Genomic DNA, 144,179 nt, shown 5'->3' with positions numbered 1-144,179 from the left:
GTGGGTTAAAGAAGAACAGTATTTGAGCTTGAACCTTGACTCTGCTGTTACTGTCCCAGAGTCTCAATTTTCTCAATTTTAAGATAGTGATAATAAAAATAGTTGTAAAATGCTTAGCACCATAACTGGAAAATAATAAACATTTAATAATTGATAGTTATTATTCTTTTATGACTTTAAAAACTACAGCAGCAATCATAATGATAATATGAGGCCAAATCTATACATAAGACTATAGCTGGAATATATTCTTCATGGGTCATTGTTAGCAATAAAATAATCAAATCTGACTCTGTTTAAAAATGTGTTCTAGGGAGTTCCCACTGTGGTGCAGTAGGTTAATGATCCGGTTCATCTCTGTGGCATTGCCAGTTCAATCCTTAGCCCAGTGCAGTAGGTTAAGGACCTGACATGGCCACAGCTGTGGCATAGGCCACAGATGAGGCTCAGATTTGATCCCCAACTTGGGAACTTCCATACACCATGGGTACAACCAAAACAGAAAAAAAAACAAACAAAAAACTGTGTTCTATTAAGGACTTCTGCCTCCAGTCATTATGGGAAAACTGGGAGCATATTTACTGTCTTGGCATCAATAATTCAAAAATTGGACACAATATATGAAACAACACTTTTCAGATACTGGACAACAGACAACCAGATCTGTGATCCTTGAGAGAATGAAGGCAAGCAAGGTGAGTCTTAGGATTGCCCTGACTTTATGCCTGGAGGCATACTTCAGACAGTGGAGGAGGGAGGGGATTCCCAAACAGAGTTCAGAGGACTCCCTGAGTTGAGCTGAAGGGGTAGAAATGTGAGTTCAGAGAATCTGAGGGCTGAGTTCTAAAGAAGATGGGGCTTTGCAGGAAAAGAGTTCCCCAAATTTGCACAAGGGTACCCTAGAGTGGAGTTTTTGCTGAAAAGAGAGACATTGTTATAGTAGATGAATCTCCATGAAGCAGGTAAAGACCAACCTGTGAGCCATGAGCTGACTGGTTGGTTCCCAGGGCTCACACAGGCTTACTGATCACTTGATTCCAGCCAGAGTTATCATTGGTGAGTCAGTAATCACTTGGATCATTCAGTAGAGACTACAGAAAGGCTACACCTAGTAATATTTTAGTAGAGTAAGGGTTATTTTGGAACCATTATGGCAAAGCTTAAAGACAAGCCTTGAAAGGATGAAACTGACTTGGAAGGAAGAAAAACACACCCCTCTCCACCCCCTGGTCCCGCTGCAGAACAGAGCCTAGCACTCTCTAAAGGAACACAACAAAAATCTGCCCCCAAAAATGTAAAATGTACAGTGTCCACCACACAGTAAAAAATTACCTGAGAGCCCAAGAAGCAGGAAAACAGGATCCAATAAACAAACAAAGAAAAGTCATGATCAAAGAAACAGGCCAGAAATGATAGAGAGATGGGATTATCAGAGAAAGAGGTTAAAAAGTTGTTTTAACTCTTTTCATGCAGTTAAAGGAAAATGCAAATATAATGAGGAGAAAAATCGAAGATGTACAGAGAACCAATGGGACTTTTAGAGATGAAAAGAACAATATCTGAAATTAAAAATTCACTGGGTAGTATGAGCAAATTAAATATTGAAGAATAAATAACTAGTAATCTAGGAAATATAGCTATAGGAACTACCCAAAATAAAGTACAGAAAGAAAAATGAACAGAATCTCATTGAATTATAAGATAATATCTGGTGGTCTAACATATGTGTCATAGAGAGGAGAAATTCATTGGAAGAAAATAGATCTAAATATTCTCCAAATTTAATGAAAACTATAAACCACAGATCCAGGAAACCCAATGAGCCCCAAGTAGGATACATAAAAAGAAAACCATACCAAGGCACATCATAGTAAAATTATTGCAAGCAGTATCAAATAAAATCTTAAAAGCAGAAGGGAAAAAAGAACATATTAAATTCAGAAGAATAGGAGTTTCTTTTCTGTGGAAAGTTTCATTTGTGCCATATATTAGATTCTAGATATAAGCGATATCATATGGTATTTTCTTCCTCTTTCTGACTTACTTCACTTAGTATGAGAGTCTCTAGTTCCAGCCATGTTGCTGCAAATGGCATTATTTTTTCTTTTTTATGGCTGAGTAGTATTCCATTGTGTATATATACCACATCTTCTTAATCCATTCATCTGTCAATGGACTTTTAGGTTGTTTCCATGTCTTGGCTATTGAAAATAGAACTGCAATGAACATACATGTGAATGTATGATTTTCAAGAAAAGTTTTGTCTGGGTATATACCCAAGAGTGGGATTGCTGGGTCATATAGTAATTCTTCTTTTTTTTTTTGCCATCTAAGACACTTTATTTTTTTTGCATTTTATTTTATTTTTTATTTCCCCAATACATATTATTTTTTCTACTGTACAGCATGGTGACCCAGTTACACATACATGTATACATTCTTTTTTCTCACATTATCATGCTTTTCTTAGCTACCTCCATACTGTTTTTCATAGTGGTTGTACCAATTTACATTACCACCAACAGTGTAGGAGGATACCCTTTTCTCCACACCCTCTCCAGCATCTGTTATTTGTGGACTTACTAATGATGGACATTCTGACAGGTGTGAGGTAGTTTTGATTGGCCTTTCTCTAATAATCAGTGATGTTGAGCATTTTTTCATGTGCTTGTTGGCCATCTGTATATCTTCTTTGGGGAAATATCTATTCAGGTCTTTTGCCCATTTTTCAATTGGGTTGTTGGTTTTTTTGCTGTTGAGGTGTATAAGTTGTTTGTATATTTCAGAGATTAAGCCCTTGCCAGTTGCATCATTTGAAACTATTTTCTCCTATTCCATAGTTTGTCTTTTTGGGTTTTTTTTTTTAATGGTTTCCTTTGCTGTGCAAGAAACTCATGGACTTGGAGAACAGACTTGTGGTTGCTAAGGGGGAGGGGGAGAGAGTGGGATGGACTGAGAATCGGGAGTTAATAGATGCAAACTATTGCATTTAGAATGGAAAAACAATGAGATCCTGCTGTATAGCACTGGGAACTATATCTAGTCTCTTGTAATGGAGCATGATGGAGGATAATGTGAGAAAAAGAATATATATACTTTGCTATACAATAGAAAACTAACATAACACTGTAAACCAACTATAATGGAAAAAATAAGAATTTTTTTTAAAAAAGAAAAAAATTCAGAAAAACAAAGGTAAAAGTGGCAAAAATCTTTTGTCAAAAACTATGCAATCCAGAAGAATGAAATGACATTTTTAAAGTGCTGAAAGAAAAACAGTTAATATGGAATTCTAGAACTGGAAAAACATCTTTTTTAAATGAAGGCAAAATAAGACTTTTTCAGACACAAAAGTTGAGAGAATTTGTCACTGAAAGGCCTGTACTGCCAGAGATATGAAATTAATGTACTAATGAATAAAAAACATTGGAAATGATAAATAGGTAGATAAATATTAAAAAGTAGCAGCACTATTTACAGTACCCAAGATGTGTAAGCAACCCTAAGGGCCCATCAACAGATGACTGGCTTAAGAAGATGTGGCATATATTTAAACACAATGGAATATAACTCAGCCTTAAAAAAGAATGAAATATTGCCATCTGCAACAACATGGATGGACATAGAGAATATTATGCTTAGCGAAAAAAGTAAGAGAAAGACAAATTCTATACTATATATATATAAAACTTAAATGTGGAATCTAAAAAAGAATACAAATGAATCTATAAACAAAAGAGAAGTAAACTCATAGACACAGAAAACAAACTTACGGTTACCAAAAGGGAGAGGGGAGGAACAAATTAGGAGTATGGGATTAACAGATTAAAAACTACAATACATAAAATAGATAAGTAGCAAGGATTTACTGTATAGCTCAAGGAATTATATCCGATATCTTGTAATAGACTATAAAGGAACATAATCTTAAAATAAGAAGAATCACTATTTTATACACCTAAAACTAACACAATATTGTAAATCAACTATACTTCAATTTAAAAATTATTGCTCATTTTAAATCTCTTTAAAAGATAATTGCCTATTTCAAATAAAATTAGTAACAGGTTATCAGGATTTTTATAACATAGGTTGAAATAAAATCTGTAAGGGTAGCACAAAAAAAGGGAGGGAGAAAATAGAAGTAGCTTGTTGTTAGGTTCAGGAAGTATGAATGCATCATTTGAAGTTATGTTGTGATACCTTAAAGATATATAATATGGACCATAAGTAACCTTTAGAAAATAAAGCATAGCTAATATATAATAATGGAGAAAAAATGGCACCCTTAAAAATACTCAAATAATCCTCAAGAAGGGAGGGAGAAAAGGAACAAAGAACAGAAGAGGCAAATAGAAACCACACAGCAAGATGGTAGACTTATGTACACATGTAAATAATACATCGAATGTAAGTGATCAAAAGTTATAATCAAAAGGCAGAGGCTTTTATAATAGAATAAAAAATGCAAGACTCAACCATCTATTATGTACCAGAAATCTATACTAATATAAAGACACAAGTAGGCTGAAAGTCAAGGGCAGGAAAAAGTCATAGCATGTAAACAACAATGAAAAGAAAGCTGCCATAGTTGTACTGACCTCAGCCAGACTTCTGAACAAGGAACATTAACAGGGATAAAGAGGAACATTATATAAAGATACAGAGGTTAATTCATCAAGATGCCATAACAATCCTAAATAACAGAGCTTCAAAACTCATCTTCATGAAACAAAATCTGACAGAACTGACAAAAAGAAAGCTACAACTATAATTGGAAACTTCAGCTCTCTTCTCTCAGTAATCAATAGGAGAAGTAGACAGAAAATCAGTAAATATATGGAAAACATAAACAACACTTTTAACCAATCTGACCTAAGTGACATTTATAGACTGCTCCAACAAACAACAGAAGCATATACATGCATTTCAAGTACATATGTAATATTCACCAAGATAATTCATACACCAGACTCCAAAAAGAGGCTTTCAGTACATTTAAAAGATTTAGAATCATATAGACTATGTTCTTTCAGCACAATAGAATTAAATTAGATGGTGATAGCAGAAAAACATGTGGAAAATTCCCACAAAATTAAAAATTAAGCAACACACTTGTAAATAATCTGGGTCAAAAACAAAATCATATGAGAAATTAGGAAATATTTTGAACAAAACTAAAATGAAAACACAATATATAAAACCTGGATTTATAACTTTAAGTGCTATAAAAGTTTTTATAAAGGTTCTAAATCAATGAACCCAGTATTCCATTAAGAGTCTAGATAAAGAAGAGAAAATTAATTCAAAATGAGTAGAAAATACAATAAAGGTAAGGTGATATCATGCCGTTCTTATGTTTCTGTCTGACTTATTTCACTTTAACCATTATCTGTTTCACATTAGTGAAACAGATAATGGTTAAAGAAGAGAGAAAAATCAATTAAACCAAAAAGTTGAAAAATCAACAAAAGTAAACTATGAGCTGGATATAATAAATAATAAAGAGACGGGAAAAATTAAAGAGAGGAGACACAAATTACAAATATAAGGAATACAATAGAGACATCACTGGCTTCTGCATTATTAGAGATGCTATAGACATTAGAAGAATAGCAAAGTATTTTGAACAATGTTTTGCCAATAAATTTCACAATTTAAATGACATAGACAAATTACTTTTTCTTTTAAAAAAATCTAATACAATTTTACTTTCAATTTCCATTTGTACAGTTGTTACAAAACATTGACGATATTTCTCGCATTGAACAATGCATCTCTGAGTGTATCTTACAACTGATAGTATGTACTTCCCATCCCCCTGCTCCTATATTGGCTGCCCCACCCCCACCACACTGATAACAATTTTGTTCTCTGTGAGTCTGCTTCTTTTTTGTTATATTCACTAGTTTGTTATATTTTTTAGATTCCACATATAAGTGATATCATGCCGTTCTTATGTTTCTGTCTGACTTATTTCACTTAGCATAATGCCCTCCAAGCCCAACTGTATTGTTGCAAATGGCAACATTTCCTTCTTTTTTTATGGCTGAGTAGTATCCCATTGCATGTATCTATATCACATCTTCTTTATTCATTCATCTGTCAATGGACACTGAGGTTGCTTCCATATCTTTACAATAACAAAGAATGCTGCTTTGAACATTAGGATGCATGCTGCATGCATCTTTTCAAATTAGTGTTTTTTGTGTGTGTGTTTTCAAATATATACCCAGGAGTAGAACTGCAGGGTCACATGGTAGAATCAGACTCTTTTGACTTCAGACTGTACTATAAAGCTACAATCATGAAGACACCATGGTACTGGCACAAAAACAGAAATATAGATCAATGGAACAAGATAGAGAGCTCAGAAATAACCTCATGCACTTACAATCAACTAATCTATGAGAAAGGTGGCAAGAATACACAATGTGAGAAAAGCCAGTATTTTCAATAAGTGGGCCTGGGAAAATTGGACAGCTACATGTAAAAGAATGAGATTAGAACATTCTTTAAAACCCTACACAAAAATAGGGTCAAATGGGTTGAAGACCCCAAAATAGGACCAGATACTATAAAACTCCTAGAGGAAAACCCAGGCAGGACACACTTTGAAATAAATTGCAGCAATATTATTTTGGATCAGTCTTCTAAAGTCAAGGAAATAAAAGCAGAAAACAAACAAATAGGACCTAATTAAACTTAAAAGTTTTTACATAGCAAAGGAAGCCATTGACCAATTGAAAAGACAAATTACTGAATGGGAGAAAGCATTTGCAAATGATGTGACTGATAAAGGATTCATATCTAACATATATAAACATCTCATACAACTCAACATCAAGAAAATAAACAACTCAAAAAATGGGCAGAAGAACTGAGTAAGACACTTTTTTCTAAGAGGAAATGCAGACAGCCAACAGGTACATGAAAAGATGCTCAACATCACTAACAATCAGGGAAATGCAAATCTAAACCATGATGTGCTATCACCTCACACCTGTCAGAATGGGAATCATCAAAAGTTACATGAATAACCAGTGTTGATGAGGATGTGGAGGAAAGGGGACCATTGTACTGTCAATTGGATTGTAGTATGGAAAACAGTATGGAGGCTTGACAAATTTCTTTCTTCTTTAAAAATTTTTTAAAGTATAGTTGGTTTAGAGTGCTGTGCCAATTTATGCTACATAGTAAAGTGACCCAGTCATATATATATATATATATATACATTCTTTTTCTAATATCATCCCCTATCATGTTCTATCACAAGAGACTGGATACAGTTTCCTGTGCTATACAGCAGGAACCCACCACTATCCATTCTAAGTGCAATAATTTGCATCTACTAACCCCAAACTGACAGTCCATCACACTTCTTCCCCCTTGCCAAATTTCTTGAAAGACACAAATAAGCAAAGCTGAAACCAAAAAGTAGAAAAAATGAACAGGCTTATATATATTAAATAAATTAAATTCATATTTAAAAAGCCTTACTATAAGAAAGCTTTATTTCCAGATGGCTTCACTCATGAATACTACCAATCATTTAACAAAGAAATTAACCAAGACTACACATACTCAGAAAATAGAGGAGGGAGCTCTTCCAAACTCATTCTGTGGGGTCAGAATCACTTTGACATCAAAACTAGACAAAGTTATTGTAAGATTAAAAAAAAATCTGCTGGAATACAAGCTCAAAAATTCTTAACATAATTTCAGTGAGTAAAATCCTGCAATATATATAAGGAGTACTATGACATGACCAAATGAGATTTATCCCAGGGATGCCAAGATGGTTTACAATTTGAAAATCAGTTAGTATTCACCTCATTAAAAGAATAAAGGAGAAAAACAGAAGATCAATTCAATAGAAGCATTTGACATTTTCAATGTACAATCATGATTTAAAAAAAAAACAGCATAGTAGGATTAAAAGTTTCTTCAAATTGATAAAGGATATCTACAAAAAAAACCTTAGAGGTAACACCATATTTAAGAATGTAAGCTTGAATGTTTTTCCTCTAGTTCAGGAATGAGACAAGGATGTTCACTCTCTTCACTCTTACTTGACATAATTTGAGAAGTCCATAAAGACTTAAACGTAATACAGAACACCATAAAACTCGTACAAGAGAACATAGGCAAAACATGCTTTGACACCGACTGTACAAATTCTTTTTCCTTAGGTCAGTCTCCCAAGGCAACAGATATAAAAGCGAAAATAAACCAATGGGACCTATTCAAACTGACAGGCTTCTGCACAGCAAAGGAAACCATAAAAAAAAAATCCAAAAAGACAAAGAATGGGAGAAAATAGTTTCAAATGATGCAACTGGCAACGGCTTAATCTCTGAAATATACAAACAACTTATACACCTCAACAGCAAAAAAACCAACAACCCAATTGAAAAATGGGCAAAAGACCTGAATAGATATTTCCCCAAAGAAGATATACAGATGGCCAACAAGCACATGAAAAAATGCTCAACATCACTGACTATTAGAGAAAGGCAAATCAAAACTACCATGAGGTACCACCTCACACCTATCAGAATGTCCATCATTAGTAAGTCCACAAATAACAGATGCTGGAGAGGGTGTGGAGAAAAGGGTATCCTCCTACACTGTTGGTGGTAATGTAAATTGGTACAACCACTATGGAAAACAGTATTGAGGTACCTCAGAAAACTCAATATAGAACTACTATATGACCCCGCAATCCCACTCTTGGGCATATACCCTGACAAAACTTTCCTTGAGAAAGATACATGCACCTATATGTTCATTGCAGCACTATTCACAACAGCCAAGACATGGAAACAGCCTAAATGTCTATCTACAGATGAATGGATTAAGAAGATGTGGTACATATACACAATGGAATACTACTTAGCCATAAGCAAGAACAAAATAATGCCATTTGTAGCAACATGGATGCAACTAGGGATTCCTATACTAAATGAAGTAAGTCAGAAAGAGAAAGATAAATACCATATGATATCACTTATATATGGAATCTAATATATGGCACAAATGAACCTTTCCGCCGAAAAGAAACTCATGGACTTGGAGAACAGACTTTTGGTTGCCAAGGGGGGACGGGGAGGAAGTGGGATGGACTGGGAGTTTGGGGTTAATAGATGGTAGCTATTGCATTTGGAGTAGGTAAGCAATGAGATCCTACTATATAGCACAGAGAACTATGTCTAGTCACTTATGATGGAACATGATGGAGGATAATGTGAAAAAAAAGAATGTATATACATGTGTGACTGGGTCTCTCTGCTGTACAGTAGAAACTGACAGAACACTATAAATCAACTATAATGGAAAATAAAAATCATAACAAAGAAGTCCTAAACAATGCAAAAAGTCAAGAAATTAAAACAAAGGCATACATATTGGAAAAGAACAAGTAAAATTTTATTTTCAGATGGCATGATCATCTATACAGAAAATTAAAAGGAATCTTTTAAAAAGCTACTGTAAGTAATAAATGAGTCTAGCAAGGCAGCAAGATAAAAGCTCAATATACAAAATCAATTCTATTTCTATACATTAACAATGAACAATTAGAAATTAAAATATGTAAATAATATTCACAACAGTATACAAACATGAGATACCTAAGGAGGAATACATTAAAATAGATATAAGATCTGAATACTGAAAACTATGAAATATTGCTGAAAAAATTAAGAACTTTATAAAACTCTGAGAGATATAACATACTTAAGACTGGAAGTCTTAATATTTTTAATGTTTCAATTCTCTCCAAACTGATATGCCCATTCAAAGCAATCCTAACCAAAATCCTATGAGGAATTTCTGTATAAGTTAACAAGATTTTCTAGCATTTATATAGAAATGCAAAATTCTTAAACTAGCAAAACAGGCTTTAAAAAGAACAAAACACTACCAGATTTCCAGACTTACTACAAGTTTATAGTAATCAAGACAGTACCATATTGACATAAGGACAGACATGTAGATCAGTGGAACAGAAGAGTTCAAAAATAGATGCACACATGTACGATCAATTGATTTTTCAACAAGAAGCCCAGGAATTAAATGGGAAAAGAACAGTCTTTTCAATATATGATGCTGGACCAAATGGGTACAGATGAATGAATCTCAACGCTTACTTTATTGACTGGTTGATTGATTGACTGATTGATTTATTTTTATTTTTATTTTTATTTTTATTTATTTATTTATTTTTTGGTTTTTAGGGCTGCATCTGCGGCATATGGAAGTTCCCAGGCTAAGGGTTGAAGCTGCAGTTATAGATGCCAGCCTACACAACAGCTACAGCAACGCCAGATCTGAGTTGCATCTGTGACCCACACCACAGCTCATGGCAAAGCCGGATCCCTGACTCACTGAGCGAGGCCAGGAATTGAACCCATATCCTCATGGATACTAGTCAGATTTGTTTCCACTGTGCCATAGTGGGAAATCCTCAACGCTTACACTATATCATATATAACATTAATTTAAAGTCCACCTATACCTACACATAGAAGCTAAAGCTATAAAACTTCTAGAAGAAAACAGGGAAAAATCTTTGTGATCTTGATGTAGGCAAAAATTTTTTCATTGGGACACAAAAAGAATAATCCATAAAGGAAAATAGAAAAAAATGATTAATTGTACCAAACTTAAAATATTTTGCTTTTTGAAAGACTATTAGGAAAATGAAAAAACAAGCCAAAGACTGTGAGGAAATATTTGCTATACATCTATCTGACAAAGGACTTAGATCCAGACTATATAAAGAACACTTAAACAAAAGAAAAACAACTAGAAATAAATGGGCAAAAGATTTGAACAGATACTTCACCAAAGTCCAAAAAACACATGAAAAGATGCTAAATATCATGAGGCCATCGATTAAATTCAAATGAAAACCAGGAAGAGATACCAATACATGTTCACTCAGATGGCTAAAATGTAAAGATTGATAACATCAACTGTGGAGAGGATGTGGAGCTACTGTAAAGTTCACATACTACAGGTGGGAATGTAAAATAGTGTAGCTATTAGGGGAAGAAGTCAGGCAGCTTTATAAAGTTAAGTGACCATTTCCACTGACGCAGAAATTCCACTCTGTTTATACCCAAGAGAAAAAACAACAACCTACATTCATACAAAAACTTGTACACAAATGTTCATAGCTGCATTATTCATACAGCCCCAAACTGGAAACAATCCTAACATCCCTTATCAGGTGAATGGATAAATAAATTGTAGGATATACTTCCACTGGAATACCACTCAGTAATAAAAAGGAACGTACCACTTATACATGAAGGAATAAGTATCCGAAACAGGTGAAGCAAAAGACTTGAGATATAAAGGAACACACAGTATATGATTCCACTTGTATTAAATTCCAGCAAAGACAGATCTTGTCCAATGATAGAAAGCAGATCACTGTCTGCTTAGGGCTTGGACTAGGGGCTAATCATGAACTGGGAGGAGCACAAGGGAATATTTTAACATTGTGGAAATGTTTTACATCTTGACTGGGGTTTTTTATTTTTTATTTTTGCTTTCTAGGGCCATGCCCATGGCATTTGGAAGTTCCCAGGCTAGGGGCCCCACTGGAGCTACAGCTGCCAGCCTACGTCACATCAGTGCCAGATCTGAGCCACATCTGCGACGTACACCACAGCCCCCGGAAACTCCGGATCCTTAACCCACTGAGCGAGACCAGGGATGGAACCCACATCCTGATGGATACCAGTCAGATTTGCTACTGCTGAGCCACAATGGAAATGCCTATGGTGTTTTTTATCTTGGGTTGTGATGGAGGTTATGTGAGTATTTACATTTGTCAAAACTTATCAAATTGTACATTTAAAGTGTATATGCTTTATTGAGTGTAAGGCTTGTATGTATTGGATGAAGTTTATTATAATAATAGAGTTCGTTTTTAAAATATGTTCTATAATACCTGCTTCACTGTTTTGTTATTTATGTATTCATTTATCAAATGTTTTAATTGCCAGGCACTGTGTCAGGGCTTTGGGGAAACAGCAGTGAATGATATGAACATCTTGCCCTCATGGACATTTCATCATGATTGTAGAGACAGAAAAAGAAGATATGAATGAAATGAAGAAAATAAATATCACACAAACATTTGTACATGAATGTTCATAGCAGCATTGTTCATAATTGTTGAAAAGTGGAAACAACCCAATTATCTATCAGCTGATGAATGAATAAACAAAATGTGGTCTATCCATTTGAAGAAATTTATTCAGCTATAAAAAAGAATAAAATCTTGATACCTGCTACAACATAGAGGAAACTGGAAAAACATTATGCTGAGTAAAAGAAGCCAGATACAAAGGACCACATTAAAGGATTCTATTTACATGAAATGTCCAGAATTGACAAATTCATAGATGTAGGAAGTAGCTTAGTGGTTTCCAGGGGCTTGAGGAAGGGAGAATTGGGAGTGACTGCCAATGGGTATTGAGTTTCTTTTTGAGTGATGAAAATATCCTGAAATTAGAATTATCTAATAATAATTGCATACCTCATGGATATACTAGAAACCACTGATCTGTACACCTTAAAAGGGCAAATTTTATGACATGTAAATTATACTTGATGAAGAATTTGCTTTTAGGTGACAAGCAAAAAAGAATGGAAGAATGATGGTATGTCGTCGTAATTTAAGAATTAGGATGCAGTAAGAAGATGGACAGGGAAGAAGCTGCTGAGTAGGATGGGCAGAGGACTCTTCTTTTGAAAGGAGCATTTAGAAGGAATCAAACATATGCCAAAGCTTAGAGGAGTGAAAATCTTTCATCTAGACCTAAGTGATGGGAATCCCACGTGACCAGGGTGGAGGCAGCAGAAGCAAAAATGCTTCAATATGAAGTCCCTGAGGAGGAGCAAGGTGAAATTCAGTACAGGGGAGCAAGGGGTTTGGATAATGCTTCTTTTCATTTGCTTTAATATAAAAGAATCTGAAAAAGAATGGATACATGTATGACAGAATCACTTTGTTGCACAGCAGAAATTATTACAACATTGTAAATCAACTTGAATTTCAACAGAACTTGAAAAAATGGGGGGGGGGAGTGATTTGGTAAATAAGGTGTGGAAATTCTATGGTTCTAAATTTGATCAGCTCTCAGTGGCAAGCTGCCATAGACATTTTCGACAAATCTAGCTGCACGGGGATCCCAGCAGATGTCACAGGTTCAGGGCAAAACCAATACCAGAGAACTCTCTCCCCTTTCCTACAACTAGTACATTTCTTCTTGGTGTAAGTGCAAGCAAACACAGGACTGTACCAACTCTGAAGAACCAACTGAAAGTATTAAATGTACAGAAGTAGTAGGAAATTGCCCATGGGAGTTAAATTGTTTTTATTCAAGGCTAAATTTTCAAATCTGTGTCTAATATCACAGAGCAAATGGCTTCTTCTGGGACTAACTGCCCAGTTACCCACTTACCCATAATTTGCCACTGATTAAAACTAGGCAATTATCATTGTAATTTGTCTTTATTGGCCTCATTTTCCACTTGAAAACACTAACCCATCATTTTTTTTTTCAGGCATATGATTCCCAATGCTTTTGAATTCACATCCTATTTATTATTTATTTCATTCCGTAATCTCTCTCCATCCCAAGGGGTTGATTTTTTGTGTCTTTGGGATGAATTAAAGTTAAACGACATCTTCAAAATTTCTTAACCTTGTCAACATGTCTGAGTAAAGGGGTGACATCATGGGGTGTGTCATAGTCTAGACCAGAAGTTCTTATAAGTTTAGAACTTCACAGTTGGGACTTGAAATTAGTTCCAACTGCCTAATTTTGTACAAGAGAAAACTCTGGCCCAGAAGAGTGAAGTGACTTACCCAGGGTGTCCTGGTGAATTTAGGATAGCAAAAGATAAAAACAGGGAGTCACTTAAGGGTTATTCTATTTCTTTAAATGGCTTATAAAAAGTATAAGCATCACATCTCCATAGACAGGAAAAGCTGCACTTTTTATTTTCAGCTCCATTTGGGGGACATTTGTTGTGCGGAATACATAGACTTATTAGATGGGGTGGATAATATACAAAGAATTAGTGATGCAGGACAGATGAAGACCACAGCAAGATGAGACTAAAAGTGAACGTCACTTGTTCCACTGATGAGGGTGTTTAGGGAGAGGTTAAGAAGGCAGGCTCCAAGTGAGAAGTCATGCACAAGAGTGCTTATCCACATGATTCTGTTTTTCTGAAGTTTAAAATCAGGCAAAACGAATCTAGCGGTGACAGGTATCAAATTTTCCTTGGGATGGAGGGGTGTGGTACATGAGCACAGGTTCCAGGGTGCCAGTGATGTTCTAGCTCTTGATTATATCAATTAATCGTAGTTCCGGTTACACAGGTATGCTTCCTTGGTGAAAATGTATCAAGCTGTCCAATAATGATTAACACACTTTTCTCTATGCGTGTCGTATTAGTTATCCACTGCTACCTAGCAAGTTACCCCAAACCAGAGGGACTTGAAACAACAACATGTATTATCACACAGTCTCTGGGGGTCAGGAGTCCAGGTTTGGCTTCACTGGGTCCCTTGCTTCAAGGTCTCTGATGCAAGATGTCAGGTGGGGCTGCTGTCTTATCTCAAGGCTTAGCTGGGGCAGCTCTGCTTTCAACTCTCCTGTGGTGGGGGGAGGGACTACTGAATCCTTCATGGGCTCTTGGTCTGAGGGCCTCAGGGGCTGGCTGGCTGTAGACCAGAAGTGACCTCCACTTCCTTCCCATGGGGTCTCTCCAGTATGGCAGCTTGTTTCACCAAAGCATCCGAGCCAAGAAAGACATAGAGAGGGTGCTGCCAAGGAGGAAGGCCCCATCATTTGTAACCTAATCATGGAAGTGACATCTCATCACTTGTCATATTCTATTCACAGAAGCAAGTCACTGGGTCCAGCCCAAACTTACAGGCAGGAGATTATACAAGGCTGTGGACACCAGGAAGGCGGAATCACTGAGAGTCCTTTTAGAAGGCTACTCACCACGCACACTATACGTCAATCAAAACCTAATAAGAAATAATGAGCACAAGCTCAGGCATCAGGTCAATCTGAGTTTAAATCCTGTCTCTCCCATCAGCTGAGAGAGACTGCACAAGTCATTAAACTGCCCTAAATCAGTTTCTCCATCTATTAAATGGAGATCATCATATTATCTCATTCCTAGAATTGTTGTAAATATTAAATTAGGGAAAGCAGCAATGCTCCAAAAGCCCTGTGCCAGGGCCTTCCACCCATATGTACTCAATATTAGTTATTATTTTAAAATGTCCCCAAAGTCAATTTAGTGGCAAGGAGAAGGGAACAGGACTCTATGTCAGGCACTTCGAGGAACCAGAGACCCTGAGATGTTAGGTAACATGTTTAAGGTCACACAGCCAAGCCAGGATTTGAACCTGAGTCTATGGACTACAAAGTCATTTCTATTTCCTACCCCTTCTGCTTCCCCAAAGTAGACTCAGGCTGGTTTTGCCCTCTTATTTCTGTCCCCACTAGGTCTTTTGTTCACACTGCTGTCAAACATATCTTTCTCCATCTAATACTCTCCAGCTGGAAGATGCCCCAGTCAACGTCTCAATCAGGTGACCATCTCTTCCTGGTCTATAGAGGACCCTGAGTTTGGTCCTAATATTAAGGGACTTACACTCCTGCAGTTCCCCAGTACACATCCCCTGCTCTAAGCATCATGAGCTCACTATCAACCAGAACAAAGTCATGCCCCATCGGAGCAGCCCCTCCATACATCTGCAGTTTCCTTCTTTAGGATTTCGTTCCCTTACCATTTCTCTCTTTTGTTCCATCCATCCACCCACCCAGCCACCCATCCACCCATCCAACATTTATCAGTCCATTTCTGGGTGTCTTGCACTGTACGGAGTGCTGGAACCACTACAAAGAAGAACAAGGCATGGCCCCTCGTCTTTGGAGTCCAATCACATATCAACTGGAACACACTGCCTTGAATTCTACAGGAGAGAACTATGAAGCCCTGCTGACTTACTTCTTGTGGCTCGATACCCAGGTACAATTCCTGGTCTCCATGATGTCTTCCCGATTATTCCACTACAACAATGCTTCTTCTCTAAGCTTCTACAGCTGCATGAGCCCTACTGTCCATCTAATGGCACAAGGAAGAAAACTGCCTTCAACATGATTACAAGATAAGGGGATTTTTTTTTTTTTTTGTCTTTCTGCTATTTCTTTGGGCCGCTCCCGCGGCATGTGGAGGTTCCCAGGCTAGGGGTCAAATCGGAGCTGTAGCCACCGGCCTACGCCAGAGCCACAGCAACGTGGGATCCGAGCCGCGTCTGCAACCTACACCACAGCTCACGGCAACACTGGATCGTTAACCCACTGAGCAAGGGCAGGGACTAAACCCGCAACCTCATGGTTCCTAGTCGGATTCGTTAACCACTGCGCCACGACGGGAACTCCTTTTTTTTTTTTTTTTTTTGTCTTTTAGATAAGGAGATTTTTAAAGCTCTATTGGGAACTTACTATGACGCCTACAAATCATCTTATAGAATGATCCCAACACTTCCACAAAGTCATTTTTATTGTGCCATTGTACAGGCACAGGAACCAAAGACTTGGAGAGGTAAAGTTCAATGTCCCCTGGCTAGTACAGGGTAGAGCGTGGACTCAAACCCAGACCTATCTGCCTGCAAAGTCCCCGTTTCATCATAACCTCACGCCATACTCCTTCTCTATTCCTCTTGCGGTGCAGTGTAGAGTGCCGGACCTGCAACTCAGTAAGTGACGAGACCAGCCTCTAACCTTTAATTTCTCACCACAGTCACAGAGGCCTTTCACATCCACCATTTCAAATATTTACTAAGTGACAGAATGACCCCCAGCAGCCCCAGACAGGTCATCTCATCAACAGGACAAAAAGCCTGATGGAGCGCTTATCAAGCTCCTCATTGCAGCCTCCCTTTGCTGCTGGATTTCACAAAATAGTTGGCCACACTGTCGGGGTCGGTGCCTCTGTTGTGACAGTTTCACTCCGGCACAGCATCTGTGAGGCGGTCTTTGGAAAGAGCTGGGGCTGCCAGGCCTTTTACAACAAAACCTTCTTTTTCTTGGGACGTCTCAAACGTGGCAGAGAGCAGATGTGTTCACTGAGTCTCTGAATGCAAACACAGAGAGAACGTTCTGCATAGAAATTACAAGTCAACTTCACAACTGGGGAACATAAAGATCTTTTATTTGCAGAAGTTGGAGGTTGTAATCTGAATGTGTGAAATGGCCAGTAGTCTGGTAAAAACGCCGGCCCACCAGCAGCCTTAAAAGGGAATTGAAACCGTTTTAAAAATCAGTGAATCAGTGAGGTAGGCAATATGTGGTGTGTGTGTTTGCCATGGAACCAATAGAGAGATTTATGCTAGATGCAAAATACTCTTTCAGTCATTGAGTACAAGAATGGGTCATTAGGAAGGTGGTGGACTCGTTCTAACCATCAGGGGCCTGCTGGGAGTTTTCTAATCTGTTCGAAATCCTGTAGTGGCTCCATATTGCCTGCAGAAAAAAATTCGTTTTCTTTGGTCTGGCATTTTCCACTCTAGCTCCAACCACATCCTCCAGAAAGATTCCAGTCACTCCTACTTCCCTGGACATGGGTGCCATTTTCCCACCTTATGCTCACCCTTTTCTGCCTAGAATAGCATCCTTCCCAGCCCTACACATTCAAATCCTACCCTTCATTCAAAACGAGGATCGTCCTTGGCTGCTGCCCTTTCCCTCACTGCCCCTCGTTCCAGCCCAACTCACTGGCAAGTCAAGAAGGCTCTGTTACCTCCCAAATGACTGTGGACTGGGAACTGGGTTCGGCATCATCCTCACCACTGTTTAGCATCATCACCTGTTGCCTGATGAACTACCAAGGCTTCATCTCTAACCCTCTTGCTTTGTATTTGTCCCAGACAGCTACTAGATTTTTTTTTTTCCAAAATGTAAATCAACCATGGACTTAATACTCTTTAATGGATTCCTGGGGCACGTAGCATCAATCCCAAACTCCTGCCCCTAGCCTTCACAGCCCCAGAAATCCGGGTCTGGCCACTGCTTTGAGCTCAGCCCATTCCAGTCTCTCACTCTGGTCCCTCTGCTCCAGACACTGAGGTCCTGTGTTGTGTAACCTGGGAACAGGTCTGTATCTTAATCACCTTCAGGTTCCCAGGAGTGTCTTTTATCTAGGAGGTATAAATACCTCATAACTAGGAGGTATAAATTAGTCTTCATTCATTGAACAATACTTTTCTAAATTAAAATTGAAGCTCTTCAGTTTAGTTTTGGTATATCACTAAAATCTAGCTATTATTTTCTTAAAGGGCCCACCCTGTTGCATTTTGGAGAGACCCCATTTCTTTTTTCCCAAAGGCTAGTTATTTTTCTCAGGTTCCTGAAATATTCAGGTAGCTGCTATTTGGAAAAATAAACACATGAATCAGGCAAACCTACAAGTGGCATTGCTCTGGGAAAAATGCAGAGACTTAATTAGCAAGGAGATGCCACACATTTTGACAGGGCCAAAAATATCAGGCTGCCAATTTCTCATTAATTCTTGTTAACTGCATTGCATTCGAGCCCTTCAAGGACAGTGTGTGTTTGATGAAATGGCCTCTAAATCTAAAAAACAATTTCCTCATCTTTAGAAAGGCACCCCTGGAGATCATCTGACATATGAGGAATTCATACATATCAGGAAAATACCAAAGAAATTGGTATAGTTGACCTTCGCAGTTACTGAAAATCTTAGCTGACACTTAAAGAGTACTTATGAGGCACCAGGTTCTAATTGACATGAACTAGTTCATTTAATTATCAGAAAATCTAAGAAGGAAGCACTCCATTGGCTCCACATGGTGGGAAAGGAAACTAAGACACAGAGAGGCTGTGTATCTTGCATATGGTCACACAGCAAGTACTTGGCAGTTCCAGGGTTTAAGAGCAGTCGGTCCATCTCCAGAGCAGATATTTTCAACAACTACTCTAAACTTTTTTGCAATTTTTATAATTTAGATATAATTTTGAAAATTATAAAGTTGTAAGAATTGTAGATGATCCTTCTATATGCCTTTACCCAGATCCACCTGTTATTTCCATTTTGTCCCGTTGGCTTTATTATACTTTCTACATATTTTTTATACATAAGCATATGATGTTTTTCTGAACCACTAACTTAGTTGGCATTGCTGGGCCTATATAACCCTAAGAACTAAAGTCTTAAAAATATTCTCCCATATAATAATATTATTATTAAGAATATTCTCTCAGAGTTCTCGTCATGGCTCAGTGGCTAATGAATCTGACTAGGAACCATGAGGTTGCAGGTTCTGTCCCTGGCCTCGCTCAGTGGGTTGAGCATCCAGCGTTGCTGTGAGCAGTGGTTAGTTCACAGACGTGGCTCGGATCTGGCGTTGCTGTGGCTCTGGTGTAGGCTGGTGTCTATAGCTCCGATTGGACCCCTAGCCTGGGAACATCCACATGCCGCGGGTGTGGCCCTAGAAAAGACGAAAAGACAAAAAGACAAAAAAAAAAAAAGAATATTCTCCCATATAATCATAATAGAGTATCAAAATCAGAAAAATTAACATTGATGCAACATTGTTACCTAATTCAGAGTACATATCCAAATCTTGTCACCTGTTCCCAGTAATGTCTGCTATGGCTATTTTTGCCCTCATGCAGGCTACAACCCAAGAACATGCTCTGCGTTTACTTATCTTTCATCTGGAACCTTTAGTCTGCTTTGATCTGGAACAGCCCCATAGCCTTTGTGTTTCCTGACCTTGATAATTCTGAAGAACCATTTGGAGGAGCATGTTCCTAATGTTTCCTCGTGATGAGATTTAGGTTTTTGGTCTTTGCATTTTCGGCAGGAAGACCACAGTGATGCTATGTCCTTTTCAGTGCCTCCTACCAGGAGACACAAGCTCTCCTTTTTGGTCCTCGTATTGATGATGCTGGCTTTGACCACTTGGCTAAGGTTGTATTTGCCAGTTCCCTCCAATGTTAAGTTACTATTTCTCCCTTTCTAGTCAGTGAATAATTTGAGGGAAAATGCTTTGGGGCGCTGCACACAGGCTGTTTCTCATCTGACCTTCCCCCACTACTTTTAGCATGCTTTGGAAGCTAATCACTATACGTTAGTGCTTCTTTATACATAGGGTTTGTTTTCCAACTCAAGAGTGGGAACTATTGCCCAGCTGGAGCCACTGTCATGGGCATCTGAGGACAGGCAGTGTCCCAGTGGGACTGACAACACTCTTCGGCTTTGGAGTTAAGTAGGTTGCAGGTCAAGTCTGGCACTGGCATAGCTAATGACCTGGGGGAAGCACTTCAGTCTCTTTGAGACTTGGTTTCCTCACCTGGAAAGGAGGATAATTACAGCATCCTCCACCAGAGGGTTGTACAAAAGGTACATCCATGTGACACAACGTAAACAGGAAAAGTGTACGCAAGAGCTATGTGATCATCACTGAAAGGAGAAGCAGCCCAAAATATCAGGGTGGCTAGACTTCATAATTAGCCAAAATGTTCATGCTAGTTATTGAGTGTTTAGCATGGCGCTGAGAAAAATACAGACATGGGACTCCCATAAGAATGAATAAGTCATGCCAAAACACTGTGGAGTGTTTCATCAGTTTCAGAGGATGGCAGATGTAAGAGGGAAGAAGTGATTTGTTCTAGTAGCAAGATCAGGGAGGACTTCACAGAATAGGCGGCAGAGTAGGAACTTGTCAGACCACTTAGGACCAGTATCTCTTTATTAAATACCCAGCTGTGCACTCTACTTTCTGTTCAATGCTTTAGGGTTCAACTGAGTATAAATGAGATCAGCAAATCCTAGAGAACAAATTAACTGGAACGAATGGCAGAATTGGGCCCCTTGCTCACAAGACTGAGCGAAATGGAATGAATTGGAGACATGGAGGTCAAATTATGCTAATTTCAATCCCAAATCTCCAAAAGGGGCCAAATGCCTGAAAAGCCAATCTCAACTTGTCCTTCAAAGAATTAATTCTGATTGTGAAGGTATCTTTGTGGGTAGATGCTGCTGGTTTGGAGCTAAATATAACATCTAGGCCTGTCTGGGAGGGGTGGTCTCAGTAGCTCACCCATTATATCCTGGTCTGTGATTGGCTACTCTTGGTCATGCTGCTCACCTTAGTGTCCATCCCTTGTGGCCAAGGGCTGGGATTGGTCCCCATGGTGACATGGAACAATGCATTCCCTTTCCAGGAGTGGCCTGGAATTGCTTACTTTCACAGTGAGGGTGGGCTGGGCAGTATTCAATCGCAAGGTCTCCGATTCAAATAGGCTAGAATCAGGAAGGGCTGAGAGGGAGACCAAGCCCACTGCAGTTCACATTCACTTCCTCTCCGCTGAACCATCCCTCTCAATCCTTTTTGGGTGGCTTGTTGGAGAGGCTGTGAGCCTCTGACAAATTGGCCATGAGCAGCAAGGACCACAAAGCAACGACCAATTGAGTCTGAGCTTGGACGTGGTCCAGAGGTCCTCAGCGCCAACCCCAATATTTCAGTCTTTAAAAAGCCCCCTATAAAAGGCTGCACTTAGGGAGCAGTTCCAGAGATGGAGAAATATGGGGATTTAATTTTCCCACAAAGCACTTTTGCCCAAGCTGTGCTAATGTTCTCCAGTTAAATACTTTTCAAAATGATCCACCAAAAAATGCAGCTACACATTCCATTAACGATGTCTGCTGTCGCCCCACCCAGGGCCACAAGAGTCAGCCAAGCAATTTAATCTCTCGAAACAGAAATTGTTATGTTTCCTCCCCTGATGGGGAGAAGGCATCAGACAGGCAAGATGAGTGTGCTTTCCAGAAGGAGGGAGAGCCCTCCTATTTTCTGAACTCTCATGGGGTTTCCAAAAGCAGCAAGAACATCTCTGCTCTCCCATTAACATTGGAGCTCCTTGCTACTGATCCCAAGCTTCTTCTGTTTGATTCCTACAGCAGAGCAAAGATACATGAACCATAATTTCAGAAGCAGAGGGGGTTGCCTTGCCTATCACTATAGATTGTGAGCCCATTAAAGACAAAGCTGAGGCCAAGTCATCTTTGGAATTCTCCTAGCAGAGACCATGACACCCAAATGTTTAGTGAAAGTTACATGAATTCAAAAAATAGAAAAGCTATCTGCTATCCCTTATATCTATCATTCTCCAGACAACCAGATCCCCTGCATGATCTAGAGTCATCTTGATTTCAGATACTTTCCTCCACTGTCTTCAGAATTAATATTGCTTTGACATGTGACACAGCCTGCTTTTAGGTTCAGCAAAGAGGTACATGGGATCTTGAATGCAGCATTACTTTCATTTTTTTTGTTTTTCCATCTAGGATCACAGATTCCTTTGAAAATCAGATGAGACTTAAACCCTTTCCCCATTAAAACTCTGGTCTGCACACACATTCACAGTTTTGCATTCAATTTCAGGGAGTTCTCAGACCCTCTAAAATATCCTTAAATGCCAATATATCAATGTTTCCACAATGTTGATATCATCGTACTTTGTTTCCCAAACTGTGGAAACAGATTGTGCATATAACACAGATTTTACTGAGTTGTACATTATTGGAGCTGTAGATTATTGTATTCTTTTCCTCAGCTGGCTTTTTTCTAGCAAAGAAGTGCTCAATTCAGTCCAGGTGGCCAGAGCTTAGCTGGCACAGGCTAATGAAAACGTGGCAGACTTATATCCTTTCTTAAAGGTAGGAATGTGTGAATAAGCAGAAAAAGAGAAGAGCCATGTTATGTGTGTTATTAATTTTTAATGCTAATCCTTCTTTCAAAGGTTCATAGCTCTATCTTATTTTAAAAGAACAAGCTCTGGCTGCAGAGCAATCATCCTTCTTAAGGCTTCCAAAAAGAATGTTCTGTTGAAAGATGACAGGGTCCTGGGGCTTCACTAACTTCACAGTTGACATCTCTGTTATGAGTTCCAGAAGCAGCTACTAGGCTGACTGTTCAAATATGAAGGGAAAAGGCAAATGCAAATCATGTCACACATTAGGACTGTGGTGCGGTAATGCCACATGCACTAGAAAGGAGATTTGGAATGGTTTTATAAAACTCAGATATACCCTTGGGAATACAGTTAAAGTCTGCTGGTTTCAGAAGCCTGCTGGATCCCTGGAAATGCACTGAAATGAATCCATTGTCCAGTTCCTTATGGATGACCTCTGAAAGCAAAATAGCAATGTGTGACATGATGCTTGGGGAATGACCAGACTTTCTCGAATGGAATGTGGTTTTAGCAAGCTTCCAAAATTCCAGTGAAGCTTATTGAAGATATTCAGACTTTATGAGATAAAAATCAAGGGTGAGAAGCACATAGATATGCAGCCATCCTGTGAATATTTTGGCCTGAGCCCAAGTCAGTTTTTTTTTTTTTTTCTCAAGGTCCCAACCAGGTCCTCAGGGAAAGGCTGAGCTCAACACACTTTCCTTGAAGTATCTGAACCTCAAAGAAAAGCATGCAGTTGAGGTGCTGGATGAAAGCAAACATGGGTAGGTGAAACTCTTTGAGTTTCTTTGCAGACTACTGTGGCCAGCCAGTCTCTTGTACCAACTCTTTACACCAAAGAATGTAATTCAGATTCTTCTGGGCCCATTTCTCCCACTTCAAAGGGAAATACAAACTGAAAGGGCAGCCTTGGGAAACCAAAAGCAAGAAGAGACTGGGACCTCCAAATGGCAAGAGTAACCCATCATCAATCCTTGAAGTTGGTAACCTATTGGGTTTTGTTTGGTAGAGTGTAAAATGGGCTTGCTAATATTTTGAGAGTCAGCCATACTCTGGAGGAAGGGTTGTTTATTCAACATTTTTCCTGCCCCAGAGATCAATGAGGCAGTGGATGGAGAGCTGAGCAGGCTTTGAGGAGCCCATTGCTTACAAGAGAATTGAGGCGATCAGAGTCACATACATAGAAAAGAGAAGAAGGCAAGAATTCTGGGTGCCGGATTCATTTTTAAAAAGTCGGTAAAAGCTGGAGAAGTCTGAAAAAGGCTTCTTGAAAGAACTGAGATAAGCTTGAAGGACAGATAGAATTGGGCATGCGTCAATAGAAAGGGAGAAGAATGCAAGCCAAGGCAGGCCTTGCCCACTCTGGGATCACCTTGGAGAACATGTGAGAACTCCTACTAGGATCACGCTTCAAATTTCTGGTGCATCATAATGATATGGGAAGCCTCTTAAACGTGTAGATTCTTGTATCCCATCCTCGTAGACTCTGCGTTAGTGGGGTGAGCTGGAGCTGAGATCTGCATTTCTAACGAGTACCCCAGATCACCCTGACGCGGGCAGTCTATGGACTACACTTCGCAAAACACTGACATTTACTTCCGTTACGGCTTCTTGGTTTAATCACTGAAAACACCAAACAGAACTGCGACGGTAAAAATTCTGAGTCTATAACTTAGAGAGCCATGTACTTCAAAGAGCTAAACCAAGATGGGCGGTGGAGGGTCAAGGCATCCTGGCGATGACATACGTAAAAATGCCATGAGCTAATATCATGCACTACCTTTCCCCCAACACACCACAACGACCACTCACATCACGGCAACCAGTTCATAGCTGACACCGAACCCCATCTAACCACCCTCCTACCAACTCAGGCTATCTTATAGGACAGGCAAGGCAGGAGAGGGGTGATTCCTGGTGACCAAGAAGCAAGATACATCTTCACCTTTAGTTTCTATAAATTTGTGATCTACATGACTTTCTCCATAAGGAAGCTATATGTAGCCGTCTTTAACGTTTTTTGGAGATCACAGATTTTTTTTGAGAAAATTATGGTCCTTTCCCTAGGGAACTGTATGTGGACACGTGCAAATACCATGTGGCATCTAATTTCATGGAGTCCAACGGGAATGATCGACTAAAAAATTCTTGTTAGAGGGGCCTAATCTTTAGTCATTCAGTTACCTTAATGTTCACAAACTCATCCACCCAGTCTTTGGGCAGCTATCTCTGTTTCAGTGTCATTGCCGTAGGTTCTGACTCTGCCTTGGGGTTCTGAAGAAATGTCCATGAACCTCCAGCTAAGAGTCCTGCTTGCCTGTTGATCACAGCTCACTTTCTCAAGTCCTTCCCCGTGTGAGACGGGAGATGCCATGCCTACTCACACATTATGGTCTGCCTTGATCTGAGAATAAGTGACAACTTCCTTACAGACCTGTCTGCTCTCTCCAACTCTTCTTGTCATGCATGTCAACCCCAACCTTTAGTTGGAAAGGTTTCAGGGGAAAGTTGTCAGTTCTAAAATAGAGAAAGATATTATCAAGAAAGAAGGGTCCTTGTTGTCTCCTGTGCATATCCTATTTTTTCATTCACTTATTCGGGCACCCATCAAATGTCCAAGATCCAGATTCTGTACTAGGTGGTGAAGAAGGAAATCTCAGTCCTCCCAAAACTTATGGTCTAATTGGGAGAAACAGATAAAACAAAATATGCAAATAAGTAAGATTGTTGTAAGGTCCAGAAAGGGAAAACAAAGCAGTGGAATAGGAAGGAAGTGACACAGGGGTCCTGGCTTTGGCAGAGTAATCACGGAAGGCCTCCTGGCAAAGGTGACACCTGGGTTGAGACCCAGAAGAGAAGAAAGGGCCAGCCTTGGAAAGCAAAGACTACCTCACACTTGATTAATTCTCCATATCTAGGATCTGGTTCCTGTGAATGCTTGCCAAGTGTCTTCTGTATAGAACAGGCCCCGTACCATCGTGATCTGAAGAGGTTTCTGTGTTTAATGCCTGCTTCCTGCTGCTGGCATATGTCTCACTTGCTCTGCTGACAGGACTGTGAAGCAAGCCAAGTTTCCCAACAGGAGAAGCAGCCTTGTCAAAGAGTAAAGTGGGGGCTCTGAGCCTGATTCGAGTCACAAGAACAGAGAGATTCCTGCACTCTGAAGCATCTACACTACCCTGGTGGGCTGGTTGAGCAAGTGGTCAAAAACAATCCTGCGATGAAAACCTATGGGAATTTTTCCCACGCTGATGGGTCTGGAGTAAGAAGTGGGGAGTTGGCAGGTCTGAAGATGCAGTTGGTCTTGAACGGCTTTCAGAGCTATTGGTAACGGACACTCGGGAGGAAAGCCTCCTGCACGGGTTCTGGCTTAAAGTTTCCACTGACACTGCTTCTCTATGCAGCGGGTGCAGCAAACGCAGCAGGATGTGCGATTATGAGAAGTGTGCATTTGGTCATCATCACCTTCCTGGATGGAACCCTGTGTGAATGACCTGTGGTCTGGGTGTGCGGCCTCCTGGGCTCACCGGACTGTGAGACCATGCTTTCCATCTGAGACGTGTCCATGAATCCTCTTGGGGAAGGCTTCATTGTCCCAACGTGAGTTTTATCATCAAGGCTGAATCTGACATTGGTGTAAATGTGGTTTCTTTCCCAAGGCTCTTGGACTCACAAACTTGCAGAATGCAGGGGGTGGGATCTCCAGCAGGTATATACCTCCACATCCAGATTACACAAAGGCTCTCCCCCTCCAATCTCCCTTGTTTCATGAGACAGATGGTATTCACAGGTGGGTCGTACCCAGAGAAGCACACAGATCTTATGACAATGCCAAACAAATTTGAGAGAGGGAATTCCTTTTTTGTTTGTCAAGTAAAGTGTTACAATACCTGGCAATTGAATCACTTCTAGGTATGGCCAGCCTGTCTGCTCCTTCCCATCTTAGTCAGATGATACAGCTGCCATCGTAGTCAAGGCCATCATCTCTAACCTGTGTTCCTTGGTGAAGCTATAGGGACGTTTTTTGAAAATACCCATCACACCAGGGCCTTAGCCCTTCCACAGCAAGGGGTCAGAATGGCCATCATTAATAAGTCCACAAATAGCAAGTGCTGGAGGGGGTGTGGAGAAAAGGGAACCCTCCTGCACTGTTGGTGGGAATGTAAGCTAGTACGGCCACTATGGAGAACAGTATGGAGGTACCTTAGAAAACTATACATAGAACTACCATATGATCCAGCAATCCCACTCTTGGGCATCTATCCAGACAAAACTTTCCTTAAAAAAGACACATGCACCCGCATGTTCATTGAAGCACAATTCACAATAGCCAAGACAAGGAAAAAAACCCAAATGTCCAATAACAGACGACTGGATTCGGAAGATGTGGTATATATACACAATGGAATACTACTTGGCCATAAAAAGAACAAAATAATGCCATTTGCAGCAACATGGCTGGAACTAGAGACTCTCATCCTGAGTGAAGTAAGTCAGAAAGAGAAAGACAAATACCATATGATATCACTCATATCTGGTATCTAATATATAGCACAAATGAAACTTTCCACAGAAAAGAAACTCATGGACTTGGAGAACAGACTTGTAGTTGTCTGGGGGGGGGGGAGGGAGTGGGAGGGATTAGGAGCTTGGGGTTAACAGATGCAAACTATTGCTTTTGGAATGGATTAACAATGAGATCTTGCTGTGTCGCACTGAGAACTATGTCTAGATACTTACAACAGAGCACGACAATGGGAGAAAAAATTATGTATATATCTATGTGTAACTGGGTTCCCATGCTGTACAGCAGGGAAAAAAACATGTGTTGGGGGAAATAACAATAAAAAATAAATTAAAAAAAAAGAAAGAAAACAGACATCAGACCACATGTGTATTTTCAAAACACACATGTAAAATCCTTCAGTGGCTCCCCACTGAACTTGGAATAAAACCCCAGATCTTTAACCCCTGTTGTTTCTCCACCTCTCTCATGGCCCACTCTCCTCCTTGCTCACATCCTCTAAGCACTTTCCTGCCTCCAGACCTTCCCATTCACAGGTCTCTCTGCCAAGCACACCATCCTCTCCTCTTTTTATTTTATAATGATTTTTATTTTTTCCATTATAGCTGGTTTACAGTGTTCTGTCAGTTTTCTACTGTACAGCAAGGTGACCCAGTTACACATACATGTATACATTTTTTTCTTCTCACATTCTCATGCTCCATCATAAGTGACTAGACCTAGTTCCCAGTGCTACACAGCAGGATCTCATTGCTTTTCCATTCCAAAGGCAATGGTTTGCATCTATTAACCCCAAATTCCTAATCCATCCCATTCCCTCCCCCTCCCCCATGGCAACCACAAGTCTGCTCTCCATGCCCATGATTTTCAAAGAGGTCTTTCTGAACTAGGTTCCATGAAACAGCCTCTCCACCCCCACCACTGGCATTTCCTTCTTAATGCTTGTGATAAACGCAATTACTGTTTAGTTCTCCTCTTCCTACATATTCCCTGCCCCTGCTGATTTGGGGCTCAGCCATGTGACTTGTTTTGGCTAGTGGACTTTAGTGGATGTGATCTGAGTGGACGCTTTCAACGTGCTCAGAAGGCCACGTCTGCCCCCTTGGACGCCTGCTCTTCACCATGAGAAGAACACATGTGAGGTGCCACAGGGCCAAGGAGGGTGAGAGACTCAGGGGGCAAACCCGAACTTGACCTGCAGCCTGAGGCCAAGCCCTGCTGCAGCCAGCAGAACCGCAGCTTTCCAGCAGACTGTGAGTGAGAAAGAAACCCCTGGTTTTCAGAGCGTTTTGCCAGGTAGCTTTGTTTCAGCCATGACTGCTTAAACACAATGCTTTACCATAGTTTAACAGTAATTTTCTCCATTTGTCCCATTTCTTGTCTAGTTCCCCGCCCCCCAGGTAGTAAGCCCCAAGAAAGCAGGGGGATGCTTACATTTTCCCTGTTCTGTGCTCTAACCTGAAGACAGTGCTTAGCACACAACAGTAGCTCAGTAAACACTTGTTGAATGGATGGATACTTTGAACCACCCCAACTATCACAATGGATTAATAATGGCCCTAGCCATCCTTTCGGTACAGGTAAAACACGCCTTTACTTATGCTCGGTATCCTGCTTACTGCCAGAAGGCCGCCTCTGCCCTTATTAAAAATCTTGAATTTACTCCAGCTTATCAAAAAGGAAAAGAGTAAATCATTTGTATACAATATTATGAACAACCCATGACATGCGCAACACCTGCCATCATGGTCAAGGACTGCCATTCACCTTTAACAAAGCCAGGGGGGCCTTGACCCCCACCCCCATCCATTTCCAAAGACTCGGAGGTATGTGAAGAGGAATAGCAAGCAGATACCATGGGCTTCGTTTGCCAGGGTGTGCTTTCATTCCTTCCTCAAATTTTAGTCTACACACTAAAAATAATCTGTGGAGTAATTATATGAAAATAAGAGAAATGGAGAACATGCAGAGATAAATAGCAAAAGGACATTAAAATAATGTGCCTGTGGCTGGGGGAGGGAGGAGAGGTAGTTCATAAATCTAAATGCATAAAGAACTGCATTCCCTTACACATAAATCAAAGGAATATCTTTCACTTTCAGCCTCATCTGATGGGTTTTTATAAACAGGCCAACTTGAGTTTCACTGGAGAGTAAACGGGGGAACACAGAGGCTATTCAATGAGTGACATGGGCCCTGAGGCATTTGGGCTGATTTTTGGACCATTTACAGAGAATGTTATTTAAAATTCACAGACATAGAAAACAGACTTGTGGTTGCCAAGCGGGAAGGGGTGGGAGTGGGATGGACATGAAGACTGGGGCTGGTAGATGCAAACTACTGCGCTGTGGTGTGGATAAGCAAGGAGGTCCTACTGTACAGCACAGGGACTATATCCAATCTCCTGGGATGGAACATGAGGGAAGATAAAATGAGAAAAAGAAAAAGACTGGGTCACTTTGCTGTGCAGCAGAAATTGACACAACATTGTAAAGCAATTGTACTTTAATAATTTTTAAAATTAAAAAAAAATAAATAAAATGGTCCCCTTTAGGACAGAGCCAATTTTACTTATTTTAAACTGGTTTCTCCCATGTTTTGGTCGTTTCCACCTGCTGGGGCCCATCTTCCACTTCACAACCCACTGAGGTATCTCCTATAATCTGTTACTCATAATAAGGTCTGATGTTTGCACCAGGCTTACATTTTTAATGTAAATCTGAGCAAATTCAAGACCATTCCCCTTACTCTTTGTTCTCTAATGTGTAAGAGTGGAAGCAGGGAGATGAAGTTGTAGCTAATGTTGGGAGGTGGGTCACCAGTGCTTTCTGTAGGGTGGAGGGTGCAAGAGACAGCATGTCACCAAGGTCCCCACTGGGCATGGGGGTGGAGGATGTTAAGCACTGTGGGACTGGGAGCCCCCAAGCCCCTAGCAGTGCAGGTGTCTCTCCCGAACTGTCCTCCCATGTGACATACTTCTGCCTAATGAGACACCAATGGAAATCTATTTGCTCTTCTGACAGGAAAGAATGGACCCACTCATGCCACCCTTACTCCATCTTTCCAGCTTGAAGCAAACATGATACTCAGCACTTAGCACAGCACTTGTCTTTTAACAGAAGCAACCATCTGAGGAAAGACCTACAAAACCATGGGGATGCTGGCCCGGACACAGAGGAGACACAGCACCCTGCTGACAATGGCCCACCTTCTGACTTCGTGGGGAAGAAAATGAAGTCCTTCAATGTGAGCCCAGGAGTCAGGCTTTCTGCTTCTTACAGCTGAAATCATTGCTAATTGGTATATAACGAAGCCAAGGGTCTTTGCCCCTGGATAATTTCAACACAGTATGGCATGCTACACACACACACACACACACACTCACAACAACTGTGCTGTTCTTTGTGTACAACAAAGACACAACTCATCTTCTAAGAAGGAAATGTAAAAACTCAGTCCCTCTTGATACCCAAGAAGTATAATTTTGAGATATTGGGCCGGCACAAGGTAACACAGCCTGTGGTCATTAACAATAATGCGGGGCCCTCGTTCTCAGAGTGTTGACCATGAACTCAGCACTAGACAGGAGCTGAGCTGGCCACGCACAGGTGTTACCTCATTCAGAACCCACAAGTCTATGAGAAATGCACCAAGGCTTGCAGGGATTAAAGCACTGGCTACACAGCTAGAACTATGGACGTGGGGCTGAGACCTAGACAGGTCAATGCAGAATCCTAATTTCTTACCCACTGTGTGCTTATGCCTCTTGACTGAGGAGCTAAAATGACTGGCTAGTAACACATTGACCCACCACTGCAGTTCTTACTCGAAAAGTTGATCCACGTGCAGTGACAGCAATAATAATACGAGTGGTTACCATCTATTCAGTGTCTTTTCTGTGCCAATCATTCATTCATCAAATAGTGAGAGCTGTCTTTTACACAGAGTTCCCTCAAATGCTGGTGCTGCTTTAAGTGCTGTCACTACAGTAACTCATTTAATCTTTACAACAACTCTTTGAGGCATGTACTATTATTTTACATTTTACATATGGAGAAACTGAGGCAGAGAGAGGTGAACTTGCCCAAGGTTACACAGACAAGGAGTAGTGGAGTCAGGATTCCAACCTGGGCAACCATGTGGTGAGCAGACACAGATGTGGGTCCTACCTGCAGGTTAAGAGCAGACAGTCCCTTGATATTCAGCAGGAGTAAGTGCAGACATAAATAAACAAAATGAAGCAAAGGAATGTGGCTCTTTGCAACTGTGTAACCAAGGAGTCTGACCTCAGGAGGGGCTCCCTGAGAAAGTGAGCTGAGACTTAAAGAAGGCGTAGGGTTGCGATGTAAGTATCTAGACACAGTTCTCATGCTACACAGCAGGATCTCATTGCAACACAACAATGGGAGGAAAAAGTATGTACAGCTAAAAATAAATAAACTAATTAATTAAATACAAAAAAAAAAGATTAACCAGGTAATGTGTATGCCTCTCCTATGTCCAAATCCATGTCTTTGTGCCTATGTGCATGAGTCTCTGTGTGTGTGTGTGGGGTGTGTGTGTGTGCACGTGCATGTGCCCGTGTGCATGCACACAAGTGTGCAAAGCAGTCCTGGGTTGCTGTGTGTCTGTATGCACATATATATGTGTACATGTGCTTGTGTGTGTTCAGTAGGGGAGAAGCCGGGAGAGTCTCTGTCTTTGGCAGAGTATGAGCAGAAAAGGCAACATATGGGAAGGACTTTGAGCAGGAAAAACTGTACATTGGAGGAACTGAATAAAAATGTGGCCCATGCAGGGGTTGGCAGGGGGCGGGGGGGAGCGGTCAGCGGGACGTGGCAGCCAGAGCTTTGTGGCTTCAAAGATGTATAATTATGTTCTCTACCTCCTCAACCATCTTTTCAGTTAAGTATTATTATCCTTGGGAAACTGAGGCTCAGAGAGGTTAAATAACTTGCCAAATGTCACACAGCTGGAAGGCGATTGAGCCTGCCTCTAAGCCCAGGCGTGTCTGACTCCCGAGCCTCAGCTCTTTCCCAAGCAATGCAGCCACATCCACTGGGAACCTTTGTGGTGCCCAGGGCTCTTGAAGATGTGAATCAGGTGGAGCCAAGGAGTTATAATTCTAGAGGGCCATCTATGACCTAAGCACCTTGAGGTTGATGTGGAAAACTTATTTCCACAGATAGCTGCCTCATAAAGGGCCTGTGGGTGAAATATGCAGAAGTAAGGGTAGGCATTTCATATGGATGGTATTAGAATTTACTTGGCCAATTTTCCAGATATGTCCTAGGCCTTAACAGCTTCCCTGGTAAGATCCCCATTCCCCCTGTCAGATGAAGTCAGAAAAATCAAGGTGTGAATTCCAGGTCCTTTTCCTTCCAGCTGCCTGACCTCAGGTAAGTTATAAAACCTCTCTGATCCTCAGTCGCCTCATCTCTGGAGTGGGAGAGCAGCCACTTGCAAGGATGCTGCGAGCTTTATTTATTTGTTTGTTTAGTCTTTTGGGGGCCGCTCACGGCATATGGAGGTTCCCAGGCTAGGGGTGAAATCGAAGCTGAAGTTGCTGGCCTATACCACAGCCACAGCAATACAGGATCTGAGCCGCGTCAGTAACCTACACCACAGCTCATGGCAACACCGGATCCTTAACCCCACTGACGGAGGCCAGAGATTGAACCCTTGTCCTCACGGATACTAGTCAGGTTTGTTAACCTGCTGAGCCATGACGAACTCTGGATGCTGCGAGCTTTAAACGAGATAACTACCTGCAGGGCCTGGCACAGTGCTTGGCACAAAGCAGGTACCGATGATGGCAGAAACTATTAGCTTCAATGCAATTGTGGTACATTTGCCAGGGGATTTCCATTCCTTGGAGGGAACCCTGAGCCCATGGACCTTTGCATGGAGAATGGAGGAGGGCACGTCAATCAAACCTCCTAGGGATGCCCAGGGACCTGCTCTGGTAGAAGCTTCTGCTTTCAAGATGTGCTGATGACACACAAATGTGCACGGTGGTTAAGCAAACTGGGTTCTTGGGTTCAAAGTGCCTAGCTTCTTTTGGCTCTGCCACCTACTAGCTGTGTGACCATGGCCCAGTTATTTTACCTGAGCCTTGGTTTTCTCCTCTGTAGACGGGGATTATACTAAGTGCTGCTCGTCAGTTATGATGAAGATGAGTTAATTCATGCAATACACTTAGAGTGCTCTCTGTCACAGAGCGCATATGCAATGCAGCTCATGTCCACTGTTACTCTATTGGTCTGTTGGAAGACGGTCTCTGATGGAGGGCACCTCCTGGCAGAGATGGACAATGGATGCTCTTATGGCTATTTTCAACCCTCAGCACCTCCCTGAAGGCTCATCACCTCCTTAGACACTGAGGCTGTGTATGGAGAGGCAAGATGCTACACTCAGAGAGGAGGCCTGCTGATGCCAGCTGCTTGGCAGCTGCAGAAAGATGCTGACCTACGAGCTTGGTGACTCCAACAAGGTGAGTCCATGATTTAATGCAGGACCATTTTACTCTGTGCATCTTTGGTGCTCCTTGGACACATAAAACACATGCAAGAAAATGGAATGGGGCAGGAGAGACAGGCGTGAAGAACAATGGGCCAAGACGAAGGACCTGGGGTAATCTTAATAAAGATGAGGAAAAGGGACAATGTCTGCATCTTCCAAATAGTGTCACGAGCCTGTGCAGACATGTGGTAAGACCTCTGCCAACGATGTCAGGAAGGGATACAAACTTAACCTACAGAGATGTGGGATTTCCTTAAAGGAAGAAAAAGTCAATGATGATGAATAAGAGGAGGAGAATAAGAACAAGGAAAGGGGAGGAAAGAGACTAGAGATGGAATTCTCGGGGAGAGGGGAAATGCCACAAGTTGGTGCATCATTTAATGCTTTAGTAGTTCATGCCATTCCTGGTGGCCCTGGAACACAGAATCTCGGACTTGAAGGGGTATTTCATGGACATTTACTCTACTCCTTGGTAACCTTTGGGGCTAGAGAAATGGGCTGAAATTCTGGCTGTTTCACTTGGTAGTTGTGGCAGATAGGCATATAAGTGACATTGGTTTGAGACTCTGTTTCTTTGCAAAATGAGAGTAAAGCTGCCAGGGTCGTGTGAGACTTAGAACCAGGCTGCACAGTCTGCCTCACAACCAGTTCTCACAAGTATTAGTTCAGCCGTCACCTCCCCAATCCCACTGTCCCAGCATTGCTCAGCTGTCACCAGGACCTGTGTATGTAGTCTGCCTAATACTATATAACTGCATAGCCCAGTTTGGCCAGGCTAGGCTGCTCTCAATTCTACCCAGAATCTTCACATTTGCTGGAGTGAACGCTGAGGCTGATGTGTCCGCCCGGGGAGTGAGGTGGTGGAGGAAACAGGTGCACAGAGGAGGCAGCATCATTCCGGCTCATCCATCAGCAAAAGCCCGCAGCTGACATGAGAAATGATTGCCTCCCTCCCTCCCCCGTGCACAGACACAAAGAGAAAAGGAAAGGTGGTGAGGCAGGAGCCCATTCATCACCCAGAGCCTGCCAGCCTCGCCTCTGTGCCTCCACAGGAGAGGTGAGCCCAGTCAGCCTGGCGGGCAGCTTTTGGAAAGTTAGATGCCCACAGGGAGGCTGCATATCAGCTCTACACCTGCCTTTACTCACTGGGTATTGATCATGCCCTGCCAGCCTGCATCAGTCCTTGGAGACTCTGCCTACCCCCTGGTCTCGCAGCTCCTCCTCCTCTCAGCCTCAGTGATTAGCAAACCAAAGCCCCAGAAGGGCCCCTGAGCAGAGGAGTCCTTGGCCACATGGGCAACTTTTCACGAGGCCTCTCCTTGGAATGCCTCCTAGCATCTCAGCCCTTGCATTTCCTCCCTATATCCTCTGCCCCCAACACAGCCAGAATGCAGAGTAGCTGGACTGATCAAAAGATGGAAGAGGTGCTAAAATGCTGTGTATAGTGCAGACTGAAGGGTACCCATGGCTTGATTTTATTGCTCCTCTGATAGGCCAGTGCAGAGCAATATCAACAGACAAAACAATACCTACATACAATTTACAGAGGCGGAGAAGATGCATTTCATTCTTTGCTCTAGCACTGCTAAGACTCTGTATAGACAAGGCGCTAATTTTGCAGACATCCTGGGCTCCACTTCCTAAATCACCCTCATCTCCCTTCAGGCTTTTTCTTGTTGCTTTCTCGCTGTGGAAGTACAACTGCTTCTGTTTGGGCCAAGCCCACTTGGTTATGTGTTAATTGAAGACCATGTAAACCCCAGTTCAGGGGCTTTTCTGGATTATACTTTTAGAAATTTCCCCTGCAATGTACTCTGTAAGGCATTGAGGATGTCCGTCGAACTACGAGTCTAGTGAGAAAGCTTGGGACTGCACATCTTGGGAAACCTACCAATGGTGGCTTCCATAGATCAGGGTTCATGTTTCTTAGGTGACAAGGAATTCAGGGCTGGCGCAACAGCATGAGGACTCAGTTTCTTCTATCTTCCCACTCTGCCACCTTCCATACTTTAACCTGTTGCTCTGTGGCCCCAGCAGCCCCAGACACTATATCTGTACTCAGGGGTAACAGGTGAGGGTGAAATGAGAGGAATTGGTAGTGCCAGCAAATTCTGTTTCTTTTTATCCAGAAATAAAACTCTTTTCTAGTATCATCACAGGCCTCTGCTTAGTCTTCACTGGTGAGAATGGTGTCAGATGACTTCCTCCGGTTGCAACACAAGATGGGAAAATGATCATAGAGAAAGGCAAATAAGAAGGAACCTGGAGTGGGCGTGGATTCTGGGCAAACAAGACCCTAGTGTCTGTCACAGACAGTAAGCCTGGGTCAAGGTCACAGAACCAAATACCTCCAAAAGTTCCAGGGTCAGTGGACCTCCCTTCCCTACAACTCCTATCATCACAGGCTCATCTGGAAAGCATGAAACTCTCACTCACTTTCAAAGTCATTAACTGGATTTGCAAACACTAATAAAAATTTTAGCATATGTGAAACTCAATCATATTCCAATTACTCTCCCCCTCATCAGGTTAAGTTTTTCCTCAATTCATATATGGTTTCTTAGGAGGAATAATTTCCTCTTCCCACACACACAAAAGAACAGTTAAAATCCATTAGCACAATTCACATAAATAGGTAAAGGCAAGATTATGACAATAACCACAGGTTCACAAATCAGAAGATTAAAAAAATCAAGACTAACATAAAGAAAATTTAAGCAACTGAGTTATAGTCCCAAGCTCCACATGAAGAAAATCAGGTAAATTCTCTGTTACACCAAAGGATGTGGGCTCCCCAGGAATGCTGATCTAGGGGCCCTGGTTGATCCACAAAGTAGGCTTGAAACTTTATCCTGGAAACTGCATGGCTTTCGAGGGATTACTTACCCATAATTCTAAGACTGAATGAATAGGTTACCGGTACTACAGGAAAGCTGCAAATGGCATTTAATCATGGTTCTTAGTTATTGAGTGCTAGTGTGCTAAGTGCTTTACATGGTTTATCTAACTGAATCCCAGCAGCAGTCCTAGAAAGCACCTACATTTTACATATGTGAGAAGTGAGAACTGGGATTGCAGAGCCCTTTTTGGTGGGGGAAGGGGTCTATGTTCTCAGTGCCACTATGTGGTGCTTTGCTCAATGTAATGGAAGGAAGCCTGGTGGCAGGAGAGCAGAGCAGAGAACCTGGATTTAATGTGGGCCTATGAGACCTCTTTCAGAGGCTCACAGGCTGATGCTGAGAGGCTCTGCTCTTCTTCCTTCACCGTGGTAACTTCCACACAGTCCTCTGTAATCAGTTCAAGAGTCCATTCCTCTCTTTTCATTTCCTTTCTTAAATAATTACTTTACAGAGATATAATTAAAATGCCATCCTTAAAGCATACAATTCAATGGTTTCTGGTACATTCATAGGATTGTGCAGCCACCATCATAATCAATAATTTTAGAATATTCTCATCACCCCAAAAGAAACCCCTTGACATTAAAAGTCACACCCTCCCCCCAATTTCTCCCTTCCTCCTCCTTCCTTACTCCCTACTCCAGGCAATCACTGGATCCATTTCTATCTCTATGGATTTGCCTATTCTAGGCATTTCATCTATTAAGTGGTTTCCTATGTCTGGCTTTTTTCACTTAGCATAATGTTTTCAGGGATCATCCAGGTTACAGCATGTATCAGTACCCATTCTTTCTTACTGTTAAATAATATTCCATGATGTGAATTTACCACATTTTACTTATTTATTCTTCAGTTTATTGGCAGCTGGGTTGCTTCTACTTGTTGGCCACTATAACGATGCTGCTATGGATATTTATACGTAAGTTTTTGTGTGGACATATGTTTCCAATTCTCTTGAATTTCTGGGCCACATGCTAATGCTACATTTAACCTTTTGAAGAACTGCCAGATTGTTTTCGAAAGTGGCTGCACTATTTCCCATTTCACCAGCAATGTCTAAGGGTTCCAATTTCTCCACATCCTCAACAGTGCTTGTTATTATCTGACTTTTCTTATGACAGCCATCCTAGTAGATGTGAAATGGTATCTCATCATGGCTTTGACTCACATTCCCCGGATGGCTAATGATGCTGAGTGTCTTTTCTTAGGTTTATCTACCCTTTGTGTATGTTCTTTGGAGGAATATCTATTCAGATCCTTCGCCCATTTTTTAATTGGGTGGAGTTATTTCCTCCTGAAGACAATTGCCTCCACTCTCAATAAGCATAACCCTAGGAAAGTGGGGCTTTTCCTCTTAGAATGAAGAACACGTTTCTGCAGTGACATGTGGGAGTTTGGCCTCAAAAAAGAGTTTAAAATCTGGGGACTTGACAAAAAGGCCTTGATAGAGTCTGCAAATCCAGAAAGGAAGATTTAGACTTCAGGCAATTGTTTTGTCTGAAAAACTGCAGCCCAATTAATATTCCATGAACATTAAAAAAAAAATCTTCGAAGTGCCAAATTCTGGATAATATTGCTAATTGTGGTTTGCTTCCCAAACCCTCCTTTGCTCTGCAACCCTTCCATTCTGGTAGCCACCCTTGAGAATAAATAAATTCATTTGTCTGACCTCATTCCCCGGCAAGGGCAGATAGAAATTCCAAGGGGAAATTACACAAACAGCACTCCACTTCTTGCAAGGTGATTCTCTCCTGATTCTTTCCCTCCAGGGCTCCCCTTCTGACATTAGCATCTATTATCTTCCTGGCTGAATTCTTCCCTAAAGGGCACTCAGCATCCCTAGGCAATGCCAGTGTCTAGGAAACCTCACCAACTGTGAAGGAAGCATGAGCGCCCGGAGAAGGCAGAAAAGAAACCTGGTGGAAAGATTTTGGGGTTGCTGCAAAGCTGTCCTGACTGCTGCAGTGAAACGCGTCCCAGGAGCTAGAGGTACATACCACGCTGAGCCTGTTTCCTTGGTAAGACCATCTCATGCAGGCAAGAATGCTCAGAGCCTCAGGGCCTCTATGTTTTTGCTGAGAGGGGCATCAGTGTTTTGGAAGGAATTAGAGCATCCTTTAATGAGGATCATTGGCCCGAATCCCTAGAATGACAGAGATGCTTAGTAATACCCTTGCAGAGCAAGATGCTTGAATACACTCAGGCACAGAGGTGGACTGTGGCTTCTGTATGTGCACAAATAAAGTTTCATTCAACAGTAAAGAATAAGGAATACAGAATCATTTAAGCACACAGATAAGCTGAGGCGACTTTCTGTTCTAAGACATGTTTCCGATTGAGTTGTATTTGCAGGGGTAATTTTCAGGTTCAAATTGTTGTGAGCTCTTCTCTTGGTTGTAATTGCAAACAAGCACTGATAACCCCATTTCATAGGTGGAGAGAAGTTCTGCACGTGTGCCCTGTCCAGCAACTGCACCACGTCTGATGCATGGGTGCATGGAAGGAATAAAATATTTGCCAAAGAAACAGCTCATAGAATAGGGCAGGGAGGTGAAGATGTCAGGAAAAGTTTTGTTTCGTTTTGTTTTAGGCAACAAAAAATATTTCTTCAGGGAGTTCACTGGTGGGCTAGCGGTGAGGATTCAGCCTTTTCACCCTTGCAGTCTGGGTTCAACCCCTGGTCTGGGAACTGAGATTCCACATGAAGCCGCCTCTCCCCACGCACCCATCCCGACACACACAAAAGCATCTTCTATAAAACTCACTCTATATAAGCGATAAAAGCAGAGTTAAGCTGGCGTTCTCTTGTGGTGCAGTGGGTTAAGGATCCAGCATTGTCACTTCAGTGGCTCCAATCACTGCTGTGGCACAGATGTGATCTCTGGCATGGGAACTTCCATATGGTGCAGGTACAGCCAAAAAAGAGAAGAAAAACAGACTACATATTAAAGTACTTTATTTTTTTAAAAAGCAGAATTAGGCTGATCCAGGTGGATTACTTAAATTATACGCGTGGAAGTGGAGGAGCTGGGGTGTTGGAATGATTGTTGTGTAACCAACAATTTCTCTTCCAATTTTCCCAGGATCTTCCTGACTTTCAGCCCCACATCTCAGGAAGCTCCTTCAGTCCTGGGCAAGCTGGGACTGAAGTAGGTCACCTTGGAGAGAAGTGGGCTCACCAAAGCAGTTGGCTGTGGCTTCCTGTGTCCCATGGGAACCTCTAGGGCTCCTGCGAGTGACATGACAGTGAGGGACCGGGGTCTCTGTTATTCATTTCTTTGCCCCCTTAACAAGCTCTGTGCTTTGGTTATGCAAGGCACTTAGTAAGTGTTGCTTGAAAGGAAATGACATAGGACCCCCAGAACACACTTTAAATATCACTGTCATAGAGAAAATAGAAGAAAGAAAAGCAGGGGGAAGGGAGGTACATCTATCAAACTTCTAGAATGTTCCAGGTCCTGGGCCAGGTGCTTCCTGTGCATTAACCTCAGAAAATCTGGGCAGTAGGATTTAGAGATAGGAAAGTGAGTTGGTGTGGGAGCTGGTATGATAATACAGGTGTGTCTTGCATTATCAAGGTACCCTTGACCTGGCCATCATACTGTACTTCTGTATATTTCAAAGGAACCCCAAAAGGTCCCCACCTTACCTTGTCACCTTCTGCACAACCCTCTGATTGCCATCCTTTCAATAAGCTGACTTGGCTGCTGGCCAGAACACTGCTTAGTGACATGCACCTTTCCTGCCCATCCCCATCCACCCTAGGGCTTGGAGATGCTCAGCCACTTCTGGCTTTGGATGAAGGCTGCATCCGAGTAAAATCCAAGATTCTAAATCCAAAAGCTTAGGGCAGCTGCAAAGCCCCAAAGTATGGGCTGGTCCAGGCTCTGCAGAGTCTCCTACCAAAATGCGCAGTTCAGCCTCCTACAAAACAGCCTAGTGGGGCTCAAGGTGAGTCAGGAGAGGGGGCTTGGCCTCACGTTGACCCATGGGGACCTTCTTGGTGACACAAGGGCAGCCTTGGGTCCTGGGCCACATCAGGCAATGGTAGTCCTGGGCTTCCTGCCCTGTTCACTCAAGTTCCTTCATAGTTGAATGGATGCAGTTTGCTTTCTAGCTGATTCGCTTTATGTGTGCAGTGTCAATCCCCAAAGCCGCTGTTGCTGATAAAGTATACATGTGCATCTCAACCGCCTTTGCCCTTCAAATCCAGTGGAGGAACAGGGGCCGGCAGTTTGCAGACTTGGAGGTACAAGGCTCTTTCAGGCAAACCCAACTGGGGTGGCTCCTGGACTTTTGTTTTGACCAACTAGATCAAAAGAAGCCAAGTGAAATAGGACACCTCTTGACATGACATTGTGCCAGTTGAGAATGGTCAGAAATCATTCTAGAAATATCCAGTGAAATTGGTTTCAAGTGCCTTTGGACAAACAATCAGTGCTCCAAGTTAAACTGGGTTTGTGTGTGCTTAGAACTTGGCCTCAACAGACTCTAAGTGTGTTAGAATTGAATCCCGGCCATTTACTGTCTGTATGACCTCGGGCAGGCTGCTTAACTTCCATGCCTCAGATTCACCCTCTGTAAAATGGGGATAATACGAGTACCTCCCTCCCAGTGCTGTGATGAGGCGTAAGTGAGGTGAAGGAGGTAACATATCTACACAAATGCCTGGCATGTACGCAGGTCCTCACCCAATAAAGGTGGGGTCTTGTCATTTTACCAAATGAATGTCTGTATGTGTGGCTGTCTGAGTTTGCTAGGGCTGCTGTAACTATACACCACAAGCTGGGTGACTTAAATAGCAGAAATTTATCATCTCACAGTCCTGGAGGCTAGAAGCCCAAGATCAAGATGTTGGCAGGGACAGCTTCTTCTGACGGCTGTGACGGAGAATCTATTCCATGCCCCTCCCCTTGGCTTCTGGTGGTTTCCTGGCAAACTTTTGCTGTTCCTCAGTCTGATCTCTAACTTCATGCTCACATCGTGCATGTCTCCGTGTCTGAATTTTCCTTTTTATAAGGACATCAATCATATTGGAATTTATAAGCTACTGGGCTCCAGTATGCCCTCATCTGAACTAATTCCATCTATAATGATTTGTATTGTATTCCCACATCAGGTCACATTCTAAGGGGTCTAGGGGTCAGGACTTCAACGTATGGAATTTGGGGAGATAAAATCCAATCCATAACATTTACTGACCTTCTAGACTTGTGAGTTCTTCGCTTGGAGCACGGGGGTGGAGAGGGTAGTCAGCCTTCCACTTGCCACCCCATGTCTAGTAGACCAGCAAAGACGCTCCTATTCTGTCCTGCAGCCTTCATCTTATGCCTTTGTTACTACTGGTTTAAGGCTCATCTCCCTCTCTGCAGCAACCTTTCCTTCTCTTTCTCTTTCCCTGTCCATCTCAGTATCCAGAACACTGCCTTGCATATAGCAGACACTCTATAAATATTTATTAAGTGAATGCACGTGCCTTAATCCTTAAACAGCTCCAGGGGAAAATAAGCATTACTATCTTGTTTTATGATAAAGGGACTAATTCATACTCAGAGCTATTGTCTTTGGACCAAGGTACCATCTGTATAACTGCTGCTTTCCTAGAACCCTCCAGAGCCCTGACAGTACTGAACTCCTGCCTAAAGATTCAAGGCCCCTTCACGAAGCCCTGAACAGTCTCCCAACATCTCAGTTTCTAGCAAATGCCTCCATGTGATTCTGAGACCAGTTCTGTTTAAGAGCAATTACCCAAGGATGTAAATACGGGTGTGGAAAGGACAGGAACCTCTTTTCCTTTGATTTCATGTTTTTCTTGGCAGGAACAGGGGGTTAGAAACATCCCTAGCCTCTCTCCATCCCTAGTTCAGTATCTTCTCTGATTGCCGAGTTTGGGATGCAGGGCTGGACCTGCCTAATTAAGCCTCTTGCTGCTTCATCCTGTGGCAGGCTGCCTGCAAAGAGTTCACATTCTATCTGCTCTCTGCCAGGCCGTAGTGGGACTTTTCAGCAAGGGGAAGGAGAGGATGTTAAACTGCTTTAGGATTTAGATTGCAGTGGATACCTTTATATGAGCAATATGGCATTTTTCGTCAATACGGATCATATGCAAGAAGTTACACTGTTTGAAAGTCCTTAATTGGTATGATGAATACCAATTAGAAGGTCACTAAAAAAAATCTCTGAGATGGTTCATAATTTTACAAAGCAGATGTTCTCTGCCTCCTGACTGACACACTACACAACACCATTAACACTGAGGAAGTCGTCTTGCTAAAAAAAGAAACTGAATCTGATCAAGCCTCTGGGTTTAACGAACACAGGTGTACAGAAAATACAGACGAGAGAAGAAAATGTTAACTGACACCTTGTGTGAATGTAAAAATAACCAAAATGGGGGAAATTTATAAGGCAAATGATTTAGTTTCTTCGACAAATAAATAGCCCCTAATAAAATATATAAAGAGAGAGAAGAAAACTGTGGATGGAATATAAGAAGCAGATCAGCTACATACAATACCTAGGTTTTGTCTGCATCTGATTCAAATAAATCAGCAATTAAAAAATTCTGAGACAGGAGCTCCCGTCGTGGCTCAGTGGTTAATGAATCCGACTAGGAACCATGAGGTTGCAGGTTCGAACCCTGGCCTTGCTCAGTGGGTTAAGGATCCAGCGTTACTGTGAGTGGTGGTGTAGGGTGCAGATGCAGCTCAGATCCTGCGTTGCTGTGGCTGTGGTGTAGGCTGGTGGCTACAGCCCCGATTAGACCCCTAGCCTGGGAACCTCCATATGCTGTGGGGGCGGCCCTAGAAATGGCAAAAAGACAAAAATAAATAAATAAATAAATAAATAAATAAATAAATAAAATTCTGAGACAATATGGGAAACCTGAATACTGATTAGATATTTGATCAGATGAAGGTACTGTTCATTTTGAGGTGTGCTAATTTACTTCAGTGTTCTTAAAGAAAAGAATCCTTATCATTCAGACATACATATTAAAAATTTTAAAGTTAGAATTTTATGATAACCTCAATGGCTTCAAAATAATTTGGAGGGGGTCAATGGGTATGAATACAATGAAACAAAATTGATGATGAATTGATAATTATCAAAGCTGAAATGGACATACAGGTGTCCCATTAGACTGCTCTTTCTATCTTGGTATATACATATATTTAAAGGCAGGTGTTATAAGTGGCATTGTGGTGGTGTTATTAAAAAGATGCTTTACCCTTTAGGGAGAGATATTGATAGATGTTTAGATGAAATGATGTAGGGGATTGGCTTCAAAATAACTTAGAGTTGGGTGTGTGTTACAGGAAGAATGTTTGTAACCCCCCAACATTCACATGTTGAATCCTAATTCCCAGCATGATGGCTTGGAGGTGGGGCCTCTGGGAGGTAACGAGGTCATGAGGGCAGAATCCTCATGAATGTGATTAGTGCCTTAGAAAGAAAAAGACACAAGGGAGGTGGTTTCTCTCTCCATCACAAGGTAGACTTCTGCAAACCAGGAGGAGTGTCTTCACCAGGAATCAAATCTGCCAGCATCTTGACCATAAAACTTCTCAAACTCCAAAACTGTGAGAAATAAATGTTTGCTGAGTGACGATTCTATGGTCATCCATTATAGTAGCCCAAGCGGATGGAGTACATAGCAGATAACACACAACTGGTCATACATTGTTAATTTTTGAAGCTGAATAATTGGTACACAAAGGTTCTGTATATTATTTTCTCTACCCTTGTGTGTTTGAAATTTTTCATTAAAAATTTACACAAAAATAGAGGAAATACTTCCTAAAACATATTTTATGAGACTCCTATAACTTTAACAGCCAAGTCAGACAAAAACAGTTCAAGAAGGAAAATTACAGACCAATTGCAGTGATGAATATATAGGCAGATGTCCTAAATTAAATTTACAAATGAACCTTTACACAGAAAATAAAATCATGGACGTGGAGAACAGAGTTATGGTTGTCAAGGGGGATGGGGAGGGAGTGGGATGGACTGGGAGCTTGGGGTTAATAGATGCAGACTATTTATTGCCTTTGCAATAGATCAGCAACGAGATCCTGCTGTGTAGCACTGGGAACTATGTCTAGTCACTCACGATGGAGCCTGATAAAGTGAGAATAAAGAATGTATACATGTATGTGTACCTGGGTCACCATGCTGTAGAGTAGAAAAAAAAAATAATGTATTGGGGAAATAAAAAATTTTTTAAATAAAATTAGGAAACTAAACCCAACAATGTATGTATTTTAAAAAAAAACATGATAAAGGAAGGCAAGGTTTGTTTAACATCAGGAGTTATTAATGTATGTTATGGGTGGACCTATGTCCTTCCAAAAGATGAAGTCCTAACCTCAATACCTGTGAATGTGAGCTTATTTGAAAATAGGGTCTTTGCAGGTGAGCAAGTTAAGATGAGGTCATTAAGGTGGATTCTAATCCAATATGACTGTATCCTTATAAAAAGGGGAGATTTGGACAAAGGGATTGACATGCACAGAGAAGAGGATGTAAAGAAGCACAGAACTCCATCTACAAACCAAGTAATGCCTGAGGGTGTCAGAAGGAAGTCAGGAAACAGGCACGAACAGATTCCCTCTCACAGTCCTTGGAAGGAAACAACACTGCCAACTCCTTGATATCAGACTTCTAGCCTCCAGAACTTTGAAACAATAAATTTCTGTTGTTTAAGCCACCCAATTCATGGCATTTTGTTACAGTAGTCTCAGGGGACTAATTTAATGCAACTCATCATATTAATAAAGGAGAGAAAAACATGATCGTCTCAACAGATAATTGACAAATCAGCTTCTATTCATGCAGGTGATTATAATGATGCTGCTATAACTTTTAGCAAACTAGGAATAGAGGAACTTTCTTTAATTTCATAAGGGATTCCACCTCCTAGAATAAAGACAATAAAAACAAAATAAACCAATGAGGCCTAAATTCAAAAGCTTTTGCATAGAAAAGGAAACCATTTTTTAAAAATGAAAAGACAAGCCACAGGATGGGAGAAAATCTTTGCAAATGACGCAACTGACAAGGGCCTAATCTCTACAATATACAAACAGGAGTTTCCACTGCGGCTCAGCAGTAATGAACCTGACTAGAATCCATGAGGATGCAGGTTAGATCCCTGGCCCTGCTCAATGGGTTAAGGATTCAGTGTTGCCGTGAGCTGTGGTGTAGGTCTCGGATGAGGCTCGGATCTGGCATGGCTGTGGCTGTGGCTGGAAGTTGCAGCTCTGATTCAACCCCTATCCCTGGGAACTTCCATATGCTGCAGGTGTGGCCCTTAAAAAAATATACATATACATATTTATATATATATTCATCAATTCAACAACAACAAAACAAACAACCCAATTGAAAAATCATCAGAGGACCTAAATAGACATTTCTCCAAAGAAGACATACAGATGCCTAGTAGGCACATTAAAAAAATGCTCACCATTAGTAATTATTAGAGAAATGCAAATCAAAACTACAATGAGGTGCCACCTCACACCAGTCAGAATGGCCATATTAACAAGTCTATAAATAACAAATTCTGGAGAGGGTGTGGAGAAAAGGGAATCCCCCTTCACTGCTTGTGGTAATGTAAATTGGTACAACCACCATGGAGAACAGTATGGAGCTTCCCTGGAAAATTAAATATAGAAATACCATATGATCCAGCAATTCCACTCCTGGGCGTTTATCTGGACAAAACTTTCATTCAAAAAGATACATGCACCCCTGTGTTCATTGCAGCACTATTCACAACAGCCAAGACATGGAAACAACCTAGATGTCTATCTACAGATGAATGGATTAAGAAGATGTGGTACATACACACAATGGAATACTACTTAGCCATAAGAAAGAACAAAACAATGCCATTTGTAGCACATAGATGCAACTTCTTTGTATGAGAGAGTCTCATACAAGTGAAGAACATCAGAAAGAGAAAGACAAGCACCATATGACATCACTTACACGTGGAATCTAAAATATGGCACAAATGAACCTATCTACAAAACAGAAATAGTCTCACAGACATAGAGAACATATTTGTGTTTGCCAAGGGGAGGGGAGAGGAGGTGGGATGGACGGGAATTTGGGGGTTGGTAGATGCAAACCTTTACATTTACAATGGATAAGCAAATGAGGTCCGACTGTATAGCACAGGGACCTATATAAAATCTCTTGGGATAGAACATGATGGAAAATAATATAAGAAAAAGCATATATGTATGTATATGTATAACTGGGTCACTATGCTGTAGAGGAAGAAATGAACTCAATACTGTAAATCAACTATACCCTAATAAAAAATAAATGTAATTTTAAAAATAAAGGATATATACAAAAATCTTATAGCAAACACTATAATAAATGCCAAAACTTAAAAGTTTCTCTTTAGTATCAGGAACAGCACAAGAACACATTACTGTCAAAACTGCTATTCAATATTACATGACAGGACCTAGTCAGCATGGAAAAAAAAAAGTGACTAGAAGAATAAAATTGTCACTTTTCACATATAATTGTCAACATAAAAATCCAAAATGATTATAGACACATTATTAGAATGAATAAGGGAATTTAGCAAGTTTCCCAATATGTAAAAGGCAATGAACTCTATACGCCAGCAGTAGAACATAAAACCCAGTGGTGTAATAGGTTAAGAATCTGACTGCAACAGCTCCAGTTGCTACAGAGGTGCAGGTCTGATCCCCAGCCTGGCTCAGTGGGTTAAAGGATCCCACATTGTGACAGACACGGGGTAGGCCTCAGCGGCTGCTCAGACTCAGTATCTGGCCCAGGAACTTTCATATGCTCTGGCAGCCGTAAAAAATAGTTTTTTTTTTTTTTAAGTGGCCAGAACACAGGAATGGGCATCTCATAGAAAAAGAAACAGAAATGGTTGATAAGCTTCTTCATTAGTGATCAATAAAGTGCTCTTCAAAAGTACAATAAGAAATATTTCAGACTTTTCATACCATTTCATACCTTGGCCAAAATCAAAGGGCTTTCCAATACTAGTTACACGTACCTCAGGACAGCAATACTATTTCAGGAAAGCAGATGGACTGTGAGGATAGATGGAATTCCAGGGGATTGCTTGTGGCTGTAAATTAGTGAGGGGTTAATGCCCCAAACAGAAACACTCCTATGTATTTAAAATAGAGAGTGATTTACTATTGCGAATTAGGTGCTTACAAAATTTTTGAAAGTGTGGAAGGAGTCCTCTTGCCACCACAATCCTGAAGAAATCTACAAAATGGAGCCACTTCTGGACCCACTGCCCCTGAAATCATCCATGGAACTATGCTGCAGGCATTCATCTTTGAACGCTGCAGCTGCCCCCCAGACCTGGGATGGAACTTAGGGCATGGGAAGCGTCCATCCCAGGATTACGAAGCCAGATCCAGAAGTCGGCCCTTTCCATGTGTCTTTTTATTTTTAATGAGCTATCATTCACATACCATAAAATCCATGCTCTCCAAGTGCACAATGCAGAGACTGTTTAATGCGTTTGCAAAGGTGGAAGATGATGACTCTTATCTAATTCCAGAGCATTCCCATCTCCTCCAGAGGAAGCCCAGTAGCAGTCAGTGCCCATTCCCCACCCCCAGCCACTAATCTACTTTCCATCTCTATGGATGTGTCTGTTCCAGACATTCCATATACATGGAATCATATAATACATGGTCTTTTGTATCTGGCTTCTTCTATTTGGCATAATGTTTTCAAGTTTTATCCATGTTGCATGTACTTCATTCTTCATCCATGCATCAGTGCTTCAATCCTTTTTATGGCTGAATAAAAATCCACCGTATGAAAAAATACATATATAGTGGACATTTGGTTTGTTTCCGCTTTCTGGCTATCATGAATAATGCTGCCACAAACATTCATGTACAGATTTTTGTGTGCAGACACATGATTCTGTTTCTCTTGGGTATTTACCTAGGAGTGGAAATGCTGGGTCACCTAGTAAATCTGCCTTTAACCACTGGAGGAACTGACCAGTTTTTCCAAAATACTGCACCATTTTCCATGCCCACCCATAAGGTGGAAGTGTCCAGCTTCTCCACATCCTTGCCAACACTTGTCATCTATCTGATTATGGCAGAGCCATCCTTGTAGGTGTTAAGTGGTATTCCATTGAGGCTTTGATTGTCATTTCCCCTGCTGTTTCTTCTTGTCACTCAGATATGTGTCAAAAGTCACAGAGAGGCCATTGCAGGGAACTTGCAGCAGCAGCAGCAGTCAGGGGCGACAAGGATGGCTCTGAACCCTCTAAAGCTTCCATCTTGTGTGAGTGCATCTAATTATCAAAACCTCATTTACCTCTAGAAGCTCAGCCATGAGCTAGACTGAGAGGTTTGGGGTTTTGTGTAGATTTCCCATCAACTCGTCTTCAAGGAGCTAAAATTCACACCCATTGAAGAATAACTGAACACGAGTTCAGAGAACCAAGCCTAAGAATCCACTATAGGCTCTAAGAAGCCTGTTTGCCTCTGTTTACAAATATTATCATTTACCACATTCACTATGACATGAAAAAAATCTGAGAAGCACTTCCCTAGAGACACGCTTTTTTTGCACAGGTGCATCGGTTAAATATTCAAGAATGTTCATGGTAGCGCTGCTCAAAACAGAAACACATTAGGGAAAACTCAAGTGATTATTGGCTCTAAAATGTATAAATACATTGTCATATATTCAATAATGGATATTATATAGCTGTAAAATGAATAACCTTACAAATACACCTATGAATATGTATGAACATCAAAAACATAAGGTGGGGGAAATATCATATGAAGGTCAAAGTCAGGTAAAACTAAATCATACACTGTTCACACACACACACACACACACACACACACACACACACACACACACTATTTACCTTTCACAAAGCTGTGGTTTTCAGTTGCATCAGAATCCACCTGGGGGTCTTTTTATAATCCACATTCTGGGTCTCCCCACTATAATTTCTAAATCAGTGGGTCTGGGAGTGGGGTCTGAGAATTTGTATTTCCAGCAAATTTCCAGGTGGTACTGATGCTGGAGGTTATAGTCTAAGAACCACTACTCTAAAGAAATGTATGAGAATGATAAATACCAAATACTGGATAGTGGTTCACCTGGTGGGAGAGAAAGATGTGATTAGGAAAGAGTAAAGAGGAGACTTTAAAGACATTGGTGGTCGTGTCCTATTTATTAAACTGGATGGTGGGTGTCTAGCTATTTGGCACAGGTGACCTTAAAATATTCCTTAAAATATTCATATGCATCCAGTCACATTTTTGTAAATATAACCTATGCTATCACTTTAAAATGTAAGCAAAACAATACATGAAAAAAAAAACTGGTTCTATACAATTCTTTCATTTCATGCTAACTTTTCTTTCCTCTGTTGAGTCATATTCTTTAATAAGAAATGAGTCATGGACCACTGAGTTAAACTTAAGAACTCCTGAAGAGATTTTTTTTTTAAAAGGGAAACATTTATTGAGTCCCATCTAACTGCCAGGAACACTCACATAAGCCTCATGATGGTCCTGCAAACTATATATTATCTTCTTATTTTGCAGATAAGGAAATGGAAGTACACAGTAAATTGTAACCTGTATTCACATCGTCGCAGTTATTCCAAGATGGAGCTAAAAATCAAACCCACTTTGGGTGACTCAGGGCCCAGCCCCAGTGGGCATACCAGTGTTTCACCAAGTCTTGCCTATACTGATCATCCGCATCAAAATTGTGTGGTGGTTTATAAGTCAGATCCCCAATCTTCAAGTCAGCCTATCATAGATGACTTTGTGCAGGTGGGCCTTGGAATCTGCATGTTATGGAGTTCCTTGGATGCTGCTTATGTATAAATGAAGTCAGAATCAGGACCAATATGTTTCCAGAGTGTGGTAGACAATAGAATTCATCAGATCCTTGACCAGCCTCACGCTGTATGCCCTTGAAGTGAGGACCATGGCAATTTAAAAAATGTGCGTATCTGAGGTGAAGCTGGAGTCAGGGTGAAGAAGGAGGTCTGTGGTGACATATGCTCAACAAGAGAAGCCAACTGACTAGAGATATAAAACATGAAGACTGTGGTGTCATCAGCAAGGGAGCTCTCTCTCCTAGTGCAGACAACAAAGTGCTTCTACTCAAAAGGGTTGTAGCAATTAGAGGTATGCAAGTGTCCACTTCATCGCTTTTTCATTTACAAAAATATTAACCCCGAGGCAATGTCTGTCGCTCATAACTTGCATCTTTTTAAATGTTCAAAAGCAGACAACAAAGGCGTCAGAATCATATGAGGTGCTGCAGCCTTTGTGTGCCCTAGCACAGGGTACCTTGGAAAGAAATACATCAATAGGAAGAGCAAACCTCCAGCCCTCCCAGATGGGAAAATCTCATTTGATAGCAGTAGGAGTTTGGCTCCTGATATGACTACAGAATGAGTGTTTTTCATAATTTGCATATTTCGAATCTGTTACTTTTACCCCAATGTTTTTCCTTAGATTTTTTTTTCACCAAGGCCTGAAAGAATAATGAAAATACTTTCCCCAGCTTTCAAAATTTGAGAACAATCTTGCTTTCAAAAAGATAATCTCTGCCATCAGAAAGGTTAAGATCAAGAGAAGATGGAGAAGATGACATAAGTGTAAATACGGCTCAAAGAAAGGAGGATGTCTGGCATCTTCGCTGTAGTTGAAGAAGGCTCTTTGTGGCTGTTTTGTGAGGCGGAGAACATTAGGATTTACTTTTGCCTTTCTGTCTATTTATTCGCATTTTTCTTGCCCTTGATTCTACGCTGAGCTTTGAATATAGCCATATAATTTTTTTAACTAGATGATCATCCAACATTTTCTTAACCTCTGACACCTCTACGCTACCCGTAATGTCATGGTTAATAATCAACTCCCAGCAGTAGAGAAGCACAAATAAGCAATTCAGAATGTGGAGCTTTGTATACATATACCATTAAGACTTATTGCATAAGGAGTTTTAGAGGCAGGAGAATGATGAAAAAGCTGCAGAGCAGGTAGAAAATGATCTCAATTTGGCAATTCAACTGCCTATTCTCTGTATTCCACTCTCACTTACTGACTCATACCTTCCTGTTTTATTTCCAGATTTCCAAATGGGGCCCCAGAAGCAATGAATAACCCCTCTAAGCTAAACCAAGTTAGGGATGATCAAAGACAAAAACAAAACAAAACAAAATCCTCAATATATTAAAGCCAATCTCCAGTTCCCTAGCAGCATCAAAATTTCCAGATTAGGTCTGATCCATGTTTCATTCAGCCCAATAATAAATACATCCAGAACTTGTTTTGAGGCCCCGAATAAGTCATTTCATCTCTCCAAGCTTTACTCTCCCTACTTGTGAAATGTAAGAGAAATATTAGGTCTTTCCCAAACCTCAGAGCTCTAACTTTTATTGTTAAATAAATAATCAACAAATAAAGAATTTATTCTTTATTCAAATAAAGAATTCAATAAAACATCACTGAATAAGTAAAACTTGATCGAATTCATGAGAGCATTGAGTTTTATGTGCCCCGCTTTTTGGAGTAAGGAGTAAGAAATCATGCACTCACATGGATTCAAAAGGAGCTCTATTTTAGTTTTGACCATGAAAGTGTAAGGGATTGAACTGCTACACATGAAACATTTATAAAGGTGTGACACAGATGGCTATCACATTTAAAGAGAAAAAAAAAATAACTAAGACAGATTCCTAGGCATTAAGATGCCTAATTCTACTTGCATTCTTGGACTTCTGCCATCACCATGAGAGGGTACATCCTAACTAGTCCACAGGACCCAGGAGGAGGTGAGACACCTCTTCAGCAGAACTATGCTGACCTGAGCCCAGCCTACATTAGCCAACATCAGATAACTCACAGATCCATGAGAGTGATGACTGCTGTTTTCCAACACTGAACTTTGGGGTGATTTGTTACACAGCAGTTTTGTGCCAAGAGCTAACTGATACAGAGGCATAGCAATATAACTGCTAAGTTCTTATTGATTTCTGCAAAACCTTTATGTGTTTTAGGTTACCAATGAATTTTGCAACTCATCATCTCATTTATTCGTTAGAATGACTCTGTGATGTGTGTATTACCATGGCAACTTGACAAATGAGAATGCTGGGGTTTATTTTGCATTGTAGACATAGTTTGGGATGTATGTCCATGCCTCTGTTCCCTTCCATGGGAACTCCCTGCCTTAGTACTTGCTGAAGGAAGGGACTGTTCTGAGAAACCTGTTCTGTATCACACAGCCCTGCTCCCCTGTGGCTCAGACACACCTGATTGGACCAGCAGTGGGCACCTGACTCGAGATCAACCAATCAGAGCTGGCCAGGGGCCAATCGACTTTTTCTCTCTGGAGAATTTCAATTAAGACTTAGAGATCAATACTTTCTAGTGATTAAAGATCATATTATCTTGGGACTAGGTGCCTTGTTGGAGCACGTGTAAGGAGAGAACAAGATGAGAAGGTGGGGGGGGGGGGAGAATGAATAATAAAGCAGAGATGAGACCCATGTTGTCAGTACTAAGATACGGAGAGATGATACCTGGATTTCAGTTTCAGTCTAAGGGGATTACACCTTGCAACTCTTTAGTAAACTCTCCTTTCACTTGCACAGGCCTGAGTGGGTTTCAGTTCACTGCATCCAAAAGAGCTTTAATCTGCTAACTGAATGGTTTGGAGTCAAGCTTGTGAGCTCACAGTATATAAGAGGGTGTTATGGGCTGAATTATGTGCCCCAGATTCATTGTTGGAGTCCTTACCCCAACACCTCAGAATGTGCCTACAGTGGAGATAAGGTCTTTAAAGAAGTCATGAGGTCATTAGGTTGGAACCAAATCTAATGTGACTGGTGTCCTTATAACATGAGATTAGGACACAGACACACACAGAGGGATGACCGTGTGAAGACACAGGGAGATGATGGCCATCTGCAAGCTAAGGAGAGAGGAACTCAAAAGAAACCAATCCCATAAGAAAGAGAATGTATATATATTATGACTGGGTCACTTTGCCGTACAGCAGAAACTGGCACAACATTGGAAATCAACTATACATTAATTTAAAAATTAAAAAAATACAATCCCACTGGCACCTTGATTTTGGACTTACAGCTACTAGAACTGTGCAACAATGAACTTCTGCTGTTTAAGCCACCCAGTCTGTGGGACTCTGTCACAGCAGCCTTTGCAAATCAATACAGTGGCAGACCTTTTCTCACTGCACCATGAGGATTCTCTTCCTTCTCATGGGCTGTACCCCATTTCCTGGCAAGCAATGCCATTACCAGGCACTATTCACGTGGGGGAGGCAAGGGGAAAATATCCAAATCAGAGCAAGGCCAAGTATTGAAAGGCAGATGGGAATGTATTAATGCCTTATAAGGTCCAGAAATAAGAGGGATATTGAAAGAGAAGACAAGTCACCCTGTGGAGAATTCATGAGCTAATAAGCTCACTGAAAGCACACAGTTAATGAATTATGAATTTCATCACTGATTCTCTTCCATCAATTGCTTATTGTGGACACATATTAATCAACATAAACTACACTTCTATGGTAGGACAGAATTCCCCAGTAGGGAGAAGAAGGCTCACATTTACTAAGGAACGACTAGGTGCCAGGCCTGTTCCCTCCTTTGTATCATCCAATCTGCCCCATAATCCTGTCAGGCAGGTTCTGTTATCACCCACAGTGAATGTGATGGCTGTAACTGGGGCTCAGAGATGTGACATATTTTGCCAAGGTGCCCGAGGTGCCCGAACAGGAGAGCAGCTCTGTGTGACACCACAGTCTACATCAACTGTCCCCCCCCACTGCCTCCCCAATATCCAATCTCTGTTCTTTTGGCAAGAACCCATCCGAATCTGGATTTTCCTTGGAGATGCCCCCTTCTGCCATTTCCTTCCCACACAGTCTGAATGGGGCTGGCTCCAACCACACTGATCTGGGGCTGGGTTTTCCAAAACGATTGGTCAGGATTGAGCACGTGATTCAGGAGGCTCTGATGAGAGGTACTGCCAACACTCTGGAGAACCTGCAGAGGCTTCAGAGCCACGTCTTCTCCATCTCCTTCCCTAAAGTATCTGTATGGAAATCTTCTCCATCTCCTTCCCTAAAGTATCTGTACAGAAATGCCCGAAACTGCCTGCCCATGATCTTGTCCATTATTTCATCAACCTCTCCTCCCTCCTGACCACCCCCATGTCGTATTTCCCTCGATTTCCCTATGGTCACCATAAAGGATTTTCTACAACACTGCTCTCTGAGGTGTCCGTGGCATCCCCTCCACCTCTGTCACTTTCTTTCTCTGACCCAACCCACATGTTTCCAACGTTGTCTTCTAATTCTAGCCTCTAGTTGCTGTTTATTTGTTCCTCCAAGCTTGACTCTCTCCCAGTTCTCTAGCAGGATATTCATCAGTTCACACCCACAATGGACCCCTTTTATGTCTGTTTTGTTTTTCTCAAATCTCTTCTGTTTTCACCACAGAATGCCGGTCTTAGGCTGTTTGAGCTGCTATAACAACATACCATAGACTGTTTAGCAGATACATGTATCTCTCACTGTTTTGGAGACTGGAACTATGATCAGGGTGCTGGCATGGTCGGCTTATAGTGAAGGCTCTCCTCTGGGCCACCGACAGCTGCTCCCTTGCTGTGTCCTCACATGGCTCAGAGGCAGCATGAGAGCTCTCCAAGGTCTCATTTATTCAAGCCCAAACCCTACGCATGACCTAAGATGACCCCACAAGGGCCCCCACCTCCTAACTATCACTGTGGGATGTAGAATTTCAATATAGGAATTACGGGGGAATGTAAAAATCCAGTGCAGCCCAATGACATCTGAAAGACATTAAGATATACTTTTTATCACAAAGTAGAGAGATGGTTCAAAATGAAGTGTTACATAAGCCATCTTCTTGGGACAGAGTTTCTTAAGCTTTTTTTAAAAAAGCATTATCATCTCCCTGAGGAGACTTTTCAGGTCATTTTTTTTCTTATTTGCCACTCCAGCCTATGAAATGCTAATGCTACAGATATATCTATGTATAGTGGGCCCTTTAGAGGGCCATGAAATTGTAATATATATGTTTTAATTTTAAATTGTATATATATAATATAAGAACCAATTTTCACCTTTTTGTGGGAAAAGAACCAATTTTCACTTTGGGGGGAAATTTTGGCCCTCTTGAAACTGTATGTTAGAGCAAGAGAGAGAGATTAAGACAACCCAGCCAAACGAAAAACTTACTTACATTAACATCTCTGTAATTATTCTGTACTTTATAATGGGCAGAGTTGGTCCCAGTAGTGAGTCTGGTAATTTGTACTCAAACATATTGAAAGTTATTAAAAACTTTCATCTGCTTCTAGCGCATTAATGACTCTGTGAGCGTGAGATATGGACTTATTCCGGCTTAGGGTACTCTTCTTTGAAAAATGATGGACGTTGCTTTTTTAAATTAATATAGCAACACCATTGATAATTTAAACATTGCAGGCATTCCAAAATGCTGTGATTTGCAACACCAGTTTTAATTAATGCTTGCAACCCGGCTGTGAAAATTGGGACCTGTAATTTGTGAGTTACAATAACTGCTGGTGTTTATTAACCTAGCAGGTCAAATCCTGGTTTCACGGTCTTATATATACATATATATCATCATCCTATTAAACTTCAAGTTGAAAGCCAACAGGAGAGGGGAATAATCACCCACAGGTAATATGTCACCTTTGAAAAGAGAGGTGAGAGCAGAGTGTAAGGTTTTTCTCCTCCCCCTCCCCATGCTGCCTCTCTGGGTTAACTCTTTCCACTCACTGTGTCATTCAATTTCTGCCTCCTCTTCTACATACTGGCAACTCCATTACCACATCGCCATTCTTCTCACCCCCCACAAAAAGTCCTCTGGTTTTCAAACCATATTATCTAATAACTCCTGAAGCTTTCTCCCACCTTGCTAACTTCCAACCATTTATTTGAGACTATGAGTGCTCACTATGTACTCGGCACTACGTTAGACCTTGGGTACAATGAGAATAATATTAATGGCACAGTTAGCTCTTACAGAGCACTATACACAAGGCACTATACATATCTCTCACATCTATTAATTTCTTTAATTCCTGCACCCTCCTGTGATAAACCAGACCTAGCCATCAAACTCTGGATGTTTATTCCGCAGGAAGACCAGCTGCACTGACCTCACTTGACGGCAGGTACCCCAGGGGTTCTTAGAGCCAGGACCGGATTCAATTAATGTTGGCCAACCCAATTTAATGAGAAGCAAAAGAAGCTTGAGAATCTCTCAAAAAGTGAGGCAGGATGGGACAGGATGGTGAGGCATGAAATATTTGCTCTTGGCCTTGAAGAGACATGCAACATGGTGGCTGAAAACACAGGCCAAGATGTCAGGCAAATAGTGGTTGGTTTGCAGGACCCATCATGTGCTGGGTGATCCTTAGGCAAGTTCCCCAATCTTTCAAAGCTCGTTTTTCATCTGAAAAATGGGGATGATATCATTCCTAACACATAGGACCATGTGGTGATTCAATGACACAAACACAAGAAGGGCTTAATGCAATGCCTGGCACTGATTCACTGATCATGCTCATGCTGTCAACCACAGACAATATGTTTCGCTATTATTAGTATAATAAGCCATCATTTTCTCTAGGGCAGCCCAAGGACATCCTTTCTATAATATCAGGACACTTGAAGGTATCAACTAATCAGACATTTTTTGAGCATCTACTCTGTGCAAGACACAATGTAGACATGGTGGGTGTCAATTCAAGATCCTATAATTTATCTCTCATGGAACTTGGACTAATCACAACTGTGTTTCTGTATGTGTGTACATGTTCATTTCTGTCTCTTCCCCCACCCCTGGAACCGGCTGTGTGAGCATGTCACCTGTGTCATTCCCCAAGGCGCCATGTTTAGTAGGGTCTAATGCTTAGTATAATGCTCTATGGTCAGCATCTGAAATGCTATTTTTGAACAAGGGGCCCTGTGAACTCTGTGAAGGCAGGTTCTAAATCCCCTTTGCTCACCATTGCAACTCAAGTCCTAGCAAAGTAAATGATCACTAAGTAATTATTGAATAGAAAGAAGAATGCAAATGGCTTGCAATGCAGGTACACTGCAAATTGGTACCCAGGCCTTGGCTCAGGAAGAGCCTGGTTGGGAGTAGACGAGGGACCACTAAAGAACTCTGTTTTCACTTGCCCACTAGCATCTTTGTGAATTGAGGAGACCTGCGTTGAACAGGAAGGGACCCTCAGAAACAGGAATCTAGGAAAGAGTAATTTAGAGGGGCTGGTCACAAGAAATACTGCCCCTCTCTTTTTAAAAAAATAAACCTTCTGGAACCCCTATGATGCAAATGTTGATATGTTTAATGTTGTGCCAGAGGTCTCTTAGACTTCCCTCAGTTCTCTTTTATTTATTTTTTCCTGTGGCAGTGATTTCTACCATTAATGGATAAGCAATGAGATCCTACTGTACAGCACAGGGAACTATACCCAATCTCTTGGGGTGGAACATGATGGAAGATAGTATGAGAAAAAAGAATGTACATATATGCATGTATATATATATGAGTGGATCATTATGCTGTATAGCAGAAACTGATACAACACTGCAAATCAACTATACTCTAATACAAAAATAAACCAGCCACATTTAGCTTTGTTAATTAAGCCAGTTCTAAAGCAGCAAGCCACCCTAAAGTGAAATTTTTAGTTTCATTTTGGTCATGTCACGAAATTAATATAGATTATTTTAAAAATATACTAAAACCTCTGAGGGGTACAGGTAAGTAATAAAAGGCACATAAATACAGAAGAAAAGAGAGGTAATATTTTTAAGAAAGCTGATGAGAGAAATATGTGTTGGATAGGTAGGAATAAAAAGATAAAGAGATTTAGATGTTTCCTTCTTTGGAAGGAACCTTCCTCCTTAGGTCTTCAATGGTGGAGAAACCCCTTACGTATGCGCATGTGCTCTTTATGAGTCCTGTCCATTCATTCAGCAAAAAGGTCCTATCGGCCAATATGTGCAAAGCATTGTGTCCCTACATGTACAGATAAAAAGAATGACTCGGATATAGTGACAAGTGTCATTCAATCATGCCAGTGCTTTCATGGAGAGATGTGCTACTGTTGAGATGTTCCCAAGAAGCAAAGTGACCCAACCTAAGGGATCAGAAGGCTTCCCCATGGATGTAGCGTTTGAGCTGGCTCTCAACTTACTTGTGATCTTGGGCTTTATTTTGTCATTTAAAACCTGGGCATGGCATCTTCTACTTGAAAAGGTGGTTGTGATGATCAGCAGTAATAACCACAATATCTTTGCAAAGAGCTGGACCCCTGGTAGGCATGAGTAGGTACGGACCCCTGGTAGGCATGAGTAGGTATAAAGTAGCACTGTCCCAGGTGCCACCATTGTTTTGTTCTTGATAAGGACCCTTTGAAAGTCAAGGCTTCCCATGAAGCACCTCCCACCCTAGCCCATATTTTCACTTGCCCACTAGCATCTTTGTGAATTGAGGAGACCTGGGTTGAACAGGGAGGGATCCTCAGAAAGAGGAAGCTAGGAAAGAGTAATTTACAACTGGAAATGGTATTGAAGAGAGACACCCAAGGTAGAGGAGTGAGTTCTGATTCCTAACCATCAGTGTTCAAGACCACCCTTTCACACGAAAATCATCCTCTCTTTACTCTTTTACCACAACACAATAAAATGGTTACTTGCTATTCAAAATAGACACAAAGAAAAATGTCATGAGTATGATGAAAGTGCACACTCCTTATCATACCAAGGATGTGCATGTACATCTGTGTGTGATGGCAAAAGATGGAGAGGAAAATGTTGTTCATTATCCTCTGACACTAACCTGATGAATAATGTCTAAGAGTATGGTACCTTCAGAATTCTGAGTCCATGGGAAGAGGTAAATAGTTCCAAGGATATAAAAATGGTTTTTCTGCCATGGTAACTTTTTTGGATATAGCTTCTTTTGTTCTTTTAATCATGAATACATATTTTCTATACCATCTGGTTATACTTCCTCTTAGAGCAAAAATGCTGTTCTTTTAATCTATGCCTTTAAAGTGCAAAAGCAATGCCAGGTGTTTGGATGTGGTTGCATCTTGGCTGCATGATTAAGTTTAATATCCCAGCTAGACATAGGTAAAGGAAAATGTTTTGATGGATAGTCAAATGATAATCAAGTCATGATTATCCATTATATCCACCTGTCTATCCACCCATCTATGCATCTATTCATTCATCTATCCATCCACCTACCCACCCATCCATTCATCCACCCACTGCTCATCCAGCTATCCACCTACCCATCCATCCATCTATCCATCTCTCCACAGTGCCAGATATTGGGCACTAAGAGAAAGGAAGCTGGTCAGATCAAGTGGAGGTAGGATTCAAACTTGTCATCTTTGATTTAAAAGATGCAACACTCCAGGGAACATCCAATCCAGGTAAGCCCCAAACTGAAACACCTGGCAGTTACTCTTTTCTGCAGAGTTGTATTGAGTTAGTTACTTTTCTGATTGACCCACTAAGAGATGAAAGTGGGAATTAAGGGAAAATGTCAGTCACCACCTGCTTGGTAACCCCCACTAGTGAGCATCCCCACTGGCCACAATCAGGAGTCCTGAATCCTGGTCCCATTTCTGTCCTGGTGTCATCTTTGATGAATTACTTAATCATTATGTGCATCTGTTCCTTCCTGAGTCACAGGGGTCTGTGGGACCATGTAAAAGTGGATTATTTGGGGGTACAGGCAGAAAACTTCCATACTCAGGGTTAGATTTCTGATTCTCTGGTAGAGAGGAGGGGCAAAACATTTGCCTTTCCCACCTGTTGGGGTTAACCTCGGGTCAAGCAGAGCTGTAAGGAAGCATCCTACTGACCACACCAAATGTGGCTGTTTGAGTGTACCCAGAGGTACCCACTCAACCAGTGCCTTTTCCACTTTTATCACTGTTGTGCATCTTACTACACAGCAAGCAGACTAGGATACCCCCTTCACTGTCAAGTTTGTGGGTCCATATCCATACTTACTGTTAGTCATGAAGTATGAATAGTATAATAATCTGGGTACCTTTTAAGCCATTTTTCATATATCAACCTATCATCAATAATAATAATAAACCATCCTTCCTGTTAGTCATGAAGTATGAATAGTATAATAATCTGGGTACCTTTTAAGCCATTTTTCATATAATCAACCTATCATATTTGATTAATTAAACTAACATCCAGAGCCACAAAGGGTTAGCATCTCTGAACCTACAAGACTGAGAGGCCAGACAGATCCCTTTTATCTCTTATTTATTTATTTATCTTTTTAAGCACCCATGGCATAGGAAAGTTCCCAGGCTAGGGGTCAAATCAGAGCTACAGCTGCTGGCCTACACCACAACCACAGCAATACCAGATCCGAGCTGCATCAGCAACCTACACTGCAGCTCACAGCAACACCGAACCATAACCCCTGAGCAGGGCCAGGGATTGAACCCACATCCTCGTGGATACTAGTCAGGCTGGTTACCGCTGAGCACAATGGGAACTCTCAGACAGATCCCTTTAGCCCAGGAACAGTAGATCCCCTCAGAGAGCTGAGGCAGAAGAGGAAATTGGAGAGATCTGGGGTGCAAAAGTGACTTGACCTGCTACTGCTGGAAGGAGGATGCATGGAAGGATGGGGAGGGTGCAGAGAGTTTCCAGAAGCAGACCACCCCCCACGGACAGCCAGCAAGGACACAGAGACCTCAGTCCAGCTCCAAAGAAGTGAATTCGAGCAACAACCTGAATGAGCCTGGGTGCAGATTTGTGTCTAGAATTTCCAGAAAGGAAAATGGTCCTGCCGATATTTTAGTTTGAGCCTAAAACTAAAAGCAGAGGACCCAAACATTCATTCAAAAAGATACAAGCACCCCTATGTTCAGCACAGCACTATTCACGATACCCAAGACATGGAAACAATCTACATGTCCACTGACAGATGAATGGATTAAAAAGATGTGGTATACGTGTGTGTGCGTGTGTGTGTGTGTGTGTGTGTGTGTGTGTAATGCAATGGAATACTATATAATGGAATACCACTTAGCCATAAAAAGAACAAAATAATGCCATTTGCAGCAACATGGACGCAACTAGAGATTTTCATACTAAGTGAAGTAAGTCTGACAGAGAAAGACAAATACCTTATGATATCACTTACACGTGGAATCTAAAACATAGCACAAATGATCCCCTCTATGAAACAGAAAACAGATCATGGACATGGAGATGGACTTGCCAGCGGGAGGGAGGAGGGAGTGAGATGGATGGGGAGTTTGGACTAGTAGATACAAACTGTTACATTTGGAATGGATAAGCAATGGGGTTCTACTATATAATAGAACAGGGAACTAAATTCAATCTCTTGGGTTAGAACATGATGAAAGACAGTATAAAAAAAAAAGAATGTACATTTACGTATGACTGGGTGACTTTGCGGTACAGCAGAAACTGAAGGAACATTGTAAATCAACTATACTTTAATAAAAAATTAAAAATAAAATAAAACCAGAGCTGAGTGACACTGCACCCAGATTTCTGATTTATAAAAGAGAGCCTCATGGGTGTGGAGATCCATGAATGAGATATAAACAGGTGTCCTTTTAAGCTGCTCAATTTGTGGTGGCTTGGAGTGATAGCACTAGAAGATTAATACAAGGGGGGAGGTGGCTATTAAAAATATGTGGTCGCCAGTACAGCCTAGGAACTGATGGCTTACCCATCAGAATGGCCAGAAGGCTGATCCGCTGACTCCTGTTTGAAAATCAGGGTTGAAGAAATGAAAAAACGGTGAGGAATCCCTCTTAACTATTCCTGCCAGCAGGTCTCTAAAAGGGTGTCCTAGGCAACAATCTCTAAACTTAGGTTCTATTTACTGCAAGTTCTTAAAAGAAAAAAAGGATATCCCTTAATAGCTATTTAGCAATTCAGTCTAGTTTTCTACTTCATCCAATCAAAAACCATCCTTCCTGTTAGTTTGCATATACGGCTTTATCAACACTTTCCTTCCCCAATACACACACTTTCCCAGTCCCTTTCAGCAAAGATCTCTGTGCCCACAAACCATCTCTAGAAGGAACCAGAGTTTTGTCTTTGAGTTCAGAAGGCTTCTTCTCTCTGTGACGGGGGCCAGCTAGGGCTGATGGGGTTACACGAGAAGCTCCATGTTGCCAGCATCACATTGGAGTGAATGAAATGAGACTAATATGTTTGTCAGCCGTCAGTAAGCTCAGCCTCCCCAATTATCCTGCCTAATTAGATTAGAAGCTGACAGCTGAGAGCATACCCTGTGACATTTCAGCTTGCCATGCAGAAGTGAGGAACACACAACCCAGCTTGTTTTCCTCATTTAAACCCAGATCCTCTTTCGAGTTGTTATAAGAACTGATTTTTGTAATTAGCTGTTGTTTGTATTACATCAGTTTATTGTCTCTGCTCGACATAAAGCAGGCCTCCCTGGAGGGGTGAAGAAAGATGCTAAGCACTCCTGAGCAGGCAAGTTGAGTTCCAAGTGTCTCCAAAGAACTCTGTAAAATGCATGGGGACATTTAATCGGGTCTTGCCCTAAATCTCAGGTAAAATTGCCAAAGTCATAAATGGTCATCAGTGGTGTTTGAATCAGCTTATGGAGTTGAAATTTGATATACACAAATGCACACTGCATGACCTGAGTCAGAAATAAAACTCATGGATCTCAGAGTGGGAACTACCTGGGTTACACAGTATTATACAGAAGTTGTGCAGAAGATGGTAAATTTCTCCCTGATTTTATTTCTATTTTTTAATTTTACTTTTTTAATTTTGATTTTTTATTTTTTGACTGCACCCACAGCATGTGGAAGTTCTCAGGCTAGGGTGTGAACCTGAGCTGCAGCACTGGCAACACCGAATCCTTAACCACTAGGTCACCAGGGAACTCTTCCCCCTTGATTTTAAAGAATATAACACCCAACTCTCAAATGCTAATCTCAGTCCCAGCTGCAGGCCTGGTGTTGCCCACGATTTCATTATAACTTGTCATGGCCATGACTGAGCAATTTACAACCCCTACAAACAGGCTTACAAGAGAGAGCTTGAAGAACGGCTCTTAGAAAGGCCTGTATTTCTTCCTACAGAACCGTTTCAAACAGTAAATTTGGAGAGAAGGCTTAACAAGGGTTTTGAACAGAGATTTAAAGTGATTTTATCAGGGGGGTCCTTCTAGGATTAAATGACATTGGACAGTGTCCAAGGCCGGCAACCCATCTGAATTCCACAGCATAAAATGAGAACAAAATAAAATGTTCAAACACGGCTCTAGTTCAGAGTTTAGTGAGCAAGGAAAGCGGGATAAAGGGGCTAAAATGACTAGCAATGAGTAGAAAGCCTAACCTTTGAAACTTGTGATTAGCAAAGCTATACCTCTGTGTTCTGGGTGCCCGCCTGGATTGCCTAGTGGCTCACGCGTTCTTCCAAATTTTCGTCATTTACAAGGAGATCCTGCCGAATAGCATTGAGAACTTTGTCTAGATACTCATGTTGCAACAGAACAAAGGCTGGGGGAAAAATGTAATTGTAATGTATACATGCAAGGATAACCTGACCCCCTTGCTGTACAGTGGGAAAATAAAAAAAAAAAAATAAAATTAAAAAAAAAAAGAATCACAACAATGGTGTTTCCCTTGGGCACCATTTGCACGATATGCTTAACATTTTTTAAAAAGTAACTCCCTTTTCTATCTCTTATGCAAGTTTAATTCAAGAAGTTTGCACTGTTGGTTTGATGGGCTGGGCATATTTTTCCTATTATATGTCAGCTAAATGCATGACTATTAAAATCTTACTGCTTCTCTACATGTGCCCTAAAAGCATGCCACAGACAGTGGTCATCTGCCCATCACCACCAGGGAACCCCGGCATTTGGATAAAGTGGATCTCTAGAAACCTTCCCACATTTCAGCAGCAGGAGTTGAGTCAGAGCCCTTGCACCCTTCCCACTGAATTCCAGCAATTCTCGAGCAAGGAGGGAGAAGGCTGTACAGCACAAGACAGAACTTCTAGAACTTTTTGTTTTATTTATGTGTTTAAATTTTATTTTTATTCAAGTATAGTTGATTTCCAGTGTTGTGTTGATCTCTGCTATACATCATAGTCAAATGTCCATTGACAAGTGAAGGGATTAAGAAGATGTGGTACATATTCACAATGGAATACTACTCAGCCACAAAAAAGAACAGAATAATGTCATTTGCAGCAACATGGATGCAGCTAGAGATTCTCACATTAAGTAAGTCAAAAAGGGAAAATCAAATACCATATGATATCACTTATATGTGGACTCTAAAGCATGGCACAAGTGAACCTGTGTTCCAAACAGAAAGACTCGGAGCTTCTGTCGTGGCTCAGTGGTTAGCGAATCTGACTAGGAACCATAAGGCTGCGGGTTCGATCTCTGGCCTTGCTCAGTGGGTTGAGGATGTGGCATTGCTGTGAGCTGTGGTGTAGTTTGCAGATGCGGCTCAGATCCCACGTTGCTGTGGCTGTGGTGTAGGCCCGTGGCTACAGCTCCGATTCAGCCCCTAGCCTGGGAACCTCCATATGCTGTGGGAGCGGCCGTAGAAACGGAAAAAAAAAAAAAAAAAGACTCATGGACATAGAGAACAGACTTGTGGTTGCAAAGGAGGAGGAGGAGGGAGGGAGTGGGATGGACTGGGACTTTGGGGTTGGTAGATACAAACTATTACATTTAGAATGGATAAGCAATGAGGTCCTACTGAACAGCACAGGGAACTGTATATCTAATTTCTTGGCTACAATGTGATGGAAGATAGCATGAGAAAAAAGTCTGTTTTAAATCCCAACCCAAATCACAGGATGCTCTCAAGCCAAGACAGTGATCTTTGGAAGAGAACAATGGGACTTGGAGAGTGATGAGCAGGAAGGAATTCTGTCTCGAGATGACACACACAGCTTCCACCTCAAAATGTCAAAGTGATCTTACAAATGACCACTCAGCCTCTTTGCATCCTTCTGGAAGGGTTGAGGTCCTCGTGGGTGGAGAATGAGCACAAAGGGAGGTGAAGCAACATGACGAAAGGCCTTGTGGTGAATCAATAGCCCAGAAAACGACTCTTAGGATAACAAATCTGATTACCAGTGGGGACCACCTGGCTTCTGTCCTGAAGACCCAGCTCACCTTAACCCAAGTTCTGGGCACTGAAGCAGAGCAGAGAGAATATTAGGCAAGGAAATGGGGACTTTAGATGAAAATGGTGATGATAAGTTCATGGTAATGATCAGAGCCAAAATGCACTGATTTTTGCACTGTGTGCCAGAACTTGGGACTGCATGAGCTTACCGAATCTCAAATCTGCCTGAAGGACACATTCTGTGAATTTCATTTGTATTAGTCTGGCAGAGCTGCTGTACTTTGTTGGGGGTGGGGGCTGAAACAACACATGTCTCACAGTCTGAAGGCTGGAAGTTCAAGTTCAGGGTGTTACAGGGCTGGTTCCCTCTGAGGACCATAAAAGATGTGCTCCACACCTCTCCCTTAACCTGGTGGTCTGGTGGCAATCCTCGGCATTCCCTGGGTTGCAGACATATCACCCCGGTCTTGGCTTCCATCCTCACTTGGTGTTCTGTGTGTGTGTGTGTGTGTGTGTGTGTGTGTGTGTGTGTCCCCAAATCTCCCCTTGATAAAGACACCAGTCATATTGGACTGGGAGTTCACTCACCTCCACTGCAACCTCATCTTGACATTAAACTCATTACATGTGCAAGAACCCTGTTTCCAAATGAGGCTACACTCTGAGATATCGGAATTTAGGATATGAATTTGGGGAGGGGACACAACTCAACCCATCACACTATTTTACAGCTACAGAAACTGAGTTTCAGAATTCGAGATCACTTACCCCAGGTCACACAATAGGTAAGTGGTGGAACCAGGACAGAAACCCAGAAAGCCCGGCTCCCCACCTTACCTTCTTACACAGTGCTATAAACAAAACACTTCTGTTCCCCCTCAAAAGGCACATACGGAAACCTAATTCCCAATGTAATGGTATTTGGAGGTGGGGCCTTTGTTAGGCGATTAAGTCAGGAGGGCAAAGCCTTCCTGAATGGGATTAGGGCCCTGAAAAGAGAGACCCCAGAAAGCTGTCTTGCACTTTCTGCCAGGTGAGGACACAGCAAAAAGACATAAACCAGCAAGCAGGTCCTCATCAAATACTAAAATCTGCAGGCGCCTTGATCTTGGGCTTCCCAGCATCCAGCACCATGAGAAATACATGTGTGTGTTTTCAGCCACCTGGTCTATGGCATTTTTGTTACATCAGCCTAAATGGACTATGACAAACAGCTTCAGAACTGGTCCAGAATGGTCTCACCTAAGTCCATCAACTTCTTGAAAATAATCTTACTCTCCCCTTTCCCAGGGTGCATTATTAAAATTAGATAAGGGAGTTCCCGTTGTGGCTCAGGGATTAGCGAATCCAACTAGGAACCATGAGGTTGCAGGTTCGGTCCCTGGCCTCACTCAGTGGGTTAAGGATCCTGTGTTGCCGTGAGCTGTGGTATAGGTCGCAGACATGGCTCAGATCCCACATTGCTGTGGCTCTGGTGTAAGCCGGTGGCTGCAGCTCCGATTGGACCCCTAGCCTGGGAACTTCCATATGCCATGGGAGTGGCCCTAGAAAAAGGCAAAAAAAAGACAAAAAAAAAAACCCCACAATAAAATTAGATAATATAATACATGGAATGTGCGTGTTCACATGTAAGGAGCATGTAGTATTACAGATGCCGTTGCCATGGCAGCACAAAGGTAGGAGCTCCACCCTGGAGGCGGTCTGCCTGATTTGAATTCCGGTGCCTCACTTTACCAACTACGGGACCTGTGATCCATGACTTAACCTCCTTCAGCCCTAGTGTCCTCATCTGTAAAGTGGGCCAATAATAGTACCCATCTCACAAGTGTGTGATGAGGGTTAAATTAGTTACTATTTACACAGTGCATAAACAGTGCCTGGCAAGTAGTAACTGCTGCATAGGACCAGCTGGGAATGTGCACAACCCAGCAGCTTTGCACCTGCCAGCTCTAGATCAGATCTATACCCAGAAGAGGTCCTCTTCAGGGGGGACCGTGGTAAACGGCACCTCCAGCCAGCTGGAAACTTGGACATGATGTTCCACGCCTCCTTTATCCCTCAAGTCCTGTCTGTTTTACCTCCATACTCTCATTCTGACTTCTGAATATTTCCCACCCAGGCCTTCTCCCTGCCTTCACCCCCTCCACAAGGCAGGAGCTTCCACTCTCACCACTGCAGGACCTAGTCTCAACAGTAGCCAGACGGAGTGTCTTAACATATAAGTCAGATCATGTCTGTTCTTGGCTCAAAAACCCTCCACTGACTCCCACAACCAGTCAAGCTGAAGCCACACCCTTCACCACAGCCCTGCATGATCTGTCTCCCCACAAGCCCACCGACCTCTCCTCCCTTGCTCCCCTATGCCTTGCTCTGCTCCAGTCAAAGGGGCCGTGTGGCTGACACTTAAACACAGCTGAATGCTCCTGCCTCAGGGCCTTTGCACTTGCTGTGCTGGCTGCCTGGGGTGCTCCTTGGGCAGTGCTCTTGCCTTCTCAAATCTCTGCACAACTATCCATACCATCCTCCTTGCCTTATATCCTTCATGTTCTCTGTGCACTTACCCCATTCTGTGTATTTTACTTGTTTCTCTGGTTTCTCAGCTGCCTCCTACACCAGAATATCAGCTCCACGGGCATAGGAATATTTAACTCCTTTGCTCACTCCTGTATCCTCTGTATCTAGAAAAGCATCTAGCACATCCTAGGACCTTAACAAGCATTTGTTGAAGGAATAAAGAAATAGAGGAAGCAAAGGAAGGAGGAGATGCCCTAAAACTCTTGCCAAGATACTAAAAAGACTGACTTCAGAGGTAGAGAAATCAAAACCGGTGAAAACAGCCAACTCAGAAAATAGAAGGAAATAAAAGAGGAATGAGCAGTATATTCCCTTTTCAAAAGAAAAATCCACTTGCCTTGTGCCTCTGTAAAAACCTCACAGGTTGGGAAAGCACACTTTTGCATTCCAGGGACAGTCAACAGCATCTCGTCAGTTCTCCTATTTCCTAGCACCAGTCAAAAGGCTTGAGGTCACCCAAAGTCATGGTCACTGAGTAGAGTGGGATTAAGTTGCTAAGAATTTCTGGAGCTCAGAGGGGACCTTCTAGTTCCTCCCAAGTCTTCTCAAGACCTAGAGGCGGTCTGTCCAGCTTGGAAGTGAAGCGTCCTTTTACACCACTGAGATTTCTTGATCTGAGAGGAGGGGGCATTGCATTCAAGGGAGCCGAGAAACCCCGGACTAGCCCCATGAATGGGCTGCTTCCAGATGGTTGCTGAACCAGAGCCAGGTCAGTGTGATGGATGAGGGTCTTGCCAGGACACGCGGGAGGGGGCCTAGAATGTTCCTAAGGCTGAAAGGGAAAGGCGTCCCACAGAGGGTTGGACAGTTTAAAAGGAGGCCTTGGTGCTGGTGTCAGGGTGCCTGGGGATGTCATATGCCTTTCTCTGTGCCATGGCCACCGTCCCAGCTCTGCACAGTGGGAGCCTGTGCTGGCTTCTGCCAGTCCCCGTTGGTAGGGAGAGGGCACAGTGTGCCTCCCACAGAAAGCCTGGAGCTTTGGCCCTCAGAGGCTCGCAGCTGTGTACATCTGGAACAAACTGTCCTGTCCAGAGTCATGATGCACTCCCAGGACCCTTTGAGCTTCTGTGGCTTCAACTCTGAGTTCCAGCCATGCCTGCCTGCCATGCACCTCTGTGGCTCATTTAATGTGGCTCCTTATCGACCCCCATTACGACTTCTCCGCCTCCCACATTTGAAGCCACTCTCACTTTTGTTATCAAAATCGAAACTCCAATGCAATAAATATTTATGAAACGTTTACCATGAGGTCAGCAATGTCAAGTTCTTTCTATTACATCATGTAATCCTTACATATTTCTGTGAGGTCGCAAATAGCTGCATTTCAGGTGTGATCCCAAGATCAAAAGCAACTTACATGAGGCTTCACAGCCAATACGTGGCAGAGCTGGGACTTAACCTGGTCTGACAATGAAACCCCCTGCCCCACCCCAAGCTCCTGGCTGCCATGAAATCCAATGCTTGAGAAATGAATTTAATATTCTGAGGCCAAGCAGCTCAACTCACCAAGGCATGTGGCTCTCCTTGGCAAAGATTCTCAATTAAGCTAATGGCAAAAAAGAAGCCCCTCTCCCAAAATTACAGTTGACCTCTGTCTTAAAAAAGAAAGAGAGAAGTAATAATCTAGAATACAATTTTAGGACTGCAGATAGTTCATGGTGAGCTATCGCAATGAAGGTCTCCGCCTCTCCTTTCTTTTCGTCTCTATTTATCTTCCTAGCCTCTGACACTTCATAGAAACATCTAGGCTTCCATTAAACTGTCTAATTTTTTTTCTTACCCTGCCCCCCTCTTTTCAATGATGCTTTGAAAAAATAAAGACATACTACATTCAGGGCTGAACAAGCAAAAATAAAATAGATTATAGCAGAAGGGACCAAGAGATAAGGATGAACTTTCTGGTCAAAAGGGTAATTAAGCATCGGCATGGCCTGCAGACAAAGAACCAGTCAGACACACTGATTGTCATGTTGGAGGAATACAGCAAGGACTGCAACTGTACCACTGCGGGCAGGAAGGGGGAGGGGAAGAGTTGCTAAAGAAACAGAAGGGATGCCTACATCTCTATAAATCTTGCCGTTGAATGATGAATTCACAAGTAGGAAAGACTCAAGCTCTTCCTGGGGAAGGAAACTAATTTGACTGGGGGTGTGGGGTGTTATCCACTCTGTGCCATATCCATTAAATATGATATCCCACTTCACTCTCCCAAAGGTTCTTTGGGGTGCATGCCTTTATTCTCATCACTTTATAGATGAAAAAAGCCAAGCCTCCAGGGAGCTGAAAGAATTGTCCAATCACATGGCCAAGAATGATCCATTTTGAAAAGACCTGAGTAGAAGGCCAGTGCAGCTTCCTCTGTGATGTTGCTCTAGCATGACCTGAATGGAGCTCTCTGGGGGCAGGTGGACAACATGGTACCCTCCTGTCCCTCTCCCCTTTCGTCTCTGCTTCCCCCATCCTTTCTCCCTCCCTCTCATCCTTCCTCCCTCCCTTCTTTCCTTTTAGTTTCAGGATAAGACCATTACTTCATTATGCAAAATTCTGTGGGGGCAAAATGGGGTATCTATTTTCTGATCAATGTGCATATTAAATATTAACTGTGGGCAAAGCCATTTGGCTCATCTTTGAGGGTATTAGAAGCACCAGGGTAAGCTGTGATTACCTGCAACTTATATCAACTAGTAGATGTAGGGTTGGAGGCTGCATCCTTCCTGAATTGCAGGCATAAGAGGATGCTGAAAAGAACCAAGTAAGAGGTTTTGATACTAAGGAAAAAGAAACTTCAGAAACTGAACCCAAAGGGTAATGAGCATTTTATTTAGGGACTTGTTGAAGCAGGCACCCAAGGTTGGGAGAGGCTGGAGACCCAATTTACACCAGAAATGAGAAACCAAGCTTCCCTTCTGGGTTTAGCTCAATCCCAACCATCCTCTTGCCTAGTGTGAGGTTATCAGTGATGACTCACAGGTGGTGTAGCACAGCAGCATGCACTTTGGAGGCAACCAAATCTTGGTTCAAAATATCTTGCTCACTATTTACCTGAGCAAATGATTCAGTGTTTCCGTGATTCAAGAAAACTACCTCATTGATGTAACTACCTAACTCATTGGGTTCTTGAAAAGAGCAAAATGATACAGCACTTTGAAAAGATTGGCCCAGTGTCAGGCACACTGTTAAGTACTCCCTGAAGGATCACTGTCAAAGCCACACCTTTTGCCACACACTTGGGGTGACTTCAACAGCGTAAATACGACATAGTTCAATAGATGGAGAGATCATTCTGACTGGTACAAGCAATCCTGCCCACCCTCCACCTGACGGGCCCAGTGCCCAGTGAGAGGTGGCAGACCTAAGCATACAGATCTCAGTTTCTATGAGTTTCCATCTCACTGGAAAGACCATGTCCAGCCACATGCAGGCACCTATAGAAAAGCAGAATATAAAAGCTCACGAAACAAGTCCCCTCCTATGTCACCCATCAGAGAGCTATCTGCCCCAATTCTGGGGGTGGGGGAAGGCCATATGTGGTATGGGCGATTTAAGGTACTATATTCTGATCATCTACAGCGTAGCCACTGATTTCTGAACCTGTATGGTGACTGTTATGGCCCTTTGGTTCAATGGACCATTAGGAGCATTGGCTTGAGTTGTCGACAAAAGGAATGGTTTCGTGACAGGTGCACAACCATGTGGAGATTAACATGGAGATGCCGATCATAAACACGGGGGCGAGGCCTCTCTGATTTTCTGCAGACGTCAGTGTGAACTTCAAACACAGACGAGATTCCCAGTGCATCTTATTAACACAAGTTGCTGGATATAATAAAGTCTATCAAATTATTTGATAAAGATCTATTCATTACCCTTATCGAGCCCAGAGAAAAATATAATTGAAACACGGTCACACGCCATAATGGGCACGGGAATAAAACCTCCTCTTCTTTCCTCCTAATTAGAAAACCAGGGGCTTAGAAAAATGCATAAAGGCAGATCAGATAGGAGAATCAATTTTTTGTTTGTTTGTTTTTTAGGTAGAGAATTTCTTCTGAGTGACTTGCCAGCTAAAACATGTTATAAACTCCAGAAACAAAATAAATAACCTAAGCAAAAAGATATGTGCTTCCCGCTGCACCCCCCCCCCCCCGCCCTGTTACGGAAACATAATGACTCCCTCACTCAAAGAAACCCCTCATTAAATATTTGTTGAGTGTTCTGTGATTGATAACGGCTGTAGAAGCCCACGCATCTGCAACATGTCTATCTGGTCAGTGAGGGCTCCGTGCAATGAAAGAAAGCGCGCTGTTAAGGACGCCTGAGTCCTACTTTGCATGCAGAAGAGCACCCCTCAGTAGTCTGGAGAGGGGAGAATAAAATGGGCTACAGTGTGGGCAGTAGAAAGCCCCTCACACATGGAGGCAGGGAGGCGGCCTCCCCTACCCAGAAGGGTCAGTTACATCTGGAAAGGGGAGAAGAAAGACAGGCTGTCATCAAGGTCTCTACTTGAACTTCACCTGAAAGGTCAAAGGCACCCCTTGCCAAAAGCTTCAATAGCTCCTCCTCCTTTTTTCTTCGAGTCTTATTTCAAAATGCAAATAGTGCTATGGACAGTTATACATCATGCATTAACCCATTACTAGCCAATCGCTTAGAACTAATGACTTTTTTTTTCCAAAAAAGCCGTTTTCTAATGTGGGGAACATTGCTCTGTGATCACGGTTCTGAAGTTCAAAAGACATAAGACCCTGGGCACACAAGTATCAATGGTCAGGTAGGGAACGCCGTAGAGACGGGGTATTTTTTAGGGAAGACATGTCAGGTGGATGGCTTTTGAAATGGGATAAGGGGCTTGGAAATAACTATCATCGTTGTAATCATGAAGCAGAAAACCTTAGGGCTCACTGACAGCTGCCGTCTTCTCTCTTTCTGAGCACACGGCTAGACGACACACATGGTCATGTCCACCACTTCCCGGCTGTCCTGTGAAACCTCTTGCACAATCCTCTACTCTCTCTCCTCTCAACTGCCCGTTGGTGCGAACAATCTCTGGGAGCGCACGAGGCACTCAGCAACGTGACGGGCTTGGCAACTCCACCGAAGCAGCAGCACTCCTCCAATGCTTCTCTCTGGGATTCGTGCCTTGGCCCTTTGCTCGTGTACTCACACACTTCATGCTGATTTGCTGGGCACACACCATGTGCCAGGTGCTGCGCCAGGTACAGGAGGGAGACAAATGGGGAACCACAGAGGGAACACACCTGCTTTCACGCACCGGACTTTCTCACAGGGGCTGAGGAATGAGCAGATAGCAAGGAAACAGGCCAACAAGAGAGGTACATGGCTGTGTTACACATCATGAAGGAAACAAATAGAACAACAGGATGGGGTGGGAGTTATGCCAACAGAGACTAGAGAAGGCAACCCCTGAACTAATGTTTGAGCGATGCACGTGAGTCCCCCAGGTTTCTGGGGAGTGGAGAGTGTTTCAGGTGGAGAGAACTGAGTCAGCAAAGGCCCTGGGGTGGGAAAGACCTTGGTATGTTGGAGAAATGTCTATAATTTAGACAGCAGAGCTTTTTTTGTTTTTCTTTTTATGGCCACACTTGCGGCATATGGAAGTCACCAGGCCAAGGCTTGAATTGGAGCTGCAGCTACGGCCTACACCACAGCAACACAGATCCCAGTTGCACCTGCAACCTGTGCCACAGTTCACAACAACACCAGATCCTTAACCCACTGAGCAGGGCCAGGGATCGAACTCATGTCCTCATAGAGACAACGCTGGGTTCTTAACCCGCTGAGCCACAATGGGAACTCAAAGAGAGCAGAGGTTTAAGTTTTTTTTTTTTCTTGGAAAAAAATCCAGGAAAAATTCACCATCACTCACATTCTGGCCTGTAATCAAGGCCAAGGTGATGAGATTTTGGTGTTGACTAACCACGCTGAGCAGAGTGGTTTCCAGTTTATCCTGAAGGTTGTTACTACAGAGGCAACAGATCTGAGTATGAAATGAAGCTCCCTGTCCATCCCTGTGGCTGAGATGGAAACCAGATGTAGAAGTTCCCATCATAGCTCAGTGGAAACAAATCCGACTAGCATTGTTTGGACACAGATTCGATCCCTGGCCTCGCTCAATGGGTTAAGGAGCCGGCATTGCTGTGAGCTGTGGTATAGGTTGCAGACTCAGCTTGGATCTGTGTTGCTGTGGCTGTGGTATAGGCTAGCGGCTACGGCTCCGATTTGACCCCTAGGCTGAGAACCTCCATGTGCCTTGGGTGCGGCCCTAAAAAGACAAAAAGAAGAAGAAAAAAAAGAAAGAAAAGAAAAGAAAGAAACCAGATGGAACAGAAACCCCTTAGGAACATCTGGATCCTTGGAAAATAGTTTCTAGCTTGAAGACACATTTCCAGATAAAACCATACTGTCAGGAAGGCACAGGTACAAACACAAGGAAGTCGCTGGTTTGTTCCCTCTCACTACAGACCCTACGCTGGGGTCTGGGCTCCTCTGGTCAGACTGGGCTGTCCTCTGTTCCTGGCCACTGTCTAGCCATTGGAGAAACTTGAACTTCACCTTCACTGCCTACCCTTGAGATCCAGAAAGAACTTCAGGCTGTGCCTGGATGTCCCTGGACCCACCCCAGAGATCATCTTGGCCTTCTGACTCTTCCCAGACGCCAGATGAAGGAAAATCCTGGAAAGGGACAGTAGGCTCTCTTCCTTCTCTCCCAGAATGTCTCATATGAAGCCTGGGCAACCTGACACCAACTTCTGACCTAATCTGTTGATACCCAAATGATGGTGGATCCATCATGACAAAAAAGACTTCCTCGCCTCCCAAAAAGAGAGGGAAGGTGTGTTGCCTTCTTGGAGATGATGGCAAGAACGGCTCAGTTCTAGAGGAAGGGAACGATTGGGAGCTCTCTAAGACTGCAGTACTTTTAATTCAATCAAGCACATCATCTTTAAAGAGAACACAGAGCATCGTGGCTCAAGGTAACAAACCCAACAATGAGGCTGTGAGTGTGACTCCTGGCCTCGCTCCGTGGGTTAAGGATCCAGTGCTGCCGTGAGCTATGACGTAGGTCGCAGACACGGCTTGGATCTGCGTTGCTGTGGCTGTGGTGTAGGCCAGTGACTACAGCTCCAATTCGACCCCTAGCCTTGGAACCTCCATATGCCGCAGGTACAGCCCTAAAAGACAAATAGACGATAGATAGAGAGATAGATAGATAGACAGACAGACAGACAGACAGATAGATAGAAAGAAAGAACAGGCACCTCTCCTTGTAATAAAGTGATGGCAGTTATAACAGATCAACAGATGCTGATTCCAGCGGGAACATCCGCATTGTCACTTCTGTGGGTGGAATCCTAGGATTCCTGTGATGAGGAAGATCCCTGTGTTACACTGAGGAATCAAACAAGCATTCACAGCAAATGGATTCAATTCCAGGGCCAAAATCTTTCCTGCTAGTTGGTTCAGGTTCACCATGGGACACAGAGCACGCGAGACAGGGAGACATGGGTTTTTTTGTCGTTTGTTTTCTTAACTCTCACTGTACACTTTCTATCGTTTTCTTTTTCCCTCCTCAAATCTCTGTGTTTCTGCTTCACCTTTTATCCATAATGTATAAGCTATCTCTTGAATGCCTTGCTGACTTCAGTTCTCTTTCCGTTCCATTTTCTTGAATGGTCTAAAGAAAACGTCCTAGCTCTCAGACATATGTTTTGGAACCCTGAAGTTGACAGTGAGATCCAACATGAAGAATCTGCAGCCCAAAGAATATGTGTAAAAGAAACGTGTATAGCGAGCTTAGGGCTTTATATTATATCATGTGCATAAAACATAATGATTAGAATAAAATCCATGAAACCAAATATTTTCTGATTTTTAACAATAAACTATTATTTGGAAGGACATGAAGATAATACTATTTCAATTTTTAGTAATGAATAAAAATGTGCATAAAAGAACCCACATGTTTATTAATCAACAACAACAAAAAAGAATGACAAAAAGAATGGATTACTCTCAGGAATCCCTCAAACTCTGTTAAGTCTTGGAAATTCTTGTCTATAACGTGTGTCAGAGATGTACCTGTGCTATTTCTTTCATGTTCATGAAAACTGTACAAGGGGAGTTCCCATCATGGCTCAGCAGTTAACGAACCCAACTCGCACCCATGAGGAGGTGGGTTCGATCCCTGGCCTCACTCAGTGGGTTAAGGATCCAGCGCTGGCATGAGCTGTGTCTGTGGCTGTGGCTGTGTCGTAGGCCAGCAGCTACAGCTCTGATTTGACCCCAGCCTGGGAACCTCCCTATGCTGCAAGTGCGGCCCTAAAAAAGAAAGAAAGAAAATAAATAAATAAATAAAACACTTATATATATTAAAAAAAAAACTGTACAAGGGATAGGTCTATGACGCTTGAGTTGTTTGAGGTTATGCCAAATGAAGGGCTGTGAACAGAACAAGAAGTTTCTGCCTAAGGGGACATATGATTTTCTTTTACTTGGTAAGCATCTATCCTTCCGATAAAACAAGTAGGAATCTTGTTTCTTTCACTGTTAGGAATTAACAGACAAGGTGTTCTGGTTCCAAAGGTGGAAACGTGGCTGAGTTCTGGTCAGTCCAGGTACTGCTTTCCCATAGCTACAGTCGGGGATCAAAGGCAGGTATGGAATCTGAGTGGGGTCCAGTCCAGGCTGGTGAACATCGGTCAGCCCTGGGAGACATGCTGAAATGACTGGGAAAGAGATCCACTCTGTCTGCAGATGCTGACTGTGGTCATTGCACCCCGACTTGGAGGGTGCCTGCCTGAAAATGAGGGCAACAGAGAGCAAAGCAGAGGCAGAAGCGGAGAGAATCAGATGCTACTCATCACTTGAACACCTGGAGGCGGAGCTGCTGGATTCACACTTTGACCTTCCCAGTTGTGTGAATCAAAATATTCTTTTTATTTTTTTAATTTAGTTTTTGTATTGGTATTTCCCCCAACACAGTTTTTTTCTCTCCCGTTGTAGAGCATGGCAACCCAGTTACACATACATGTATATGTAATTTTTCCTTCCATTGTAAGTATCTAGACATAGTTCGCAGTGCGACACAGCAGGATCCCATTGTTAATCCATTCCAAAAGCAAGTTTGCATTTGTTAACCCCAAGCCCCGAATCCATCTCCCTCCCTCCCCCTCCCCCCGGGGCAACCACAAGTCTATTCTCCAAGTCCACGATTGGAAAAAAGAGTTTCTGTGGAAAGGTTCATTTATGCTGTATATTAGATACCAGATATGAGTGATATCCTACAGTATTTGTCTTTCTCTTTTTATGATTTAAACCTATTTAGGTTTGTTTAATTTCTCTGAAGAATCCAATTATCTGTCATGACATTCCTACAACTGTTTCTTCAAACCAGAAGTTCATGGAATCAGAGCTTTCTTTTGAGAGAATAGGAGGATGTGTTTGGGTCATACAGAATATCTTAATTTTAGAGCTGAAAGGGGCCCATCCTTCATTGCTGAATAGCAAACCACCCCAAAATGTAATGGTGTTTTTTTTTAAAAAAAAAACCTGGTTGCACGATCCTTGTGGATCCTGCGGGTCAGGAAGAGAGAGCACAGTAGAGAAGGTCTGTCTCTGCTTCATGATGTCCAAAGCCTCTGCGTGCACCACGCGAATAATCTGAGGTTAGAATCACAGAGAGGTTTCTTTGCTCACACATCTGGTGCTTGGGCAGTCATGAGCCAAAAATGGGACTTTCACAAAGCACGTATCCATAGCCTCCCCACATGGCTAGCTTGGGCTTCCTCACGGCACAGAGGCCTTGAGGGTAGCTGAATTTTTTACATGGCCACTCAAGGCTCCAAGGCCCAATGAATAAGATAAAATGTCTCAGTAAACAAGATAGAAGCTGCCTGATCTTTCACACCTAGCCTCACATAGCATCGCTTCTGCCATGCTTACACGCCTGCTCAGGTTCAGGAGAGAGGACATAGATTGCCATCTGTCCGTGGAAAGACTGTCAAAGAATCTGGAGCCATGTTTTAAGAGTACCATCCACGTGGCATTTTTTTCCTCACACGTCCATGCCTTAGTACATACTTCTGTCAGGTAACGTTCTCCTCCCACCCTGTCCTCCCAATGACTCTTCCTTCATCCTCCATGACTTTGTAGCATGTCATTTCCTAAAGAAGCTTCTCTTAACTTCCTCCGAACTGAGCTAGAGGAGATTTTGCTCTGCTGCATTCATACCTCTGCTTGCCTCACCAAATCGAAATCGTCTCAGATGTCTGTGCCCCTCCTGTACAACTTACGTCCATTCTAAGGAGTGCAGATCATGCTCTTTGTTATTGCAATTATTATTTTGGCCCCCGGTATGCAGAAGATGCTACGAAAAATACATTATTTAGTGAAAATGCCCAGCCCCCTCACTTTGCAAATGAGAAAACAGCAGTCCAGATACAGAAGTACAATGTTCAAAGTCACAAAACTCATTTGTAGAACCCATGTCTCCTATCTGGAATTCCCACGAATTCCTCCCCCACAGAGTTCCCAACATAAAGCTCCGAGGGGTGTTCAGCAAGGCTTGCATCTATGGTGGTCATGAACCCAGGAGCATCTGTGCAATCAACCTCTGCCAGGGAAATCTCTGGCTTCCCAAACAGACTAATTTGTGATGCTTTTAGAGCTGGGAAAAAAACACAATAGACTGAGAGTGGCATTTTACATTTGCAGAAACAAGAACCAATTGTGTCAGTTCACGCCTAATTAGCTTATGCATTTTGTCAGCAGGCTCCATGCTTCTCAGTGGAAACACGCAGTATGAGCACAACTGGTTCCCCACACACACGAGCCAGATGTTTGGCACGTTAACATGAAGGGGGATTATCGCCAGGACAGAAACAAAAACAAAGGTGAGCAGTGGTTCTGAAATGCTTTAGAAGAACGCTGAGCAACTTTCACTGTTCCTGAACCTGACACGAATGAAGTAAAGCTGTACTGTCAAGGAAATCTACATATAAAGAACATAAACTAAATCTATGACTCACATGTTTCTTTTTTTTTAATTCACATGTTTCTTTTTATACACATTTATCAGGGAGCCATACTTCCTAGAACACAAGGTAACACATCTCTTTACCTACTGACCTACTCACGTCCTTTAGTACCAAAGCAAATGAATGTTGTGGGTTTTTTGGCCATGCCCATGGCATGCAGAAATTTCTGGGCCAGGGATCAAGCCCATGCCACAGCATTGACCTGAGCCAAAACAGGACAGTGCCAGATCCTTAATCTGCTGAGCCACCAGGGAACTCCACAAATTAATGTTTTTAAATGTTGGTCTAGAGAAATTTCCTTTAGGAGGTTTTGATAATGCATTCTGACACTGATCTTATCTACAACCACCAAAGAGGAAAGTACTCAATTTTTAAGAGTGTAACGACCTCTTCCTGCAAATTGCCCCCCTACCCAAAATTATCAAAATTACTAAAATTTCAAAACTATCTCAATTTCTAACAAAAGTTCTGAGCATTTCCACCCAAATAAAAGCATTAGTTGTGCCTTCTTAACATGACAGGAACACTAAAACAACAAACACATAAGTATTTTAAAAACCCATAACTTCTCATCTAGCTACCTCTTTTAAGAGCCTGTCTTTTTCTTTTTTTTTTTTTTTAATAAAAAATGTTCCTTGCCTACTGCCATTTCATGTGCACCTAGTTAGGGAAACATTGAAAGTGTGACAGTAACATGTCTTAGCAAAGATGTGGACAAATCAGAAGTCTCCCGTATTCCTACCAGAATATAAATTGGTGACAACGGCCTTGGAAAATAATTTAGCAAGAGCTAGTAGACTTTAAGACATGCAGTCCTTGGGACTCAGGAATCTCACTTCTTAAGAAACTTTTGCACAGCTGCACTGGGTGGGATGAGCACAAGGCTCATAGCAGCACCAGAAAGACCCCACATGCATAGCCACGAAAGAACGCACAAGTCAAGGGTGTGAAACCAAACCTAATTCCTCAACCACCATGAAACTAGGTGAACTGCAGCCATCGAAAAGGAAGACACGCACACATGTAACAGTGTTTGAAAAAAGCAGATCACGAATGAATACATGCAATGTGATCTTATTTACATAAGTGCAAAACCTTGTTAAGACTAAAATCATGTTGTTCAGGAAGACTGAAGAGTTAGCTAAAACCAAGAAGAACAGCCAGGGAATCATCACCATCGAGTTCAGGTGAGTGATTAGCTTGGCTGGGGGAGAAAAGGGAATGTCACTGGGGTATTGGAAACGTCCCATTCCTCAAGATGGGTGATGGGTAAACCGGAGTCTGTTTTATCATTGTATACCTCTCATAAGCACATTTTGTATTTTATATGCACGTAATATTTGATAATTTCTAAAACAAAACCCAAAAAGATTATATGGAAACACCCTTAGAATTTGCAACATCTACGTCAATATGTTTGAATATACTCTTTAATTTTAATTACTCCTAAAAATGAAATTTTAAAACTCCAATAGCCCAAATAACACCTGGGCAAAACCATGAAATGGCAAGAAATTACAACAAAAATACCCAATTTTAATCTATGGGATTAGCAAAGAACAAAAAAGGTGATAACACCTAAAATTAGATGGGTGGCTGAAAAGAAGGCACAGCGCTGGTGGGACGTTCTTGGGACGCCTTTCTTTCCAAGCCACTTGCCAAGGTGGATGAAAAGCCCTCATCTATTGACAGGCTGTGACCCAGTGATTCTATCTAGGACTCTCTCTCAAAGAAATGCTTGGACACGTCAGTGCTCAGGGATATACGTCCAAGAATGTTTAACGCAGGGTTGTTTATCACAGTGAAAAATGTGGAACTGCTGAAGTGTTTAATTCAAGACTGGCTAGATAAATTATGGTACAACCATGCAAGAGACTAATATGAACACATTAAAATTATGATACAGCTCCATATTTATTGATGTGGAAAGATGCAGATTCCCTATTGTGGAGCAAGGAGCACAGCAATGGAACGGAATACACAAGCACAGGTTCACTTTGTTGCAAAGGCTTGTGTGTGTGTGGGGGGGGGGGGGGCATGCAGGTGCATGCTACCAACCCAACCTCTGCCTTCATCCTCTCTTGCCCAGGTAAAGGTCAGGATCTCCTAATCATTCTTCTTCCCTGGTCTTCCTGCAGCCCATTCTCAACACTACTGCCAGAATGGACCTTTTAAGGCACAAGCCACATCATGTCACTCCTTTGTCCAAAATGCTCCAAGTGCCTCCATATCATTCAGAATAAAAGTCAAAATCGTCGATGCCTTACAAGGCCTTATGTCATCTGCACTCACCTCTGCTCTCCCTGTTTATCTGACACCCCTACTTGCTCACCCTACACCAGGCACTCTGGCTTCTCCATTTTCTACCAATCGTCTCACACATACTCCTGCCTCAGGACCTTTGCACATGCTCTTCTCTCTGCCTGGAATGCTCTTCTTCCCCTAATCCCTCCACAAACCTCCTTCTCATGTAGACCCTCACTGACCACCCACCACTTAGAAGCTGCAGCCACCCCATACCAGCACTTCCTCCCCCTCCCCTTCCCTGCTTTCAGGACTCCATGTATGGCCCACCCTTTTTATGTCATATTGAACACATTCACTTTGTCAGCTCCAGGAAGGCAGGGATTTGGGTCTGTTTCATTCCCTGCCGTATCTCTAGAACTTCGAATAGTGCATGGCACACAGGAAGCCTTCTGTAGTTATCACATCAAGAGGTCACAGAATAAATGGGAAAAGGAAGTTCAATTCAGATGGTGAAATAGATATGGAAATAGGCAAATAGAGTCCCTGTGGGGCCAGGCAGGCAGGGTTGCTTCTTTAAATCAAGTGGCCAGAGGTGATTTCTCTGAAAAATCGTCATTTGTAAGACCTGAACGAGGAGAGGAAGCCAGGCACTCAAAGCCCTGGAGGGAAACTATTCCAGGAGGAGTGAGCTGTCAGGCAGATGGGTCTTAAGGCAGGAGTAGCTGGGAGTGCTCAAGGAACTAAAAGAAGGCCATGCCCCAGGAGCTCCTCTCGTTTGCCATAGTGACCACACTGCAGGTCACTGTGTATGATTCTTTCTCTCTGTATAATGGTTGTTCCCACTGTTTTAACAATGAACATGGATTGACTGTGCAAAATGGGTAAGCTCAATTCTACACGCCTACCTGGGACTGAGTCCTGGGTCAGGAAACCCTGGTTTTCCTGGGCCCCCCGGATAGCCATGTGGTTTATGGTCACGGGTAGACTCTGCTGCCCTCTGTGACATGGGGATGTCAGAGCCCCACATCCGTCTAGTTTGAAAAACGCTGAATTACTTATTTTCCCCCATTCTCCTCAGAGCAAGGTTGGGAAGTCTTCTGCCCAGTCTTAGAGCACAGACCTTATCTTAAATTTACACAGAGATAAATAAGGTTGCCCCTAGCAACCACTGCAGACACTTCTTTGCAAACTGGTTCAAGAGCCAGCACATTCTATTAAGTTATTTGTTTGCTTTTATTTTTTATTAATGATTTTTATTTTTGCCATTATAGTTGGTTTACAGGGTTCTGTCAGTTTTCTACTGCACAGCAAAGTGACCCAGTCGCACACACACACATATATATACATATACATTCTTTTTCTCACATTATCCTCCATCATGTTCCATCACAAGTGACTAGATATAGTTCCTCGTGTTATACAGCAGGATCTCATTTTTTATAAGAACGCTTAACATGAGAGCGACTCTCTTAACCAATTTCTAAGTGCACAATGATACAGCCTCGTTGACTACATGCAAATTCCTAACATGGCTTTTGTGGTTTCCTTCTCTCTCAGCTTCACCTGGATGAATATTCGTGTAAAGAAGCACTATGCCAAACCAAGACCCAGCATGGCTGCTTTTATGCTCTAAATCGGGGCAGCATAATTTTTTTGGTTGATGTTGTAATAAAGGACTCTGTTCTCTCCACCCTCTTCCCTCCCATAAATGCAGTAGGGGGTGGAGAAAATGGAAGTACAATTTACCTTCTGCCTGTGGGCAAGGGCAGGACCTGCCTAGGAATCTACAGGTCAGCAGAGGCGCCTTAATGAGTCTTCAGGGTTTGCAGGTGCTGTGAAAGGAGAGAGGGTGAATTTGTGCTCAAGGAGAAAGATGCTGAGTTTCTGGAGACAGCCCAAGAGGGGAAATAATTTCACACAAGAGATCCAATCAGAAAACAGAACCTCAGTGTGTGTGTGGTGGCCGGGGTGGTGCGGAGGAAGAAGGCAGGGAGTCACTGCTATCGTCCCAGCTGGCACAGAGTGGGCACTCGGTAAATATTTGTTGTTTGGGTATACACAATTTTTTTCAGGGGTTTCCTTTCTCTCCCTCCCCCTGGAGAAGTAGTGAGCACATATGCTGGAAGGTGATTCTCACAGGCGTTCTATTTTACGTCGGCTGGGCTTCCCCCCAAGAAAACCTCAGACAACCTCTCTGAATTTGCCCTCTTGCTTCACACAGTGATTTTTCATGGTTTCGTTTTTTTTTTTTTTCCCCATCTGTTACCATTTTTCACAACTGGCAGCTACAAGCAGAGGTACTATCTGTTTATCTGTGTGATTCTCCTCTTGGACAGTTTACAATTTTTGGATTTACTTCCTTCTCCTCTATTTAAAATAAATTTGAAGTGTAGGAATATGACATAACCTCAGAGAGGATCTGCACCTTTTTTGCCAAAGGAAAAATATGAGCTCAGGCCACACTTTCTGGAAAGCATCATGAGGATAATACTGCATGGAGCAACAGGTCAGAAAACAGGGCAGAGTCAGATCAGGCAAATGATTTGTGCAAACTGCCCCATTGCTCCCTTGCAGCTGCTTAATGTAAGAGCCCTGCAGTTTTAACTACAAGGAAGGAGGTCTGGCACACTTTGGAGGCAGAGTGGGTTGGAGGAGAAGGGAAATAAAAAGCAAACATCATACCATGTTTTCAAAAAGTTGGATCTCTTTGAAAAGACAGGCATTATGAAAAGCCAGTTCTTCTATCTTCTGACTCAGGAATTTGAAGTTTCTTCCCAAACCAACTTTAGTTCTTTCTTGCTTCCGGAGCACCGGTCCCCATTAGGGTCCTGATCAAGTCCCTCTCTGAGCCTCTCTTTCCTCATCTGTACAATAGGAAGGATGACAATACCACCCACCGCCACACACACCTACACACAGAGTGGAAGGATTCAGTGAGCTAAAGCATGGAAATGTAGCCCATCACTGCTGGCGGACAGGCGATACGGAAGAACAACCTGCTGACTGGTTTCATGAACAACTATTATGGCCATCACCATCACTATCATCACCATCATTCTGAGTCTGCTTCTGTCTCCCAAGAAGGATTGCATTTAAGAGTTGCCTTCAGTGCAGTAATCCTCAAGAGAGAACATGGGCTCTTCAGGACAAGTAGAAGATGAGGAAGACTAAGAAGGGCAGCCAGGGCTTCTAGTGCCCTTGGAGTCCATGGATGGGACGGCCACCTAACTGCTCTTTAAAACAAAACAATACAAAACAAAATGAAACAGCTTTTTGAAGTTCAATTGATATACAAAGAAAGACACATACTTAGTGTGTACAAGTTGATGAGTTTGGACAAATGCAGAAACCCACAATACCATCGCCTCAGTCAAGGCAATAGACACAGGAAGCACTCTCAAAGTTTCCTTGTGTCCCTTTGGTTTTAGGTTTTGTTTTGTTTTGTGGTAAGAACATTTAATGTGAGAGCTACCCTACGGCAAATCCTGAAGTGCATAATGCCATATTAACTCCAGCACCACGTGGTATAGCAGATCTCCTGGAACTTAGTCGTCTTGCATAGCTGAAATTTATACCCATGGAATAACAACTGCCCACTTCTGCCTCTCCCCAGCCCCTGGTAACCATTACTGTACTCTCTGCTTCTATAAGTTTGACTTTTAGAAGCTTCATAAAAGTGAAATTATGCAAGAATTATCCTGTGATTGGCCTATTTCACTTAACGTAATATCCGTCAGGTTCATCCATGTCGTCTCAAATGGCAGGATCTCCTTCTTTGTAAAGCTGAATAATCATTGTATGGACGTCCCCCATATCCTCCATCCATTCACCAGTCAATGGACACTTGGGTTGTCTTCATCTCTGGGCTACTGTGAACAAGGCTGCAATCCCCCTGGAAGTGCAGCTGTGTCTTCGAGTTCCCAATTTCAATTTTTTGGCTATATCCCCAGAAGAGGGATTACCAGATCACAGAGCAGTCGCACCTTTGAAGAGGCAGCAGAGGTAGGTCGTGGAAGCCAGAGCATGGTAGGAACAAGAGGCCTGGGTTATGGTACCAGTTCTTCACTTCTGAGGATGTGACCTTTCTGGGCATTGCTGTCTGCAGCTGCCAAAGAGGGGGGGAACAAGGCCACCTGGCCCACGGTTGCTGGGCCAGTTGACAGATTAGATGGGTGTGATAGGACCCAACACAATACCCTTTGTAGCCTCCTCCATTTAGCTAGGGCTTGGATTAAGCACCTAACATTTATGGTATCATTTAATTTCCATATCCATCTTATGAGGGGGTGCCATTGTGATCCCCACTTTATAGATGAGACAATAAAGTCTCAGAGAAGTTAAAACAAAAAAACTTGCTGTAGGTTATACACTCAGTCATGGTGGAGCTGGGATGTGAACTCATGAAGTGTGAATCCATGGTACTTCCTGCCCATGAAATTGTCTGTCAAGAGAAATGGAGTGTGCCTCATTCCTGCAAAGCTGGCTCCTTTGGGAGAGTCCGTAACCTCCAGTATAGGCATAAATAAAATCATATGGCACTGCTGTGGCCCAGAAGGAAGTTGGAGATCCCGAATGTGGACAATAGGCCCAAGAGATTTGGCCCTCCAAATGGAAGGAGGACAGCCTTTCACAGAGGTCAAGCTTGTGGATGCTGATGAAGCAGGTTCTTGCAGCAGCACTAGGGATCCTAGTGTTGGAGAGGGGTGTGTCTGCCAGAGCCCTGTTACTCCTTTGTTTTGGGCTCCTTGGGACAGGCAGAGGTCTCATCCTGGGCTGACTGCCATTAGCCCTTCCTGAAACCTCTAAAAGGAGCAAAAAGAGGGACCAAGCAGGGCCCCCTCTTGCGACTGCCTGGTGGAAGTGGAGGGTGGTGTCCTGTCTCCATCCTGTGTACCTAGTGGGGACTGCATCTGCCTGCAGGATGGTGCCCCAAGGCAGCATGAGCATCCTTGTCTGACCACACAGAAGTGTACCACTGGCATGGGAGGCCCCTGTACCAGAGAGCTGTTTTGCCCAGACTTTCCTCTGTCTTCCATTTTTTTTTTTTTGTCTTTTTGCCATTTCTTGGGCCACTCCTGCGGCATATGGAGGTACCCAGCCTAGGGGTCTAATCTGAGCTGTAGCCACCGGCCTACACCAGAGCCACAGCAACGCAGGATCCGAGCCGCGTCTGCAACCTACACCACAGCTCACGGCAATGCTGGATCCTCAACCCACTGAGCAAGGCCAGGGACCGAACCCGCAACCTCATGGTTCCTAGTCAGATTCGTTAACCACTGCGCCACGATGGGAGCTCCTCCTCTGTCTTCCTGATCTTCGTTTCCCTTTTGCTGCAGCCTGTGCATAGAAACAACTAGGATTTCTGCCTTTCATCCTTGTTCTCCTTGAACCCAGGTCCAGGCCTCTCAGATTCAAAGCACATGCTCTGATCACTGGGCCATACTACCTGTCTAGGAGATCAAGTCTCATGGGGTAAGGCTCAGAGACAAAGGAAAGCAAGGTGACAATCACTGCCACTGGCCCAAGTGCCCATCAGGGTCATTCCCAGTGGACATACAATTCCATCTTAACCTACGCAATACTGACATTTGGGACCAGGGAATTCATTGTTGGGGAGGGGGAGTTGCTGTCCTGTGCATGTATCATGTTTAGCAGCATCCCTGGCCTCTACCCACTAGATACCAAATAACCTCCACCACTTTCACTACCCATTGTTGGTTGGTTGTAACAATCAAAAGCGTCTCCAGCAAATGTCCCCTAGAGGACAAAACTGTCCTCAGTTGGTCTAAAGAATGGTCTAAAGAACCCCAATTTATGTCTGTAATTCACTAAGAAAAAAAAAAGTCAATTCAAATTCTTTTCTTTTTTAGATTCCAGATCCCCCAGCTCTGAGTGCTCAGAGAGCTGACAGCAATGACACAGAAAATATGACACCATATGAACCAGCCTCCTAGAAGACTTCTGGGGTGACAGCACGGGGAACAAAAATGATTAAAAATCACTATTTTGCCAAAAACAAGAGTCAAGGCATCATCTCTGTATGTCCTTGTCCACTAAAGCATACGACCAAATGCCAGATTGAAGCAAAAAACAAAAGCATAATTTACTGAAAGTAAGGAGGTTTTGGCTAAGTTTAGAGGGGTTTTTTTGTTGTTGTTTTTTTGTTTTGTTTTTAAATTTTTGAGGTTGGAGAACACACAGTTCAGCAATTCAGTGCCAGAAAGAGAGAAAGAGAGGGAACCATTCATTTGAAATTGCTAGAAATCTATGAAATCACCATCAAAGTTTTCATCCAACATGAAAGTAATCAAAATCCCAAAGTCCTCTGCTACCTGGGTGTTTGCAGAAGTGACAGCTTCAAGAGCTTGTTTGCCATTCAAAAGAAAATGGTCAGCTTTGATTATGCATTGTTCCCCTGCCCAGGGTAACAAATGCTGGACTGGTGTTTGTGCTGGCAATTCAGACACATATAAACACTCTAAAAATAATGCTGAAATTGGAAGAGTCCAGACCTTCCATCCTCTCCCCATCAGGAGTGCAATACCCCAAACAGAGCAGTCCATTTGGTGTGAAATACGGCTGCAGCGCTTGGCCACACACCCTGCGCAGGCCAGCTGTACTGCTTTAGCAAACGAGAAGCATCCAGAGGGATGTCTGATCTCCCATGGGCTCCAGCCATAAGGGCCAAGAAGAGCTAAATTTAGCTTAACTATTGCTCATCTCAGAAGTATGTTGCTGCTTGTTTGTTTGTTAACATGGTGGTGTGTGGCCACCAGGCCTAATGATACACAATTTTGAATTTAACCCACCGAAACTAGTCTCAAATGACTCCTATCAAGTCATTTTGGTTGGCTTGATACTGGGGCTGGAAAAGAATCCACTAGCTGCTAGGACAGACAGTCTGTCACTCCCATCTGGTAAGGACACCCAGGCGATGGGGCCCCAGGCTTCTTTCCCCACACACTTGGCTCCATCACCCCACTTCTTCCCACCTTCCGTGATACAAGCCCCGGCACCAACTGCAGCAGCAAAAACAATAAGCACCAGGAAATAAATGCCTAAGTGTCCTGCCCAGAGTCCAGAAACTCATTTAATCTCCAAAATGACTCGATTCAGCCAAGGGGACTGTGGTGGAAAGCACACAGCTCTGTGAATATACTCAATGCCACTGAACTGCACACTTCAAGATGGGTAAATTGTGTGCTATGTGAAATATATCTCGATAAAGCTGCTAATATGTTATTTTCTAAAAATTTGGAGGCTGCCAAATAGAGAAAGGTAGAGCCTTAACTCTGCATGTCAGAAAAGAAGGAAGGTGGAAAATTAATGAGCTCAATGTCCAACTTTAAAAGCTGGAAAAAAGAACAGTTTGAGGCACGATTTATTCCCACAGCCAGGGCCATGCAGCTTGTACGTGACACAGCCGGATTTCCATCCAGGCTCCTCTTGCCTCATCACAGATGTTCTTCCAGACCCTACAGAGTTCACGTCACCTGTGGTTCTGGCTCAATCAATCATGAGCTACCAGGAGGTAAAGCCCAGCATACAGGACTCATCTTCATAACCCCACGGCCTAATACTTAGTAGGTACTTAATAAATGTTTGTTGAATGGATTATCTGCTTGAATTATTTTAGTATATTGATTACACCAATCTATTCTACAGTCATTTACTAGAGCACTTTCATAGCTGATTTATGCTGCCTTGTAACAGAGTATCCTTGCTCAGGGCCGTGGAGAAGGCATCACTAAATTAAAAATATTCAGGGCAAAGTTTTTGCAAACTGAGCTCTCCAAATGCATCTGGAAATGAAAGAGGCCAAAGACCAGAAAAAGCCTGACATGATTTCCTGGGACTGGAAATGATTTACAGCATAAGATCAGAGCTCTCTGCAATTAGTTTCCCAAGCAATTGGTACTCAGGGGCTCTCTGGGCCTGGCTCACCGCTCAGCTGACATTCATGTCAATGGGAAACTACACTGGCCCTTCCGTTCCCATCACTCCAGAGCTTCATAAACATTTCCTCCGCTCTGTTCCTTCTCTCCTGACCCCAATTCTCACTGTAGGAAGAGGAACAGGTCCTGAAAATCAGTGGGTGAGATGTTAAAGATTCTCTGAGCATGTTCACATCCCAACTCCCTCTCTTCTGAAAAAGCATCTTTAAAAAGTTCCCACCCAGAGTTCCTATTGTGGCTCAATGGTAATGAACCTAACGAGTATCCATGAGGATGCAGGTTTGATCCCTGGCCTCGCTCAGTGGGGTAAAGATTCAGCATTGCTGTGAGCTGTGGTGTAGGTCTCAGATGAGGCTCAAATCTTGAGTTGCTGTGGCTGTGGTGTAGGCTGGCTGCGACAGCTCTGATTCAGCCCTTAGCCTGGGAACTTCCACACACCGCAGGTGCAACCCTAAAAAGACAAAAGAAAAAAAAAAGAAAAAAAAAGAAAGAAAGAAAATGTTCCCACCCACCACTAACCCAGTAAGGGAAACACTGCAAATCAGAAAAAATGTTTTCTGATGACCCCTGGTGTTTTAAATTCGGATACTTTCCCCATTGATTAGTTTACTTTGTTGTTTATATGTTATTGGTTATTTTGTTTCTTTCACTTTATTTTAATAACACTTCCTTTGTTAATACTTGCTTATTATAAAATACAACAGTGTCTGAGACTCAGCCCCAATCTGCTGAACCCTTGAGGAGAAGAACCTGGAGGGTGGCTGGATGAAAGCTGAGCAAGGCGTTTGCCAGTACGTTTGTATCCCATGCGTGAGGTAACCTACACTTGGTAACCTACTGAGCGCAGCTGTGCTCTCATGGGTGGGGGAGGGGGGAGAGACTCTCTTCTTGGTTATCTTCAGAAGTCAGTCCCAGTGAAGAAGAGGAGAATTCAAAGGGCAAATCCTGAACTAGGAAGAGGGTGAGGGGAGTTCTTCCTTCTCTCTTGGGATCTGGGAGTCAGCTGGGCCTTTGTTCACAGTTATAGAAAGACCTGTAGGCTTCAGGTCTTTACTGCTGAGGGTTCTCCACACCTCCCTCCCCCAGAGAAAACCACCAGAATATAATCTATATAACTGGGTCGCTTTGCTGTACAGCAGAAATTGGCACAACACTGTAAATCAACTATACTTAAATTAAAAAAAAAAAAATCCATCCCCCAAAAATTACCTTTTTTTTTTTCATTTATATACAATGGTTTTTTTTTCTTATAGCTGGTTAACAGAGTTCTGTCAATTTCCCACTGCACAGTATGGTGTCCCAGTTACACATACATGTATAGATTCTTTTTTCTCACATTATCATGCTCCATCATAAGTGACTTGATACAGTTCCCAGTGCTGCACAGCAGGACCTCATTTCTTTTAAAAGAGGGATTTTATCTCTGCTTACTATAGGCTGAATTGTGTCCCCAACCACCAGATACATATGTTGAAGCCTTAATCCCTAGAACTTCAGAATATGACTGTATCTGGAGATGGGTCTTTAAAGAGGTGATTAAGGTAGCACGAAGTCTTTAGGGTCTGAATCCAACATGACTGGTGACCTTCTAAGAAGAAGACACAGACACACATAGAAGGAAGACCACATGAAGACACAGGAAGAAGGTGGCCCTTTGTAAATCAAGAAGAGAGGCCTCAGCAGAGCCCAACTCTGCCGACACCTTGATCTTGGATTTCCAACCTCCAGAGCTATGTGGCAATAAATTTCTGTCATCTAAGCCACTCAGTCTGTGGTACTTTGTTACGGCAGCTCCAGGAAACTAACACACCACTGTATTCTGGGAAATTATGAGGAAGTTTCTACGTTATTTTTTAGAATGAGATTACTTACGTAGACATCTCTTCTCCAAGGATAAAACAGTGATGACAGTAGAGTTTTGAAGGGACAATCTGAGGCAAAGCATGAAACTGGAGTGAAAACAAGACAGAGCAAAGCAAAACCCAGGAAACTGTCCTGGGTCGATGTGAGATGGTGAAAAGATGCTCAGAAAGAGACCAGATCATTATGGGCAGGGCTGTTTCCAGCATTAAAGCCAGGAGGACTCTTGCCATCTGAGTGAACAATTGTTTAAATGGATGCCTCAGAGTCCACCTGGGTGGCCACATCATTTTCTTACCTCACTTGCGGCTGAAATACAGATGGCTTCCAATTTTGAACTCTTAGGGAAAAAGTCACTATTTCATCTTTGCGCATAAAACATTTTCTACTCTTTATAATACTTTATCGAGATAAAATTCATATACCATAAACTCACCCTTGTAAAGTATACACTTCAGAGGTTTTCAGTACATTCACAGAGTTGTGCAACCATTCTCAATGTCAAATGTTAGAACATTTTTATCATTCTCCAAAGAAATTCCATTGGCAGTCACTCTCCATAACCATAATGTGGCCTTTTGTGACTGGCTTCTTTTATTTTGCATAATATTTAATCCATTATATTTAATCCATTTATATCCATTGGATATATTATATCCATTATAGTACATTGTTTTTTTAGGAATAATTAATATTCCATTGTATGAATATACTGCACATTATTGATCCATTCATCAGTTGATGGAAACATTTATGTATTTCCACTTTTTGACTATTATGAAGAAAGCTGCTATGAATACTTATATGCAAGTTTTGGTGTTTTAAATTTTCTAGGGTTTACACCTATAATATATATATATATATATAGTATATTTATTATATGTAACTAGATGTTAAACATTTGAGGAAAAACCAAACTGTTTTCCAAAATGACTGCTCCAATTTATAATCCTATCAACAATGGAAATTTCTCCCAGGATAAAATTCCAGAGTTTGAATCTTCGACTCTAAGGTTATGCACATTTTATTTATTTTATTTATTTTTATTTTTATTTTTTGTCCTTTTGCCTTTTCTAGGGCTGCTCCTGTGGCACATGGAGAGTCCCAGGCTAGGGGTCTAATCAGAGCTGTAGCCTATGCCAGAGCCACAGCAACGCTGGATCCGAGCCGAGTCTGCAAACTACACCACAGCTCACAGCAATGCCGGATCCTTAACCCACTGAGTAAGGCCAGGGATCGAACCTGCAACCTCACAGTTCCTAGTCAGATTCGTTAACCACTGAGCCACTACGGGAACTCCAGGTTATGCACATTTTAAAGCCTCTTAATACATACTGCCACACTTTTTTGCTGAAAGGTAGCATAAGCAATTTTTCAATAGTTTTATTTCGGCTTCATTAAGTCACATCCACCACCTTCCAAATCTGGCATAAGTTTCCTTTTGTCCAGGGACTAAAGCTTATCCCAACTTGTCTTTGCTCTCTGTGCACCACCCATATCGGCCATGACTCCCATCACCCCCACATGCTGTTCAGATCTTCAAGTTCAGTTTGTAAATTACTTGGGAATTTTATCAGTCTTCATTTGGGTGTGATTTGCAAGCTCCTTAAGGTCAGGTATCGCATCTTCAGTTTATTTCCTCCTTTTGCAAAACAAGCGGGGAAAGGATCTGCCTACAAAAGAAACTCGGTGATGGCTTTCTGATATATATATATATATATGGTCTTTTTGCCATTTCTTGGGCCGCTCCTGCGGCATATGGAGGTTCCCAGGCTAGGGGTCTAATTGGAGCTGTAGCCACCGGCCCAGGCCACAGCCACAGCAATGCGGATCCAAGCCGCGTCTGCGACCTACACTACAGCTCACGGCAACGCCGGATCGTTAACCCACTGAGCAAGGCCAGGGATCAAATCCACAACCTCATGGTTCCTAGTCAGATTCGTTAACCACTGAGCCACGATGGGAACTCCTCTGACCAGTGAATTTAAAAGCATGTAAGTTGGGAAAGAGGTGCTGCATTCATATTATTAAGAACACTGCCCATAGAGTTCCTATCTCGGCTCAGCAGAAACAAATCTGACTAGTATCCATGAGGATGCAGGTTTGATCCCTGGCCTCATTCAGTGGGTTAAAGATCTGGAGTTCCCATGAGCTGTGGTGTAGGTTGCAGACGTGGCTTGGATCTGGCATTGCTGTGGCTGTGGTGTAGGCCAGAGGCTACAGCTCTAATTTGATCCCTAGCCTGAGAACCTCCATATGCCATGGGTGCAGCCCTAAAACGACAAAAAAAAAAAAAAAAAAAAGAACACGAAGACTGTCCAACAGGAGAGCGGTTCCTGCCTCTGGGCCCTCTGTTGGACTGCAGAACCTCTGAAGGCAAGAATTGGCCTATTTTGGTTTTGCAATTCCAACAACCATGTCAGAAGGGTGAGGAAGTGATTCTGGAGTAGGCAGCTACCATGTGCCAGGCACTTTTGCTGTATGCTTTATAATTTACTTTGTGTAATCTTCAAAAAGTCAATGCCAAATTAGCAACCCAGTACCACTGTTGGCATTTTATACCTGAGAATCCTGAGACCAGAGAAGTAGAGATTCTTGTGGAACAGCAGCGTGACCACAAACCTGGCTCTCGTTTCACTGTTGTATGCTGCTTACAGGTATATATGTGCCTTCAAAAACCTAGCTCCACTGTTAAAATTACAGAAAAAAATCAAATATTCCATGTATGAAAGCAACTTCATTCTCTTACATTTTTCCTTTATTTTTTATAAAGGTTCTTTACCCTAAAAATGGGGATCACATTTTTACATGACATTACTGTCTTGTGACATACTTTTTTCTTTGAGATGAGTCTTGAGACATTAGCACATTCAATTATTTTCATTTAAAAATTCATTGTTTAAACTAGATACACTATGAAATAAAATCAATAAAACATTAAGAAAAAAATCAAGAAACAATTAGGAACATCTGGCAAGAGTACAGAGAGACTTAGGATGATGTACAACATTCCTTGAAGCCAGAGAGAAAGGTTTTAGATCATGCAGTGAAAAAAGGCCCTTTGTATCTCAGTTCTGTATCAACTGGGATAAAGTCCTGTGTAAGTAGCCAAATCAAAGAGAATGCCAGAATGTCAGAACATCAGAAATGGAAGAGATGCTGCTGGCTTCTAGGAAGAACTCAAGACTTTCTCTCCAGACTCCTAAGAACTCAGAGAGTCAGATTTTTGCATCCCTGGTATCTGGTACTAGCAATAGGAGATGGAGTTTCCATGTGCTTTGTCAAGAGCCTAACACCCAAGAACATGTAACTATTTCTTTCTTTCTTTCCTTCCTTCCTTCCTTCCTTCCTTCCTTCCTTCCTTCCTTCCTTCCTTCCTTCCTTCCTTCCTTCCTTCCTTCCTTCCTTCCTCTTTCTTCTTTGGCTGCACCTGTAGCATATGGAGGTTCCCAGGCTAGGGGTCTAATCAGGGCTACAGCTGCCGGCCTATGCCACAGCCACAGCAACATGGGATCCGAGCCGCATCTGCGACCTACACCACAGCTCACAGACACACCAGATCCTTAACCCACTGAGTGAGGCCAGGGATCAAACCTGTAACCTTATGGTTCCTAGTCGGATTCGTTTCCACTGCGCCATGAGGGGAACTCCAAGAATCTGCAACTATTTTCAACATTTCAAACAGTTTAATAGAAATGTTATACCTGCAAGCCACCCATAGACAGACATACACATATACACACACAACCACCAAACTACCTAAAACTCCAAGTTTCATTGCTTTTGACTATAAGAAGAGATACCTGATGTGTCAGTACCAATCCTCTAATACTGATAAGAGGTTGTGGCAAAGGCACTAGATGTTAACCACATGTACTTCCTCTTCCTCCTGGGCACTCAGCCAGACTACATTTCCCAGCCCCCTCCCTGCAGTGAGATGTGCTGGTCAGCCTGAATTCTACCAATGGAATATGAATGAATGTGATATGTGCCATTCAAAGGCCTGGTCCATATAAACCCCCAACAAGCCACCCTCCAGACCCTTCCCTGAAGCTGGCAACCTTGGAATAAGTGTTGAATACTACAGGGTCACAAAACAAGAGCAGCCTGGATCCCTGAGTCACTGCGTGGAGGAAAGCTATTTGCTGGATAACAGAAGCACCTGTTAGACTTTACATGCGTTAGAAATAAACTCTTGCCAGGCAAAGCCAGTGAGATTTGGCTAATTATCTATTAGAGTAGCTAGCACTGCCCTAACTCATCCATATATAAGTACACTGCTGTTGATAAAACGGTTTCTGAGTCATGATTGGTGCACTGGATACAGATAACCAGCATTACAACCAGGTAGTGTATGAGAATTCCTCATCTTTACAGACGGATCAACTGAGGACTCCAGCAATTTGTATGAGACTGCAGAGCGTGGACTCAGACCCAGGTCTTCTGATGCTGCCATAGGCTCTTTCTAATCTACCATTTGACCTTTCGTCATAGTTTGCATATTACACTGGCATGGGCAGTTACAAACTAGAGATGAGTATTACATAGCCAAGGAGGTCCTTCTGCATCCCTGAGAGTCTAATGCTCCTTGGAGAGATACTCAGTTTTTCAGAACATCTCCCTGTGTGGATATTTCTTAATAATGATAGTAGATTCCCCAGGGCAAGAAATCTCAGGAACTAAGGTTGGTATCCCTCAAGTACTCTTGACTCCTGTCCAGGGCTTGGGTCCAAAAGAATCCAAATGACAATGAAAACACAGCTGAGGACATCATTAGAGGGCTCTTGTATGAAGAAGATATGCATATATGCTATGAAAATACTATTCGAGGAAAACACAGAGACATTGTTTGCCATAGAATTAATGGTCCAAAAGCAAACAGGAACATGAATTTTCTTTACATCTGTTCATCTTTTGCATTTCCCCCCACCGATATGACCATATTTTTGTATAAAATATGTTACATGGGCATAAAATATGTTATATTCAGGCTTTTTTTAAATTGAGAACATCACCATGATAACACTTATTTCTAAATATGTTGTTATATTTCCAAGAAGTACCCAAAGAGTTTTATAAACACAGTTTTATAAAACAGATATGCAACACTAAAGCAGAATATGTTATGTGCCAAAAAAGCATTTATATTATAAATTTGTTTTAAAAAAAAATCCAGCTGGCTGCTGTTGAATTAAGGAATGGTAAGCTATTTTTCTTTCTTGTCTTTTTACAGTTCGTGGTGCAATTTTATTTTTCCCATTTTTAAAGATCATACAAAATAGAGCTTATGAATGACTTTCTTGCTAAATGAAGGCAAATCATTAGTAGATATGCAGGTGCATAAAACATTTCTAAGGCTTTGTATTTTCCTTCAACTGAATCACAGATCTCAAAGCTCTTCCACTGGCATGTACCTGTGAGTCACATGGATAATACCCAGAATGTAGTTCTGGAAATGTGGACCAGTAGAGACGAAAAGGGTGATCTAGATGGGGATACTTCACTCATCTAATGCTATGGAGAAAACAATGCAGAGACCTCCTTGGCCAGGCAACAATGTATAGACCAGCATAACTTCCCTTATAATATGGTCTGGAGTTTTTTTTTATCAGGCTAAAGTTTAAAAGCTCTATCTGCTTTCTTTTGTTTGATATTAGATCTATGTTTGCTTTATTTTCCAGGATTCCCAAAGATTATAGGTAGTGATTCTGCCATCTTCTCTGAGAGTCTAGGAGATAACTTATCCAGTTTAGGAGAGCAGGCTAACGTTCTTTCACAATTCCCACATCTATTTTGAATTTCCATTCCCTTCCATCCATTGTACCAGAGATGCTGACCATTGTGCCTGCCTGCCCATAGCCCTCTTCAGAGGGAACGGCTCCCACTTATACCCAAGATACCACTTCCTTCCCCTTGGCCAAAGCTGATCGGATGGAGTCCCAACATCATCTGGAGCTTTCCAGAGCCCTGGGAGAAACACTGTACCTTTTGCTTTCCCAGTTTCTAGATTTGTGATATTTTCCAGGTTATTTAAGCTTCCAAAGCCTTAGTGTCTTCATCTGGAAAACAAGGACAATGATGCCTACCTTAGGGTTGTTGTCAGTGTAGAGTGAGATGGTGCCTAACAACAGAGTCCCTGGTGAAATGGAAGCTCTGGGTGATGTGAGTTTCTGCTGTCACTGTCATCCTTGGCATCATCATCACCATCATCCCACCGTCGTCATCATCACCTACACATCGTTGTCATCACCACCACCACCATCACTATCATCATCATCTGAACCCCGCTGAATAGGAAGGACAAGCTGAAAAGCTTGTAGATTTAGGGTTGAGAATGTCACTTGGTCCACAAACAATTTACTGAGTAGGCAGAGGGAGTCAGTCTGCAGCAGAAGATAAATGACCATACTGACAGTACTGGCATTAAGGGGTCACGGGCCAAGGATATGCAGAATCCTGCGATGGGCAGAAGTATCACATTCAACAAGGAAGCCTACTGTGTCCCACACAACCTTCAAAAGTGCTGCTGGACAATGTGTATAAAGATCAAGCCTAGAATCTGACTCCACATTACATGGACACGTACACTGCTTACAAGGTTTGAATACATGCTAATTTCTCAGGAATGAGGTTAATGTGACTCAAATAAAGGCTATAGTTTGGTTGGTTAGAGATTTGCTAGGAGCCAGTCACTGTGGTGGTTTCACACAGGGCTACTCATTCCTTGCCAGTCCTTCCATCAGGAGGTGGTATCTAGATATTCGTGCCCTTCCTACTTTCTGCTCCTGACCCCACACGACTGCTCTGACTGAGGCTATGGCAGAAATAACACTGTGTAACTTTCAAGGCTAAGCAATAAAAGGCTGCAGCTTTTGCTGGGACACTTGTCCTGGGAGCCCTGACCGCCACCTAAGCTGTCGGTGTGCCCCGAGACAGTCATTCAGGATCACCACATGCAGGCAACCGGGTCTTCAACCTCCTGGCCCAGAGGCCAGGCAAGTGAATGATGTATAGTCATCTAGGAAATGATTCCTTTAGTTTCAGCTATTCCAGAACCAGCCATAGCCCTCCCAGCTGAGGCCCCACTGACATCAGAGAGCTGGGAAGAGCCATTCATGCTGTGCTCATTCTGAATTCCTGACCTATCGGATCCATGAACATCATAAAATGATTGCTTGGGACTGCTGAATTTTGATGTGTTATAGTGCAATAAATAATGGAAAGAATCACTCCTTGGGAAAAATCATTGTCTCCAGTACAGTCTTACTTGATCAGTTTAGATTTGAGGAACTTGTTCCTTTTGTGGTGAATCTACACACAGGTGCAAATGCATGGCTTCTTCATGATTTTTTTTTTCTGTCTAAACATTTAGACATTTAACTATATCTTACTTTTTGCTTTGGATAGATTACTTTCCTTTTAGCCATCTTTTTTTTTTCTTTTTTTTTTTTTTCTTTTCAGGATCTCACCTGTGGCATATGGAGGTTCTCAGGCTAGGAGTCGAATCAGAGCTACAGCTGCTGGCCTATACCACAGGCACAGCAACAGAGGATCCAAGCCACATGTGCAACCTATACCACAGCTCATAGCAACGCCAGATCCTTAATCCACTGAGTGATGGAACCTGCCAGGGATCGAACCCACAACCTCACGGTTACTAGTCAGATTTGTTTCCACTGAGCCATGAGGGGAACTTCTCATCTTTTATTTTTCAGTTAGGGCATTGTATTAATTTTATTTTGAAATTATCTATGATGTTCATTCCAAGATAGGAAAAGGGATGTTCTAAAAATATGTGTTTATAAAAAGGGAGAGTTGGGTCTAACAGGTCAAAGAACTTTTCCCCTGAAACCTGGAGAGGGCAGTCCTTTTGGTTAGCATCTTTCTTTCCAGTTCTCCCGAGATCTGGCCCTACTGGCTGGTTTTCCCTCCTTCAGTTGTGTGAGATCTTTGTAGCACTGCCATCCCCACCTTGTCTTAGCTAGCATGGATAGGTTCTTTCAACTTAAGGAGCCTTCACTAGGATGCCCAATTTAGTTCTAACCTCCACAGGCTACTTTTTCTTTAGAGAGAAAAAAGAATAACCTGAAGTGATAAAGCAAAGCTACGTTTTCTCCAGCATCTGTTGGTATTATTCACTTATATCCAAGAGGTAGACATCCTCTTCCTTTTTTATCTTCTAGTGCCCGATGTAACCATTAAAAGCTAAATGACACTTCTTTCAGTTTCTTAGAATCTTCTTCCCTTCCTTGTTTCATGTAGTGCAACCTTTAAAGCCCAAACACTATTTCTTGGGGTTGCTCTTAGCACAGCCAACTCCTCATTTTGTGCTTGATCAGCCTTTCTGCCCATTCATTCCAGGCTTACATTTATCCGTGACTAGGTCTTGCTCCTTTTATCCTTCTCAAGTCTGATCTTGTTGTATGCATCCCAGGTATTACATGAAGATACTCCGACTTGCACATCAAAAGCATTGGCAGTTGGGGTGTCAGAAATTCATTTTTGACAGTCATTCACCCCAAGAGTCTTTAAAAAAAGAATCGCTGCTCACAGAAGGATATTCTTTTACAAGCTTGCCCTGCTAAAATATCAAAAGGTTGTATTTCTTGTTTTAGGCAGTCAGTGCCTGTGCCCCAGCTGTGATCAATCCTAAATGGCACATGCAATCCCTGTGTTTGTTGAGGACCCCTTTGGGGTTGTCTCCTACCTCACCTCAATTTCTGGGCTCCCAGCTACTGTGTTTGTACCAAATATGACCCAGCCCCTCTGACCATAGCAGATTAGACAAATGACTAAGCTGGACCAATGAGCATCTTTCTTCAGTGAACTTCAAATTGATTCTTAGAAATCAACAAGATTTTAGTGCAGTTTGGTCTGGTCTCTTGAGAAACAAGAAAAAAAAATGCTTGGTCTGTGGGTCAGAGATGGTCTTTCTCCAGAAAAAAAGAGAGAGGCGGGGGGAGGGGAAGAGAAAGGTCAGACATTTTGCAAGAGGCATAAATAAATGACAGATTTATGCCTGTCTTGGTGCTTCTGAGTTCCTGGTATCAGTACCTGGTACCTGGGCAAGGACCAGGGACCTTAAGTTTCACAGGACACTTTATAGATCACCCCCACCAAATCAATGATGTAAACTTCAAATGCAAACGGTCTTAACTAATCCATAGATTTTCATTTTGGATCAGTTCCACGGCTGAGTTTCTTCTATTATCTGAAAAATCAGTTCAAAGAAGTTTAACAGTAATTGCAGCACCATTTCCCGTCAAATGTGGCCTAATATTTGGAAAAAGAACAGCGAATTTGGAGAACATTCAAACATTGGAGGTTTTTCCTAGGGGAAAAAAAAAAAAAAAAAGACTGACCAAAGAACGTAAAGGAGGGGAGTACACAAAAAGAAAATTAGAAGTGTAGATTACAGAGTTCTGCCACAGCAAAAGGAGCACAGGCAGGAAACTCCCTTCGTGGGGGAGCCAGTATCAAGCTGCAGCAAGTGGGGTCCCTATCAAGTGGCCTGCTGATGACAGGGTTTGTAAAGCTTGGCTTTATGCAGAGTCCAAAGAGCCACCACATACATTCCTTAGCCATTGGCACGTGTGCTCACAGCTTGTGCCAGGAAAAAGCTACCATTTGATGTTTGCAAAGCACAGGGAAGGAAGCATCTTCCTACCTAAATCTTGCAGCTAGGCAACCATGCCAGGCCACCACCTTTGTTTCTGCAAGATAACAAGATAACAGGCTCTCTGAGCCTCTGAAGATTGTTTCTAATTTCTTCTGATGATGGTGGACCTTTGGCCAACCAGGGAATTTCTCCAGCATCCAGTGACTTCTCTACTCTTCTCCCATAGTTTAACAATTCTTTTTTTTTTTTAATTTCCCCGATACATTATTATTATTTTTCTACTGTACAGCATGGTGACCCAGTTACACATACATGTATACATTCTTTTTTCTCACATTATCATGCTCCCTCATGAGTGACTTTCCTCTTTTCAGCTACACCTACGGCATGGGGAAGTTTCTGGCCAGGGATCAAACCCATGCCACAGCAGCAACCCAAGCCACTGTAGTGACAATGCTGGATCCTTAACCCACTGTGCCACAAGGGAACTCCAAAAATTATTTTCACTTTTCCGGCTCAAAAGATGATGACAATAACGACGATGGGAAAGGCTTTGGACAAGCTGAATACTAGGTCATAAAATTATGTCCAGATACCGAGGCATCATAGCATTTGAAAATTCAAAATACCAGAGGCGATTTCAAAATCAAAGTATGGTTACCAAAGGGGAAATGTGGCAGGTGGGGAGAGATAAATTAGGAGTTTGGGACTGACATATACACACTCTTCTGTATAAAATAGATAACTAACAAGGACCTAATGAATAGCACCAGAAAATGTACTCAATATTCTGTAATAACCCACATGAGAAAAGAATCTGAAAAAATAATATATGTATGTGTATAACTGATTTACTCTGTGGTACCCCTGAAACTAACACAACATTGTAAATCAACTATATGCCAACAAAATTAAAAAAAAAAAATACCGGAGACATCATGACCTTGGTCAATTCAAAGACTAAATCTGTCATTTGAAGAGTGTCATCCTGGGATTTCCAAATAGAGAGTTCCTTTTGTGGCTCAGTGGCCAAAAAATCCGACTAGTCTCCATGAGGACACAGGTTTGGCCCCTGGCCTCGCTCAGTGGGGCAAAGATCCAGCATTGCCACAAGCTTTGGCATGGGTCGAATAAGTGGCTTGCATCCTGCCTTGCCATGGCTGTGGCACAGGCCGGCAACCACAGCTCCAATTTGACCCCTAGCCCTGGAACTTCCACCTGCCACAGGTGCAGCCCTACAAAGAAACAAAGAACAAAAAACAAACAGATGAACTTACATCCCTCTTGAGAGATCTGTATTTGATTCCCAATGCCAAGACTTTCTCTATTTCAGAAATGGTATTTTAATTTTGGGGATGGACACCATACCAGCCAGATAATATTCCACAGCACAAGAAGATAGCATGCTGATTTTGAGGGGGTTCTACACATGTTTGGCCATGAAGTTAAGTCTAGGGGCCCCAAAGGTTGCCTGCAGTAAGATGCACACACCCCACCACCCTCCCCCACTCCAACCACAGACCAAGCACAGAAGAATGTGATCCTTTAGGAAAGGGGATAGCCAAGAAAGACAACGCTTTACCCAGGCCCTACTTACTGCTGGTCACTTACAGAGTTAAGTGTGTTAAAATGCAGGGAGAGGAGAAGGGAAAGATGCTGTTGAAGTCTGCTTCTCACAAAGCATCAGCCTCCAGTCTGTTCCTCTTCCCGACTCCCGTGGGCAAAGCTGTGCCCAGCTAGAATGTTAACCTTGTAGGTATAATCTCACACAGAGAGCATGGCGTTGGTGCCCCCTAAAGAAATATTTGGAGTCAGCAATTCTGAGATTTTACACCTGCAAGGCCTACATTTGTCAAGGAATCCAGAGCAAATTAACCTATTTCTCTACTCAGGAGGGAAGACAAAATATTTCCGTCTTCACTGACAAGGTCTACTGGCAATTTGGATGAATGAAGCTGAGGGAAGAAAACGACGGATTACGAACTTCCTAAGGAAACGAATTTCAAAAGACACCCCAAACATCACGAATCACAAGCTGCTTTGTTTTCCTACTCGTGACCTTCATCTGCCTTCGCTTCCAAGAAGCAAATGGAAATGTGTCATTCTGATGAACAGTGATTGCTTCTTTGTCATATATCACCTAAAATGAGATGTTTTATCATGACAGATTTAAGGGGACATGGGCATATATTTAAGAGGCACCTTTAAAAAAATAAAATAAAATAAAACACTCTTGATGAGCCACGGCCCTTAAAAAAAATTCCCGTTATCTTCTTCCCACCCTCTCCCCTTTCCTACAGGTCCTCAAAGGAGGAGAAATTATATGGCATTCGGTCCTCGCTGATTACTGCCTTGTTGGTATAGCTGTATTGTTTACGACACTGTCATAATAATGCGGACTGGTATCAGTGATTTGCCAGCTAATAATCCTACTTGGCAAGCTCGGCAGTGATTTCCCTATGGAAATAGTACACCAAACTCCTGTTTTTAAGGAGTGTTTATGCCACGTATGCCCCTTCTTGGAAGCAAGAGAGAGCTAAAATAATTTAGACTGATCATGGTTACAGCAGTTGTGTCTTTCTGAACATCATTTCCTAGAGGGCAAGGATAGACTGCAAACCTGTGTAACATTAACAGAAGACCAACAGGGCTGAGATCATGCTGTTGGTTTACGACCACATTCTCAGGCTCTTGCATAGCACCTGTGCTATGTTTGGACCTCAGTACTAGTCTGCTGAATGTTGGTGAAGGTCAAGTAAGGAATCTAAAACACACTGAAACATCTACCAAGGGACAGGAGCTAAGGATATAGGAGAGGAAGCGCCTGGAAAGGGAATGAATGAAGGAGTGAAGAAGTGAATGAATGATCTTCAGAGCCAATAAACATTAAGCGAGCAGAAAGAAGTGATACCACCATGTAAACCTAGAGATTATCGTACTACGGGAAGTCAGACAAAGACAAATATCATATGGTAACACTTCTATGAAGAATCTTAAAAAAGTAAGACAAATTAACTTATTTACAAAACAGAAGCAGACTCCTAGACTTCGAAAACAAACAGGGTTCCTGAAGTGGAAAGGCAGAGGGAGGGAAAAATTAGGAGTTGGGGATTAACAGATACACACGACCATGCGTAAAACAGATTATCAATAATGACCTGTGTTGAACTCTACTCAATATTCTTTAATAACCTATATGGGAAAAGAATTTGAAAAATAATGGATATATGTATATAACTGAATCACTTTGTCTTACATCTGAAACTAACACAACATTGTAAATCAACTATGTTGCAATACAAAATGAAACAAATTAAAAAAAAAAAAAAGAAGAAGAAGAAGAAGTGCAACCATGAACTAGAAAGTGAGTTCCTTGGAGGCAGGAACCACACCATTCATCTGATTGACCAGAATCAAGCACCAAAGTGAGCTTTCAATAATGCTTGGTGAATGAATAAACATACGGATAAATGGATGAAGTTGATTCAACCTAAGCCTTCACCTCCAGGCACAAACAACAGCTGCTGTGCCTGTAATAAATCTTCCTTAAAAAAAAAATCAATGTAAATTTAGGCCATTTCCTCAGCAAGAATAAGAAAAAAATACAAAAAACAAAAAACAAAAAAAAAACCCTGACAAGTATAAGTATGGCGTAAGGAACAGACGCCCTGGAGGTTAACTGTGGGACTCTCCGTGCCTGACAGCCACCTTTCCATTTGCAACTTTGCTCACTTTAAGCTAATTAGATAGCACTGCTGGCCACAATTACCCGGGTACTCATCGCCTAAGCTAGCGGTACACAGTACCTAGTATTTGTCTGGAATCTGAGAATGCCATCACCAAATGAGAGGCAAATGTGACACGATCTAGCAGAGAAAGAGGGGGAATTTTTGCCAATTAAACTACCACAGAGAACTGTCTCACTGAGTTTGGATAAGGTCCATTTAAAGCTTTCCACAGGGAAGTGCCAAAGAGCTCATCAGTAATCTTGACACAGAAAAAATAGAAGTGGTCCAATTTGGGGACAGCAAATATATCTGCAGGGTAGCTAGGGGTGAGTCAAAGACTCTAAGTCAAGACCAGGAAAGTGGAAGAGCTATTCACTGAATTGGCAAGGCTGGGAGGAGGATTTGGTTTAGGGGAGAAAGCAGGTTCCATTCTGGGCATGTAGATTTTGATGTGACAGATGGACATCCTGAAAGAAATGATGAGCAGTGAGTCAGAAGTCTATGTCTGGGGCTCCTGCAGGGCAAGAATCCAATAGACAGTTCAATGCTAATAGCCCGTGGAATGGTGGGCGAAGCTGGAGCAAGGAACAGAGAGAGAAGGACCAGAAGGCATAGCCATGGAGCTGGAAAGAGCATCCAAAGGACACTAAAGGGACAGGTGGAAGGTAGGATGGAGATCAAGGTTCCCTGATGGTTCAAAAGAGAAGAGTTTCAAGAAGGTGATACTCAACAGCGGTGGATTTGGCAGAGATTATGGGGCTAAGAACTGAGCGAAGATTATTAAGAAATGACCAATGATGCAATGTGTTTCAGGTGTGTTGAATGATAGAAACTAGAAAACAAGGGTTAAGGGTGGGTAGTTATTAAGGCCATGAGTTCTGAATATGCATTCAATATGAATTAATATTTTTTTAAAAGAGCATGCGTTATTCAATTTATAAGATTCAACTTCAATGCTGGTGCCCTGTTCAATTTTTGCTAACATCTCAACCAGAAATAAACTCCCTCTCCTCTGTACTCTTATAATACTGTATATAGCACCTACCACATTTTACTTTGTACTGTAATTGCCTCATTTTGGGTGCAGTGCTTCTCCAATGCCTGGTAGTTCAAGAAATACTTGTGGAATGCATCGGGGAAGTCCTACGTGTTTACAAGTCTGGCTGCCCAAGGTGACATGGCTCTTTAGAAGACTACATGCAACTTTGGTGTGATGAATAAAAAGGAATGTAACTATTTTGCAACCTTAGTTATTTAATGGGTTTAAGTAATGAACATCATTGGTGGCTAATGTCACAAAAAGGTCACAACCATAGCTCACGTAGCTCTGACAGAAGAACGCAACATCATCTGTACAGTTGCCTTGCCAACAACTAAGCCGCATGGTCAATCCAGCAGATCCATGGAGAAGTAATTAGCAAAATCCAGATAATGGGGAACTCTATAGGACGACTTCTTTTCTTCAACAAATAAATCACATTTAAAAAGATGCGGAGGGGCAGAGGGGTCACCCAAATGTTAACACAGACATATAAAAATAACGGGCAATCAGGAAATATTCCACGGCAGTGACAAGGCAAACACTGCCCGATAACGGAGAGTACAACTCCCTCAGGAGAAAGAAAACAACAAGCAAGATGAAGAAGCTGAGAAACCACCCCCAGTCAAACCAACAAGAGAACTCACCTAAAACAGTCAACAATGAAACAGATCTCTGCAGTCTGACAGACCTGGAGTTCAAAAGAGAAATAGTGAAAATACTGAAGGAATTAAGAGAAGATATGAACAGTAATGCAGATGCCCTCAGAAAGGAACTAGAAAATATAAGGAGGAGCCAAGAAAAACTAGAACACTCATTTGCAGAGATGCAAACGGAACTAAGGGCAGTAAAAACCAGAATGAATAATGCAGAAGAATGAATCAGTGATATGGAAGATAGAATAATGGAAATCACCCAATCAGGTCAGCAGACAGAAAACCGAATCAAAAAACCGGAAAGCAATATAAGAGACCTATGGGATAATATAAAGCGGGCCAATCTACGCATAATAGGAATTCCAGAAGGAGTACAAAAAGATAAGGGGATGGAAAATATATTTGAAGAAATTATCGATGGAAACTTCCCAAATCTAAAGGATACTGGGTTCAAGATACAAGAAGCACAGAGGGCCCCAAACAAACTGAACCCAAACAGACCCACACCAAGACACATCATAATAAAAATGGCAAAAGTTAGTGATAAAGAGAGGATCCTAAAGGCAGCAAGAGAAAAACAGAATGTTACCTACAAGGGAACTCCCATAAGAATATCAGCTGATTTCTCTACAGAAACACTACAGGCCAGGAGGGAATGGCAAAAGATATTTAAAGTGCTAAAAGGAAAAAATATGCAACCTAAAATACTCTATCCAGCAAGAATATCATTTAAAATAGAAGGGGAAATAAAAATTTTTTCCATCAAACAAAAACTTAAAGAATACTGCAACACAAAACCCAGGTTAAAGGAAATATTGAAAGGGCTTCTCTAAACCAAAAAGAAAGGAAGGAAAGGGAAGAAAAAAGAAAAGAAAAAAAAAAAGAAGAAGAGGAAGAACTAGGACTGAGGAAACCACAATCAGAGAGCAGTCACTCAAATAAGCCAGCATACAGATTTAATCATGAACATGCTTCAAACAAAATAAAATTAAAAAGAAAAAAATAAAAAAGAATCATCAGAACCATAAAATGTGGGCAAGGGAAGTTAGGAAGTAAATAACCCTTTTTGTTTGTTTGTTTGTATGTTTATCTTCTTAATTTTAATATAGTAATGAAGTGTTTGAACTTACAGGACCATCAGGGTAAAACACACAATTATGGGAAGGGGTTAGCATACTTAAAAAACAGGGCAACCACAAGCCAAAACCAAATATTGCATTTGCAAAAAATGAAAAAAAAATACACTCAAGCAGATAATAACAGGAGACCATCCAACCAAAAAAAAAAAAAAAGAAAAAAAAAGAAAGAAAGGAAGAATGGAGAACCATAGAATCAACTGGAACACGAGGTTCAAATGGCAATAAATAATCATCTATCAATTATCACCTTAAATGTCAATGGACTGAATGCCCCAATCAAAAGACACAGAGTGGCTGAGTGGACAAAAAGGCAAAAACCTTCAATTTGCTGCCTACAAGAAACTCACCTTAGGACAAAAGATACACATAGATTGAAAGTGAAAGGGTGGGGAAAAATATTTCACGCCAATAGACATGACAGAAAAGCAGGAGTCGCAACACTCACATCAGACAAAATAGACTTTAAAACAAAAGACATAAAGAAAGACAAAGAAGGACACTACTTAATGATTAAGGGATCCATCCAAGGAGAGGAGGTTACTATCGTCAACATATATGCCCCAAATATAGGAGCACCCAGATACATACAACAAATATTAACAGACAGAAAGGGAGATGTTGATGAGAATACAATCATAGTAGGAGACCTTAATACCCGCCTCACATCAATGGACAGATCCTCTAGACAGAAAACCAATAAAGCAACAGAGATCCTAAAGGAAACAATAGAAAAGTTAGACTTCATTGCTATCTTCAGGACACTACATCCAAAAAAAGCAGAATACACATTCTTCTCAAATGCTCATGGAACATTCTCAAGAGTCGACCACATATTGGGACACAAAGCTAATCTCAATAAATTTAGGAGCATAGAAATTATCTCAAGTATCTTCTCTGACCACAATGCCATGAAATTAGAAATCAACCATGGGAAAAGAAATGACAAAAAACCTACTCCATGGAAACTAAACAACATGCTACTAAAAAACCAATGGGTCAATGAGGAAATCAAGAAGGAAATTAAAAACTACCTTGAAACAAATGATAATGAAGACACAACCTCTCAAAATCTATGGGATGCTGCGAAAGCAGTGCTTCTTTTTCTCAAAAAAGAAGAAAGATCCCAAATTGACAACTTAACCCTCCACCTAAATGAATTAGAAAAAGAAGAACAAAAAAGTCCTAAAGTCGGCAGAAGGAAGGAAATTATAAAGATCAAAGAAATCAATAAAATAGAGACTCAAAAACAATAGAGAAAATTAATAAAACCAAGAGCTGGTTCTTTGAAAAGGTGAACAAAATGGACAAACCCCTGGCCAGACTCACTAAAAAGAGGAGAGAAAGAACCCAAATAACCAAAATTATAAATGAAAAAGGAGAAATCACAACAGATTCAGCAGAAATACAAAAAAAACCATAAGAGAATACTATGAACAACTATACGGCAACAAGTTTGACAATCGGAAGAAATGGACAATTTTCTAGAATCTTACAGCCTGCCAAAACTGAATCAAGTAGAAACAGACCAACTGAACAGACCCATCACTAGAAATGAAATTGAAGAGGTCATAAAATCACTCCCTACAAATAAAGGTCCAGGACCAGATGGCTTCACAGGTGAATTCTATCAAACATATAAAGAGGAATTGGTGCCCATCCTCCTTAAACTCTTTCAAAAGGTTGAAGAAGAAGGAATACTCCCAAAGACATTCTATGATGCCACCATCACCCTCATTCCAAAACCAGACAGAGATACCACCAAAAAAGAAAACTATCACCCAATATCATTGATGAATATAGATGCAAAAATTCTCAACAAAATCTTAGCCGGCCGAATCCAACAACATACCAAAAAAATTATACACCATGACCAGGTTGGGTTCATCCCAGGTTCACAAGGATGGTTCAACATACGCAAATCAATCAGCATCATACACCACATTAACAAAAAAAAAAAAGTCAAAAATCACATGATCATCTCAATAGACGCAGAAAAAGCATTTGACAAAGTCCAACATCCATTCATGATCAAGACCCTCGCCAAACTGGGTATAGAGGGAACATTCCTGAATATAATCAAAGCCATTTATGATAAACCCACAGCAAATATAATCCTCAATGGGGAAAAACTGAAAGCCTTCTCACTCAAATCTGGAACAAGACAGGGATGCCCACTCTCACCACTGCTCTTCAACATAGTTTTGGAAGTCCTAGCCACAGCAATTAGACAAACAAAAGAAATAAAAGGCATCCATATAGGAAGAGAAGAGAGAAAACTGTCACTGTATGCAGATGACATGATACTATACATAGAAAACCCTAAGGACTCAACCCCAAAACTACTGGAACTGATTCATACATTCAGCAAAGTAGCAGGATATAAGATGAACATTCAGAAGTCAGGTGCATTTCTGTATACCAGCAATGAAATATCAGAAAAGGAATACAAAAATACGATACCTTTTAAAATTGCACCTCACAAAATCAAATTCTTCGGAATACACCTGACCAAGGAGGCAAAGGACCTATATGCCAAGAACTATAAAACTTTAATCAAAGAAATCAAAGAAGATGTAAAGAAATGGAAAGATATTCCATGTTCCTGGATTGGGAAAATCAATATTGTAACAATGGCCATACTACCCAAAGCAATCTACAGATTCAATGCAATCCCTATCAAATGACCCATGACATTTTTCACAGAACTAGAACAAACAATCCAAACATTTATATGGAACAACAAAAGACCCAGAATCGCCAAAGCAATCCTGAGAAGCAAAAACCAAGCAGGAGGCATAACTCTCCCAGACTTCAAGAAATACTACAAAGCCACAGTCATCAAAACAGTGTGCTACTGGTATCAAAACAGACAGACAGACCAATGGAACAGAATAGAGAATCCAGAAATAAACCCTGACCCCTATGGTCAGTTAATCTTTGACAAGGGAGGCAAGAACATCAAATGGGAAAAAGAAAGTCTATTCAGCAAGCATTGCTGGGAAACCTGGACAGCCGCATGCAAAGCAATGAAACGAGAACACACCCTCACACCATGCGCAAAAATAAACTCCAAATGGCTGAAAGACTTAAATATACGACAGGACACCATCAAACTCCTAGAAGAAAACATAGGCAAAACACTCTCTGACATCAACATCATGAATATTTTCTCAGGTCAGTCTCCCAAAGCAATAGAAATTAGAGCAAAAATAAACCCATGGGACCTCATCAAACTGAAAAGCTTTTGCACAGCAAAGGAAACCCAAAAGAAAACAAAAAGACAACTTACAGAATGGGAGAAAATAGTTTCAAATGATGCAACTGACAAGGGCTTAATCTCTAGAATATATAAACAACTTATACAACCCAACAGCAAAAAAGCCAATCAATCCATGGAAAAATGGGCAAAAGACCTGAATAGACATTTCTCCAAAGAAGATATACAGATGGCCAACAAACACATGAAAAAATGCTCAGCATCACTGGTTATAAGAGAAATGCAAATCAAAACTACCATGAGATATCACCTCACACCAGTCAGAATGGCCATCATTAAGAAATCCACAAATAACAAGTGCTGGAGGGGCTGTGGAGAAGAGGGAACCCTCCTGCACTGTTGGTGGGAATGTAAGCTGGTACAGCCACTATGGAGAACAGTTTGGAGATACCTTAGAAATCTATCCATAGAACTTCCATATGACCCCGCAATCCCACTCTTGGGCATCTATCCAGACAAAACTCTCCTTAAAAGAGACACGTGCACCCGCATGTTCATTGCAGCACTATTCACAATAGCCAGGACATGGAAACAACCCAAATGTCCATCGACAGACGATTGGATTCGGAAGAGGTGGTCTATATACACAATGGAATACTACTCAGCCATAAAAAAGAATGACATAATGCCATTTGCAGCAACATGGATGGAGCTAGAGAATCTCATACTGAGTGAAATGAGCCAGAAAGACAAAGACAAATACCATATGATATCACTTATAACTGGAATCTAATATCCAGCACAAATGAACATCTCCTCAGAAAAGAAAATCATGGACTTGGAGAAGAGACGTGTGGCTGCCTGATGGGAGAGGGAGGGAGTGGGAGGGATCGGGAGCTTGGGCTTATCAGACACAACTTAGAATAGATTTACAAGGAGATCCTGCTGAATAGCATTGAGAACTTTGTCTAGATACTCATGTTGCAACAGAACAAAGGCTGGGGGAAAAATGTAATTGTAATGTATACATGTAAGGATAACCTGACCCCCTTGCTGTACAGTGGGAAAATAAAAAAAAATTATTAAAAAAAAATAACGGGCAAAACTAACGTGTTAGGAACCTATAGACAGGTAATAAAGCTATATAGGAAAGCTCGGAAGTCATTACCGTAAAAGTGAGGACAGTGCTTACTTTGGGGGGTGGGGAGGAGATGGTGGTTTAGATGGGTACATAGAGGCCTTGTAGGTATTTAGTAAATTTCTATTTCTGGACCTGGGTTATAGCTACAGAGTGTTGACTTTACAAAGTTTATTAAACTAAGCATTTATTTTATGCCGTTTTCTCTATCTTTTACATTTTATAATCAATAATTTCCACCTTTAGTTATTACTTGGAATATTTCTATAAAGATGAACTTGCCCTCATCTACTCTTTGGGTACTTAGGGTCATGTAGAAAAGACAGGGTTGATGACTTTCCCATTATTTACCATTAAAAAAAAAAACGAATGAGGGGTTCTCCAAAGAATGAAAGTCCTTATTAAATAAAGCCTGAGTTTTAACTCAGTCCTATCACTTATTGTTTGCGTGGCTTTGAATGAGTGCCTCTGTAAGCTTTAGTTTCCTCACCGAGAAAGTGGAGTCCAAAATAAAGCCAAAGCACTAGTCTCCTGGTTGTTTCCTTCACTTTCAGGAAAAAAAGAAAAAAAAAAAAAAAGCTTTGGCCAAAAAGCATCAATGTTTCACAAGTTAAGACCACTCAAATGGAACTGAAAATGAAATATTAAAATTTCTTCCAATATGATACTATTAAACTGTGGCTTTGGAACATCAGGAGCTATGAGAACGCTTGGTTGAGATAAAAGGGAAGGTGTAGGGAATAGCAGGACTACAGCAAAGGCAAAGAACAGCGTGTCCTTTCCATATTCCTCTGAAGCATGTTCACCAGGGATGGGTTTAGTGGTCAGTGAGACGATCGTGTGGGCGAAGTAAATCCCAGCACACCATACTCTGGGGAATCTGACATGACCTAAAAAATGAAAGACAGGCCATGACACACACACAGCTCTCTGAGCCCCTCTGTCTCATGCTGACCTAATGGGTTAGGGTCAAGTACAAAAAACTACTGGAATATTTTCTGAAGCACTTTGTCACTCCAAATCTGAGCTTTGTCTATTTCATAGCTTCCAACATTAGAAACGACTTTTTACAAGGAATGGTTAATAATCAGGGACTAATGAATAAATAATAATAATTTAGGAATAAATACTCCAAGAACACTTAAATTATAAGATTGCTAAAACCTTTACAAGAGAAACTCAGGCACATCTCTCTTTACACATCCCTACACAGGGCCCAGCCTACAGAGATTTTTCATTTTCCCTTTGACTTACTCAGCTTTTCCAAATTCAGCACCACTTCCCATGTTGCCCGTGTTTTCTATTGTTTTTTCCCATCCACAGTCTTGAGGATGGGGGTGCATTATATTCAGGGTTACGTTCCTAGCCCTGGGCCTTAGACATGACGTACTTGCAACTAGTGCTCATGGAATAAATCCATAAATCCACCCCCTCCCAATTATTCCAACTTCAGGACTGCCTCCTCTTACTCTCCTTTATTGTACTGAGGTAATTCTACTATATCATATGCTTCTGGGAAAAGTTTGGGAAAGTTTTAAAAAAATCAGATATTTTGCTTCTGATTATTTAGGTCTAATAAGAATTCATTGGCAAGAGTGGAGTGAGAAGGTTGAGATTGTTAAGACAAGTTTGGGGGTTACCTAAGGATTTGTTTATTCATTATTTCAACAAAAGTTTACTGACCACATAGTATTTCAGATGCTGTTCTAGGGTTGGGGTAAAGCAGTCCCCACCTGCATCATCCAAAGAAAATGAAAACACTGACTTGAAAAATACATGTACCCCAATGTTCCTAGCCCCGTTATTTACAATAGCCAAGGCACGGAAACAACCTAAGTGTTTATCAAAAAATGCATGGATAGGCATTCCCGTCATGGCACAGAGGAAATGAATCTGACTAGGAACCATGAGGTTGTGGGTTCGATCCCTGACCTCACTCAGTGGGTTAAGGATCTGGAGTTGCTGTGGTTGTGGTGTAGACCAGGAGCTACAGCTCTGATTGGACCACTAGCCTGGAAACCTCCATATGCCATGGGTGCAGCTCTAGAAGACAAAAAGACAAAAAAAAAATGCATGGATAAAGAAGATGTGGTATGTGTGTGTACATATATACACACACACACGTATACACACATATATGCATACATATACACATATATGTAGTATAACACACACACACACAATGGAATACTATTCAACCATACAAAAGAGTAAAATTTTGCCATCTGCAACATCATGAATGGACCCAGAGGGTATTATGCTTAGTGAAACAGGTCAGAGAAAGACAAATACTGCATGTTATCACTTACATATGAAATATAAAAAATAAAACAAGTGGCATGAAATGAGAAATCAACCAAAAAAAGAAGGAAAAAAAAGCAATCGCATGGAGAATAAACAACACTCTACTAAAAAACCAAATGGTCAATGATGAAATCAAATAAAAAACAACAAAAAAATACCTTCAGACAAATGACAACAAAAACACAACCATACAAAATCTATGGGATGCAGCAAAAGTATTTCTCAGAAGGAAGTTCATAGCAATACAGGCTTTCCTCGAAAAACAAGAATCATCTCAAATAAACAACCTAACCTACCACATGAAAGAATGAGAAAAAGAAGAACAAACAAAAATTAAAGTCAGAAGAATGAAGGAAATAATAAAGATCAGAAAGGAAATTTTAAAAACAGAGATTAACAAATAGAAAAAAAAATCAATAAAACCAAAAGCTGGTTCCTTGAAAGGGTAAATAAATAAAATTGACAAACTTCTGGCCAGGCTCAGAAAGAAGAAAAGAAAGAGAATCCTAATAAAGAAAATAAGAAATGAAAAAAGGAGACATAATAACCAACATCACCAAAATATAGAAAGTGTAAGGGAATACTGTGAACAATTACATGCCAACAAATTTGAACCCAGGAGGAATGGACAAGTTTCTAGAAACATACAGCCACTAAAATTGAATCAAGAAGAAACAGATAATTTGAATAGACCAATCACTGCCTTAGGTCAGTCTCCCACGGCAATAGAAATAAAAGCAAACACAGGAGTGCCTGTTGTGGCACAAAAGGTTAAAGATCTGGTATTGTCTGAGGTGGCATGGGTTCAATCCCTGGCCTGGCATGGTAGGTTAAAGATCTGGTGTTGCTGCAGCTCTGGTGTAGGTCACAACTACAGTTCAGATTCAATCCCTGGCCTGGAACTTCCATATGCCACAGGTGCAGCTGAAAAAAAGAAAAAATAAAGAAAAAATAAACAAATAGGACCTAATCAAACTTCCAAGCTTTTGTACTGCAAAAGATATCATAAACAAAATGAAAAAACAACTTATAGAATGCGAGAAAATATTTGCAAATGATGTGACCAACAAGGGCTTAATTTCCAAAATACAAACAGCTCATACAACTCAACACCCACAATCAAAAAATGGGCAGGAAACATAAAAAGATATTTCTACAAATATGAAATACAAATGGTCCATAAGCACATGAAAAAAGCTCACCATTGCTAACTATTAGAGAAATGCAAATCAAAACTACCACCTCACACTGGTCAGAATGGCCATCATTAAAAAGTCTACAAATAACAAATGCCAGAGGGGATGTGGAGAAAAGAGGCCCCTCCTACACTGCTGGGAACGAATGCTGGCATAGCCACTATGGAAAACAGTATGGAGGTTTCTCAGAAAACTAAGGATAGAGTTACTATATAATACAGTGATCCCATTCCTGGGCATATATCCAGACAAAACTATAATTCAAAAGACCACACATGCCTATGTTCATAGCAGCACCATTCACAATAGCTGAAATGTGGAGATGACCCAAATGTTCATTGACAAATGAATGGATTAAGAAGATATAGTATGTATATGTGTGTAATATATATATATATATTCTACATATGACACTAATATATATAGTATAACCATATATATTACATATTACATATATTACATATTACATTTATAGTATAATACATACACACACACACTGCAATACTACTCAGCCATAAAAGAACAAAATAATGCCATGTGCGGCAACACAGATGCAGCTAGAGATTCTCATACTAAGTGAAGTAAGTCAGAAAGAGAAAGACTAACACTATATGATACCCCCTATAGGTGGAGTCTAAAATATGGCACAGGCAAACCCATCCACAAAGCAGAAACAGATTCACAGAGATGGAGAACAGACTTGGGGTTGCCAAGGGGGAGGGGGTTGGGAGAGGGATGGACTGGGAGTTTGGGAGTGGTAGATAGAAACTATTACACACAGAAGGCATAAACAACAAGGTCCCACTGAACAGCACAGAGAACTATATACTCAATGTTCTATGATAAACCATAACGGAAAAGAAAGTAAATAAATTAATAGCACAAGAGAGGTGCCCTAAATGGACCAGTGATGATGGAGCCAGTAACTGGAAGAGTCTGGGAAATTCAACCCTGCACATCTGATACCCTTCAAATAAGATATGAGTGCTATAAAAACAAATGTCATTCTTCTACCTGCTTAAGAAATCATCTGCTCAAACAGCCTTTAAATAGAGAACATTTACATGTAAGAAAATCTTCCCACATAAAGACTATTAAATACAGGTGTCTACCCTGCTTTATAAAATAAATATGCGCCTGAAAAGTAGAGGGTACATTTTGAACTCATTTTAAGAATGTACTACTTGAAAGAATTCTACAAGAATCCTAATGCAAAGCAAATCATCAGTATCTTCTTTAACTTCATGTATGCACTAGACTTTCATGTATTCCGATTGCATAAAATCAGAGTTATGTAGGGCCTAGAATTGGCTGGGTGGGGAGGTGTTTTTTTAGATAAATTTTAAGGACACAATTCATAAGATTTTCTACAGCGGAGAAATACAAGTATACTGTGCTTCGTTCCTGGGGGCAGGAAGTTAGAAATAGAGCAATTTCCTGATTTGGGCTGGTGTTGGCATCTGACAAGTAGACATAATGGAATTCCTTTGGATGTACCTACCTGATCTCCTTTCCCTGCTAGCAGCAGAGATTTGCAAAACTTATCAAATAAGTCTCAGAACTAGCTAGTGTCACTTTCCAGGCTATTCAAAGGAATCATGATTTAGAGCTTAATTAAAAAACAAACCCAAACAAAATCCCATTGTACCATTTTTTTTTTTATAATCTGTAGCATATTGACCTGCAGAAAAAGAGCTGGTCAGGCTTAAATGCTTTCTTTTGTTTTTCTCCAAAATGAGACTTTAAAGAAAATTTGTGATCATTTAACCCAATTTTCCTTAATTTCTAAGGCTGTGAAAAGCAGTGTCTAGAAGCAAATGAACAGATGGTAAGAGAGAGATTCGTCAATCACAGCTCCCCACCCCCCTTCTGAAAATATGGAGCCATCGTTAATTTCCAAATAATAGTAAATCCTCGCAGGGGACAACGCCAACCGTCTGTGAAACGTAACCCGTGCCAGGCCCTGGTGTGACTTTGTCTTCAAGAGAAGATTGGCTGTTGTTCTTAAACCATTTCACCGAAACATCAGAGGCAAACAACATCCCTACAATATCATGGGCAGGAGTAAAAGCCATAGACTTTCTGGATGAGACTTTCCAACCCCCACATAAAGGAGGAACACTGGGAACCATAGAAACAAACATAAACACCTATGAGGCCAGGCTTATACGAAAAGTGTCCATATCAACGTATGAATCAGGCTAGGAGTTAGGACAAAAAGAACTGGGTAAGGAGCGGTGGAAATACAGAGCTTGCCTGCCTATGGAAATGCACTCAGATTAAAACAGCAAAAACAAAGCAAAATTCCACTATAACAACAACAAGAAAAAGCATGCAGAGTGGGTTATGTCTTGTCACTTTAAATCTCTTCGTGTAAGACCTGTAAGTGGTGGGCTGAAAAACCAGCTCTCTAAAAAGAGAAAGACCTGAATTTGTAGCCTTTGCCTATTTTCACGGTGTAAATATTCCCATCACGGTCCATTTCCGGCTATTAATAGTTTAACAACTGGTAAAATTCCTGAATATTCCATTATCAGTTCTCTCAAGCTCATACAAGCCAGCTCAATAATGCCATTGACCCCACCTCTCTGCCATCAATCTACTGGTAAATCTAATTTTCCCTGTCTTTATAATGGAACATTAAAAATAAAAAAAAAAAAATAGACAGGCTTGAGTTTTGGACAAACATTTGAACACTATGATTCAATTCCAAAGAACCCTATCACATTTGAGTGCATGACTGCCTTCGGTAAGTACATGTATACTTATGATAGAATCCTAGGAGTTCCTGTCATGGCTCAGTGGTTAACGAACCCAACTAGGAACCATGAGGTTGCGGTTTCAATCCCTGGCCTTGCTCAGTGGGTTAAGGGTCTGGCATTGCCATGAGCTGTGGTGCAGGTTGCAGACATGGCTCAGACCCTGTGATTCTGTGGCTGTGGGGCCAGTATCCGTAGCTCTGATTCAATCCCTAGACTGGGAACCTCCATATGCCGCTGGCGCACCCCTAAAAAGACAAAAGACAAAAAAAAAAGAATTCCATACAATAGAGGTTCTCAGAGTATTATCTGGGAGATTTTACATGTCCCCCAAATCCTTTCATGGTGTCTGTAATATTAAAACTATGTTTATGGAAGCGACTGACAAGGGACAAACCTCCAAAATATACAAACAATTCATACAGCTTTATATAAAAAATAAATAATCCAATCAAAAAACGGCCAGAAGATCTAAACAGTGCTCCAAACAAGAGATACAGGTGGCCCAAAAAATATATGAAAAGATGCTTAGCATCACTAATTATCAGAGAATGCAAATCAAAACTACAATGAAATATATCAGCTCACACCAGTCAGAATGGCCATCATCAAAAAGTCTATAATCAAGAAATGCAGGAGAGGGTGTGAAGAAAAAGGGAACCCTCCTACACTTCTGGTGGGAAGGTAGGTTGGTGCAACCACTGTGAAGAGCAGTGTGGAGATTCCTTAAAAAACTAAATACAGAACTACCATATGATCCAGCAATCTCACTCCCGCGCATATACCCAGAGAAAACCATACTTTGAAAAGATACATACACCCCAACGTTTACTGCAGCACTCTTTACAATAGCCAAGACATAGATAGAAGCAATCAACATATCCATCGAAAGAGGAATGAATAAAGAAGATGTGGTACCTACATACAAGGAAATATTAATTGGCCATAAAAAAGAACAAAATAATGACATTTGCAGCAGCATAGATGGACCTAGAGATTATCATCCTAAGTAAAGTAAGTCAGCAGAGAAAGACAAATATCATAGATCACTAATATGCAGACTCTAATAAAACATGGTGCTAAAGGACTTATTCACAAAACAGAAACAGATTCAAAAATTTTGAAACCAAACGGTTACCAAAGGGGAAATGGTACGGGGAAGGATGGATAGGGAGGTTGGGATTGGCACACAGACACTAAAATCGATCAGTAACAAGGACCTGCCATATACCTGAGGGAAATCTACTCAATACTCTGTGCCAGCCTATATGTAGAAACAATGTGAAAAAGAATGGATATATATGCATATGCAGGGCTAATTCACTTTGTTGTACACCTGAAACTAACACAACACTGTATGTCACCTATACTCCAATAAAGTTTACTTCAAAAACTATATTTATGATAACTCTAAGCTGTTATTTGTCTGTTCACTCTTACTTTCTCATGAGTATACAGTCGAGTTTTTCAGTGCCTACATAATGTGCGATATTGCAATAGATTAATTCCAGGCGCAGATGTAAGAATCCAAATGTCTTCTGTTAAGCCACACATTAAAGAGATTTGCAGAAATGCAACATAATGTCACCCTTCCCAATATGTTTTGTTTAGTAGGCACTAGTGATTTTTTTCATAAACTATTTATATTAACATAAAACAAGTTTTATTTTTTTAATAAATTCATAAGCAATGTAAAAATTCCTGTTTTAGTTGCTATTGTAAGTATCGATAAATGTAATGCACATAAGCAAAAACTTTTAGGGGTCCTTAGTAATTGTTAAGAGTACATTTGAGTTGGTTCTAAGACCGATAAGTTTAAAAGCCACTGCCATACAAGAATGCACGTCCAATGAATACATCCATTAGAGAAGAGATTAAGGCCATTGCCCCAGATGTTTCACCTCTGCTGTAACTGAGGATGATTACAAATGCAACTGTCTTCCACTTTCAGTAGGCTACAAGGGCCAGCACCACCACTGGCCCAGAACAGGTACTCAAATGCCTGCTGAAGGCATGAACAGGAGCAGAAAGAGGATAAATTCACATCAGAGGGAGATATCACACCTAAGAACCAGTCCCCCGGGATCCCAGACCCTGAAAACAGCAGCATCTCATCTGCAAGGGCAGCCCTCAGTGGGTACCAAGTAGAGGGACTGGCCTTACACAGGTGTCCAGTCTCATCTTTATGTACAGACTGCCATCACTGAGGACACAGCATCCCCTGGAAGCCTTTGCATGGGTACACTCAGCCAGATGTGTATTAACCAGCACTGACTGCTACATGAACTCTAACAATCAGCTCTATTTTTTTTTTTCTTTTCAAGGCCACATATGGAAATTCCCAGACTAGGGGTTGAATCAGAACTTCAGCTGCCAGCCTATGCCACAGCCACAGCAACACTGGATCTGAGCCAAGTCTGTGACCTACACAACAGCTCATGGCAACACCGGATCTTTAACCCCCTGAGCAAGGCCAGGGACCGAACACGCAACCCCATGGTTACTAGTCCAATTTGTTTCCACTGCGCCACAACGGGAACTCCCAGGACATGCACTGTTATTTTGCCTATCAGCTTGGAAACTGGGTCTAGGTCTATAGATAAATTGTTAGTAGTCACCAGTCTATTCTCCAAGTCTTTTCTGTGGAAAGGTTCATTTGTGCCATATATTAGATTCCAGATACAAGTGATGTCATATGGTATTTGTCTTTCTCCTTCTGACTTACTTTGCTCAGTATGAGAGTCTCTAGTTCCATCCATGTTGCTGCAAATGGCATTATTTTGTTCTTTCTTATGGCTGAGTAGTATTCCATTGTGCATATATACCACATCTTCCGAATCCAATCATCTGTCGATGGACATTTGGGTTATTTCCATGTCTTAGCTATTGTGAATAGTGCTGCAATGAACATGCAGGTGCATGTGTCTTTTTCTGGATATATGCCCAAGTTTTGTCTGGATATATGCCCAAGAGTGGATTGCTGGATCACATGGTACTTCCATATTGAGTTTTCTAAGGTACCTCCATACTGTTCTCCACAGTGATTGTACCAGCTTACATTCCCACCAACAGTGCAGGAGGGTTCCCTTTTCTCCACAACCCCTCCAGCATTTGTTATTTGAGGACTTATTAATGATGGCCATTCTGACTGGTATGAGGTGGTATCTCATGATTGTTTTGATTTGTATTTCTCTAATAATCAGGGATGTTGAGCATTTTTTCATGTGCTTGTTAGCCATCTGTATATCTTCTTCAGAGAAATGTCTATTCAGGTCTTTTGCCCATTTTTCAATTTGGTTGTTGGCTTTTTTGCTGTTGAGTTGTATAAATTGTTTATATATTTTAGAAATTAAGCCCTGGTCAGCTGCATCATTTGAAACTATTTTCTCCCTTTTGTAAGTTGTTTTTTTGTTTTCTTTTTGGTTTCCTTTGCTGTGCAAAAGCTTGTGAGTTTGATTAGGTCCCATTGGTTTATTTTTGCTTTTATTTCTGTTGCTTTGGGAGACTAACCTGGGAACACATTTGTAAGGTTGATATCAGAGAATGTCTTGCCTATGTTCTCTTTCCAGGAGTTTAATGGTGTCTAGTCTTATATTTAAGTCTTTAAGTCATTTTGAGTTTATTTTCATGCATAGTTGTGAGGGTATGTTCTAGTTTCATTGATTTGCATGTAGCTGTCCAGGTTTCCCAGCAGTACTTGCTGAAAAGATTGTCTTTTTCCCATTTTATGTTCTTTCCTCCTTTGTCAAAGATTCATTGACCATAGGTGTCTGGGTTTATCCCTGGGAGTGGGATGGACTGGGAGCTTGGGGTTAATAGATGCAGACTATTGCCTTTGGAATGGATTAGCAATGAGATCCTGCTGTGTAGCACTGGGAACTATGTCTAGTCACTTACCACGGAGCATGATAATGTGAGAAAAAAAGAATGTATACATGTTTGTGTAACTGGGTCACCATGCTGTACAGTAGAAAAAAAAAAGGTTAAATGAATAAATAAATAGGAGTTTCCGTCATGGCACAGTGGAAACAAATCCGACTAGGAACCATGAGATTGCAGGTTCAATCCCTGGCCTCGCTCAGTGGGTTAAGAATATGGCGTTGCCGTGAGCTGTGGTGTAGGTCACAGATGTGGCTCGGATCTGGTGTTGCTGTGGCTGTGGTGTAGGCTGGTGGCATAGCTCCCATTAGACCCCTAGCCTGGGAACCTCCATATGCCACGGGTGTGGCCCTAAAAGGACCAAAAAATAAAATAAAATAAAATAAAATAAACAAAAGAAATTTTAAAAAATTGCTAGTACTAAATGTGTTAGGGTTATACCTGCACTACAGTTACTACAATAATCACCTACCTGTTTAAAGTGATGTTTGTACCTTAATTTATTACTGTCCTTATCACTATGAAAGAAAACATCCATAACTTCAGAAGTGTTTGTGAAGGACTGGAGATGTTTTTTTTTTTTTTTTTTTGGCTGCACCCATTGCAGGGGAAAGTTCCCACTACAGGAGTGGAACCTGCACCACAGCAGTGACAATGCCAGATCCTTAACTGCTAGGCCACAGGAAACTCCAGGCAGATATTTTCAAAAGAAAAAAATCCAGAAGACATAGAGTTTTACTTATTGTAAGCAAGAAGAGGCTAGAACGAGATGGGTGTATGTTGGAGAAAACACCTCCACCAATTCTTTTTTTTTTTTCTTTCTATTTTTAGGATTGCATCCGTGGCATATGGAGGTGCACAGACTAGGGCTCAAATCAGAGCTGTAGCTGCCAGTCTACACCACGTCTGTGGCTGCCAGATCCAAGCCACGTCTGTGACCTACACCACAGCTCATGGCAATGCCAGATCCTTAACCCACTGAGCAAGGCCAGGGATCGAACCTGCGTCCTCATGAATACTAGTCAGATTTGTTTCCACTGAGCCACGACGGAAACTCTTCCACCAATTCCTATACTTCCGTGTGGAGGGACGCCCAGGCCTCGTGGACCAGCCCCTGACACACTGTGCTAAGGAGCAGCAAATGAGTCACCTGGTCTGTAGGTGAGTCAGTGGTTCCTGGTTCTCAAAGAGTGGAGCTGATCTAGAAAATGTGGAAGCACTCGAGGTGGGTTCTTGCTGTGATGGGTCAGCATGAGGCTGTAATTTGTATGACTACATACACACAGACCTGGAAGACCCCATTTCCCCTGGGTTTGCCCCCCAGTTCTAGAGTTAGGCAGTGGTGGGAGTGCAGGGGAGGGGAGCAGAGACATTAGACAAGCATTTCAGTCCCACAGCCAGGCCCTGTTTTCCAAATAGCTTTGTCCAAAAGGGACATTGTGATGTCTACCTGCTAGGCTCCTATGTTCAAAGCTCAGGACGGTTCCAAACTCAAAGGCAGGGAGGCAGGGAGGCAAGAATGTTATTTGCAGACCTCTTGGAACCTCACAAGGGAGATGGGGTGGGGGCTGGCTAACAAAGGATCCTCAGGATTAGATAAGAACTCAGTCCCCTGGACACACACCCACCTCCACTTTCCTCTGCTGCTGGGACACCCAGGACATCTCACTGGTCAATACCAGCCTTTATTTTTATTTTTAAGTTTATGTTATTTTTATTAAAGTATACTTGATACATAAGGTTACATCAGTTTCTGCTGTACAGCAAAGTGACCCAGTCATACATCTATACATTCTTTCTCCATCGTGTTCTATCCCAAGAGGCTGGATATAGCTCCCTGTGCTGTTCAGTAGGACCTCCTTGCTTATCCATTCTAAATGTAATAGTTTGCATCTACGAGCCCTTATTTTCTCATCACTTAAGTGCAGAACACTGTACCCACAGCAGTGGCCTTATTCTGAGGATGAAAAGACAAGCACCATTCTGCAGAGCGTAGGCCATTAGAAGACTCTCAGAGGACTGTCCCTTTTCTTGGACTCATTACAATCTGTGATCACAAAGTGATTGTTGTACTTGTGTGCTGTCTCTCTCTCCCCCACCCCAACTGTTAGCCCTATGAGGCCAAAGATTCGTGACTGCTGGTTCACCCCTGTTACCCAGAGACTAGCCCTAGTCTTGGCATGGGATAATTGCTCAGTAAATTCTGAATGAATAAGTTAGTGAATGGGAGGCATTATTTACTGTTCCATAAATTACCTTAATGGAGAATTCTGTAATAGCTATTTTTTTAATAGCCTTGAACACAGACAGCCGTGTATATGTTTACATGAGAAACACTTCAGGATCAGAATGAGATCTTGATTGCTAAATACAACTCGCCGGCCCAATATGACCAGCTACCCCCCTTCTGCTATCCATTAGCCTTTGCCTTCTCCACGCCAGGGGATAGAGACGTATCATTACGGGCACAGGAGATAATCCTCGTTTTCTTTGTGGTTAAATCAGCACAAACAGCATGGACACTCTTTTGGTCTGTGATCAGACTCAAAAAGACCAAAGCTGAAACTAATAGGGCACATGGCTCCAGTAAATGATATTTTTCACTGAGAGGAAGGGAATGGGGGTCTCAGGAGAAGTCTTTGCCAAGTGTTTGCATCGGAAGAAGAGAAGAAAACGGCTTGTTGCTAAAGCGAGTTGTGAACCTCCATTCTCTGCCATCAGCCAGCTCAGCCCCTCCCTGACCTGCCCATTTTCAACCACTTAGAAACTAAGTGTGCCCACCAGCCCTAAGGAGGTCTCAGAAAGCCATCCGGTATTTGACTGCCCTTGATTCTTGCTCCTGCTTAGTCATCAGGGCACTAAGGTGTTCCTTCTCTGGTGTTAGGGTCCTGAGCACACACCAAAACGCCTACGGTATGTCCTGGGTTCAAACCACCAGGGCCAGGACCACAGAGAGGTGAATGGGGTACGAAATATAAAGGCTATTGACAACCTCCATAGTCAAGATAAATAATGTTTCAGTGCAATTTTTCAAAATCGAGATTAAGGCAAAAATGAAGCCATGAGACACAAAGTATCAAAATTTGAAATGAAGACAGGATCCAACATGGGGCGAGTGAGGTTCAATTGCACAATTGTAGGGCTGGATCCTGAATTCATTTTGGGTATTGATATTTATCATGACAAATCTTTAAAAATGTGAAGGTTTCAGAGTTCCCATTGTGGCTCAGCAGGTTAAGAAGCTGACATAGGGTCTGTGAGGATGTGGGTTCAATCCCTGGCCTCGTTCAGTGGGTTAAGGATCCGGTGTTACCACAAGCTGTGGCATAGGTCACAGATGGGGCTCAGATCTAGTGTTGCTGTGGCTGTGGTATAGGCTGGCAGCTGCAGCTCCAATTCGACCCCTGGCTCAGGAACTTCCATATGCTGTGGGTGTGGCCATGAAAAGAAAAAACAAAAACAAAAGCTTGAAGGTTTGGAGAATTTACTCACAACTGCCACTAGCAAATGTGTTCAGTATTCTGAAGCTCAGGACCTGTAATAAACAATACAATCCTTTAAAAGTGTTCATTCCCATTGACCTCCTAGTAACACCATAGGGATTTATGGTAAGAAAAGATCTAGAAATACACACAAAGTTTCCTTTACAGTGACATGTATCACAATGTTATTTATAGCAATGAAAAACCTGGAAATAACCTTAGGGCCCAGCTACAGGGGAACAGTTATCTAACGCTGACACAGCCACTTGATGGCATGTGATGCAGCTGTAATATTAAAAATACAGTTTTCCTCCTAACCAGGGAAAGACCCGGTTCTCTTCTGCTGCGTTTCTCTCCAAGTCTCCTTTACTACCTGCACGGAACACTTCACTTGGGACCCTTCTGGTCACCGAAAGTGGGCAGGTTTTCTCCCCACGCCAAGCAATTCTCTTCAACACCAGCTGGCTGTCCTATAAGTTACTCTATATGGAGATAGAGTCAATTCCCACAGGTTAAAGGCTCAGGGCTACAAGACTGCTCCCACCCTACTCCAGATGATTGTTGCAAATAGTATGTCCCCAGGTAACCCACGACTTCTGTCCATTTTGGCTAGGTGTGGAGGTTCTCCACCCCGACCCCTTCCTTGGTTCAATTAATTTGCTAGCGTGGCTCACAGAACTCAGGGTAACACTTACGTACATGTAGCAGTTTATTAAAGGATATGGTAAAGGGTACAGATGAATGAATGAACACCCACAGAAACAGATACATAGGGAGAACTTCAAGTGCAGGAGCTCCTGTCCCCTGGAGTTCGGGTGCATCGCCCTCCCAGGATGCATGTGTTCACCCGCCTGGAAGCTCACCAAACCCTGTTTTTCGGGGATTTTTTAAAAGTCTTCATCATGCAGGTGTGATGGATCACTAACTACATTTTCAGCCCTTCTCCCTGATCTCACGAGAATGAGGGCTGGGGCTGAAAAGTCTAATCATGGCTTAGCCTTTCTGGTGACCAGCCTTCAGCCAGGAGCCCACCCAGTGTCATCTCATTAGAACAAAAGACACTCCTACCAGCCAGAAAATCACAAGGGTTTCAGAAGCGCTATGTCAGGGATGGGGTCAAAGACCAAATTATTAGAACAAAAGACGATCTTAGTGCTCTTACCACTTAGGAAAGTACAAGTGTTTCGGGAGAGCTGTGCCAGAAACAGGGGCCAGAGACCACATATTTTCTATTACTTCATAGCAGCCACAAATAATTCAATTTTGAGGAATGCTTAATGGCACGGGAAAATGCTCATGAAGTAATGTTAGACTGAAAAAGACAAAGTATGTATAGAAAGGATGTGTGACTAAGGTGCAGGGGATAAGGCCTAATCACTTCCGTGACATTCAAAGTGGGAGATGGAGGGGTTCACACCAAATTGCTAAACAGCCCACAAGGAGAGCTGCACAATTTTCACCAAGATTTCCATCCCTCTCCTTTTTTAATGGCTGGTTATTGCAAAGAATACTGAGCACCTATAAATTTTTCTCTTATTATCCACTCAGAACCGAAACTGCAGGTAAAGTATAAACACTGTCACATGGTCTCTTTTTAGCAGACTCATATGCCTTCAGAAAACCAATGAACACCCAATTGACTAAATGGACTACAAAACTGATAAGATAAAATTTTAATCATTTGTGACACCAAGCAGGACCCTGTAACAGGGCCTTTCCTAGGGCAACCATCCCCCCTTGTCCCCCACCTCTTGTTTGTATAAAATCATGACCTTCCAGGCCTCTGTGAGTTCGAAAGAGCAAATTTAACCAGAGATGAGAAAATACTGAAACAAAGGAAAACAGTCAAGCAAGACAAAATAATAATGGTTCAGCCATAAAATAAAGTCAAGGCAATAGTTTGCATCTATTAACCCCAAGTTCCCATTCCATCCTACTCCCTCCCCCACCCCCTTGGCAACCACAAGTCTCTTCTCCAAGTCCATGATTTCCTTTTCAGTGGAAAGGTTCATTTGTGCCATATATTAGATTCCAGATACAACTGATATCATATGGCATTTGTCTTTCTCTTTCTGACTTACTTCACTCAGTATGAGAGTCTCTAGTTCCATCCATGTTGCTGCAAATGGCATTATTTTGTTCTTTTTTATGGCTGAGTAGTATTCCATTGTGTGTGTGGAATAGTATTCCACATCTTCCTGCTGTGTAGCAGTGGGAACTATGTCTAGTCACTTACCATGGAGCATGATAATGTGAGAAAAAAGAATGTATACATGTATGTGTAACTGGGTCACCATGCTGTACAGTAGAAAAAAAAATTGTATTGGGGAAATAACAATTTAAAAATAATAACAAAAACAAACAAAAAAACAACCCCCCTCCCAAAATAAAGTCAAGGACCTTTAGTTCCTCCCCAGGGTCTATAGATAATATCCTGAGCTGCATTCTTGATTTGTTTTGCAGCACCAGGTGGAAGAAGTTAACTGTTGACTACCAGCATGTAGACCCCAGACCAGTTGGCACCAGAGGGTTAATGATTGAGACTGCGGAAACCTCACTCCATTACATCACCAACATCCAATTAGAGAGCTGTGCATGAGACAGTCAGGTACCTTGCAACCCTCTCCCTCACACTGTCAGTAAAAACCCTTCCCCAAAAGCCTTTGAGTCAGCTTTCACTATTTAAGTCGCTAAGATTATCAGAGCTAAGATTATCATCGGCTAAAGCCAATGGAGTTCTCTAATACACTTCCCTCTTCTCCATTCTTGCGGGTCTTCAATTAGTTATTAAAACTGAGCCTCCATGTTACGTTTCCCTACTATTATCTATCCTATGAGCTCATGGGAGCACTGCCAGCCTGAAAAACTGCCTTATGTGCTTTGAAAATTATTCAATTCTCTAATTATGGAATTTTATGTGTATAAGAGAACCTTGTTCTTGTTCTAAAAGTTGAAACATTCTTTACCTTTGTTTGTAACTTTTCAATAATTCTAAGGCCATAAGACTAAATAAGACATATGCTCCTTTTTTTTCATTTACAGGAATAGTACAAAGAAAAAATGGAAGAGATTAACATAAAATAAGTTTCTGTTTCTCCTTGTGGAATAAGAAATTTTTATTTTTTACATCTTGCCCCATTTTTAACATGCCATAGCTTAACCTTGGTTAACTTACTATTTAAAAGTAATACTTTAGCAGTTTAAAAGCCACCTGCACTAGCCCTTTCCCTGATCCGAGACTTTTTTCTTCAAAGGACTGGTATGACAAATGAACCCTGGCACATCCTATACAAGGTATAGATCAGAAGTGTTCTATTTGTCTGTGAGGAGGAAGGATAACAGTAAAGAAGTAGTTCCTGTGGATTGTTTGGAAAATAATGAGGAAACTATAGTGAAATGGGAATGAAACCGCAAGTTTAATAAAACATGCAAATATTCCAAAGGAAGAATTTTCAAGAACAGCTCAACTAGTCTTACCTGTAATATCCCACTCTCAACCTTTCTCCTTCTGCAAAAGAGTGATGGTGTTTAAGTTTACCAATTTATAACAAGGTAGTAAACAAGCCATTGTGACCTAATGCACAGTTTAATGAACACAGGCAACAATATTGTACTTTAATTATCTAATGTGATAAAAACGACATCAGCAACCATACTACAATATATATATGCATCAAAGTAACACATCATACACCTTAAACTACACAATGTTACATGTCAAATGTATTCAATTAAAAAAAGGCAACAATCCATAAAACAAATGGGCAAAGCTCCTATCTTTGGTTTTCTATTAAAAGTTTAATTTGCAACACATCCAAATATGGGTTCTATTCCACTCTCTGGAGAAAATTGATAGACCCTCTGTCCTGGAAGGAGCTCAGGTTGGTGGTTAAAGAGAGGGCCATTTATTTCCCTCTGTGACAGGAGGCCGACCACAATGGCAGCTGCAACCATGCTTGCTCCTGTTGCTATGAACATTTGGGACACTAAAATAAATTGACTGCACCAAAAGATTCTTTCACTCTCCCTACCACATCATCTTAATAGGAAATTCATCCCACTTTGAGCTACATTTACTGCTGAAATGGAATAATGGCTTCTAAAATTACGTTAGCACATAATGAATTGAACCTAAGTTTATTGGGTTATGGGACAATATTTTGGTTTTAGTGAAGGCCATCTTTCCAGAAGTCCCTAGACTCTGAGTCAATAATTCGTTTGTCAAATTCAGGGATGAATTTCCTGCTTTAGCTTGAAATCTCCACTTCTTTCCTCTGCTTGAAATACCTTCATTTCTTAAAATTCCAAACATGGTCTCATAAGCAAAACCAAGACTGAAAAATGCTACAGATCCCGTAAGTGAGCAATTAATTCAAATAAAATTCAAAAAAAAAAAAAAAAGGATAAAGGAGTGAAGACAGACAGTTACACGTTACGAAGGTATAGCCTTCAGTCCTAAGTACACACTCAGAAGGGAAAGATCTTACAGTTTAATTGGCTGCCATTGAAGCTGTTCCCCATTATCCTCTTTAGTCATTTATTGATGTCCTACTGTGGGCAGGCACTGAGCATTTCCTCCTGTGCTTTACTCTCCTAAGAAGATCTCTTTGGGGCATTATTTAGTATAACACAACATGTTTCTATCATAATAATTCTTCATATTTGTAGAGACCACTTTCCTATTATGATTATGATTTTTATTTTCACATGGTTATTGCAAACTTTGGGTGGGAAAATATGAAAATACCTAGCTTACTGACTTTCACTGATGCATGTCCTTCAGGATATTAGCTGCCTCCTTCATTACTCTTGAGGCTGCTCTGTATACTAGTGGGGTCCCCATTTTTGCAAACATGAACACCAGCCCTGGAGATTAAAGGCCATTTTAGAAAGTCATCTAGCAAGTCAGTCATTGGACTGGACCTGGCACTTGTTCTCCCTACCTGACCCCTGCACTCTCCCCTGTACTGGCTCCAAGCACCTGGAGCATCCCCGAGCTCGGAAACAATAGGGAAGCAGCTCCCCTTCTGAACAAGCTTGTTCACCCATAACTCCCTTAATAGACAAGATCAGGTCAGAAATACTGTCTCAGCAAGTCACACATTAAGAATGCCTTCTCTGAAAACCTCAGGAGAAGAACAAATGGAAACTGATGGCTATTCCAAAGCAGCCCCAGCTATAGTAGGGAACAACCAAGACTGCAGCAGTTCTGACCAAGGGGTATAGCCTACAGGTTAAATGCAGGAGCTTCTAAATCTGATGTCTTGGTTCTAATCATGCCTCCCGCATTTACTACAAGCTGTTGTCTTGCACAGGTCACTAACCTCCCTCTTCTTCTACCGTCCAATCATAATATGGGAAAATTTCAATACAGGCATACCTCATTTAATTGCACTTCACAAAAGTTCCCGCTGTGGTGCAGTGGGTTAAGAATCCCACTGCAGGGGGTTGGGTTGCTGCAGAGGCATGGACTCAGTCCAGTGCATTGGGTAAAAGGATTCAGCATTGCTGCAGCTGCAGCTCAGGCCACAGCTGTGGCTCAGATTCAGTCCCTGGCCTTGAAACTTCCACATGCCTCAGGTGCAGTCATTAAATAACTGCACTTCATACATATTGTGTTTTTTACAAATTGAAGTGGCAATCAAGAAAATCTATTGGCACCATTTCCCCAACAGTATCTGCTCACTTCATGTCTCTGTACTACACTTTGGTCATTCTCCCAATATTTCAAACTTCCACCAGCAAAAGCTTATGACTCACAGAGGATTCAGATGATGGTTAACGTTTAGCAATACTTAATTAAGGTATACACATTTTTAAGCTATATATGTACCGGGAAACAAACAAAAAGCCCATGTGACTTTCTTTATTGTGATATTTACTTTATTAGGGTGGTCTGGAACCAAACCTGCAGCATCTGCAGGGTATTCCTATACTTACCTCATCGGGTTGTTGAGAGGATTAGATAAATAAAAGTGCTTAGAACAGACCCTGGCATTTAGGAGGCTCTTCAGATTTGTAGAAACAAAATAAGTGAAGTAAGAGAGGAACAATGTGCCAGGGCAAGGAATCTCACTTGACTTTCTTAGATCAAGTGAGTTGGTATTAAAGGGATTTAACTATGGGATTAAACTGATGCTGGGGCTTTGTCCACAAAGGCCCCTTTCAGGAGCAGGCTAGGCCAGCCCAGGTAGAGATGTTGGTAGGAAGGTGGTCTGACCTTCAGAACAGCTGCCAGGCTCTACCAAGGCTCTGCCAGCCAGTCGACAATCAGGGCCCCGGGCCAACCAGCCACTTTGTCTGAACTTCTAGGGCTTTCCAACACCCCTGTGCTAGAGAGCTTGGTGCCATGAGGAGCTCACTGCAGACTCCTCAGCTGCTGAAATCAACTGATAAGTATCTCATTCACTCCCTTGAGAAAGAGAGAGAGAGTTGGAGGTGGAATTGGAGAAATGGAGAGGGAAGGAGGTAGGAAGGGAAAGAGGAAAAAAACAAAAACAAAAACAAACAAACAAAAAAAAAACAGAGCTTTACCTGAAAAAGAAAGAAAGAAAAGCCTCAAAATAAATTTCTATTACAGGCATTTGGGAGCCAAGACTATATTATCAGTCAAGATGCAAAACCAGATCTCTAAAGGTTGTTTTTGCTCATTATTCATTATCTAACTCAACACCTACCCTTTCCCTCCAAGATGAAAAGGGTTGAGAGAGACCACGCACCAACCAAATGAGAGAAGCGCAGGTGTGTTGGCAGCATTCTTAAGGAAAGCCTGTGTTTGAGTAACAAATACTAATGATCCCACCAGGAGCTCTATGGTCCTTGGTGGAGCGAGCCAATGAGCTGGGTGCATTATCTTTCAAAAAGATCTCAATGAAGAAGAAGCAGCAGCAGCAGCAATACAAGACACTTGGTGGGTATTCACGTCCAGCCTAGGTGTGACAAGATGGGTTAGACTATGAATTAATTATGTGAATAGGATATGCATTAAGCGTTTCACATAGAAAAATAAATACAGGGGCAGTGGTTAACGAATCCGACTAGGAACCATGAGGTTGCGGGTCCGGTCCCAGGCCTTGCTCAGTGGGTTAACGATCCGGCGTTGCCGTGAGCTGTGGTGTAGGTTGCAGACGTGGCTCGGATCCCATGTGGCTGTGGCTGTGGTGTAGGCCAGTGGCTACAGCTCCGATTGGACCCCTAGCCTGGGAACTTCCACATGCCGCGGGAGCAGCCCAAGAAATAGCAAAAAGACAAAAAAAAAAAAGAAAGAAAGAAAAAGAAATACAGCAAAATAATACACTGAATAAAGGGCAAGGTATATGTGTACAAATTATATATATTACATAATGTATATACTATAGATACTGTTATACTATATAATACAGATACATGTATATGAACATACTTATGTCATGAAGCCTGTACCATATTATACTCTTTAAGGGTTTTCTGCATTTATATGTATGTGGTCTCAAACATACTACAAAAAACATGCATATAACAACATACTTATACATACATAGATGAACCAGGCTCACTCTGAACCCTTAGGAGACTAACATAGAATAATAAATACTAATAGGACCAAAAAGAAAACAAGAAGACAACTTACAGAATGGGAGAAAACAGTGTCAAATGATGCAACGGACAAGGGCTTAATCTCTAGAATATATAAGAAACTTATACAACTCAACAGCAAAAAAGCCAATCAACCAATGGAAAAATGGGCAAAAGACCTGAATAGACTGTTCTCCAAAGAAGATATACAGATGGCTATCAAGCACATGAAAAAATGCTCAACATCCCTGATTATTAGAGAAATGCAAATCAAAACTACCATGAGATACCACCTCACACCAGTCAGAATGGCCATCATTAAGAAATCCACAAATAACAAGTGCTGGAGGGGCTGTGGAGAAGAGGGAACCCTCCTGCACTGTTGGTGGGAATGGAAACTGGTACAGCCACTATGGAGAACAGTTTGGAGATACCTTAGAAATCTATACATAGAACTTCCATATGACCCCGCAATCCCACTCTTGGGCATATATCCAGACAAAACTCTACTTAAAAGAGACACATGAACCCACATGTTCACTGCAGCACTATTCACAATAGCCAGGACATGGAAACAACCCAAATGTCCATCGACAGAGGATTGGATTCAGAAGATGTGGTATATATACACAATGGAATACTACTCAGCCATAAAAAAGAATGACATAATGCCATTTGCAGCAACATGGATGGAGCTAGAGAATCTCATACTGAGTGAAATGAGCCAGAAAGACAAAGACAAATACCATATGATATCACTTATAACTGGAATATAATATCCAGCACAAATGAACATCTCTACAGAAAAGAAAATCATGGACTTGGAAAATAGACTTGTGGCTGCCTGATGGGAGAGGGAGGGAGTGGGAGGGATTGGGAGCTTGGGCTTATCAGACACAACTTAGAACAGATTTACAAGGAGATCCTGCTGAGTAGCATTGAGAACTATGTTTAGATACTCATATTGCAACAGAACAAAGGGTGGGGGAAAAAATGTATACATGTAAGGATAACTTGATCCCCTTGCTGTACAGTAGGAAAAATAAATTACTTTAAAAAAATCTCACATATACTGAAAAAAAAATAAATACTAATAGGACACATTTTTTTCTCTTAAATTTATTTTTATTTTTCCCATATTGGGAGGACTTCTCTCCCCTGCTGGTTATGAAAATGATAACATGCTCACTATAGAAATTCAGAAAAAGAAAATGAAATAAAGAAGAAAAAAATGTTGTCTCAACTTTCAACAATCACGCCTATAAACATCTACATGAATTTCCTTTTTTTTCCCCTTTTTATTTAGCAGTTTACCATGGATATGTTTCCTTGTCAGTGAACACAGATCTACCTAATTGTGTTTAATGGTTGTAGAATACGCTGCTCTAGGGATCTGCCAAAATTCCTTTCTCCAATCAAATATTATTGGATTTCTATTTGGTTTCCAATTTTTTTTCACTCTTGTGAGCAACAGTTTAGTTTTAAACAGTGCCAAGACAAGACTACCTAGGGCACGCATGCATCAGAGGAAACTTAAACAGCCTATGAACACTACCCACTCTTAGCTGTGCTATTGGGAGGATCTTGGGGTTAGGGCTTCATTCACAGTGTGATGTAAATGAAACAGAGCGGTCATAGAGAAAACTCCAAAGAGTGACCTCCCCCAAATTCAGTCATGCTTGTTTCCAGCAGAGACAAGCAAGCAGAAAATGTTGGGTATAAAACAGCTTGCAGAATTTATATTCTGTCCTATCACCAAGCCCAAGATCCACAGGGGGCACAGTTCTCCATCACTGGCACTAAAGCTGGGCAGAGGACAGGAGTAGAGGGAAGAAGCACTAAGGATATAATGACAAAGCTTGTTTCTAAATGCGTTTTTGTTGCAAGCTCTCTTGGCAACCCTTTCTAGGAGCTTCTAGTAAGGAAGCCTTTCCTCATATCCCTGTAAAATGCCTCTTGCAGCAATTGTGATCAATTTCTTTTATTTAGTCCTCAGAGCCCTCCCTTCAACAACCACGTGCCAACCACCTGCTTTATACAGGTGAACATGACAGACACAGGCTCTGCTTTCATGGAGCCCAGGAATTATCAGAGAATTCAACAAGGCTGCTGACCCTGTGACAAGTTTTGCAGGTTGAGGGAGTTGCTGGTGATTCTGGAGGAAAGAGGGGCAGTAGGGTCACCAGCTTGTCCCGGTTTGCCCAGGACCCTCCTGGCTTTAAAACTGAAAGTCCCACGTCCTGGCAATGGTAACTTTTTGCCAGGATTTTTAGTACAGAACTTTACAAGCCATGGTGGAGAGTGCAGATTTATTCTTTTAGTGAGGAGCTAGTAGAGTGTTAAGCAGGAATGTTAAATGATGTTTGAAACCACTAAATGCTCAAGGCAGAAATATAGGAATCATCTTAATTCAATTATTATCCTTAACCTCACATCATCAGCCTTTCAAAGCTGTCTCCAAACTCTCTCAAACTGCTCTACTCTATTCTCTCTGTTATTACTACTCTAGTCCAAAGTCCTACAAGGTATTGATTAAAAATGTGGCCTCTGCTACTGGCTGTGTGACCTCCAAGAACCTAACTAACCTCTCTGTGCATCAATTTCCTCACCTGTCAAATGAGATAATGGAAGACTGAATAAACCAGCATATGTAAATTGTTTAGACTAGTAGTAGGTGCTTCCTAGCCCTGAATAAATGCTGGCATACATACTAATCGTTTGAACATTCATGTTTTGATGGCAGGATTCAGATAGCTACTTACTTGGTCTCCTGCTTTCATTATCGCCCATAACCCTCCAAGCTTTCCACCATCTGTTCTCCATCAGCAGCCAGGGACATATTTGTAACAAATCAGACTTTTATCACCACCCTCCCACTCTTCTTCAAGTCCGTCAGTTTGCTCCTGGAATAAAATTCAAACTCTGAAGCACTATTCACAATAGCCAAGACATGGAAGAAACCTAAATGTCCACTGACAGATGAATGGATTAAGAAGATGTGGTACTTTTATACAATAGAATACTACTCAGCCATAAAAAAGAATAAAATCATGCCATTTGCAGCAACATGGGTGCAACTAGAGATTCTCATCCTAAATGAAGTCAGAAAGAGAAAGACAAATAGCATATGATATCACTTATATGTGGAACCTAAAATATGGTACAAATGAAGCTATCTACAAAACAGAAACAGATTTAGGGACATAGAGAACAGACTTCTGGTTGCCAAGGGGAGAGGGAGTGGAATGGACTGGAAGTTTGGGGTTAGTAGATGCAAACTATTACATTTAAAATGGATAAGCAGGAGTTCCTGTCGTGGCGCAGTGGTTAACGAATCTGACTAGGAACCATGAGGTTGCGGGTTCGGTCCCTGCCCTTGCTCAGTGGGTTAACGATCCGGCGTTGCCATGAGCTGTGGTGTAGGTTGCAGACGCGGCTCGGATCCCGCATTGCTGTGGCTCTGGCGTAGGCCAGTGGCTGCAGCTCCGATTGGACCCCTAGCCTGGGAACCTCCATATGCCGCGGGAGCGGCCCAAGAAATACCAACAACAACAACAGACAAAAAAAAATTTTTTTTAATTTAAAAAAAAAATGGATAAGCAAGGAGGTCCTACTGTACAGCAGAGGGAACTATATCCAATCTCTTGGGATAGAACATGATGGATGATAGTATGAGAAAAATAATGTGTATATGTGTATATGACTATGTCACTTTGCTGTACATCAGAAATTGGTACGATGCTGTAAATCAACTATGCATTAATATAGATTAAATTTAATATATTATCTATTCAAATATATATTATACATATTCAAATATGTTACAGTCAAATATTCAAACTCTCTCCTTGACCTCACTCTTTGTGACCTGAGTTATACCAGGTATTTATTCTTGAAAACTGGCCTTTATTCTTGAAAACTTGGAATTGCACCATAATTTTTCACTGTGTGAATTGTTGCTACTACCACTGTTATTATTATCACCAACCCTGGGAGGAAGCCAGTGAGCTGGTGCAAACCAAGGACACGGGACCTTATTCAGCTCTATGGAGACTCCAGTTATGAAGGCTTCATTCTCCCTGTTCTTTCTCCCACTTCTGTTACCTCTGCTCCATACCTCTTAACCTTTCTTTTAGGGCCATACTCGTGGCATATGGAGGATCCCAGGCTAGGGGTTAAATTGGAGCCGTAGCTGCCAGCCTACACCACAGCCACAGCAACGTGGGATTCAAGCCGTGTCTGTGACCTACACCACAGCTCACGGGCAATGCCAGATCCCTAACCCACTGAGAGAGGCCAGGGATCGAACCCATGTCCTCACGGATGTTAGTCGAGTTCGTTAACCACTGAGCCACAATGGGAACTCCAGAATTTACCTTTTTTTTTTTTAAATGCTGCACTCCGGGAGAATCTCAGCCTGACATTTCTGTTCACTCTTCATAATTGTTCATTCTCAAAAAATCAGTGGTGGTGGTGAGTTTGTTTTTGACATGCGTATTTTTCCTTCCCAAGATCTCTAAGGGGTTGTTTCTCAAACTCTCTCTCTTTCTGCTTTGATAAAACTCATGCAAGGAATCACAGCTGCCACTCGCTCCTGCATTGCCAGCCTGCTTTCTCTCCTTGGTCATTCTCAGTAGCAGGCTATAATATACCCCATTAAAAAAAAAAAAACAAAAACAGGAGTTCCCGTCGTGGCACAGCGGTTAACAAATCTGACTAGGAACCATGAGGTTGCAGGTTCGATCCCTGCCCTTGCTCAGTGGGTTAACAATCCGGTGTTGCCATGAGCTGTGGTGTAGGTCGCAGACGCAGCTTGGATCCCACGTTGCTGTGGCTCTGGCGTAGGCTGGTGGCTACAGCTCTGATTGGACCCTAGCCTGGGAACCTCCATATGCCACGGGAGTGGCCCAGAAATGGCAAAAAGACAAAAAACAAAAACAAACAAAAAAAAACCCCAAATAAACAAACTCCACTTAGCTTGACTTCACATTCTCCTCAAGCCACCACACTAATTATCCCCTCCTTGGAAAACTCCTCAAAAAAATCAACTCCATTCTTTTGTATCTTTTTTTTTAAGATTCCACATACATGTGATATCATATGATATTTTTCTTTCTCTGTCTGACTTACCTCACTTGGTATGATAATTTATAGGTCCATCCATGTTGCTGCAAATCACATTATTGCATTCTTTTTTGTGGCTGAATAATACTCCATTGTATACATGTACCACATCCTTATCCATTCCTCTGTTGATGGACATTTTGGTTGCTTCCATGTTTCGGTTATTGTAAAAAGTGCTGCCATGAACACTGGAATGCATGCATCTTTTTGAATTAGAGTTTTCTCTGGACATATGCCCAGGAGTGAGATGGCTGGATCATATGGTAATTCTATATTTAGTTTTGAAGGAAAAAAATGAATGGATATATTTATATGTATGACTGATGTACTTTGCTGTACACCAGAAACTAATATAACCATGTACATCAACTATATGCCAATAAAATTATTTTTTTTTAAAAGAAGTCAACTCTATTCCCCATCTCTATACTCCTCCTCCATTCTTTCTCAAACTCACTCCAACTGGGCTTTTGTTCCCAGACTCTGCCAAATTTTCCCTTATCAGGGTCACCAATGACCTCCACATTGGCATACAAATGTTCATTTGGAGCTACCACTTAGTTCATCTGTCACCAGAATGTCTCACATAGGATCACTTCAGTGTCCCCTCACTTATGGGAAAACACTCTCCTTGATTCTCCTCTGACTTTACCAGCCGCTCCTTCTCAGTCTTGACACTGCTCCTCCTCCTCTCTCCAACCTCTGGAGGTTGGACTTGCCCAGGGCTCAATCCTGGGACCTCTGCTGTCCTCATTTACATCAACTCGCTGGACAAACTCGCCCAGTCTCAGGATGTGTGTCTCCATTCGGGTTCTTCCTCCTGAACTTGACTTCCCACTCTGCATCTCTACATGGAGGTCTCCTGGGCATTATAAATGCATGTCCAAAACCAAACTCTTGCTCCCATCCTCCACAGTGCTCACCTTACCCTCTGCCCTCCCTCCCTAGAGTCATCTTAATTCCTCCAGGTTCCTCGACTCCTTTCTATCTCGCTTCGCATCTGAAATGTCAACAAATTCTGTTGGCACCTCCAACAAAAGATTTCCAGATGTTAACCATTCCTCATCGCTTTTAAGAAGCAATGTTCAAAGTCACATTATTTCCGACCTAGGTTATTGAAACAGTCTCTAGTTAACCTCATTTCCATTCCTCATCTTCCATAGTTGATAATCTCCACAGGAATCCAACTTTTACTCCCTTTATTCCAACTTTTATTCAAGTCTCATCAGCCTTTTGGCCAAAACCCTCCATGCCTTCCCCCATTGCTCAGAGTAAACACCAGAGTCATTCAAATCCGTAAGTGATCGGCCCTGCCCCACATCTGCTTATTGTCTTGGATTCTGACCCTTGCTCACCTTAGGTCTCCTGTTTGTTCCTTCGTTTAGACATCCTCCTGACTCAGGGCTTAGGCACCTACTGTTCCTTCTGGCTGGAATGTTCTTCCTCTTGATACCCTACTCTTTCACTTCTACTCTTTCACTTCTCTGACAGCTTTCTGATCTACTCTTTCACTTCTCTGACAGCTTTCTGATTATCCTGTATAAATAGTAGCCCTTCCACATTCCTATACCTTTTAAACCTCTTACCCTACCTTATTCCTCCCCGCAACACATGTTACTTGACATGTATGCTTACTTGTTTTAAGGGTTATTTTTTGTCTCCATAACTAGACTTTAAACTCCATGAAGACTGAGCTTTAGCCTTTTTCTGTGATTCCCCAGCGCTTCAACTGTGCCTAGCATACAGTGGGAAGTCACTCAATACTAGTAGAATCCATGAATGAATAAAAGAAGGACCTTGGTTCTGATTTCTTGAGTGCAATATTCCGTTATCCCTCTAGGATATCAGCTATACCTATTTTAAAATCCTATTCTAAGTTCCACATTAACTATTTTCTCAGATGTAAGTTTTCAGTTTACTGAGTCTGGAATTCTATCATTTCTGTCTCATTTTGTTGACGGTTTTCAAATGTCTGGTGATTTAAAAAAAAAAATTGTGAGTACTTTTTGCAGTTGAAATCCCTAACAGAAAAGTCTCTGGTTTTGTTTAGATGGCCTACTTTAGACCAGCCGGCTTGTCCCTCCACCCTCTCCTCTCTGGGCTTCTGGGACTGAATCCCACGGCACAGACAAGGAGCTGTCAGCCATGGAGGGTAAAATGAGGCACGTGAGGTCCCCCGAAGCCCAGAAAAGAGAGGGTAGAAGAACGGATGTTGCTAAATGATGCTGATCACCTGGCTTTGGAAGAGTAAACCTGTCTATATTGATGAATTAGGAACAGCCTTATCCATAAATTAGAAGCACTCCATTAATTAAAATTAAAACTCAGAGGTGCTTACAGAAGAAAAAGTTTTCTTCTTCATCTATAAAAAACCATTGTTTATATAGAAAATTTCTATTAAAAAATTATTAATCCTTCCTTGAAGGGCTGACCTCCTTGCCCCAAATGCATTTTCCAACCAACCGTGCCAATTGCTTAGTTGTGTTCTCTTGAAGTAAAACTGTGCTTGAACAAAAAGGCAACAAATAACAGGTGCTGATGAGGAAGTGGAGGAAAGGGAACCCTTGTGCACTACTGGTGGGAATGTAAACTGGTGCAGCCACTATGGAAACAGCATGCACGTTTCTTTAAAAAATTAAAAACAGAGGCACCATATGACCCAGCAATCCCATTCCCAGGTACTTATGAGAAGGAAACAAAACACTACTTCAAAAGGATATCTGCACCCCTCTGTTCATATGTTCATTGCAGCATTGTTTACAATAGCCAAGATATGGGAAGCAACCTAAGAGCCCATGAATAGATAAATGGATAAAGGTGTGAGATACACACGCACACGCACACATGCACACACACTGGAATACTCCTGGCCATATAAAAGAATGAAATCCTTCCATTAATTGCAATATTAAGGGACCTGGAGGGTATTGATGCTAAGTGAAATATGTCAGACAGAGAAAGACAAATACTGTCTATGTGGAATCTAAACAAAACAAATGAACAAATACAAACCACAAATGGAGTCCTAGATACGGAGAAGAAAAAGGTGGTTGCCAGAGGGGAGGTATCTGTGTGTGGCAGGGGTTGAAAACAGGTGAGGCAGATTAAAAGGTACAAACCTCTAGTTACAAAATAAATGAGTCACAGGTATGAAATGTACAGTATGGGAGTATAGTCATAATTATGTAACATCTTTGTGTGGGGACAGATGGTATCTAGATATACTGTGGTGCTCACTTTGTGCTATATAGAAACAGCAACATGCTATTGTGTGTACCAGGAACTAACATACAGCTGTAGGTCAGTTACATTTCAAAAACTCACTCACTCCGAAAAAGAGATCACATTTGTGGTTCGCAGTGGTGGGGACTGAGGGAAAGGGGAACTGGAGGAAGGCAGTAAAAGGGAACAAACTACCAGTTGAGATAAGTAAGTAATGCATAATGTGATTTATATAACCAGCACTGCTATGTGTTATATATGAAAGTTACCAAGAGCAAATCCTGAGTTCTCATCACAAGGAAATTTTTTAAAGTTCACATCTATTCATGAGATGACAGATGTTTATTAAGCTTATTGCAGTGATCATTTCATGGTATATGTAAGTCAAATCATCATGCTGTAACCTAAAACTTATACAATGCTCGATGTCACTTATATCAATAAAACTGGAAGAAACAAAAAAGCTATGCTTGACTATTCCAACAAAATCTGGAAACAGGTTGGTTGACACAGAGAAACAAAACTGTCCTATAGACTAAGAAGGCAGTCAGTCACTTAACAGGTTGAAATTTCTCAACCCCAACCTCTACTACAACTGACTTTAATGACGCTCACACTACGAGGGATTTACGCTTCTTGGAAGTACTGGCCAGCGTCCTTTTCCCCTCCCATCAGCTCCTTTGATTTAGGCTCACTGGTCTCTTTCTAGTACTTCACACCTCTCTCTTCCACAAGATTCTGCAGTGCCCTGCAGAACTAGAAAGAATGGGCCACCACACTGTCTGGCGCAAGGTAAGCACAGAGTAAACCCCTACCGAAAAGTTCTATTTGTCCTGAGACTTCCCTCTTTCAAAATGCAAATGCAATAACAGGTGAACAGCCTTCCCAAGGTTTGGTGGGAGAGGATGGGTCTGGGAGTATAGAAAACAGAGTGGAAGGGGCAAGCTTGATTGCAGGAGGCTCACCAAGGGACAGAAGAAAAGGAAGCCTCATGTGGATGTAGGGAGTGACAGGAGAGGTGGAAAAATTCTGGGCAGAAATTTAATCCACTCCACAATTCCTCCAAAGACAGAGAATGGTAAAGGAAGGATGACAACCAGCTGTGCCACACGGAGTCAGATGTCGAATCCTAGGAAAGAGCTATCTCACGGGAGCAGTGTGACTGTCTGAGGGCAACTGCACCAGTGAACTTTGCTAAATCTCCATGTCACTTGCTTATTTGCCCCCACAGTCCTACTCAAGTACCGCAGTTCAGCTAAAACTGACTAAGAGGCCCTAGTGATGCTCTGAAATGTCAAGTGCTCCTCCATCCTAATAATATGCATCTGGAATACTTCCCAGATGAGAGAAGACATGCTTCCTTTTGATTTAGAGTTGGAAAGACGACAGAGTAGAGGCAATAATCATGATGAAAAGAAAGGCATAGCCAGGTGACAACTTCCCATGACACCGTGAAACCAACAACAGGGAATCAACAAATTATGTGAGATGTTGGCATCGGCAGCATAAACAACAGTGATACCACCTACAGCAACTTCTGATAAAACACAGCCACCTGCTATGGTCCACCCAGGTTCTTACAGGACCTTTTACTTAGCCGAAATACAAGCTTCTAGGTCCAGCACTGTTCCTCTTTGGAAAGGAAGGAAACATGCATTTTCGTCTTCAACAGTGATCATTCTCATTCCATTAAACAAATAAAAGAGAGATACACTACTACTGAACCATGCTGTGCCTGGCATAAAAATGTCTCATTCTTTCTTAGTCTGTGATCCTCTCATCAGAAAGGGTGTATTAGTTTCCTGGGGCTGCCATAACAAAGTACCACAGACAAAGTGGCTTTAAAAAAGCAATTTGTGGCCTCGCTTTTCTGGAGGTTAGAAGCCCCAAATCAAGGTGGCATCGCGTGTAGTTCCTTCGGAAAGCCCTGAGGGACGGTCTGCTCCACGCCTCTCTCTGAGCATCTTGTAGCTCCAGGTGTTCCTCGGCTTGCACGCCCATCACTCCAACCCTCCGTCTTCACATGGCGTTCTCCCTGTGTCCTCACGTAATCTCCTCTCTGTGCCTGTTTGTCTCTGCCTCCAAATGTCCCCTTTTTACTAGGACAACAGTTATATGGGATCAGGGCCCATGCTAATCACTTTGTTTTAACTCGATCACCTTGGTAAAGCTCCTATGTCCAAATGAGTTCACACTCTGAGGTTTTAGAGGTTAGAACTCCAACATATCCTTTTTGGAGGAAAGACACAACAGAGTTGGTCCCCCTTGACAAAGCCAGAGAAAATGCAGTGAGGGCCACCCATGTCCAAACCGTGTTCTACGTACTTCGGGGTTTTGAAGGGTGTGCTAGAGGTTCTACAGTGATTCAG

Source organism: Phacochoerus africanus, chromosome 8, assembly GCF_016906955.1.
Source record: "Phacochoerus africanus isolate WHEZ1 chromosome 8, ROS_Pafr_v1, whole genome shotgun sequence".
NCBI classification, from domain to species: Eukaryota; Metazoa; Chordata; class Mammalia; order Artiodactyla; family Suidae; genus Phacochoerus; species Phacochoerus africanus.
The sequence above is the reverse complement of the archived record's forward strand: the minus strand, read 5'-3'. Positions refer to the sequence as shown.